The sequence below is a fragment of the Dipteris shenzhenensis genome, chromosome 18, assembly GCF_047967505.1.
Source record: "Dipteris shenzhenensis isolate YYH24624 ecotype China chromosome 18, Dip_SZ_1.0, whole genome shotgun sequence".
Classification (NCBI taxonomy): domain Eukaryota; kingdom Viridiplantae; phylum Streptophyta; class Polypodiopsida; order Gleicheniales; family Dipteridaceae; genus Dipteris; species Dipteris shenzhenensis.
In genome coordinates, this window is record NC_141613.1 from 47,541,745 (window position 1) to 47,669,181 (window position 127,437).

General features: G+C 40.2%; 2 protein-coding genes and 1 pseudogene across 3 annotated transcripts; 2 read left to right on the forward strand and 1 right to left on the reverse strand.

The window, feature by feature from the left end:
* Nucleotides 1-17,933: 17,933 nt before the first annotated feature.
* LOC147891327 (uncharacterized) lies at nucleotides 17,934-27,405 on the forward strand. Its single transcript, XM_087389904.1, has 5 exons — nucleotides 17,934-18,188; nucleotides 20,170-20,220; nucleotides 20,444-20,541; nucleotides 26,303-26,619; nucleotides 26,760-27,405. Exons 2-5 carry the CDS (start codon nucleotides 20,206-20,208, stop codon nucleotides 27,215-27,217), a joined length of 888 nt encoding a protein of 295 aa, XP_087246030.1. The 5' UTR covers nucleotides 17,934-18,188; nucleotides 20,170-20,205; the 3' UTR covers nucleotides 27,218-27,405.
* Nucleotides 27,406-39,385: 11,980 nt separating this feature from the next.
* Nucleotides 39,386-42,387, reverse strand: LOC147891328 (pentatricopeptide repeat-containing protein At1g15510, chloroplastic-like; annotated as a pseudogene). The gene is made up of 2 exons (XR_015542627.1): nucleotides 42,338-42,387; nucleotides 39,386-42,215 (listed from the first exon to the last, which is right to left on the reverse strand). The product of XR_015542627.1 is annotated as a pentatricopeptide repeat-containing protein At1g15510, chloroplastic-like (transcript).
* Nucleotides 42,388-59,091: 16,704 nt separating this feature from the next.
* LOC147891329 (Rubisco methyltransferase family protein) lies at nucleotides 59,092-95,376 on the forward strand. Its single transcript, XM_087389963.1, has 12 exons — nucleotides 59,092-59,429; nucleotides 59,723-59,886; nucleotides 59,972-60,055; nucleotides 60,136-60,193; nucleotides 78,044-78,097; nucleotides 78,250-78,321; nucleotides 78,424-78,504; nucleotides 79,136-79,305; nucleotides 81,342-81,444; nucleotides 81,916-82,068; nucleotides 94,158-94,292; nucleotides 95,153-95,376. Exons 1-12 carry the CDS (start codon nucleotides 59,151-59,153, stop codon nucleotides 95,267-95,269), a joined length of 1,470 nt encoding a protein of 489 aa, XP_087246089.1. The 5' UTR covers nucleotides 59,092-59,150; the 3' UTR covers nucleotides 95,270-95,376.
* Nucleotides 95,377-127,437: the final 32,061 nt, after the last annotated feature.

The following is a 127,437-nucleotide window of genomic DNA, read 5'->3' on the forward strand; positions in this document are numbered from 1 at the left end:
TTTTGCCTAATGTAAATTTTTGGATGTGTGTGTGTGTGTGCATGTGTGTGTGTGTGTGGAAGACAAGATGACAACCCCTTTTGCATGGTTAAAGGACTAAAGAGTAAGGGTAAAGGATGGAAAGAGAACATTATAGAATTAAGAAAGAGTTTGCGTATGTAGGTAAAGCACCTACGAAATTGCAAAAAAAGAAAAAAAAGAGCTTTGATAAGAAATGACAACAATGTTTTTGGCAAAAAAGAATTTTTGCAAAAAAAAAAAGAAAAGGAGCTTGGTGGAGTCCTGATAAGCATGTCTTTTATTAAAGAGGAGAGTCGGCATACCTACCACCATCCAACAAGAAAACATGGTAAGAACCACCCCTCCCTTGTTATCAGGATAATAATAAAATAAGCGCTTAATCATGGACTTAAAAAGCTCGACGTAGCATTGTAGGTGTAAATAAGATGAGTTTATAGCTTGTGGAGTGGGATGAACGAACTTGAGATGAATATGGTGGGGTGGAACATCTTGAGGTAAGTGTGAAGGGGGAACGTAAGTGTATAGGAAGATTTTTTTATCAAAGTAAAGAGAATATGGAGGATGGGAGGAAGTAAGTTAGGAAATTTATAGAGGAAAATTTAAAAGGGATTTTTTATAATAGGAAGAAATGGGGGGAACCCTTAAAGGGACATTATAAGGGGAGATTATATACATAACGGAGGGGGAGGGAGAAACAAAGGAGGGGAGAGGAACTATATATGTAAAGAGTAGGGGGAGGGAAAAATTAAACAAGGAAAAAGGTACCAAATAAGTTAAGTTAAAAAAAGAAAGGAGGTGAATAAAAGACACGGGAAGAAAGGTAAATAAAAAGAAGGGGGAATATATAGATAAAAAGGGGAGGGAGGATAAATGCATAGAGAAGGGCGGGATTTATAGATAGAGAAGGGAGAGCTTGATAAATAAATAGAGAAGGGGAGTATTACATACATATAGAGGGGGAGAAAGACTAGGTAACTGCAAAGAGAGAAAGGGGGGGTTCACAAATATAGAGAGAGGGGGGTAAATAGATGAAAGAAAAAAGGTTGGGGAGGGGGGTAAATGATGAAGAATTGAAGGTTTGTGACATGTTAATGGGATGGCACAAGGAAGGAGAGGACGTATAGGCACAGTTTGTAGAAAAGAGGCACAGTCTGTAGTAAAGAGGTGAATAGGGGCGAGCATACAGGCTAAGAAAATCGCTTAAACCAGACAATGGCACAAGAGGCCCGATAAGGGGGGATTTAGTGTGGGAGGTGACTAGAATGAGAGGCATGGCAAACACGTGCATGCTGTAATGGAAGCTACTTGCAAAGATAGGGACAAGTGGATAGGGATGTAAGGTGTGACTTGAGAGAGACTAGACTAGAGGAGGAGGGTTTAAATAGGCCAAGGAGTCTAAGTAAGGGAAGGGGGTCAAGAAAGCAAGCCAGGGAAAGGGGAGTCAAATTTTGGGATGGTTAGGGAGTAAATTAGAGACATTTATTTAGAGGGGGTCTAGAATAGGTTAGGTCACTTTAACTAAGTTGAATTACTTGGGAGAAAAAAGGTGATAAATAAGAAATTCACTGCAGAATTTTTTTTAAAGAGAGATAAAGGAGGAGTAAAGGTAAGTTAGGGGTTTAGTGAGGGAGAGATATGAAGAACGAGGAAAATCTAGAGGTAACTTAGGGGTTTAGTTAGTGTGGGGTAAGTTAGGGAGAGATATGAAGAACAAGGAAAAGCTAGAAAATTTAAGAAAAAGTAAAAAATAATAAAAAGGGAAAAAAAAGGGAAAAAAGGGGAGGGAATGGGGTTTCGGTTAGGACTAAATGGAAAAAAAAATTAGGCTAGAATAAGAAAAAATTAAAGGAAAAAGGAAAATATTTAGAACAAAGCTAGGAAATTAGGAAGAGATTAGAGAAAAATATAAAAAATTAGGGACAATAGGAAAAATTAGGGGGAGATGGGAAATTTGGAAAAAAGTGAATTTAATAGAAAGGTAAATTTAATTTAAAAATAGAAAAATAAAATTAAACAATAAAAAGAATAAGAAAATAAGGGATAAGGACAATATTATTTAAAAAAGGGAAGTAAGGGGAGTTTAATGAAAGCAAAAAAGTAAATTAAAAAATTAAATTTGAACTAGGGAAACTAAGAAGAAATTAGGAATATAAAGGACTAGGAAGTGGAAATAAAGTTGTAAGCAGTTAAATTAGGAGAGTTAAGTACAGAATGAGGGGGGTTATTTTTAGGAAGAGGGGGAGGGGAGGGGAGAGGGTTAAGGTGGGAATACAAGGGAGCCAGGGTTTAAACAAAAGGGAGAAAGGGGTAGGAAGTGTGTGTGTGTGTGTGTGTGTGTGTGTGTGTGTGTGTGTGTGTGTGTGTGTGTGTGTGTGTGTGTGTGTGTGTGTACCCACCTTTGCCCAAGTAGGGTACATCACACTAGGTGTGTGTGTGTGTGTGTGTGTGTGTGTGTGTGTGTGTGTGTGTGTGTGTACCCACCTTTGCCCAAGTAGGGTACATCACACTAGGTGAGACAATAGGTCATCATCTGGTGTGATGACCTATTGTTTACCCGAAAAACACTAGAAATGTTTAGAAGTGTCAAATAAGCAGTGGAAAAATAGTAAGAGAAGTGCTTGAGTAAGACATGCAATTCTAGAGCAATGGGAGCTGTTGGTTTTGCAAGTAGCAATGGAAAAAATGAGTTCATATGATAGCCATAACAGGGATGGAGTAGGCTAATCTAGGAATTGGAATACTTCTTAGAAAGAAGAAAAAACAGAAGAAAGAGAAAATTGCTCAGTGAGCAATGAAGTGAGTCAAAAGGCAATGCCATGATGACTTAAATGTAATAAGTGCAACCATCCAAAGATGCTTGGGATGAGGTAGAAGGAGCCAGTTGAGAGCTTCCGATTGGAGCGAAACATCCCATGAAAATTTCTAAAAGGAAAACAAGACACAAGTTAGAGAAAGGAATCAAGAAGCCAAAAAGGCCTTATTGACCTAAGTAAACTATGTGCAACTGTCCAGAGTTGCAGGGGAAAAGGCGTGTGTGTGCAAACAAGACGACAACCCCTTTTTCATAGTTAAAGGACAAAAGAGTAAGGGTAAAGGATGGAAAGAGAACATTATAGAATTAAGGAAGATTTCGCGTATGTAGGTAAAGCACCTATGAAATTGCAAAAAAAATATAAGAGCTTTGATAAGAAATGACAACAATGTTTTAGCAAAAAAAACATTTTTGCAAACAAAAATTGGAGCTTGGTGAAGTCCTCATAAGCATGTCTTTTATTGAAGAGCAGAGTATGCATACCTACCACCATCCAACTAGAAAACATGGTAAGAACCAACTTAATTTTGATTGGGAAGATAGGTGTCACAAACACCCCTCCCTTGTTATTGGGGTCACAATAAAACAAGCACTTAATCATGGACTTAAAAAGCTCAATGTAACATTGTAGGTGTAAATACGATAAGCTTATAGCTTGTGGAGTGGGATGAACCAACTTGAGATGAACATGGTGGGGTGGAACATCTTTGGGTAAGTGTGGAGGGGGAAAGTAAGTGTATGAGAAGATTTTTTATCAGAGTAAAGAGAACATGGAGGGTGGGAGGAAGTAAGTTAGGGAAATTATATAGGAAATTTTTAAAGGGTTTTTATTAAAAGGAAGAAATGGGGGGAACCCTTAAAGGGACATTATAAGGGGAGATAATGTAGATAGAGAAGGGGGAGGGAGAAACAAAGGAGGGGAAAGGAACTATATATGTAAAGAAAAGGGGGAGGGAAAAAATCAAACAAGGAAAAAGGCACTGAATAAGTTAAGTTAAAAAAAGAAAGGAAATTTATAAAAGACATGGGAAGAAAGGTAAATAAAGAGAAGGGGGGATACATAGATAAAGAGGGGAGGGAGGATAAATGCATAGAGAAGGGGGGAATTTATAGATAGAGAGGCGAGAGGATAAATAAATAGAGATGGGGAGTATTACATACATATAGAGGGGGGGAAAGAGTAGGTAACTACAAAGAGAGAAAGGGGGGGGGACATATACATGGAGAGGGGGGTAAATAGATAAAAGAAAAAAGGTTGGGGAGGGGGGTAAATGATGAAGAACCTGAAGGTCTGTGATGTGTTAACAGGATCGCATGAGGAAGGAGAGGATGTATAGATACAACTGTAGAAAAGAGGCACAGTTTGTAGTAAAGAGGTGCACAGGGGTGCTTGCAGCTGAACGTACGGGTTGTGAGTATCACCTGAACCAAACAGTGGTGCAAGAAACCTGGTACACGGGGGAATTTAGTGTGGGAGGTGACTAGAACAGGAGGTGTGGCAAACACGGGTGCACCATAATGGAAGCTACTTGCAAAGATAGGCACAAGTGGATAGGGAGGTAAGGTGTGACTATAGAGAGACTAGACTAGAGGAGGGTGGTTGAAATAGGCTAGGGAGTCTAAGTTGAGGAGGGGGGTTGGGAAAGCAAGTCGAGGAAAGGGGAGTCCAATTTTGGGATGGTTAGGGCGTAGTTAGTGGAAAGCTTTTGTGTTAGATAAGTTTAGTTAGGGACATTTAATTAGAGGGGGTTTAGAATAGGTTAGGTTGTTTTACCTAAGTTGAATTACTTAGGAGGAAAAAGGTGATAAATAAGAAATTCAATGCAAAATTTTTGTTTAAGAGAGATAAAGGAGGAATAGAGGTAAGCTAGGGGTTTAGTTAGGGAGAGATATGAAGAACAAGGAAAAGCTAGAGGTAAGTTAGGGATTTAGTTAGTGGGGGGTAAGTTAGGGAGACATATGAAGAACAAGGAAAAGCTAGAAAATTTAAGAAAAAGTAAAAAATAATAAAAAGGAAAAAAAGAGGGGGGAATGGGGTTTCGATTAGGACTAAATTGAAAAAGAAATTAGGCTAGAATAAGAAAAAATTAAAGGAAAAAGCAAAATATTTAGAAAAAAGCTAGGAAATTAGGAAGAGATTAGAGAAAAATATAAAAAATTAGGGACAATCGGAAAAATTAGGGGGAACTGGGAAACTTGTAAAAAAGGGAATTTAATAGGAATGTAAAATTAATTTAAAAATAGAAAAATAAAAGTAAACAGTAAAAAGAATAAGAAAATAAGAGATATGGACAAAACTATTAAAAAAAGGAAAGTAAGGGGAGTTTAATGAAAGCAAAAAAGTAAACTAAAAAATTAAATTTGAAGGGAAACTAAGAAGAAATTAGGAATATAAAGGACTAGGAAGTGGAAATGAAGTTTTAAGAAGTCAAATTAGGAGAGTTAACGGAATGAGGGGGGCTATTTTGGGGAAGAGGGGGGAGGTGGTAAGGTGGGAATACAAGGGAGCTAGGGTTTAAACAAAAGGGAGGAAGGGGTAGGAAGTGTGTGTGTGTGTGTGTGTGTGTGTGTGTGTGTGTGTGTGTGTGTGTGAGAGAGAGAGAGAGAGAGAGTAGTAACCAAAAAGTTACACTGGGCTTGCGAATCACATTCTTCTACACACTTTGCCTAGTGCAACTTTTTGCATCCTGTTTTCTTGAGATTTGCATTGTTTTATGTAATTGACATGCAATATACCAAATATTCAATAGCAAAGTAATACAGACAGCCTTGAGCGATCACTGCCCCATCCATAGTCACCCCTCCCCACTGCCTCTCCATAATGAAGACACTCTCTAAGTCTACAAGATTCATCATCCTTGTGGCCCAAAACTCTAAAATATTTATCGTATTCCTTCAACTTACCCCCCTTCTACCATAAACATCATTACATTTGAACCAGCAACATTTCATCAAAACGGAAACAAAAAGGAATCTTCTAAGAAGATTTCCAAAAAAGTCAAAAAAACAAGCTATTTTTACCAATGAGAAATTTTTTGCATATCGAGACTCCTTAGAACCATTAAATTTTAGAGAGATACAATCTTTTTGCATTTGACATTTAAAAAATGTCATAAAAACCTCATATTTGTTACATCAGCAATGTTACACAAAAAGACCATAATTTGAATGCACTAATACAATTTGATATTCCAAACTCCATGAATTCAACATAATTATAGCACAATTGTCCTATTGTAAATCAACCTCCTCATTAGAGGAACCGACACCCTCATCATTTTTGCTTCTAGTGCTCTCTAGAGTGGAAGTGCTTGATCCCTCCTCTTCCTTGCTATTTTACATCTACACCATCTAAATCAACTTCTCCAAATGATGGCCTCTGGCTCCTTGTGGAAGGTCCCCTCCTACTACTTTCCTCTGCACAAGCACCCTGCAATGATTTGGGTACTTTTTGAGAAATTGTCTTGTGTCTTCTTGGATAAATTTCCAAATTCGGTCAGCTCAAATGCATAGACTAGAATGTCAGCATCCTCTAGTACCAAAGTATCAAATCATGGTGTATTCTTTGTAGCCCTCTTGCCTCTACCTCCTTTGTTTGTTGATACCACCATCTCCGAATTGTAATAGCCAATAAAAGCATCAATAGGCTTTGTGAAGTACCAATGCACCTCAATGTTGATTGTTCTTTTATTTTCCCTATTCACTTTTGACATTTTTGTAGTCCAAAATTGCAACTCATTTGGATCACTTTATGCTAACACTGCAACCATATTTCCAACCTTAAGATCTCCACTGAGCCACTCACATCTCCACAAGTACTTCCCTTCTCTCTTGTCCCAAGATACAATTTCTCTTTCCTCTCCATAAAGGCTTATATTACTTCTGCTAGGCATTACAAGTATTAAAGCATTGGGATCAACATTACTAGGTCCTATTATGCCATCCATGCCACATGGCCACTCAAAAATACAAGTGCTTGTCTCTTCTCCCATATTTGTAGCTATAATATTCTATTCTATAAAGAATAGGTGCATCAAGTCCACACTACATCTGGAAATACTTAGCAGCATTATTGATAGTCTCTCGAATCTCAGCCACACAAGTCTCTGGATGTGGTTCCCTAGATTCTTTGTTTGCTCTAGATGCTTCTACAAGAGATTTTAATGGTACTTTCTTTGATAGAAAAATTTGCATTCTCCAAAACAAAGTTTTTCCATTTGCACTCTTTCTTATTCTAAACTAATGTTGGAAGCTTTGATCATTCAACTTTGCAATGCAATGATTAACCTTTCTACCACCAAATACAAAATTCCTAAAGTCAATTGTCTCATGAAGCTCTAAAACACTTGGTTTTGTAACATAGCTAGACCTTAAAATTTCTTGAAGGGAGTCACAGTCCCATGCCTCCTTTCCTCATAGTCCAATACAGAATCTACTAAACATTTGATCAATGTGATCAAGTGTGTGGCTGAGCAATAGGAATCCAAGCTTTATCTTTTTGAAAATCTCCTTCTCCACAAGCATAGAAAGGTAGGCCAATACCACTTGATTTTTATTTTCTCTAGCTGTATTGTCTAGCTACACATATAGATAGGTAGGAAAGGCCTTAATTCTTTGATAAAAATTCATTCATTACTATTATTGTGAGGTTCATAACATACCTTTTCTATCAAGGTCGCATGATAGACAATACAACCTACCACATGGTATTGTATGGAATTCTCCTCCTTTAGGTGTTTTGAAATGTGGGAGATTAGTCTTATTTTGTTCCATACCATCAATGATAATGGTCATATGCTTGTCATCATGCTCATAGCTTTTCTTTCTCTACTTTACAATCTTTAACCTTTCTTTTTCTTGCATTTCTCTATGTATTTGAGATCTTGGATTTCCATAGCTTTAAAATACACCAAAGAAATTATATAAGGATTCTTCCATGTATGTAGATTGGTAGTTCATGGATTAACTTTAATAAAAGCACCATTACCTTTCTCTATGCCTTTAAACTTGTCACAGTGGGCCTTCAAATCTATACAATCTACACATACATCAAATTGATTTTGCTTGGGTATTTTCACATTTTTGAATTCATTCTTCCATATTCAGATAAAATGCACATATGAGCAATAAGGCTCATGTGTGGTGCTCATGAGATCGTTGTACATGCCATGAATTTCCCTCTTTGAGGAGTTATCTGGAAAATGGATAACACCACTATTGCGCAATGACTTTGCATTCTTTTTTCCTTTTTTAGTTATTGCTGTATTTTATTTAGTACAAGTGCTACATTTTATTTAATGGACTATTGGTATAGTCTATTTTATATGAAGACACAATTGGTTTAAGTGGCATGAAATACTAAACAAGATTTGAAGCCAATGTACATTTTATATGATAGAGAGTAAAATGTTGTGATAATATATAGAAACAAGTGGCATAAATGACCAACATTTTTTCAAGGTGATGTCTCTTTTTATGCAATAGAGAATGAAATATTAATACAAAATTTAGAAAGTGCTAGAGATATTTTTCATCTTCCAGTACATGGTACAAACATGTTTTGAAGGCGATAACATATAGAAAGCACCAAAGATCTTATTCATCTCATAGTACATAAAGTTTATATTTTATAAGTAGGGATTGTGAAATGTAGCTTTGTAAATATTTATTGAGATTTAAAAAATAATCATACTTGCATATTATCACTAATTTTTTTGGAGGAAATGAAAACAATATCACTAATGATTGAGATATATGTAATAATTTGGTTCACATTTACATGTGCATGAATTATCTCTAAATTGGAAGGTATAGGATTTGGACCACCAATTTTATTAGAGGAAATAAAAATAGTATCACTAATGTTTGAGTTGTAAAAGAGTGGTGAATAACAAAATATGTTAAGAAAATGGTTGTAAAGACATTGTGTTTGAAAAATGTTTGTGGACATGTATGAAAAAAAATGTCTTCATAATAAAGTCGCTTTCAATAAACATTAAAGTTGCATTTCAATAGATTAGAATAACATGTATGTATCAAGAGGATTTGAGTTATAGAATTCTAATATTTTAAGTGCAAGGATAAGAAGCCATCATATGACAACGTGTATATTTATTAGGTACACCTATATAAATGGTCAAATTCTAAAGAAGAGAAGTAAAGTTTTGCCAAATGAACACTGAAAAAGTACACATTGCACCTTTTTATCGTATAAAGTAGCAAAAGTAAAATTCCTTGCAAAAATAATTTATGAAAAATATATGCACACCATATCTAAGTAGCATTGCTTTGATTACATGGAATTGTCAACCCATCTTACTCATAGATAGACATAGCCTTTCATACACATGCGTGGACTAGTGAGATTCCATTTTGGAGTGTGAACTATAGGGAGAAGCTAACTTAAATGAGATTGTTGTGTTACCAGCATAGCAATGAACCATATGAAGCTTTGTTTCACATACATGGTTTACAATTATAGATCTCAAGTACATGGGAGCACCTAAAGTTTTTTGATATTATAATACAGTTCTCTGTTTTGGTATGATCTAATAAGTTCAAAAGTGTGAAATTTAGTGGTCTTTTAATGCTAATATGTGCAAAAAAAAAGATTTTTGCAAAAATGATACAAATTCTTAGTTTTTAAAGGGAATCTTTCAAAAATCTGAAACGGCAACTATGTAATTACAATGTAACAATGTTCATAGTATTTGTAGCCAAGACTCCTTTCTTCCCTTTCACATGATATCAACCTCAACTTCATCCTTTCAAAAAAGAAATTGATAGGTGGAAGCAATATTTGAACAAATCAATGGACACTTCAAAAAAAGGTAAGCCAAATCTCTCAATTTTTAACACCTACATCAAATCTATCAATTTATGCTATATATTAGTAAATGTTCAAGACAATTGAGAGCATGGATGATTTTTTCATATTAGTTTCGTGAAGAAGTGAAACTTTGATATTTTCATCCAAAGTTTATATGCCCTAATAAAAATAAAACTTTGAAAGTTTATTAATATAAAAGCATAGCTTCGATAAAAACATCCATGATTGAGAGAACACAATGTTGGGCAAATCCCAACCACAAAAATCACATTCTATTGCACATCTTGCCTTATTCAAATGTGTGTGTGTGTGTGTGTGTGTGTGTGTGTGTGTGTGTGTGTGTGTGTGTGTGAGAGAGAGAGAGAGAGAGAGAGAGCAATAACCAAGAATCTCCACTCAGCATAAGTGCATAGAAAAACGTGAGTTGAGAGAGAGAGAGAGAGAGAGAGAGAGAGAGAGAGAGAGAGAGAGAACAATAACCAAAAGGCTCCACTTAGCAAAAGTGTGTAGAAAAATATGATTGCAAGGTTGGGCAATCCCAACCTCGCAAATTGCATTCTTTTGCACACTTTGCCCAGTGTAGATTTTAGCATCTTGTTTTCTTTAGATTTGCATTGTTTTATGTATATGACAATTCAATGGTTCTAAAAAGTGATTTCAATCTACTCTACTATTTTTTCTTAGCTGATGAGAGTCATCTTGATCTTGGAGATCCTTAGGTTGTCTTGTTAGCTAGTCACTCAGCCTCTTTTGGGTGGTTGACAGTGTCATTGTAATGATAGAGTTACTTGTGCATTGTTGTTTGAATGTTGTAATTATTTTGTGGTTTTCAAGAGCATTATCATAACATAATCCACTAGGGGAGGGAGAGAGAGAGAGAGAGCGAGAGAGAGAGGGGGGGGGGGAGTGGAGAGACAATGCAACAGGCTTGCATCATGCTTATGAGTTACGTGGGATGGGTTGTTTGTTGATATGGCCCTTACCCCTAAAGAGGACACCTCAAAGGCCATATGGTCAAGGACCGCCGTGTTGGTATGCTTTTGTGATGCTTAAGTGCATCAAACGAGTGACAAAAACCATTTATGTCGAGGGGTCTATAGAAGGAAAGCATCACAGGTTGCAAGGGTTGGAGTGATGTTTTTTATCAAGGGGTTAACAGAAGAGTTTGGGGAATTGTGGTAAGTTTATGAAAATCTTGAGTTAATCGAAGAGATTTCTTAAGTGCAATTGAATAGTTTTCATAGAAAGCGACAAATGAGTGACAAAAACCACAGACATAGAGGGGTCTATCAAAAGAAAGCATCATAAATTGCAAGGGTTAGAGTGACGTCTTGGGTTTGTAGGTCGAGAGAGGGGTTTGGGGAATGATAGAGTTGCCTTTGAAGTATGGTTAGAATGTTGTAATTCGTTCATCTTCATTTTCTTTCGAGCAGGTTTACTACCATCCACTATTCTTTAGTCCTTACGTCACTCTTGTTCTTGTTGATCTAAATTTATTGCTTCCACTGCAACAAGTGGTTCCTTCTTCTTTAGTTCTTGGCTGATCTTTGCCACTATATGCTTTTCTTCTCTCCATCTAAACTAGGGCCACCTTGTCCTTTGTGGTTTCGTCTTAGCCAAACCTTGTGATCTTGTGACCACCTTGGCATCCACTAAAGTTATCACCATGCCTACTTGTGGTGCACAATCATCATTGTTACACCCTCTGCTTCTTCCATAGCTAGTGCGGTGCCATTCCTTTTCACAAAAGCATACTATTAATTCTTGTTCTTCCGCCTTATAGGCCTTCTTTGGCTCCTACTGAAACCAAAAGGTAATTATCTTCAACACAAATTCACCACTTCATCAATTGGAGAAAGAGAGCACAATGACACCACGAAAACGACAGCAGAATGGGTACAATCTCCTCCCCCTAGATGAGTGGCTCACGCTTCCTCATCTAGAGTATTTATGATATTTCATAAAAGCACCAAGGAGCCAAAATTATCCCTCTCATCCAAAAATGAGAAATTTGCTTTACATAGCCATCTTAGGGCCCAAAATGAATTGTCCATAACAAAATATATTGCTCAAACTTGCACTAATAATACAAATACAAAATTGGCCCATGGCCATATATAATGCGATGTGCGACACCTTGATCGGTACCCTTGCACTAACTCCAATCCTCGCTATGAGTTCTATCACCTATACTCAAGTTGCCAATTACATTAGTTATTAACAATCGATTGAACGAATCATCGAATCAACCGATCCCAACATAACTGCACTCAAAGCACAATAATCAAGCACAACACCAATAACACTAGCGGCATCAGTATTAACATGGAATCACCCACAATACCAATCATCTAGCATGGCAAAACACAAGCTAGTCAGGCATCCCCAACTAACCACACAAAGTATCCACTAGGACCCCCGCCGCGTCCAGTGCACTCCTATGGAGTACTTTGCCATAGTCACACTCGACTAAAAATAATAATGTCCAAAGCAAGATATATCATAAATATAATTTCCGTAACATCCCTCTTACTTGGATTGCAACTGACCTCAGTTGCGTGTTTGATTATAGGAACTAAGGAGCTCTGGAAAAGTTCAAAAGTACTGCTCAGGCATCCACTGAGCATCGTCTCTTGGATGGTTCTTAAATTTGAGCAAGTATTTAGTATAGACATTTCCTTTTCGGGTCGAGGTCTGTTGATGATCAACAATGCATTTGGGTTCTAGAATTTCTTCTTCATCAACAATCAATGGGGCCTCTTCATAGATAGGATGAATAGGTAAAGGCCCTTTGAAGGGCTTTAAGAGGCTGATATGGAAAGCATTATGTATTTTCCAATTATCAGGTAATTCAAGCCTATAAGCTAGATCATTGATTTTCTGAATCACCTTGAATGGTCCATAAAAACGTGGTGACATCTTGATTACTAGCCATTTCTCAACACTCTTCAATCTTCTTTTCTCAATTCGAAGAAGTACATAATCGCTCTCTTTAAAAAGCATGTTTTTTTGTTTCTTATTAGCTTGTTTAGTGTACTTCTCTTAAGCTATTGCAATCGCTTCTCGAACTTTTTTGAGAATATTTTGATAATCATGGGTAGATGCATCTGTTGCTTCCACTCTATGGGTCAATTGTGTGATAGGAATAGGTAAAACCTTCCCATAGATAATCTCAAAGGGTGCTCTTCCAGTTGCAGATTGAGGAGTATTATTATAAGCAAACTGTAAGAGATGAATGTATTTGTCCCAAGTCTTTGGTTGGCTTCCTGCATAAGCTCTTATCATATCCAAAATAGTACTGTTTGTAACTTCAGTTTGTCCATTCGATTATGGATGAAAAGCTGATGAGAAGTCTAACTTAGTGCCTAGATTATGAAATAATACAGTCCAGAAATTATTGCAAAACTTCGAAATCTCAATCAGACACTATAGTCTTTGGCAAGCCATGATGAACAAAGATATGCTTGATGAATAAATGTGCAGCTTGCTGCGCTGTTAAAGTCTTTTTGCATGGGATGAAATAAGCTTGCTTACTAAATCGATCTATTATCATCCAAATCATATCATTTTGATTCGCTGTAGTAGGAAAACCTGTTATGGTTGCGTAGGAATAGGCAAAGGCATAAGCAATCCTAGAGTCTTGCCTTTGTAACTCTTGATCTTCTGACAAGTGATGCATTCGGCTGCAAACTTAGCCACATCTTTTCTTATAGTAGGCCAATGGAATTCTCTTGCTATCACTTGTAAAGTGGCAGTCACTCCCCTATGTCCCATATATGGCAGTTGGTGCATTTCCTCCATTACAATTTGTCTAAAGGGTTGAGTGATGCATAATTTCTGTTGATAAAAGAGGTATCCATCATTGCATGAATAGTCCAACATAGGATTCCAATTGTTATTTTCTAATTTGTTCCATATATCGGAGAAGTCTGGATCCCCTTGATAAGAATTCTTCATACCTTCAAAAGGCTAGGTCTCTATAGCAGTGATGTGATTAATACTTGGCTTTCTGCTAAGAGCATCAGCAACTACATTTTCCTTTCCAGGTTGATACTGAATCATGGGCTGAAAACTATGTATAAATGATGCCCACTTGATGTGCCTATCGGATATTAGTGGCTGAGTTAACAAATGCTTGATACTTTGCTGATCATTTTTTATAAGAAACTCAGATCCCATCAAATAATGCTTCCACATTCATAAGGCATGAACAACAGCGGTTAATTCTTTATCATATGTGCTATAATTGCATTCTGCTGGTTTTAATTTTCGGCTCTCATATGCTATTGGATGTCCATCTTGCATAAGTACGACTCCAATTCCATATCCACTAGGATCGATTACAACTACAAATAATGGTCTAGAGAAATCGGGCAGTTGCAACACAGGAGCTTGTGTGAGAGCTTTTTTTCAAAGCTATAAAAGATTTATCTTGATGCTCGGTCCATAAGAAATGCTTAGCTTTTCTAAGAAGGTCTGTCAATGGATGTGCGATGTATGTGAAATTCTTTTCTGTAAAAGCTACACGATCCCAAGAATGATCTCAATTCATGTATATCTCGAGGTTTAGGCCATGTGACTATGCACTCAATCTTCTTTGGATCTACTCGAATCCCATCGACGGATACAATGTGACCCAAATACTCTATCTGATCTTGAAAGAAACTGCTCTTTTCAGGATTTATGTACAATTGATTTTCTTTCAAGAGTGAAAAGACTAGCTTCAGATGTTCTTTATACTCCTCAACATCTTTGCTAAACACCAGAATATCATCGAAAAATACTACCATAAAATCTTGGTGTTTAAGAAAGATTCGGTTCATCATTCTACTAAAAGTAGCTGGAGCATTAGTTAGCCTAAAAGGCATAACTAAGAACTCATAATGTCCCATTTGAGTTCTAAAAGCACTCTTGTATATATCCTCTTCTACCACTGAAACTAGAAGGTAATTATCTTCAACACAAATTCACCACTTCATCAATTGGAGAAAGAGAGCACAATGGCACCACGAAAACGACAGCAGAATGGGTACAATCTCCCCCCCTAGATGAGTGGCTCATGCTTCCTCATCTAGAGTATTTATGATATTTCATAAAAGCACCAAGGAGCCAAAATTATCCCTCTCATCCAAAAATGAGGGATTTGCTTTACATAGCCATCTTAGGGCCCAAAATGAATTATGTCCATAACAAAATATATTGCTCAAACTTGCAATAATAATACAAATACAAAATTGGCCCATGGCCATATATAATGCCTTGTGTGACACCTTGATCAGTACCCTCGCACTAACTCCAATCCTCGCTATGAGTTCCATCACCTGTCCTAAAGCTACCAATTACATTAGTTATTAACAATCGATTAAACGAATCACCGAATCAACCGATCCCAACATAATCGTGCTCAAAGCAAAATAATCAAGCACAACACCAATAACACTAGCGGCATTAGTATTAACATGGAATCACCCACAATACCGATCATCTAGCATGGCAAAACACATGCTAGTCAAGCGTCCCCAACTAACCACACAAAGTATCCACTAGGACCCCCACCGCGTCCGGTGTGCTCCTATGGAGTACTTTGCCATAGTCACACTCGACTAAAAATAATAATGTCCAAAGCAAGATATATCATAAATATAATTTCCGTAACACCTACACCACTTGATTGATTGCAAGCATTTGCTTGCTCTTGTTGTACACAAAAATCTTTGCTGTTGTGGCACGAGTGATTGCAAATGTTGCAAGATCGGCCCGACTAACACACGTTGGTTGTATGGCCATTCATTTTATTTGTGGCACCACAAACACCCATCTCCTTGAGTGGCTTCTTGAGCTCTTCTTTTCCAATCTTGGTATCCTTTTTGGCAACTAGTTCATGCTCTTCATCTTTGTCGCTCTCCAATTCTCGAATAGGTGGTTTCTTTCTTCTTCGGGGCTCTATGTTCCCTGTTTTTAATGCGATTGCTTTATTCATCATACGTCCTTGTCGAGTATGTTATTTCCGGGTCCAAAATCTAGGCCACTCATTAACTAGGACCTCAATGCCATTTTACCTTGTGGATTGTTGAGCTATTATGAGCACCCACGTCCTTGCTACAAAATCATACACATCTTCACTGTTTTGTTGGTGGAGATTGTAAGGATATGTCCTCCTTGCTGAGACTGGAACCTTAAAGCAGTCTTCAACTTCTCCCATGTCTTGAACTGTCCACTAGGGTATCGATCGTACCATTTGATGGCCTTCTTAGCGAATGTGGCGGGAAAGTATAGCAAGTACTCTTCCTCATGATGGATTTGCACGATCGTCATTATTCTTAAGAAATTTTGAACATGGGCTCTAGGATTCTCTCCCTAGGTTTCATTGAAGTTTTAGAACTTCGCTCATATTCTTGATCCTCGTTCATGTTTTGGGCTGCCTAGTGAAGTGAGCTTGACACGAGCATCTCTGTTGTGTCTATCGCCTTCGTAGTCCCTTCTTTGTCAACTTGTCTTTCCTCCCTTCTCTCATTTCTTTGGTCTTCTCTTTGTTCTTCCCTTCTATTGTCTCTTTAGTCTTCTCTTTGCTCTTCTCTTCTTTTGTCATTGTCTCTTTTCATTTTGACTTTGTCCGCTTGCTCTGGTCTTGCTTGCAAGGGTGATGAGGATCTGTTTCTTTTTCCTTGCCATGAATTTGTGAGACCTGGAGATTCTTGACACTCTTGGTCACTCCCTTTAGCCTCTCAACATTTGGCATCAGTGATATTAAATTGCTTGGCCTTCTGGCATCCCTTTGTAAAGGATTTGTCTCCTTCAACAATGGTTGTTGGCCTTCTTTTTCTTTGAGCATCGAATCTCGCAAACAATTGCTCTCTCTATTGCAAGTATATCATTTGCCTTCTTATTTTTTCATTCAACGACGCTGTTGACTTCTGATGCTAAATGCATAAATTGCATACTATAGTTAAGTTTGTAATCTCAAGGCCCTTTTATGCATCTGGGTAGCAAGGCAATTGCCATTTCTAGATCCCAAGTGATTGGTTCCTCTCATTGAGTAACTATGGATGTGAGGTGTGGCACTCAATCAAAAGGGCATTCAAACAAGAGAAAGAGAGTAGATATTTTGTATTTAAGAATGAATGCAAAAGAGATAGGGATCTATGATAGTGGTATCCTTGTCATTTGTAGCTATTGATTAACACTTCTACATCTTTTGTGTTGCATCATGCCTCCCACTAAAGATGCACAAATGCCTTCAACCCATTGTTTTTTTTTTGGGAGGGGAAATGCGGGTTTATATTAAAAAAGAGTCAACAGTATTTATAATAGTCAAAAATGACTAGCATAAATCCGATAGTTCTGCTCATTAGCAGCGTCCATACCAAAGTCTATACCAGAACACTCAATCATCATCTTAACAGAATTCGAACTAATGAAAAGCGTGTTAAGCTGCCTCTTGTGGTTCTTCCTTTGGCTCCAGGTGGGCAACCACTCGTAGGACGATCATTCCAGGGATGCAAGGATGTGGGCACAGTTTGTGGATTTTCCTTCGAGGCACAGGCGGTTTGAAATCTGGATGGGGAGTAGCTTCGTTGTGCACTTTGACAGAGACGCTGGCTGGGTCGCTCCTCGCCACCGATCTCTTATAAACAATTAGAGGGGGTGCTGGTGGAGAGGGTGTAACATATGATGTATGCTAAGGCACTATGGTGGTAGGGAGAGTTGTCGAAGGGGAGGCAATGGAAGTCTGCACCGTTGGGGGGGGTTGTGGTCATCTAGGTCGAAGGGGAGGCAAGGAACACTTGACCCGAACATACGTGATAGTACAGTACTAGGGATTTGTCCGAAGAAGATGCCTGGCCGTGGGGAGGGATTCTCTGAATAGTGGTGGTGGTAGGGAGCTCTTCTTTTCCGGCCTTCAACCCATTGTTTTTTAATAAACTCTCAGCTTTTGGTATCCATTCGATAGGGTGAGGAGGTGAAATGTATGAGTTTGGCTATTCTATCCACTTCTTTTGTATTGTGGAGAGGGGTTGCTATATGAAGATGGCATGGTAGGCTTGGTGTTGTGTTGTAAAAATGATAGGGAGATTTGTGGCGATAGAAGTGCATGCACTAGTGTGCACGAGCGTAGGCCTTTTGAATTTATTCAAACTTGTTGAAAACCAAAATGAGTAGTTTCATCACTAATAAGGCTACGTTTCACGCAGGCCAAAAAGTGTGTGTGTGGAAACCTACTTAACTAGCCTCGGGGATTGGACCAATGGGAGTTAAGAGTTGAGACAAGGTTCTTCTGATAGGCTCGCTGTGTCTTGAAATCTTCTCATTTAATCCTTCTAATCTCCTCCTTTTCCTGCTCCAATCCCATCCACCCTGCTTGAAATTCTTGAAATCCGATTCCGAACGCTCAAGTTTCTGTCCTCTCCAAGTAATCCTATCGAGTTCACGTCAATCGAGGCGAACATACTTGCATTTCTGCCATCTTCCAAGCATTCCTGACGCGCAGCCTCCTCTGCATCGAAGATCCGTCAAAACCTGCGCAAGGTTCGTAGAATCATGGTGAAACGTTTTTGAAATCTCTCCGTAGCGCAAGCTTCTCGCAAACGTGGAGCGTCACGTCCAAGAGTCCTTGAAAATACCGCGAGTTCCAAGAATTCACCCTGAAAACTCCTTCAACCTTTATGCTGAATAGTATGTGAACTTTGCTGTCAGAGAGCTTGCTATCCCTGGCAAGAGCATTGCAGTCGAGGGTCTATTGGAAGGGTCATTGCCTCTCAGAATCTGCGCAGATATTCCAGTTAATGCTGTGTATTCCCGTATCCCGTTCCTGTGTCACCGTTTCTTCTGCTTCCTGTTTGTTTTTTCCGACCTTGGAGGTTTTATACTCATACTTTATTTACTTCCCGTTTTCTACGTCACCGACAACAATGTACGTTTCGTTCCAGTGGGTGTGTGAGACAGTCATTGTTACGTTCAAAGATTTATACTGTTTTATAAAATCTGGGTGGGTGTGAAGTAGACAACCAATATGAAAGGTTCGGTGCCGTCGTGGCTTACTTGCACTAACTCGATATGCTGCGAAACTCTGACTGTACATTCCATCTTAAGAAGTATCCTTGATCATGCTGCTAATAATGACAGCATCATTAGGACCGTTGCGAGAGAATGGTTGGCACGCTGTTCACGTCATTGATTAGATATTAGGACACATAAGATTTCTAGAGTTGAGAAGAACTGGAGACCTATAAGATCTCACTGCTGTAGAATTATTGGCTAGGCCGGTTTCAGCAAAGGTTACTACGATTTGGAGTCGGAACTTTTACCAGTAGCCCTTATTTCATCAGAAATTTACCTTTCAGAATTTAAAGAAGACGCTTCTCACTTGTTGTAGTCCTTTTGACCCCTTTAAAGGTATGGTGGTTCTAAAAATTTGATAATTGAAGCCCATCTGGACTATATCTTGCAAGACTTCTGTCGCCAGTCCTCAAGTCCAATTAGAATCGTTATGGTTTAGCAAGGCCTTCCGTCTTCTGCATTGAATTCATCATTGCATGCGATTCATCTTTTGTATTGTATTTTGGCTCCTTCGATTCTCCCTCTTAGTTATTCATTGGAAACTCAAGACGATTATAAATTTTCTGCCTGCACAGATGCTAAGTTTTGTATTCTTAAAATAGAGCATTACTGAAGCCAGTTTGGATATATATCTCGTACTTTTTTCAGAGAAGACGTCTTATGTTATTTGTGGCCGAAGCTAAGTGGCATAACATTTAAAAAATGTAGAAGCGTGCATTTACTAGCTAAAGAGATCCTAGGATCATCACATCCACAGGTAATCTGAAAAAGTTTAAAACATATTGGGGATAAAATTCACGGTCTGAGTCACACGTTTTACAGAAGACTCGATCTGAAGTTAGGATCTCACATGTTTTCTTGTGTTAACTATGCTGAATTTTGGGGAGACGTTGGGCTGCTTGCAAGGTTGGGATGGGTGGTAGTTTTTTGCATTGTAAAGCAGTGTCACAGGAATTGGTTTAAGACCAGCACTACTGACATAGTCTTGGAGTACAAGTTAAGACACATAGCTGAGCCCCGAAGTGTAGAATGGGCTGGATTGAGTGAGGGTGATGTGAATTACAGCATTTGTGTTTTAAACACTCTATCTGTAATGATTAAATAGTATCTGTCGCTATTTCATGGATGACTTAAGTGTGGAGGAAATGCAGGACAAGTTTAAGGCTTGAGGTGAGCTTTCCCTGGTTTAAGTGTGGTCAGCTCGCTGAGCTGTCACCTCCACGTCCCTCCTGGAGCTCTGAGCTCCTAGATCTTCTACTATCTGACACCAACGCACAAGAGTCATCTCGAATCTCATGGCTAACAAAAGCCAACAATAGCTAACACATAAACTGAAGCATGCAGCCACCACCTATAGAATGGGACGGTTGGCATGTATTGACGATTGTTAGACTTTGCGAGCTTTCATATTGAGTCTATTGCCTTTTGATATAATTTTTGCTTTGCACAGGCTGTTGTACCTGATCCTGTGGGACGGTAGTTCACTATGGCAGACGCAGAAGTGAGTATTTACCATGGCCTTTGTCTTGATGTTTTAGCTTGTTTATTACAATGCATATCCATTTAGTCCCAAAGCATAAAAAATACGTATTGCCAAGGCAGGTCCACTAATTGGAGGAGCCACATGTCGCTATCTGCCGATAGATCTTGAGATGTAATCAAAATAGATCTTGAGAAATTGCAAAGGGCGTTGAAGTTTGAAGTATGAGTTGGTGTCCTTGCAGGAAGGACATAAAGTTGTATTGAATATCTATGATCTCAGCCAAGGACTTGCACGGCAATTATCCTCTAGTTTTTTGGGGAAGGCTATGGAAGGAATCTGGTAAGTCGTGCATGTCTTTGTGAATTTGCAATGTTTGGAGCTCAAAAATTGCTCAAACATTATGGATGGGTTTGCTCAAAGTGAGGCTTTAATCACCGTTCATGTCTTTAATTCAATATTGTGAGAAATGGTATAGCGTGAGAAAATGCATGCATCTTGGACGTAGCTTAGCTCATGATTTTTGGCTCATTGAAATGAATGGTAGTATGCAAGAGAAATTGTATGAGCGTGAATTTGGGCACAATTTTCTCACAAGTAGACTTAGAAGGAGAGAATAGAGATCTTGTCTGTTTTGGTGTCACAGCTACGTTATTTCTCTAAGCTAAAGAATTTTCCAAGGGACTTTCTTGTCTAGTTAGAAAAAAATACTTAGTATATCAATGACAAATCTTGTATTTGTGAGATCAATGACAAGTTCAGGTCATTTCTTTAAGCTAAAGGATTTTTGAGGCGACTCATTTATCACCATCCTTTCTAGTTAGGAATAAAAATGAATTAAGAAGTTAGGAAATCTTGTATTTGTGAGATCAATGACAAACCTTGAATTCGTTTTAAGCCTCTTTTAAGCTGTTTGAATGAAAATGAAAGTGGAAAAAAAGTGACACAATTAAGATGGCACAATAGCAAGTGGGGCAAAGAGGAGGGGTAAAAAGGAAGGGCGATTTAACATAAGCAAAAAGAAAAAGGCGAGGCCGGGAGATTTAATAAGGGTGGTGAGTGACTCTAGCAAGGAGGAAGTTCTCTTCCTCCCTTTGAGTATGAATTAATTATGAAAATTCCCTTCAAGGAAAATTGTTGTGGCCAAGTTCTTCGGCTTTGGGGGTCAAAGGAGTTGAAATTCTTATTATGTATGTAACTCGTCTAATGGTGGATCCTCCCTTATTTTGTGGGGTGTGGAGTATTCCCTATAATCCCAAATCCCCTTAGATGATTGTTGTAAGCAATAATTTTAGAGGCGAGATGAGCAAGAAGAGGTCACTAAGATTATGCATTTTAGGTAGCGAGACAACCACGTGCATGCAAATGTGTCATGAAAAATGGCCAATCTATGAAAAGGTGTATTGGAGGAGCATTAACCATTCACAACTGAACTTAGTTAGCCCTTACCATATCTCAACCCTCACTCAACTTACTGCTTACACTTGGCTTTCTACTCTTGGTAATTTAGGTAGCAAATATTTTGTGAAATGACCAAATGGTCTAATTCTCTCTCTCTCTCTCTCTCTCTCTCTCTCTCTCTCTCTCTCTCTCTTTCCCTGACAAGAAAGATAAAAAACAAAAGCTTTTGTTGAAGCCTTTAAGGATAGTTGTTTTGCTAGCTTTTAATTGTTAGAGCTATCTATCTATGGAATAGATCTAGTGCATTCCGTGAAGCATGGATGTATGAACCTTACACTTGTCTCAACACATTGAGATCCTTAGCAATTTTTTGTTGGATTTTACATTGATTAAGGAGAGTAAAACGATTCATTATGTATTTACTTTTTAGGCCCCTCAGACACACTAGGTATAATAAATTATGGTGTTATTCCCATGGTCATGAATTAAATGTAGGGGGTAAAAGTATAAATCATCAACAATTAAGCATACTTGCAACATTGCATACACTGTTCGTGTGCCTTGTTGGCCAAGGGCATGCTATACTCAAACTAGAGCGTGCTTGAGAAGTTACTCGTAAATGTTATTTCTTTATGATTAGTGGAATTTATTAGCACTGCCTCCTTAGAGGGAGTGCTATAGTGGAGGATTGGAACTCCTTTGTGAATTTCCACTTGTATTTTTTTATTAAAAAATAACTAAGTTGTGGTTTTTCAAATTGCCATTAATGGGTCACCCTTTAAAAATTGCATCCCTTTAAGATCATTTGCTTTCTCTTTTGCATCTTGCTTCTTATCTTATCTTACTATATATTAAGGAGGTGAATCCCAACCTTGCCATGTGGAAGGATTTGGAGGTTTTGAAAGAGTAGGCGTGAGGCTCGCAAGAGGTTCAGAGGATTGTCACGTGTTGCATAGAAGGGGATCGTGTGCGACAATGACATGTGGCGACCACGGGGGGTAGAAGCGCAGAGAGAGACTTAAATGTGAGGAGTCAATGAAAGAGACTTAAATGTGAAGAGCAATGAGAGACTTGAATGTGAGGAGTAAATGCTAGCAAGGGGCAAATTGGAGGGGGTAGCCGTCGGTAGCTTAGTTGGTCGTCCAACACATCTCCATGTTGTGTGGCCCTAGTCCTCGCCCTCGAGAAGACACGATGCGCGGCGACTCCCAAAGCCCCTTCCTTGCCCTCGTGAAGACACGCGCGGAGAGAGAGAGAGAGAGAGAGAGAGAGAGAGAGAGAGAGAGAGAGAGAGAGAGAGAGAGAGAGAGAGAGAGAGAGAGGCCCTATTCTGTGGAGAGAGGGTAAGAGTGGATGGGGAGGTTATTAGGCACATGGCACCCTCTCCTTGTAACTTCTCCTCCCCCTTGCCCAACACACTTGCGTTCGCTTACTTCAGTATGATATCGCGAATCATGATGGGAGATCAATCAAAAGCCAGTGCTATCATGTTTGATCATGGAATCAAAAGAGAGAAGGTAATTGGAGTGGTACATTGAGGCGGGTCAATTGAGCAACCATACAATGCAATAGGACCATCATAAGGAGGTAATTGGAGTGCAAAAGTGAGAAGGTAATTGGAGTGGTATAGTGAGGCAGGTTGAGTACCATACAACACAATAGGACCATCCTAAGGAGTGCAAGACGTGGTGATGTGAAGCCCCCATGAGAGCTTCCATTTTGACAAGCATTGCATAGTTGTTAGAGAGGTTGAGACTCCTTAGGCTGGAGAATTAAAGCAGAGACTTTGGGATGGCTCCTTGCAAAATGAGTGTCTTGCAAGAGATATATCACGTAAGCTTTTCCAATCGAAAAAAAGCTATGAAGATATGTGAGTTGAGCGAAGATTGCTAGAGAAATGTAAAGTTTTGAGGAAAGTCAAGTTGCCAAATGCAAGTTTCATTGTGGGTCTACTAGCATGTTATGCCAATCATTCTGAGGCTAGCGGTGGAAATAAGAACAAATCAAAGGTCTTGTTGGCAAAGATATTGCGAGAATGCCCCACTAATCATTGATAGCTATTTATATGGCACTTAAGCATGAAAGGAAAGCAATAATTTATAAAAGATGCACATGACCCCTACGTGGTTGCAACAATTGCAAGACTATTGTGGCATGAGTGCAAAATTGAGAAGGTGAGAAACTGGAGATTTTTGGGCATTGTTGTAGAAGTTTGAAGTACAACATAGAATGGTAGCAGTTGCAACAATTTTAGAAGTTCGCTTGAATTAAATACAATTTAATTATTGTTCAAATGAAAATTCTTGAAACACACACACACACATATAAATATATAATTTATAACTTTAATTGAAAATTTAATTTAAGTTAATTAATGTGATGATTGATTACATTTGATGAATTAATTTAGATCACATTATGAATAAAGGCACTCCGAGGGCTTCATTGGGATTTATTAAAAAGCATACAAATGTTGAGATTTGTAAATATAGCCTTTCTCTCTCTCTCTCTCTCTCTCTCTCTCTCTCTCTCTCTCTCTCACCGTCCCCCCCCCACACACACACACATGTTCTTGATTGAAATTTCCTAAAGTTTCTCAAAAGTTTAAAGTCTAAAAAAACAAGTGAGTACAAGTACTTGTGAGCATTGCTTTCAATTGGTTCTTTCAAAGGAAAACAATTGTCAAGATGAATGAATGATTGATTTGCAACACCTGTGATGGAAGCCCGTGTAAGAGAGAGAAAGAACCAATATGGACACTTTTTGAACAAAAGTGTTACGATACCTCTGCATGGAAGGCAGTGCTAAAAACCTTAAATTCAATTTCCTTGAAATTAAAAGTGACCAACTCTGAGACCGAGGGGAGCTGATCTCTAACCCGTCCTAGCTCGCCATGCTACTCTTTACCACTATAACAGCTGAACAGGCTTCCCTGCTTTCAGGGTGGCAATTTTTTGGGTAGTTGGTCCTTCGCAAAGGTATGTCTCTTTCGCGAAGACGGAATGAAATCTGACTTGCCTCGTTTGGAATAGGCCTGATTTTGCAAAGCGAAGCGATGCTCTCAGCCGAGAAGATTTCCTATAGCCAGCCAGTTCTCATGTCGTTTTAGTGGAGCATGATCGAGTTCCAGTTATCGATGTAACAGGCTTAAAGTTGGTACTTGATCCCTATTGATCGATGCGTTGCGTCCGAGTGCAATAACCAATCGTCTTGGGCGAGCCAGAGGCTAGCCCAATGCCTGCTCGCTTACAGTCACACTAAGCGCTTAGTTGTAGTGATATTGAGCCATCTTCAATTGTAGCATTCTAAAGGCAATCGAGGAATTCGTTACGCCATTACAAAGTACGCTATGCATTACGTGATAAAGAACAGCAGCGCCGTTTCTTCACACATTTCTAACCTCCACTAAAGAAGAAACAGGCTAGTACTTCCAAAACGATATCCAAAAGGAGAAAATGTCATAAATCTATAACGGCAAGAGCTACAGGTTACATAACAAAAGGTTCCAACTTATCAGAACTTTAGGAGCTACCCAGCATTATCAAATACGTATAAGAACTTTAGGAGCTATCAAATACATATACGTGCTGATTGCGTTTTTAAAGGATGAGTTTGGGCATGTTCCTCGATTCATCTAGATATATACGTGCTGACGCCACTCGAGCCACTCGCCCTCGCCCACAAAATCACTGGTGCCTGTACCCAGGGTTTGCAACCCTGTGTATGTAAGCATGTAAGCAAGCTTGCATTTATGTAGGTCTCTCACTCCATACATGCTTTCTTGGAGCTGATATGACCAGACTCTTGTTTTTTAATGCCTTTCACGTATATGTTCTAAGTTTTGAAATCTTCCACATTTTTCAAGCCAAGACCTAATAAACAGAGAGAGAGAGAGAGAGAGAGAGAGAGAGAGACGTCCACCTGGTATGGGATCGAGAAAGTCATATTAAAGTTGGTGTATACATTCTATAAGAGGTTTTCTGCATTTGTCGGGTCCTCTTTACTATTATGTCCGTTACACAAAAGGATGGAGTTTCTAGGCCGTTCTACGTGCATGCATGTTCGTTTTGTTACTTTGAGTGTGTTTGTCAAATGAAAGTTTCTAAAACAGGGGTGTCATTCATTTAACTTCATACGGCTATCCTTCTAACTAGCACATATTTATAAGCTTCAGGTTGGATATCTTTTTGAAATATGTCGTTTCTTCAAGTCACTAAAGTTTGGCGTATGGTTTAACCCCATATATTGCGTCCATCATGTGAGTTTACGGATTGCACACAAGTGTCAGAAGGCGGTGTTGCAATTGGGATGCTTGTAACATGTGAAGTGGAGATCCGGTCGTAAAATGACATGTAATGATTTGAAAGCAGACGGCTCTTTTTGAGCGATTGACTGGGAAGTTGCGGTGAATGGTTACTCCTTTTGAGCGATTCCCTGTGACGTTGCGGACTAGCCTGGAATGGTTATCAGCACGTTATCCCTGCTCATTGTTGTCTTGCATATATCGTGCTCTTTTATGTGTGTTTATTTGCCTCCTATGATCGTCATGTGACAATTGGTTATGAAAAGTTTTAAAATTTTAAATTGGATGTAACCTGCATTTCAAATAGGGTGGGCTCTGTGATTTGAGCTAAATGCTTGTCATGTTCCATTGCTTGGAAGCTTTTTTTCAGATATTTTCTGGTTCTGTAATTGGTTGTAGGCACACAGGAATAGTCGTGTTTGGCAATGAGTATTACTTTGGAGGAGGAATACAGAGCTGTCCTGAAGGCCAGACACCTTATGGAAAACCATGTAAGGTAGTGGATCTGGGTTTTACACAAGTTCCCAAAGGAGTGTTTGAAGATTATTTGCAAGAAATTAGTCCACGATACACAACGAACACGTACAGTCTCTTACAGCATAACTGCAACAACTTCAGTGATGAAGTCTCTCAATTCTTGCTGGGGACGAGTATTCCTGAATTTATATTGAAGCTCCCCCAGGAAGTCATGAACAGTCCTATGGGTGCACTCATTAGTAAGTGTCTTTGTACTTCGCTTCCGTTCAAAGTGTGCCATCGTTTTTTGATTTGTCACTCCATCTGAAGCATTTTTCCTTAAAATAGATTGGCACATTAATGTTGCGTTCTGAATGCCATTCATGTGTCTGAATGACAGTGCCCATGATACAACAATTTGAGACAATCTTCCGATATGGTGGCGTTCCCCAAGTTCCACACGCAGGTCCACCTCAGGGTTCCCTTAATTTCGGCCAAATACAGGCTCCCTCAAATGTGACCAGTACGGACATCGCTAGTCCTAAGTCTTCTTTAAATCGGACAATAGACCTGCACCCAGAACATGTGGCACCAATTGCCTCGATTTCTGTGAGATCATCAAGGGATATATGCACAAAAGCGTCTGTAAAGAAGCTTGAGAATGGTGGAATAGACACAAATGGTACCGTAACGGACAAGCTAGGGGAAGCAAGGGCTCGAGTGCAGGAAGAAATAACATGTGAATTTGCTGCTATAATGGCTGAAGGTCATTTCCGAGCAAGCGAAGCTGCAGCTCTTGCCACTCGACGAGTCATGGAAAGGCATGGGATGGGGGCAGGTCTGACTTCTCAAAGTTAAATTGTTAGAATGTGCAATGTGCACATCATGAATGAGTGCTGCAATGTGCACTCATATTTCTAGCAGCATAGACAATCTATCACATACTTTAGAGAGGTGCTCACAAGTCTGGTACCAAAAGACTGCAAATTTACATTAGTAGTAGAAAAGGGGAGTCAAAATTTTGAACCTCTTTACTAAATAAAGAAATGGCTGGTGACCTGTGGCTGGAAGGCCTCATCACTTGTCTTACTCGTCAATTATGTGTGTGAGATTGGTCTAAGAGTTACTTGTCGTATTTCTTTGTACCGTCTTTCTGATATTCCAAGTAACTGTTGGCTTTATAAACAACTCAGCGTAGATCAAATTTCTGCTTTCGAGACTTGGCGCGAGTGTGTCTTGAGCAGAACAAGCTTTTGCCAAGTTTGTGTCTTAACCTGAAAATATCTAAATGTTTAGTAGGAGGTGAAATGGTACAGCACTGTTATCAGATATGAAGAAATGAGGGCAAAGAAGTGAACTTGAGGAAGGAAATAAAGATCCACGGGCAATCTGGGTGCTCTGATAAGGTACACGTGACGAACCTGGTAGAGAAAAGAATGCCCAATTCGGCATGCGAACTTGATACACTGACTCTCTGTAATGGCCTGAAGACAGGGGCCTCTCCTTGTAATGCAACTGAAAGCCTCCTATCAATGTTGTAATCGACGCCATACATTTGAATTCGAATCCTCAACCGATTCAAACATACCAGAAAGATTCCTACTCTCGTTGTAATCGACGCCACCCCCCTCACTTTGATTCTAGCAAGCCTAAGAGCACCGCTCAATGTTGGAGATCTTTCACCCTTGTAAAATCGGAGAGTGCATGAGAACGAAATGATTTTGATGCTCTAAATATTTTGCGACCATTGCAACTTTCATCGGCTGCATGTGGTGAAAATGGGCAAATCAACCTTTGAAATTGATTTGCTTTTATTCTCTTCTTCCTAGATTGATGGAGCAAATCAATTCCTAGCTCATCCAAGGGAGGATTAGCTAACGCCAATTAGCTAATATTTTATCCATCTTGATCACATTGGCATACATGGCAATGTTTGCAATGTTGTGCACATGCCATGAAAATCAACTATACTTGCTAAGACCATTACCACATGAAAAATTGCTAGCATAGCTTATGGTTGCTAAAATAATACACTACTTGTAGAGCCTCATATTAGCAAGCTCATATTTGACCCAACTTGATATTGCTATATAAGGTAGTATGGTGTATATGCCAAGACCATTATCACAAACCTTGACTAAAAGTCAATGCAAATTAGTCACCCCACAACTATAATGAGTAGCTTGACGAGAGCTAGGGCCTTCCTTGCATCTCTCTCTCTCTCTCTCTCTCTCTCTCTCTCTCTCTCTCTCTCTCTCTCTCTCTCATTCTCTCTCATTCTCTCTCTCTCTCTCTCTCTCTCTCTCTCTATGTGTGTGTGCCCGCGTGCCTCTATGTGTGTGTGTCTCTAAAGAGGGAACCATATTTGCATGTGTGTGTGTGTATACGCTCGCACATGTGTGTGTACATGGAGATAATTAGCATGTACGTATGAAGACATTAACTTATATACTTACTTCAACTTTTAAACTTTACTCATACATGTAAGAAGTCATGTCATTCACTATTTCCTTATTGAGCTTATGGACATAGATGAGTAAACTTATAAATATATAAATGTGTGTGTGTGTGTGTGTGTGTGTGTCTCTCTCTCTCTCTCTCTCTCTCTCTCTCTCTCTCTCTCTCTCTCTCTCTCTCTCTCAATATATATATATGAGAGAGATAATTAGCATGTATATATGCAAACATTGACATATATACTTACTTCAACTTCTTAACTTTACTCATACATTTAAGACAGCATGCAATTCACTTCAAGCTTATTGTTGACATAGATAAGAAGCTATTAGCAAAGAAGATCTTGTCAAGTTGGACTATGTGTGCATCCTTGCAAGTGTGTGTGTCTAGGCGCGTGTGTATGTGCATCATATCAATGTGCACCTCTGAATGCACATGGGTGGAATATGTGCTGAAGCTACTTTATCTACATAATTAGCACATTTATTCATTAAGGCACTTGAACAATGATTTCTTCACAAATAGTGGTAGGTCAAACCTCGAGAGTTTGCCAAAGTCACTAACGTCCACTCTCTATCACACGAACACACAATCTCTCTCTCTCTCTCTCTCTCTCTCTCTCTCTCTCTCACACACACACACACACACGCACACACAATCACTCTCTCTCTCTCTCTCCCTCTTTTGTTTCCTTAAAAAAACAAAAAACATTAGTCACTAATATCCACTCTCTATCACACGCTATCTCTCTCTCTCCCTCTCTCTCTCTCTCTCTCCCTCTCTCTCTCTCTCTCTCTCTCTCTCTCTCTCTCTCTCTCTCTCTGTGCATGTCAGACACGTTATATGCCACGTCAGATTGCCACTTGGCGCGCACTGTGCTACCTTATCATTTAATCGACCATGTCATCATGCACAGTGCTACATTCACCACATCATCATGCACCGTGCTACCTCTACCATGTCATCACTCTGCTCTCACTCTGTCTGCACTCCACTGGAGTCACCAAGATGCGTGGGGGCCGCCGTAAGTGCTCTGGGACACGTGTTAGACGTGAGCCTCCACTCGTCAGCTCACACATCGTGCACCGTGCTACCTCTGCCATGTCATCGCTCTGTCTACAGTCCACTGGAGTCATCGGGATGCGTGCGGGCCGCTATTAGCGCTTCGAGACATGTGTTGGATGCGAGCCTCCACTCCTCAACTCACACGTGTCTGACTCCACTCTGTAATCCACTCTCTCTCTCCCCTCCCGAAGCACCCCAAAGCTCCCCGAGGCTGCCCCGAGCCCCCCCCGAGCAACCCTTGCCTATTAGAAAGTATATAGATGCAACAAGTTGAATGACTTTTGCATTCATAAAGCCTTCCCAAAAGGATTTTGAGCAAGGTTGCAGCTTCTTGGCTGCATTACGATAATGTGGGCTTGGAGATTGAGAGCTTGAGTGAGTGAGAGAGAGAGAGAGAGAGAGAGAGAGAGAGAGAGAGAGAGTTGAGAAGAAGTGGGAGAAAATGGTGGAGCAATAAAAAGAAATACAAAAATTAAGCATTTTCGCTTTGGAAGTAGGCCTCGTCTTCACTAAGGCCTCCTGTGGCAGGCCAGCAAGTTGTCTAATCATCATACACAAGATCCCTACCATTGTTGCACCATAAAGACACGATTTGTGACCTGGACTTACAAGCCTCACACATCCACTACCTCAACAAGACAAGAACCCATGACCTAAACTTACAAGCCTTGCACATCCGCTACCTCAAGAAGACAAGAACCCATGACCCATCACTTTACATAAGTTGCAAAATCACAATAGTAAGCTTTCCATAGGCACCACCATCTTCTATGACAAACATCTATTCTCCAAACTTAACTAACAAGTAAATACAATAAACAAGAGCAAGTTGATTGTAACACATGTTAATCCCGACATTGGAGTTTTGACGATGATAACATGATCTGGTTCATTTGACTTGATTGAAAGCTTGGTTCTTTTGTGTTTTTTTGTGACCCTATCTCATCCATTGTTGAATGTGCTTCAAGCTACATGTTGGGAATAGGGTCGTAATGTGTGACATAGATTATTGTTGCTAGGTCCAATAGTGTTTCATTTTGGAAAGCTTCTGACTAAGCATGTTGTGTGCTTCAATTGCTAATTCATGAGCTTTTTGGTCTATTTTGCTCCACCTTATGCCATTGTCATTGGAATTCCTTTGCACCGTGTGTTATTTATTTATTTTTACATCTTATTTGATCTAAAGGTATCATGCCATGTTTCATTTTCTTCCTTCATGTCTTCTTCTATTAAAAGGTAGTTAAACAAACTGTGGGTGTGGCCTGCTCTGATGGCAGGCGTTCGTCCACTTTTCTTTTTCCAGTACTCGATGAGGGCAGGTTACAGGCTTCAGCAAAGAGACTCTCATCACCTACCATCTGCCTCACAGCATTGGCACGCACAGGGACTTACTGCAAAGCTCTTGCTGAGCTACTGGACTCACTTTTGGGGCATCAGTAGAGCTAGGAAAGTCTCCTACTTTCTTTGGCTCACTATGCATAGGGGTATACCTGTGGGTACTTGGCTTCAGCAGATGGGTAGACCCTCCTTGTGTATGTGTTGTCAGCTTGCAGAGGAATCTAGTAAGCATTGTTTATGGAGCTGCCCCAGCTCTAGAGTGGTATGGACAGGTATCTTCAGGTTGTTCTCATATGTTACATCCGAGTCCTTTGTGATGACATGGGGCGTTGCCCTTTGGGGGAGAGGATCTGGAGCCTTTGCTCTCTTTGAGTCAGAGCCAGGAGATCACGATTTCTTCATGCAGCATCGCCAGAGACGGGGTCCCACAGAGGTCAGCATCATGGAGCCGCATGATTTACTTTTCGTACCTGTATCAGCTCAGGATTCCATGCCTACTTCACCTGTAGGGTCAGCCTAGGAGGTGATTTCCAGCATTACCCTATGGCGAATATGGTGTTCGCGATGTTCTTTTGTCCTTGGGGGCCATTTATGCATAGAGGCTGACACTCTCGCTTCCATTTGGGCAAAGATTATCTTCACTCTCAGGAGTCAGTGGGAGCAGTGTACAGGCACCTCTTTGGCAGCTCGTGGGAGACTGTTATCCTTCATGAGGACATGGGACTGCTCATTATTTTTTCATTTGACCCCTTTTGGGATGTTGTGGCATTTTAGACCACCACCATGGCTTTTTTGCCACATTGTTGAGGCTAGGGATAGAGTACTTTCTCTCCCACCTGTTGTATGATTCGTTTTGAATGGAATATATCACTTTTTCTTTAAAAAAGGTAGTTAAACAAGTACTTACTCTTTGTAATATGCAATGGACCATATAACTTGTAGTGCATGTATTGAATGGTGTGTGGTTTCTTGTATTCCTTAAGAAAGTTTTGCATGTTCTAGGTTAGCCAATCTTCCTAGCAATGGGTCAATGAAAACAATTGAATAATCTACTAGAGCCTTCAACACTATCGGTGAGATTAAGTACAAAAGTGTATTGCTTTTTGGTGATGTGTTGATGAATGGCATGGTCTAAATCAATGTCACATTAAAAATGAAAGGATTGCCTTCGTTGCTTGTTGCTGAAATATTTGTTGCATGTTCAAGAATGCATTTTTTAAAACCCAACATTCCATAATGAAGGCCATCTTCTCTTGATCTTGCTCAGCCATCTAGACCTGGTTGCAAACTTCAAATAAAGGCATCTACGCAATGGACATGGAAATCCATCACCAATCAATGGCTCCAAAAGAAGAATCTAAAAGAGCCATTTAACCTTCCATGGGACATCTTCAATTTAGAAATAACCAACCAAGTCATCACTTCATTCACAAAGGTGACCTCTACCTTTGTGGTTAATCGCCAACCCATTGTGCATGATGTAGCCTTAGTTTTCCACTTTGACAACAAAAATGATGATTATTATGAAAATCATCAAACAAAAGAGTGTGATTCAATGTTCAACCTCTACTTTGAAACAAAATCAATCTTAGCCTACTCCCCTATTTTTGAGATTTTAACCAAAATATGTGCAAATAAAGAGGGTTGATGGCATGCTTTTAAGGTCCCATATTGCAAAGGCAATAAAGGCCTCAAACGTTGCCATTGTCAATTGGATAAAATTGGCTACCCATTACATAAAAAGTTAGATTTTAAAGGCAAAAAATTGGCATATGACGACCCCCATTCGTCTCTTCTAGCCCACCAACTGTCTCAAGCCTTGCCATCCATAGAATAAACCCACCACGGTCTACCAATGAAAGGGAGAAGATGCGTAAATGTATAAAAGAATGGTCGAAGTTGAATTAGCTAAAGGATAGACATTAGAGTCATAAGGGTTGATATCAAAGGCACACAATTGAAAGATGATTTACAATAAATCTTTGGAAGCAATGCCTTGGATGAGAAATCTAGTGTGATGACTAGGGTGATGACAAGCATGGATCATATTAGGTTGCAACACAATAGTTTCCCCAACACCTCCAAGGATGGTTTTTAGGTCAAATGGGCTACCTGAACCACCTACTATTCCTAAAGAGCCAACCATACAAATTGTGATTCTGTTGTGCAATAGAAATTGTACGTTAGGTGAAAGAGGCAATGTTAGAAGACTAGTTAATAGATTCAAGGTAGAAAGTTTCCATATCAAAGAATAAATGCTAGAACTCCACAAATTCATTTTTGATTAGGGTAGCTCCACTTTGAAGGATCAAGGGACATGGCACAAAGACAATTGGAAGAGTTAATTGGCCTTACGATGATGCCTTTTGTGGCCCACCCAACACTTGAAGTCATCAATGACCAAAAATCCGACCCAAAGGATGAGATCCATCAAATAAGGGCAATCACATAGGTCCCAAAATTGTCTAAGATCAGTATATCACAAGCAGTGAGTAAATCAAAATGTTCTAGGTACATGAAGGAAAAAGGAGACAATAGTAGTTGATAAGGGGATCAAATTGTACTTTCATGTCTAGGCACATGAGAGGAAAAAGTAGACAATAGTAGATGATAAGGGGATAGTAGTAGACCCGTCATCGCTTGGAATTCTAAGACTATCCATTGGCTAAAAGAGCAAGAGGTAGAGAACATGACAAAGGACCACTTGACTAAAACACATGTACCCTTTTTTATTACTTTCTCATAAAAAATGGAATCAAGTTGCGAAGTAAAATATTATCAACCCAAGTTTGTATGTCAAACTTGCATCAACATTATGAAATGTGGAGTACTTCTTCCTATCATCGTACTATCCTTATTTAAAATCAAGCCTTTGAACACTATGACTTGAATTTTAATTTCAAAGTCTTTGACATATACAACTTCATGCTTCAAGTTTGCTTGTGTAGAAGCATTTACAAGGAGAGTGAGAGTATATTTGGATTGAAACATAACTTCTGGTAGATTTTTTTTTCATAGCAAGTGAAGAGTCCTTAGCATGGTCTCTCTTATGATTGTTCGATAATGATTTTTTTAAAAATTACCTACATAATCAATAAGGAAATTGTAAGGATAAAGCTTAATTCTTTGACAAGAAAAGCTACATTTTTCAAAAATAGCTATAGGTTTAAAAATTACCTACACAGTGAAATTCTAAGGAGAAAGTTAACTTCTTTGGGAAGAAAAACAATATTTTTCAAAAGTAGCTATAATTTCAATTGCTTTTGTAAGCCTTGGGTGCAAGAACATATCCTTTGTAAGTTTTTAAGTACGATGAATCCTTTAAAAATATGGCTACCTATTGGTCTACACATGGGTCACTAAAGACTTACAAGAAGAGCTTAATAATTGCCTACATACTAGCAATCACTTTTACTAAGTTTATTCTTGCCTGTTCTTAATGTTTTGATACATGAACACTTTTTTGGGCATCTTGGCCAACAAAAAAATGCTACATGAATCTCTTATAGATGTTATGCATCAAATCAGTATTACATGCTATAAGATCTTTGATGGTCACTTTTGAAGTAGTCTTCATAAACCTTAGCTTCCCATTTGGCTTAGGTGTTGAAGCAATGTTGTAAGACTTTATGATGATAAGTTGCTGAAAGTAGGGAACTGCTTTCCTAACATTTAAAAGTTTGGTTATAAAGGCAACACTTTTAAGTTCAACGAATTGCAATGTGATGTTTAACATGCATGTGGATGTTTCTAGAGTCACCATTAGTTCAATGTTGGATCAACCAACAAAAACTTATGCAAGAAAGATCACTCAACTTCTATAACTTAAAAATCCCACAAGGATGTCTATAATCTTTTATCACAATAGTTCTTATTTTCATTTGATTACCATGTAGCTAATGGCTAGCATATGTAGAAGATGAGTTAGGTAACCTATACACAACATTGGCAACCATCCAAGAAGAATATATAAAGATCCTAACAATGCATATGAACCTCTATGTCTTGAACATTGTCAACTTGTCTCTTAAATAGTATGTAAAGGCAAAATAAGCCCTTGTGTGGGTAGGAAAATAGTTTATCCTTGCCTTGGGTGCTAGCTTACAAAAAGAAAGTCTTCAAAAATGTCCTCATTACAAAATACTAATGATAGTTGAGGGATGATATTGTGGCCACTCGCTCCTTACTTTTCCAAGGTCCAAACCGTAAGAAGATAACAAGTCACAATGTAGCCCAGAATCAATTATTTGGTGCTCTAGTATTGTTGCATGTGTTGAGATGGCCTTTGCACTTAATGTCACCTACATCTCATTGATGGAAGTGTTTATTCCTATTTTGGTTGCCTGTTACCAACTCTATATAGCCTATTCCTACTATTTCTTTAGTTGTATTTGTAGCCACATGATGATAGTGGCATGATAGTCTTGTAAATGTAACCATAAGAAATATGTAGTCTTGATGATAGTCTTGTATATATAACCGTAAGAAATATTGTACCACACAAAATTCTCTTCTTGTCAAGATAGATGATGTAAATGTCCCACCACTTCTGCAAAGTTTTTAATGTATTTTTGTAGAAACTTTAAAAATAATAAACGACTTGACTTGTTTCAAATTCTATGGCTTTGTCATCTTCTCAATTACTTCAATCTATTTTGAGGCACAAGGACTCTTGAGAATACATAAAGTACATAGAATACATATTTGAAAGGGTTGAGTTGAATGTGTAGAAAAATTTGGCACCCATCATCTTCTCAATTTACTTCAATCTTTGTTGTATATATCGTATTACTTCTTGCAATATGTTGCGACTTGAAAGGACTCTCGAGAATACATAGAATATAGTTTCACAGGCTTGAGTGGAATTTATACCTCTATACATTTGTAGAATGCTTCTTGTAGATGTGCTAGACAATCTTCTTTTCTCTCCACATACTAAAAAATCATTTGGGAACATTGTTAGAAGTTCATTAAGGTATTCTTAGAAGCTTTCACCTATAAACCTTTGGAAGGGTGGGGGTTCGTTCTTTAGCCCAAATATCATCACTTTCTAGGCTCCTTATTCTAGGCTGCCCACTCTATAATGATGATTATGCTCTCTCTATCTTCCTTAGCATTGACATATGATTACCATTGTATCCATGAAAGAATACATCTCGTGACTTCAAACATTATCCAAAATGTTATCCGTGAAAGAAAAGGAAATGGATTTGTGATAGTTAGATCATTCAACTTCCATAATCCATGCTTTCTATTTTTCTTAGATACTATAATAATTGGAAATAATTAATAACTTCGATCCTTAGGGTAGATGAAACTGGCTTGTTGATGCATCTCTTCTTCTTGTTTGACCAAACTTGGCATAATTGAAGTTCATTCTATACCTTTCATCTGGCGTTACGACAATCTTATGATTACACAATGCGTGTGGTATCTCCTTCATATTTGTGTAATCCTATGCAAAGATACCGATGTATTCCATGAAGTGCTTCAGGAATCATTGATTCTCGCATTTATTTTGTAGGTTTGGGTTTTCTCAATTAGCAAGCTTTGTTTCTCTTATCACCTAGGATAGATGTGCTACACCACTTCTATACATTAACTAGTGGAGATCTGATAACCTTGACTTCTCCTTTAGCATTCTTATTGGATCTACCAATCTCTAGTGTGCCATTATTAGTTGGAAAGGGAAGGGATTTACATTCTCCAAGTTAGCTTTTGCTATAATGATATTCACATGTCACGTCAATTCTCATCCTAAGTTAGCTTTTGCTAAAATGATATTCACATGTCACATTAATTATAGGAACATTCTCATCCCATCATTAGGGGGAAAAGGAGCTCATTTTGGGTCCTTTTGGCTCAAATGAAAAATACCTCACCACCAATGTCCAGAGGGCCAACGTAATGTTGGGAAATTTTCAAAATTTTTAAAAATTTTCACAAAATCAAAACAAGAGGTAATATTTTATGCATATAAAACTATCAAATGGCAAATAATCTTTTCTAGATGTTGACAGGATTCTAAGCTTGACAATATCATCTTTGAAAGAGATCACAGACTCAAATGTGGTTTTCCTCCCAAACTAGTCTTCCCACTTTTGTTTCACCCATTAGCATGTTCATTTTTCTTTTACAAATTAGAGGTTCAATGTCCTCTCTCTCTCTCTCTCTCTCTCTCTCTCTCTCTCTCTCCTTCTCTCTAATCAAATAGCAATACTACAATGGAGCATAACATCAAATGAAGATAAAGAGTTCTAGGAGATTGTTAATCCTAGCTCCTTCTTCTCCATTGGGAATATTATGAACTCATAGAGAGTCTTCCTTGGCTTTCCAGGAAGCTGAATCTCTCATGCTTTCTTTCTCTATAGTTTGTTTTTTTTCGTCATATGACGAGATCCCTATTACAAGATTCTCATGGAAGAAGCTTGTTCTCTTTCAACTAACAAGGCAAAAATCAATGCTTTCTTTTACTTTCAAAGCACCAAGAACAACACAGCCACATACAACCAAAAAGCTCCATGCACTCTATGGCGAAGCCTTGCTCTAATACCACTGAGATGGCTCCCTTTGAGAGTGAACTACAATGATAATCTTTACTGAACCAAAGACTAGTAGCCATATTACATGAATCACCATTTGAAACTCACCACTAACCATAGCGCTCCTCATAGCTCACCCTTGAGCACATAGAGGTCATGGGTAAGGCCTATGGCCTAATCGTAGCCTAGTCCATGTCCCATTTTTCAAAGGTCAAAAGTGAGGTCTGAGATTGCCCATAAGACATCCGTGTCCCATACCATAGGCATCCATAAGAGAATCATTGGACTAGCTTGCTAGCTTGCCATTCTTATGAAGATCCACCTACCAAGTATAGATCAATGAATGCCCATGGCCCAAGCCCTCCAATACATAGCCTAGACCATGGCTAAATATATCAAGAATGTGTATGACCCCTTAGACCTTTAATCTAGCATTGTGGATAGATCCAACATAATTGGTGGTAGATCAGAACCACTCTCAATGGTGCTTGAGCATGTGCCAAAGGCGCTTATTGTTAAAATTGATGTCCAAAATATATGTTACAATCAAGATGGGGACTTTATGATGGAATGTGAATGACTGTCCAAGTGCATGTTTTGTTTTGTTTTGAGAGCCGGCTTTGCTGTGTAAGGCTTTTACACCCACCAGACATCTCATGGAAGCAATATATGCATTCACTTGTAATTGTTTCACATGCACAACAGCTTTGTCATTAGTCACAACGCAAAATTATATCTTCCACAACCTCAAAGGATCAATACAGATTACCTTTGTGTCTTCCTCATGTATGTGTGCATGTATGTTCATTTATTTACTTATTTATCTATATCTATATCTATATATATTATTTACATCTATATTTATCTATATCTATATTTATATATACTATTGAGTAGGTGCATTATGTAGTCATACATGCTTTCACATCATCTTTATTAGCACACCCTCACAAGTGAGTGCTTTGATAGAGACTTGGATTATGATTTCATGATTTTTTTGCTTTTAACAACCTTTGTGTCTTATGTATGTGTGTATGTATGTTCATTTATTTACTTATTTATCTATATCTATATTTATATATACTATTGAGTAGGTGCATTATGTAGTCATACATGCTTTCACATCATCTTTATTAGCACACCCTCACAAGTGAGTGCTTTGATACAAACTTGGATTATGATTTCATGATTTTTTTGCTTTTAACAACCTTTGTGTCTTATGTATGTGTGTATGTATGTTCATTTATTTACTTATTTATCTATATCTATATTTATATATACTATTGAGTAGGTGCATTATGTAGTCATACATGCTTTCACATCATCTTTATTAGCACACCCTCACAAGTGAGTGTTTTGATAGAGACTTGGATAATGATTTCATGATTTTTTTGCTTTTAACAAATTCTCTCTCTCTCTCTCTCTCTCTCTCTCTCTCCACTCCTTATTTTTTCCTGCTATGGTATGTCCGTTTGGTAATGTATAATGTACACCACATAATGCTGTAGCATATTACCCAAAACGAATTGTTCATCTATTTTTATTCTCAAAGATAGTTTTTAAAACCGGTACAAGTCTTTGTATACATCCATTTGTTCTCTTTGCCAATATAATGCATTTCGCCAGCTCTGCGCTCTAGCCTCTAAATTCTGCCCATTGTCCTATTTCCCGAGTCCCTCTGGAGCTCTGGGACTTCTTACTGCCTTGAGTCCTTGAAGGTGAATGCTTAGGGGCCGTTTCCGCCCACCAGTCCACAATGCTCGAGTAGCATTCTTGAGCATGTGTGGGCAGTGCTGAGCAATGGTTCCCACGAACTCCTGCTCAGCCATCTCTGACAGAAAAGCCTGCAACAGGCTCAACACAAAACCAGCAGTAGGATTGGCTGCAACAAGAAGCTAAATGGCAGGGGCCCCGAAATGCCCACGTGGCGACTCAAAAACTGCAGTTTGAGAATCGTACCACCTTGTTCTTAGTTATGGATCCACTATCTCGTGAAGCCAACTCGCTATAACACTACTCCTTATGATACACACAACGTATCCTTCCATCATTCTGGCAGCAACATTAAGAAAGAGGGACACTGTAGTACTATAGATGCATGAGCAACATCAATGGTCCCCTTCCTCATTTTGAGGGAAATATCTTAAGCTTTGCATATAAGATATTTCCGTCAAAATGGGGGAAATATCTTCAAACTTTGCATATATATGTTTTATTTGGGAATGTCTTGCATCCCCCTCCAAAAACGAATGCACAATTCCACCGATGTCAGTCCACCACCATTGTCCTGGCATCTTCCATGCCTTTTCTATTAACTCTCATTGCCTCACCTTCTCTCCTCTTCCATCTGACTATCTGCACAGATATTAGACATTAGAACAAAAGCTGCAGTATCCTTTTCATTCAAACACAATGCATGTTCAAAGGCCAGTCTTCCAAGTTCCACATTACACCACTTTCGGCAAGCACCCAACACTGTACGCCACACCACAAGGTTAGGGCAGAAAGGCATCTTTTTCACCATTGCTATTGCCTCATCAAGCTGGCCTGCACGGCCAAGAAGATCAATCATGCCAATATGGTGATCAATTGATGGAGTGATGCCATAGTCTTTGCTCATGGCTTCGAAGTACTTTTGGCCCTTATCCACTAGACCTGTGTGACTGCATACAGTAAAAATAATAGAGAACGTGGCCCCATCTGGCTTTACCCCCTCTCGTCTCATCCTCTCAAGCATGTGGAAAACAATTTCACTTTCTCCTAGCTGGCCATATCCTGCCATTAGTGCAGTCCATGAGACTACATCTCGACCTGACAGCTTATCAAACACTTCCCGTGCTTCAGCAATCAAGGCACATTGGGCATACATATCCACCAACTTGCTGCCAATAAAAGTCTCTCTCTCTAGCCCCTTTCTGGCAATCTCAGCATGTATTTTTCGGCCCTTGTCTGTGACTCCTATGCTGCCACAAGCTTTCAGGATGCAACTAAATGTGACAGTATTTGGAGAGAGACCCTCCATTTGCATCTGTTCAAGACAGTTCAGGGCTTCCTCAGCAAGCCCGTGCCCTGCATATCCTGCAATTAGTGCATTCCATGAGACCTGGCCTTGGACTGGCAGCTTGTCAAACACTTCCTGTGCTTCTGCAAGCCAGCCACATTTGGCATACATATCTACCAAGGTGCTCCCAACAAAAATATCAATTTCCAGCCCCTCTCTGGCAATCTCTGCGTGTATTACTTGACCCTTGTCTATGGCTCCTATGCTGCCACAAGCTTTCAAGCTGCACACAAATGTGACAGCATCTGGGGACAGACCCTCTGATTGCATCTGTTTCAGACAGTTCAGCGCTTCCTCACCAAGCCCCTGCTCGGCATATCCTGCAATTAGGGCATTCCATGAGACATCATCTCGAACTGGTAGTTTGTCAAACACTTCTCGTGCTTCTGCATGCAAGTGAGCCACATTTAGCATATACATCCACCAAGGTACTACCAACGAAAAGATCTCTTTCCAGCCCTTTTCTAGCAATCTGAGCATGTATTATTCGGCTCTTATCTATAGCTCCTATGCTGGCACAAGCTTTCAAGCTGCACAGAAATGTGACAGCATTTGGACAGAGACCCTCCAGTTGCATCTGTTCAAGACAGTCCAGTGCTTTCTCACAAAGCCCATGCTCAGCATATCCTGCTATTAGTGCAGTCCACGAGACCTCGTTTCAAACTGGCAGCTTGTCAAACGCTTCCCATGCTTCTGCAAGCCAGCCACACTTGGCATACATATCCACCAAGGTGCTACCAACGAAAAGATCTCCTTCCAACCCCTTTCTGGCAGTTTCAGCATGTATTTCTCGGCCACTTTCTGCATCTTTCAGCCTAGCACAAGCCTTAAGTACAGCCACGACGGTATATTTATCAGGATGTACAGAATCCTCTTGCATTTTCTGGTAGAGTTCAAGGGCATGCTGTGATTCCCCACACTCAATATAACCCATAATAAGAGAAGTCCAAGAATACACATTCCGATAAACCAACTTGTTAAAAACATGCTCAGCATCACACATGCTTCCAAATTGGACCAACATTGGGACGAGGTAGTTCCCAACAGATCGATGATCTTCCAGACCATTTTTGCATATGTAAGCGTACAAGCTTTTTGTATACTCTAGATTTTTCAATGTTCTGCACTTGCGCAAGATGCATGTAACGTTCTGAACTGAAGGCAGCTGGGACAACCGTTCCATACACGTGCCTCCTCTAAGCTGAGCGTTTCCCAGCTACCCTTCTCGCACAGTTCTTGTGCTTGGGATGTATTCACTATTACCCCAGAGCTGAAGCCACACTCATCCACCAAGTCACGCTCTTGGGCCAGACCAGTGGATGCTTCGGCCTCTTTCTTAAGCAAGGATCTAGCCCACCCCATAGCAACTCCTTGACAATCTTATGCTTCAAAACTGGATAAACCCAATTACAAGAAGTGATTTTTCGCCCACCATGCTTATCTGGCCGACCATTGCAGAATTGATTGAAGAGCTACCAAGCAGTGGGATCTGCCAAAAAAAAACAGAGCCAGCACCTGAGCGACGACAGGGCTACACGATCAACATCATCTTAGCACACGGACCACCAGGGCTTATGCCATGGAAGAGGAAATAGTAAGGTTCTTTCCGTGGTGATCCAAGAGAATGTAAGAGTGTGCTATAAAGAAATGTCACATCAATGGTTCTCAAGGGTAGCGAAAATAGCACTTTCAACTTCCCGATGGCACATGTTTGGCCAAATGTGGTGGGAGGGTGGGCACTTGGATCGCTCTTCGGGTTAGGCGCTTTGAAGCAGGGTGTAGCTTCCCTTGGTGATCCAAGAGAATGTAAGAGTGTGCTATAAAGAAATGTCACATCAATGGTTCTCAAGGGTAGCGAAAATAGCACCTTCAACTTCCCGATGGCACATGTTTGGCCAAATGTGGCGGGAGGGTGGGCACTTGGATCGATGTTCGGGTCAGGCGCCAGAGCGGGGTGTAGCTCAATCAGGATGATGAAGGTGCTTGATTGGCTAGGAGGTAAACAATGTCAGTAGCCCATTGGTTAAATGGGCATCTCTGCACTTGGTGGCCAAACTTGTCTCCAGGTCGCACCCAAATGCTCAAAAGGAAATCGCACCAAATATTCCACCATCACGCAAACTGAATAAATGCTCTCACCCACACCTAGATGTGTGCATCTGGGCTGTGGACCAAAATGGGCTACAGAGCATCACACAAACTGAATAATCACTCGCACCTGCACCTAGATTCGTGCATCTAGGCTGCAAACCGAAATGGACCAAAACACTCACATTTGCACCTAGATGCGTGCATCTAGGCTATGGGGAAACAGGACCGAAATGGAGTCCTAGAGTATGTTCACAAAAAAGTGACAAACTATGTACAGTGAACCTTGAAATCTAGCTGAAATATTTATTAGCATTGGCTCTCCTAGAGGCAGTGCTTTAGGATTGAGTTGAGTGGGACTTTTGTGATTATCCTTAGTTTTTTGGGAATTTTTATTAGGAATTTCTAAAATTCTTAACCTCTACTTTTAGATGGCTGTTGGCTTTTCAACTTTTAGCTTGTGTGTGGCTATTGGCTTTTAGCTTTTAGCTTGTGTGTGCTTTTTAGCCCCCTCCAACATGGCTATAAATCAATTCAAGGGCTCCACTCTCCCTCCATGCTTGAGCTCTCCCTAGAACGATTACCTTGGCTTCCTCCAGCTATGAGTCTTCAAGTCACTTCAAGCTTTCCGATCGCTCATCCAGGTCTCGCATGTTCATTTGTGAGCAAGGTGCTAAAGTCGATTCGCCTGTTAACTACTCAAGCCGTTGCTATCCAGAAAGCCGTTTGCCAGAAAAGCAGGTTCGCCTGTAAAAAAATTTAGTTTTCTTGTTGAAAGGGCTTTATGCCAGCCAAATGGGCTTTATGCCCGCCAGTCAAGAGATTGTCGTCTACTGGATCTGTTTATAAAAATAAAGCCAAAAAAAGCCCCAGAAAGTTGACATCAAAACTTTGCAGGTATCATTCGTAAAACCTTCAAGGAAAATAATACCAATTTACCTTTCAGTTTTAAATTATAGTCTTTTTTATAAAAAATGCAGTGGCTTTGCAGTTAGTGTGAGTGCATGCAAATAACTATAGAACCTTGGCAAATCCTAATGGATCTTGCGAGTTCTCAAAGCATTTCTTTTTTATTATTTCTTACTAGACAATCGATAGTGTCTAAAGACCCGTAAAACCCACAAGTTGGAGCCAAGTACTTTCATGCATACATGCACCCTTGTTTTCACAATTTTAAAAATCCATAAATTTCTTGCATTTGGTCTTAAAACCTCAAAAGCTATAGGGTTGAAGGTTTCTCTATCTACAAACAATCTTGAAGTCGAAGAAGAAGCGGAGGTAGAATTTAAGTGTTTGTACTTGGGAACCAATCGGGGTTCACCACCTGCCTTAGCTTCTTACTTGTCTCAAGATGCAATAGGTTCTTGTGGGTCTACTTCCTTTTGGGAGCAAGTTCTTGTGGGACTGCTATGGTTGATGGCAATGTTCTCCCTTGTATCATGTTGCTCATGACTTCATTGCAGTGGTTTTTTCTTTTGATGGGCAGGCAATAGGCTCTTGTGGCACTGCCTCCTTTGTAGAGGTAGGTTCTTGTGGGTCTATTGCCACAGTGCCGCTTGATGAGATTGGGGATTGCTTTGTGCTTTTTGGTCTCCATTCGTGTTGCTATGGAGGGTAGGATTCAAGTGCCTAGGGGTAGCTGATGGGAGGCATGGTAGCGGTGTGTTGGGTCCTTGGTAACCAAATATATGCATTACCTTCGTAGTAGCCCTGATCTTTTAGTAACTACTTAGGGCTCCACCATGAATGACTTCTTTGCTTTTTGGGCCTCGGTGCTCTCGTCTTCTTCTTCAAGGTTTCCTATCTACGAGCCTAAGCTAGGTTTGGTGTGGGTAGTAAGGGCAAGATCAAAGATACACATTGGGGCTCTTTCCATGGTCTCTGGATAGCGGTGGCCTACATAATAGCCTTTGGGGCCCACGGTATCCTTCCTATCGATTGTGTTGGTGACCCCTGGTGACTTGACGAGGTAGATGCTTGGACCGTTGATTTTGTAGTTACAGTAGCTAGTGGTGGCATGGGATTTCCTCTTGGAGCCTTAGTAGTCTTGGTGGCAATGTCCTTGGAGGATGGAAGCAAACTGTTGTGATACAGGCTTTCCCATTTGAAGTGTTGGTAGTGGCATGGACGGAAGAAGTGGAAGCGGATGACAAAATCTCAACCTTGTTGGGTGGTTTCTAGTTTTTTTGCAGATCTAGGTGGATGCTATGCTATCTTTGTGTAACGGGGACATCATTGACTCAATGACTCTTGAACAAGGTGGAGTCACAAATGTGCGACTGCCACTTGTCAGCATTGTTATTCATTCTCACCAATCAATCTGACAACACCTAACAGCCCAACACCACATCCTACCAAGTATTACTTGTTTGTCAATAGCACCTGAAGGCATCACATAGAAGCAGCTCGCCACACTATGGTTATTTACTGAGAATTGCATCTCCATATATCCAATTGCCGGTGTACCTTGACCATTCACAGCTTGTACAAGGATAGGACTGGGCTCAACGATTACCTCTTATATTAATTGGCCGCATACTTCCTGTGAGATCAGGTTATGCCTTGCTCGAGGGTCCACGAAGATTTAGCAAAGTGGATCGATTCTTTGCAAACATGAAAGTTAACTGGTAACCTAGCAGGGGCAATGGTTAGGTCTTCAAGGGGGTCTAGCCCTTCTACGATTGCCTTACATATCATTATGAGCCCTAGTTGCTTCATTTGAGCTTGGCAGGCTCAAGCCTCTTTTATTGCCCGCCTCTTCAAGCGGACGACCTCTTTTTTTAGCTCTTTTTCTTGATGGATGGCTTGTAAGGTTTGGAGGGTCAAGGGGCCATTCATGATCCATCAAACCTCTTTCTCTTGCATCCACTCAAAAACAAGCACATTAAGGTGGGTACATTTCTTGCAAGCAAAGGATTATTGCTATAAAGTGCTCTTACTTGAGAGCATGTCCACGTGAACGCAAAATGATAATGTATAGAGGGATTGTAATGTTGGTGTATTGTTTTCTTCAATTGAGAAGTCAATTTGTTGCAATGGCCAAGCATATTCTTTTAAGTCATTTGATTGTTGGAAAATGCCAGCAAAAAAGCTAGCATAGCTCACATTTCCCCTTAGTGCTCCTAAATCATAGGTGCTAGAACTCGGCATTGAAATGCTCCATTGGAGATGAAATTTCAGGCTTACTGAGTGGGCATATCGAGGCACTACGTTATGCTTCTTTGGGTGGATTGTCTTGTAGGCACTGCATGCTCTCTTTCATTGGTTGTTTTGCCTTCTCTTTTGGGCACTTTGTAAGTAGAGAATGAGTGGGAACATACATAGCATTTCCTTGTGTTTGCCAGCGTTTGCCACCTAGACCCTACATGGGGATGGCCTCTTACGAACTAGAAGAGCAAAAAGCATCACAAAGGAGCCATCCAATAGGAGAAAATCCATACCTCACACTTTGGATCTCGATAGGATCAACAAGCTTAAAAGAGTCATGTGGCTTCACACACGTGGAAAACAACTCCCATGGGTGGGACCTTATCTTCTTCACTCAAAGAATGTGGACTTAACTAATTTACACACCGACAACAATCCATGGGTCAACAACTAGACCAACACTACTGCCACAAACAAGTCACATGGGACAAACTTCACATATTGGTTAGACCATTCCCTATTATAGACTAGGCTCGACCACCTTTTCTAACAACTTTTGGTCCTCCTCTAGGTAGGCCGAATGTAATTCATCTTCTATATATGTCTATGTGCCATTCAAAGGTTGTGCCAAGTGGCATACTAACGAATTCTTGCTCTTTCGTTGCCATTCCAATCTTGGCCAGTAGCGTAAAAACGATGCAAGAAGACACATCTGTCAGCTTTCTATTGCATGCACCACACGATGCTATGCTCCCACACTTTTAAGATGCTCTCCATCATCAGCTCCAACGTTGGATGAAAACTTACTTGACAATAGTAGCCTCTTGAACCCCAACTCTTACTTAGGCGTTAGCACAGTGCGGAGCCCCTTATCCCTGATCACCTTTCCATGTGTCCCCTCCCCATTGCCTCTCCGACCCTATGCATGGGTCGCACGCCCAAGAAGGCTAAGCGCAATCTCCTCCCAAATTTACTTCTCATTGCCATTCCTCCCACTTGCATCTCAACCCCTCGGAGTTATGTATGGCTACTTCATCCACCCTACCAAACGCGTCCTTAATGCTGCTAACATCTTTTCTCAATACCTTCTATGAGCTAGAAGCTCCAATATCGATGCTCTGTGGATCAAAAACTTTGCCGATGGTTGTGACTCGTCTTGCTTCTGGGATCAAAGAATTGTGAGGGGAGTAGCAGGCCTATGGGCAAAATCAAACGGTGTGAAGAGATTTGGTTTGACACAAATCTGGAATCGAAGGAAGTAGAGATCTAGCTGAAAGAAGTGTTGATGGAAGAAGAGCCGCATCACAGTGGCACTTGCCTAAATAGTATCCAGGGCAGCTCATGCTGCTATCCAACCAGGACAGTAAGCAAGAATGCACAAGCTTTGAGACAAGGCTCGTAGCAAGCCCGCAGCACCAAGGTAGGCAGAACTACCATATGGTAGTCTACTTACATCAGGAGCGAGGGGAGGTCGATGCAACAAAAGAAGAAAGCAAGAAATGAAGGGCATCAATGGCTTTGGGGATAGCTAAGTTTTGGGAATTCTGCAAATAAATTTTCCAACAAAAAGAATAAACTTCCATTTATATAAGCCGGTTGCTTTTGCAATGTTGCGAATAGTAACTACATGAGGTTCGCTCAAGAACCTGAAAAATATAAGCAAACATGAAAGAAGCTTCTATTTAATGAAACGACTTTGCCTATTGGGAAGTTTAGAACAACAATTGTGGGAATACTCTAAGCATCTATATCTACATTACGTATGCAGTCTTTAAGCTTGTCGTGTGCCATTGACATAGAGCAAAGGAATTCAAGAACCATCCAAGAACCCTCAAGCCAATTCCTCTGCGGCTCCCTCTATGAACTTAGTCGCAGCTCCTTCTATGAACTTAGTCGTCGTAGTTATGTAGTACAAAAATTCCAGAACCATCTGTCAAAGACCTGGCTTCCCCTTCCTCGACCCTGCACCTGAATATGAGTGTCCAACTTCATCAGCCTCTTTCACTTTGTCAAATGTGCTCACTTGGGTGTGCCCACGTTTTGGGAGATGATTTTTCATTCGATGTCTAAGTGACAGCTTGTTTTCTTTTTGGCCTGCCCCTCAGGGTAGCCTAAAGCAATGGCGACATATTTTGAAAGCAAAAATTAGGGAATATTTTGTTTTTTGTAATTTTAAGCATTTTTATTGGTTGATGGCTTCGTGTCATAGTAAATGTGATTAGCCCACACTTGTGCCATACGTGCATGAATTGCATTGGGCCACACTCCTATTTGCATGAATTCTATTGGGTCAAATCTTGCATGCATAATTGAAACTGACACATCTTGAAGTGGTAGTTGGAGTCCAGGCTGCATCTGTAGCCTACGTGAATACTCGCCCCTTCCGCCATAAGTAACGCCGAATCCTGTTTGTGTAAATTTTTCACTCCAAAGGAAACCTTGATGCTACAGATTCTACGCACACTTTATGTTACCTCCATACGAATTAGTTGGAGCTGTGGATTCTACGCATGCATCCAGCAATGAAAGGTGCTTGGGTCCATTCCGTTTTTACTGATCCACCCCTGGTTGCCCATAGGAGTTCCATCCACAGTGACATTGCATTCATAGGAAATACAAGCGTCAGAAGGTAAGGGTCTAATGAGAGGATTTCACACATTCGATGAACTTAATATGGGAGGATGTTTCGACGCATATTTGTCTTCTTCTCAGTCCCTGTATCGGCAATTTGATGCGAAGCAATTTGAGGTATGATTGCTGGAACATGGAAACATGTTTATGGCTTTATCTAACACGGAATCCTTGTTACATGAAATTAAAACGTCTCCCATTATATAAACACAGAGGAAGGACGGAGTACTTTCTACTGTGCTCTGTTTGTGCGAATTCAATGAGCTTGAGATGGAAGGGTCTACAGAGTATATGGAAACTGATAGCGGTGATTTGTGAAAGGTTCTCTTCGAGCGTCTCGTACTTTGGTTTTCAATTTGAACGTATTCCATTACTTCCTTTCCTTCTCATATTCGTGTATGTTTGGTTGCAGGTTTGGCGAAAGCTTTCCCTGATGCAATGGATTCTTCAATGACTCCAGTTAATGCCAAACTTTCTTCTGTTGAACGTGTCAAACACGTTGTGAAACCAACGAATCCTGTCCATAGTAAATGCATGTCGTGTGCATGGTAGTTCCCTCTTCTGCTTTCTGCATCTGACTGTGCTTCCCAAGGTCGTTTTCTTATGAGACAATGGAATTGAAGCTATACCTCTAGGCTCTTCCTGAGCTTGCTTTTCCTGATAGCCTTCCCACTCTTGAGAGCTTCTTCTTCTATCCAAATCCATCATTGTTCTTTGAGAAGGAGGTCGTCATTTCGTATTTGGCACTACGTTCTCCTTTACTTCCACTATTTCTACAATCCTCCTATCACAAACGCGTCTCCTTTACATTGCTACTCTCTACAAAACTTCTGCATGCTTGAACCTGGAGAAATTCTTGGTCGATTTGCTTACATGCAAGGTTTGTGGTTTGCGTACGCATCTCTTATCACGAACGCATGTCCTTCACGTTGCTGTTCATTGTTGACCTTCTGCACACTTGCAATAGGAATTCCTCTTGGTTGACTTGCTTCAATGCAAGGTTTGCTATCTATTGTCTTAGTTCCCTGACATTCTATTCGTTGGTCTTCAACATATCCCGAGATTTAGGTTAAACAATCTGTTCGTTGGTCTTCAATATATCTTGACATTGAGTTTAAACGTTAATTTCTTTATGAAGTGATCGTTCGTGATTTTTTTGTTAAACTATGTTGATAGAAAAAGCTTGCTTCCTCTCGTTTTAATTTGGAAGTGATTAAGTACATAGTTTTTGTCGATCGTTTACTGTAACGCTTGAAGTTGAAGTTGGACTTTGGAGTTGTCATTGACTTCTCTTGCACCTAAATATAACTTGGTTTGAGCTTTTATTTTCCTTAGGTACTCCTGTAGCTTCTACATGTTCATATGCAGAGAAAACTGCATCACCTCTTAGCCCACGTTCAACTCCCTTTGTTCTTGGTAGTTCTAGCAAGCCTCCAAAAGAGAACCTTGTAAAGAATTCACCTATCAAGAAGACGCCAAGACGTTCCTTGAAGCATTGCTTCCAAGAGGTGGCGCAGGAAGCATATGTGCAAGGTAGTTTTCTTTTGCATGTGTCAAATTTCCAATTGCAGAATTGTGATTAATTTTTTATTTTTTTTTGTTTCAGTGAAGAGACTTGTGCGTGCAAACCCGAAATATGCTAGTTTTAAGTCAACTATAACTACTCATGTTGAGCGCACAAATGTACCTAGGAAACCAAACCATGGAGAAAGAGCTACACCTCCTAAATTAGAGAAGAAAAATGTCATAAGAGAAAGAGCTACACGTCCTAAATTAGAGAAGAAAAATGTCATAATTATTGATTAAAAAGATTGTATTTTAAGATATAATTTCAAGTATTTTAACAAACTATTTTGATACTTGATGTCTTTCAAATATTGAAAGTAAACATGATGACAATTTAGTATATTTGCTTTGATTTGCGTTGCATTTTAAAAAGTATTAATTTGTGTAATTTTAATCCAATCTTAAAAAAATGCATGAATATTGCTTGATGATGGATTTACATTTATCTTTGTTGTTGTATTTATTGTAAGTTCTTACGTTTTCCCATTTGATAATGCAACAAGTAAACAATTCTTGTGCAAAGATGAAAATGACGAGGTTAGCTCTCATAGTGGACCTGATGATGTTATGAATGTTCAACCCTTACCACACAATTGCCCTTCTGTAGCCAAAGCCATAGTTCCATCAAAGGAGAATTTTGTGGGAGGGGGAAAGTCTTTAGTCTTGCTTGCAATAACTCAACTCTCTGATTGCACTCCTCATAGATTTGTCTTTGAAGATAAATTGCTTTGTAAGTATGGTACTTACAAGGCACTTAATCCAAAGTATCCAACGTCCTTAAAGGGAGACTTTACAGATAGGTTTTGTTCCCACACAATCACTTTGTTGATTCCCTCCACTTATATCCACCAATTTGTGAATTTCTTGCAAATTGGAGAGTTTTATAGAATTGAAGGAGCCTCTATTGTGGTGAAAGGTCCAACTGAAGGTGGGACTTGTAGATTTTCTTTACTACTGGATGCCACAACTTGCATCATTAGGGGAGAGCCTTTTGAAGGAAATCTACGTTTGTTGCCAGACCATCCCATATGCACATATGCATCTTGGGCTTCAGAAAATATTAACTTTGGGAAGTTGAGCATTTCAAATGTGATGGGCACAATTGCAATTGTGATTATCAAAGTGGCAAATGAAGAGCATGGCTGATCAAATCATTGTTGCGAACGGTCCAAGAGATGAGGACAGAGCTACAGTAAGTTGAAAACCTACAAACTATTGTTTCTTAAATCAAACTCTTAAAATTTTTTCTAAACTGAAAACCCATGCAATGTGCAATTATCTTTTGTGAATGAAAGGAAATCTACGTTGACTCAATTGGTACAAGAGTTCAACAATGAGGGGGTGGTTATGTACATCCTAAAGAATGTCTCATTCTTAAAGGCTAAAAACACAATATGTGTTTTTGACTTTACGATCTTGGCGGACGTACCGGATGGACCTGCAAAGGATAGCTCACAAGTAGCATTCACTAGTCAAGTCTCTCAACTAGGATATGGAACCAAGGTATATATTACTTTTCAATTTGTAGTTCCACATCCGTTTATATTAATTCAAGACAAAGTAATTGTCTACTTCAAAGATATCAAAGAAGAAAAGTGTAACAATATGAAAGCACAAATGTAATGGATCTCAAAGAGTAATCCTTTTATCATGCATTTGCCTCATAAGCAATTACAAAGCCTAAGCTATTAATAGTGAAGCTTCCACTAGGCTTGAGAGATTTTAGCTTGCCATGAGCCATCATTAGATCTTCTTCATACATTTGAATGAAAGGAATACCCAAGGATAGTATAATGTCCATGTATGGGCCTCTTATATGAACAGGAACTTGCTCACCATTTTGTTGGACAATGTCACCTATTAAGCTAAGGACTTGTTCAACATTTTGAGGTCCCTTGCAAGAATAACAATATGGATGAAGAGGGTCTCTGCTCACACCGAATCCTCCGCAAGTCTCACACATATGCTCCACAAGGTCAGCATTTACATTTGTGAAGTACAAAATTCAAAATATCTGCAATTGCAAGACAAACTTGGTAAGGGCTAACTAAGTTCAGTTGTGAACGGTTAATGCTCCTCCAATACACCTTTTTATAGATTGGCCATTTTTCATGACACATTTGCATGACGTGGTTGTCCCGCTACCTAAAATGCATAATCTTAGTGACCTCTTCTTGCGCGTCTCGCCTCTAAAATTATTGCTTACAACAAGCATCCAAGTAAACTGTTGTGTCATCTGCCAACTCACTGTCAAGTAGCTCCTCTTCCCTTCTAATGGGAAGTAAGCCACGAAGAAAAAAAGAAAAGGAGCAAGGGGGCATCCCTGATGGACTGATCTGGAAATCTGAAATCTCTCACCCCTTACCCCACCAATAAGTACCTGGCTGTGGGCTGATCTGTACAAGGAGAAAACACCTTTGATCCAAGCATCAGTAAAGCCAAAACGTAAAAGGGTGCCCTCCAAAAAACCCCAATCTACTCTGTCATAAGCTTTCTGAAAATCCAAAAGTAGAATGGCTAGATTCTGGCCGCTTTGCATGGCCCACTCTGAGGCTTCCTAGAAAGAGAAAAATGCTTCTCCCATGCACAAATCCCCAAATTGCATAGAATTGTTTTCACCTCTACTTCTATCTTAGCCAAAGGCAATCTTCCAATGGATGGAATCCCGTTGGAAGATGCAGTTGGGTGTCGAAAAAGAAAACAAACTGAAAATAAACATAAAAAACAATATTACAAGAAAATCTTGGATACTCCTAATTCACCATGTTATTGTTGTGGCTCACTCAAATTTTCCTTGAAGTTTAAAAAACTCAAAGAAGAAATGACAATATTTCTCCTTAGCAATGGCATCAAATTATCATCAATCCAATCACAACAAAAAATGTTGTGTTCACTTTGCTACAAAGATATATCAAGAAAAAAGATGCCATTGTTTAACAACAACAACCACCTTCAAACAACTCCAATCCAAACGTCGACAAACAAGCTGAATGACCTAGAAGCATGCTTAGTTTCCATTCGTATTCCTTTGCACAAATTCGTGAACTCTCTTATGAAGGTCAATATGGATTGCATGGAAGAGTAGTGAACATACACGCCTATATAAACAATTCAATGTTCAAATAAATCACCTTTGGGAAAATCACATTAAAAACATACAACAACATCAAAATGATTTAGAAAAGGACATATGAGAACCCTTTGCAGAAGAAGAAGATGAACACCTAACAGATACCATCGTGCATGGAATATATGCAAGTCAACAAATAATGGACTTTGAAGATCAAACTATAGTTGTTGCTCCATCTGAAGGTTTCTCTCCTTTAAGTATACACAAAGACACGTATTGGGAAGAACTAACATACCCAAAACTTTTTTTTGAACATAAACAACAATATAACATTCCAAAATGCACATCCTACCAAAATCTTGCATCTTGGGAAGTCACAAATGTTGACCGCCGCTTCGCGATGTCAATTGAGAACCTTTTCTTCAAAACAATGAAGATTTTGGTTAGACAAGTTCTTTCTTCATCGTGGTTACGAATGCATAAAGGTCAAACACAAGGGAGAACGTTGTAAGTAAAAGACGCTCTCGTACATACAAATATTGAAAAACGTTTTCAATCAAACATAGGTTTTCGTGATTTCACACACTTGAGAACTTCTATTGATCAGAAGCACTACCTCAAAAAAAACCTATTTGCTATTTTGTGACAATTGGGTCCTCCATGTTTCTTCGTAACACTTTCTGCTGCAGAAAGGATTTGGCAACCACTACTACAATGTCTACAATAACTAAATCCTCCAAAACAGCAAAGCAACATCAATACAAATGCTGAAACATGCAACATGATTTGATCTGATCCAGTGACCACGGCATAATATTATGTACACAAATTCAAAGCACTAAAAACACTACTAAGAAAAGATGAAAGCATTCTAGGTAAAATTAAGGACTTCTTCTTTGTTACAAAATTCCAAAATCGAGGTAGCCAACATGATCATAGACTGTTGTGGGTTCAGGATGCACCTGTATTTGGAATATCGTCTAACCATGACATTGGATACTTTGTTGATAAATACATCTCCACCGACATAGACCAATTTCCATATGAGAAGCACCAAATGCAAACACATAAACATCGCAAAACATGCTTTAAGAGAAAGGACAAGTGCAGATTTGGATTCCCAAGATTTCCTATGGCAACCACCAAAGTTTTGATGCCGTTAGAAGATGATGTTGACATCAAATCCATGAGAAAAGAAATGAAAAAATTAAATATGACTGAAGAAGAATACATCAACTTCATTAGATCAAGCATATCACAACCAACCTTGTTTTTAAGAAGAAAACCCAATGACATATACACAAATAATTTCAATCCAACATTGTCTAAGTTATGGGAAGCTAATACAAATGTTCAATTTGTACTAAATCCACATGGAGCAGCTGCATATTGCACATCATACATAACTAAAATAGACAAGGAAACGACAGAAGCAGTTAAAATTGCAATGGCTGAAAGCATATAAAAAAATGTAGCACCAAATGGATGTATTTGCATAGTCAGGAATGCTATTCTTAGCACACAACATATAAGCTCACAACAAGCAGTATATTTGGTCCTATCAATGCCGCTCTCATCTTCTACAAGACAATTCCAATATATTAACACAAATCCTCCAGAGAAGCAAACATATTTACTCAAAAGGAGAGAACAATTGCAACAATTGCACCCCGACAATACTAACATCTTCTTTGAGCACGTTAGGATGAAATACTTAAAACATTCTAATACTCTAGAGAATATTTGTTTGGCAACATTTAAGAGCAAATACACTATCAACAAATCAACAAAAACAAAAAGAAAAAAAGCAAAAGTCATACGATTCAATAACTACAACCAAATACAAGATCCAGAAAATCACTACAGAGAAAAATGTATTCTCTTCCTTCCTTATCACAACAAGGAAATAACTCTTACAGAAACTATTCAAACATGGCACGACATGCATTACAATAACAAAGATATTATACAATTGAATGAGAATAAATATGTGCAACTGCTCCCAAAATTTCGAACAAAATCAAAATGAAACAACAACAACATCGTCTTCAAAATCCACATCAACTTTCAAAAACAAGGACACATATGACATTGGTATGGATATGCGAACACATCGCATCCCAACACAAAATCAACATACATCATTACCAAACTACAACATCATGCCTAACATCGAATATTATGCTAAAATTAGAGAACTTAACAAAGAACAAATATTACTTCTTGAGGACATCATGCTAAAGAAAAGATGCTATCCAACTAAGAAAATACATTTATTCTTAACTGGCAATGCTGGCACTGGCAAAACTTTTGTTCTTCTTCTACTTGTGCAAGCGTTACTACGACAATACTCACACAAAGAAACCTCAAACATTGACCTCGCAAAAGTTCTTCTTCTTGCATACACAGGAAAAGCGGCATTCAACATTGGTTGTACAACAATACACGTGGAACTACATCTACCACTAATGGCATCTCACTACACAGCCCTATCAGTAGAAAAATTGCAAGAACTATCACAATTGTACAAAGACATTGAACTTATTGTATTCGACGAGGTATCCTTAATTGGACACAATACATTTGTGGCAACAAACATGCGTATGCGCAAAATCAAGCACAATCATCTAGAATCATTCGGAGGGGTCGACATAATTTTGTGTGGAGATCTCTGTCAAGCAAGTCCCACAAAAGACTCTTGGATATTCATGGACCAAATGCCAACCTCAACAACAGTGTCTTCTTTCTGGAAGGACAATGTTCTACTCTATGAACTAAACAAGCCAATGCGCCAAAATGACAATACTTACATAGAAGCTCTAAACAAAATAAGGGTGGGACAACACACAATATATGACTTATGATATCTCAACAACAAATATTTCAAAAAAATTATTGATCTGGAGAAAATTCCACATTTATTCTACACTAATGCTTTAAAGGATGACCACAACCAAAAAGTCTTCAACTTACTTCAAGACACTCCACACGTATTAAATTCAATTGACAAAAGACATAAAACATGCAATAAAACAATTAATATCCCAACATCTCCTAAGGACATAGCTAGATTGCATCACACCTTATACCTAAAACCAGAAATGATTGTTGAAATATGTTCAAGAAACTTGGATGTACCAGATGGGCTTGCCAACAGAGCTGATGGCATTTTTAAACTATCTTCAACATAAAATGACCAACACATAGCTTGGGTTTTGTTTAACAACCACAATATTGGAAAGAGGGCACGCTATAATAACTCCAACCTCTACAACAATATCATCCCATGCAATTGGACTCCCATTCGCCAAATTATAAGAGAATTCCAAATTGGCAAGAACAACCTAAATACTGTCTCAAGGCATCAATTTCCCTTGCAACCAACAATTGTAAGAACAATCCATCGCTTGCAAGGTCTTTCAATGGATTATCTTGCATTTGACCCATCATTCATTAAGGCACATGGCTTGACATACATAGCTCTCTCACGTATACATGACCTAGCCAATTTATACCTAGTTAACCCAATCCAAATCAAACACATAAAAGTTGACAAAAAAGTGTTGCAAGAAATCGATCGCCTTAGAGATGAGAGACTATGGCAACCATAACAAACAAATTTATCCACAAGAACAAACATGTTGCAATCCCTTAACATAAGAGCAATAACTTCACACTACATAGACATTATTAATGACAATAGCATCTTAGGTGCCACAATACTTTGTCTTCAAGAATTACATTGCAAGACTAATACAAAAATATCATTGCCTGGATTCAAATGCTTACAAAATGACTCAGGTGTTGGAATTGCAACATGTTACAAAAGAAGCCTTCAATTACACACACAAGAATACGTTGCACACGAAAGATGTCAATGCTTCCAAACAACCTTCACAACACAAAATCTTTCAAAATTCGCAATAATTAACATATACAAGTCCCCTTCAACTCCAACTACAACTCTCGTACGTCTTCTACAAACATTGTTCGACAAACTAGAAAATAACATACACATTAAAATAATAGGAGACTTCAATATTCACTATAACAAAAACAAACAAACAATTATTGATTCATTCATGGCAAAAAACAACTTCAAACAATTGATAGAACAACCAACAATACTCATGGTTCAACTATTGACCACATATGGACAAACTATTACAATGAAAATACATACTACGGCTCAAACTACATTTACTATTCCCACCACTCATTAATCTATACCAACATCATATAATAGGGCAAGCCTCGTGAATGAAATTCAACTTGTTACGCATGGAGTGCTTCTTGATTCTTCATTGAATTTGATATGTTGCCATCAATATCATGAGCAGTTAGCTATTTGAGTCGGATAGTGGCATATTGCTTCTTTGAAAAAGTAACACGGTAGGCAAGTAGAGGGGTTGCTGTCGGGGTACTCCCATTCTAGACTAGTAGCCACCCTACTATGGAGAAAAACGACTTCACTATCCGAAATGCTCCAGGGAGGCAATGATGAAGTAGCGCCAATTTGGAGAGAATGGGATGATGAATAGGGGAGAATGGAGCAAGGAGTAAGTGGAGAATCGACATTGTTAAAGAGGTCTTTTTTTTTGCTGATAATCTGGTAGAAGGCGTTGGTGAATGCATGGAGAAAAGGTGTTTGAGACACAAGGGCTTTTTGTAACCTTAACTTGCACTAAGAGATGGCACGAGGAGGCAAGTGCTTCTTTCGGGAAGGGTAGAGGATGGATTAAGATTTGCTTGCCTAGCTTGTTATATTGCAAGTTCTTTCTCCTGACCTCTTTGCATATCCTCGACTCAATCTTTTGAAGTTGTTCAAGAAATAAGGGCTTGCAAAAGGTGAAGATCCACGTAGTCAAAACACATTATATGAGCTTGACAACGGGCATTGTGAATGCTATAACTTCTATGTCTATGCATGTTGATGTTTTGCATGGAGCTATGCAATCTATTACTATATCCATTTTCTTAAGTCCAAAGATTATTTTTTGAATTAACTCATTGCGAGCAAACAAGCTTGATGAGTCGTTATTGCACCAAGATAATGCCCTTATTTATCCTAGAATAAAGCTTCTCTATCCTATTTGAAAGTTTGCCAATAGTTTAGGGGTTTGCATTTCCTATCTCAACAGGCAACCGATGAGGCTATATACCAACATCTAGAATGAATGCCTAAGAGGCCGTCCCCATAGTCCGGAGAATGATGGTGTGACACTTGTTTCTCAGGGTATTGTCAGAAGGCGAGGGAGGTGATGGATGCCATCCCCCTACCCCTCCTTCTCAACCTGATCACAGGCCAACAACGACGCGGGGTTGGGCTGCACAATTCACTCTGGAGGATGGAGAGAGTGCGACTTCATCACTAGACAATTGTAGAAGGTGTGGGAGTAACCCTCTGGCATCCCCTAGACCTTCCTGGGAAGATGGTGCTCTTATTTTATCGACTGCCTATGGAGACGACCTTCGTGGGAAGATGGTGCTCTTATTTTATCTACTGCAGATGAAGATGGTGCTCTTATTTTATCGACTGCCTATGGAGACGACCTTCGTGGGAAGATGGTGCTCTTATTTTATCTACTGCAGATGGAGACGACCGTCAGGGTGCATGGGGACAGCCTCTAACTCGTGGTAGACTCGTCATGCTAGAAGATCACAAAGAAGCCATATGATCCAATTCCAACCACACTTTGGATCTGGATAGGATCAACGATCCTTAAAGAGGCATATGGCTTCACACGCGTGGAAAGCAATTCGCACGAGCAGGACCTCATTTTCTTCTGTGGACTCAACAGAAGCTTGCAAAGCTTGCAAGAAAGAATGGCTATGGCGGCCTGTTCCTGCTCTTCTTCGCTCACCCTTTGCTCTCTCGGCCGACAGACCAGCAAGAATCGCTCAGTCGATTGGGGCTGCGACACTTACTCCCGCGAGAATGCCAAGCTTCTCCAGAATTGGCTCACCGCCGAGGGTCTTCCCCCCCAGAATTTGGCCCTCGAACGAGTGGACGCTGGTGGCCGGGGCCTTGTCGCGCAGAGCAGCATTCGAAACGGGGAGAAATTGCTCAACGTGCCCTTGTGTCTCATCATTACAACGGCTTCCGTGAGTCTTACACTCGATTCCAAAGCAAGAAAATGCGGGTTCCGTTAGGATTCTCGTTTCGTAATTCTATTTCGGCAATCTCAGAGTAAGAACTTTCCTTACCGTGTAGCAATGGGTGAAGGACCTGTCAATCTCCAGCACAACATACTAGAGTACTTCATGCATAGAAGAGGACGGAAATGATGAATGCAAGTCTCCTCATACATGATAAAAATTGAAATGAGTCACCGTTTAGCGGAGAATTGAACTGTGAATGCGATGGAAAGAAGACCTTACTCTTATTCTGTGTTTAGGCTTGGAGCAATCCTCAAGCTGGTTCTATCATGACTGCGGAAGGTGTCCCGGAGTGGCCTTTCCTGGCTTCCTATTTGATCAGCGAAGCAAGTCAGGGACCAAAGTCACGATGGAATGCATACATTTCTGCCTTGCCTCGACATCCAGAATCCATTCTCCAGTGGTAACACTTTTAGTTGGAACTTCCCTGCATGCTTCAAATTTGGACTCATCGTTCGTTTCATAACGACGAATGTTTGTGTCGACAGGTCTGAAACGGAAGTTAACAAGTATCTGTCAGCCTCATCCGTGAGGGACCAAGCTCTAGAACGTATACGCGACGTAGAGAACACGTACGTTAGAAATTTGTATTTCGATAGCTTCTATTTTTCTTGTGCATAACGTGCATCTGACTCCCGGTCTATCGGAGCAGGTATCATGGTCTATATACTTCAGTATATGAGAAGCATCCTGATTTGTTCCCCGGTGAGGTAATGCGTCTGCTCTTATTCTTGCTCTGGGATAATCAAATACTCGGCGGTACGACTTCTCTAATTTTTCTAGTTTTCACATTTATAGCTGATTTTGAGCTGTGATGTCAAGGCAGCACATTTCACACAAAATCTCGTTCCCCCCAACCTCCACCCTCACCCCACATGCCTTCATCTTTTATCCTCTCTTCTTTTCACAATCAACTTGTCAAATGTCTTAAAGAAAATGAGTCTTATTCCGACAGCTTTCTACATCTTCAAGTATTTTTGTTGAACAGAGAATTGGTTAACTCATCCATAGTCCAACTTTTCTCCCAATTTTTTTTTCGTTTGGTTGGATCCAAGTCCGTTCATTAGAGAAGATGTCATGATTCTCATCAAACTGTTCACTGGCTTCAGAGGTGAACTGCTCTCTTTTTTTGCTTGTGACCCCACATCTTCAATGCACTTTTCTTATTTGCAAAGCTTATCCCTTAACTCTAAAATTTCCTTCTGCAAGTGTATAGCGTGCTGTTTTAAGAGCAGAAAATGATCTACCCCCTCGGGAAGCAAAAAACCATTTGGGTTTCTTGTCTTCCATGGCTTTGTTTTGGAAGCATCCCCTTTGGCCTTCTCATTGCTATTCATGATTGAAGAGAATATGCTTACAAAAAAAAAAGAGAGAATTTACCAAAGAAACTCGTACTTTGGGGATCGTGTTGAAGTTAGTACGAACTCTATGCTTTCTTGATTGGAGTAAACTGAAGCTACAGACTTATGAGCACAGCAAAATGAAGCACAGCTACCTTCCTGGTTGAAGTAAACTGAAGCTATAGACTTACAAACAGCCCAGCACGACCCATTAGCTTAGCAAACCTGCATGCCAGGAAACACAACAAAAGAGAATCCAATGTGCACGAAGTAGACAGTGGACAGTACACATAAGCTCATCAAGTCGCTGTTGAAGAGAGCAGCCTTAGCGCTCAGCAATGGTGGCCATGCTTGAAGTGACTCACAGCTGCTCTCTGCAGCAGTAGTCTTGAGCCTTCAGCAGGCTCCTCTGTTGGCTATATCTGCCTGGATTTCAGCTCTCTGAGTTTCTGGCAGAACGGCTTGAGCAACGGCAGCTGCTGTGCTGACTATATCTACAGGAAAGAGTGTGTCATGGCGGCCGCAGCAGAATGGGCTATGGCAGCAGCAATAGGTTTCTTGCATCGACTCTTGGTAACTATTGGTATGCCCTCCAAGGCTGGGGAGCTGATCCCCTTGTCTGGCCATGGAGGTGTGACAGGAGAGGGTGGGTGAACACAGGAGGCCTCTAGCTGGCACAAGGTAAAGTCTGTCCTTGCAGTACAACAGCCCATTATGCAGCTTAAATTCAGCATGCCCTTGGCTTGAAGGCTTCTGTGACTCCAAAAATATGGGAGCTGCCTTTGAATTCTGCATATATTCTTCCCGAATCCCATGAATCCACTCCTGATAGATGGTGGAAATGGCATATAAACTGCAAGCCCACATTCTGGACAAGGCATTGACAACCACATTTTCTTTCCCCTTCCGGTACTCAATGCCAACCACCTCTTTTGCTTCATGGACAAATTGCGCTGCGTAAGAAAGTACTTGAGTGTCATATGATCCATCTTAACCTTAATCTTGCCACCATACAAGTAGTGGCGCCATTTCTCAAAAGCATGTAGGACAGCCAACAATTCATAAACATGATAGTTCAAGTCCTTGGCCTCAAATTTCCTAAACTCGAAAGCTATAACTCCATGCTCTTGTCTCAGAACAGCCACCAGGCCTTTGCCACTTACATCTATCTCTACAATGAAGGGCCGTGAGAAATCCGGGCATACAAGTACATGTACATTACTCAAGGTATCTTTGAGGTCCACAAAACTGAGTTGTGCTTCTTGAAAGCATCCTTTTTCAACAAGTCAGTGAGAGGGGCTGCCCTCTTGGCAAAATGTTCAATAAATCTCTTGTAAAAAGAAGCAAAACCCAAAAAGCCTCTGAGTTGGGTGGGATTTCGTGGCTGTGGCCATTCCCTGATGCATTTGACCTTGGTTATATCCACCCAAATTCCATCCTTGCTCACAATATGACCTAGATACTCAACCTCCTCTGCCATGAAAGTGCACGTGCTGGCTTTAGCTAAAGCTAAAAGTTCCAACACTTGCTTGGCATGTCTGATGTGTTTATGCTTATTCTTGCTGTAGATGAGGATGTCATAAAAAATTACCAGCACACAGTTGTAAAGAAGAGGCTGTAAAATCTTGTTCATGAGTGCCTGGAAACTAGCAGGTGCATTGGTCAATCCAAAAGGCATCACTTTGAACTCATATAAACCCCTGTGTGTGTGAAAGGCTGTCTTGTGCTCATCTCCTTGTTTCATTCTGATTTGATGAATTCTTGAGTTCATCCAACAGGTCATCTATCCTGGGGATCGGAAACTTATTCTTGATTGCAGCTTTATTCAAGTCTCTAGTCAATGCACATGAAGTATGAACCGTCTTTCTTCTTTACCAGGAATTCTAGGGATGCAAAAGGAGAAGTCCTATGAGAGAAAATTCTTCTCAAGCATTTCTCGCACCTGTGTTGCCACTTCTTCCCTTTCTACCTTAGAGAGGCGGTATCGGCCTTATTAATTGGTTTACCGCTAGGCTTTAGGACTATGGCATATTCAACATCTCTCCTTGGGGCAACTGTGAAGGCATATCAGCAAACACATATGCAAATTCTGAGAGCAATTTCTGCATATCACAATTGTAAGAAACCCTAGATTTACTATATTTAGAAATGTGCTAAGGAACAGAAAGGAGACTGAAATAGCAGAGAACAAGGAATAATTGTATTGCTTGAGTGTCTGTAGTGTAGCTGTAGTGTCATCCATACAATTGGGCCTCTCTTATATAGAGAGTGAAGAGTCACACATGAAAAGGTGTGTACTCCAAAGTGTATGTGCATGAAGAGGTGTGTACCCCTTGTGAAGGGTGTGACCCTTGATGAGAGGGTACATTAACAATAGGAGTGTCTCTTCAATAGAGTGTCTCTTGTGAAAGGTTGTGCCTCATAGGAAGTGTCCCGTCGAAAGGGCATACCCTTCCACAAGTGTCCATTCATCAAACCATCCATAAGTCTAGATATAGAGAAAGAAATACGTCACAGATCGTGACATCCCCTCCCACTCAAAATAAGACCCTGGTGGAGATAATGAACTGATGTAGAAAATATCACGGTAAATTCTGAAAATACTGCTGTAAAATGTCAGGGTATTGCTGTAAGTCTTCATCAGATTGCCAAGTAGCGTCGGAGTCGTCCAGATCTCGCCAAAGAACAAGGAATTCCGTGATAAGTCGATGTCGAGTCTCTCGCTGTCAATGGTCCAGAATACGCTCAGGAATAAGGAGAACATAATCGTCTTCGATTTCTGGGACATAATCACCTGCAGGAGGAACTGCTTCATCGCCTGTAATGTACGTCTTTAGCCAAGAAATATGAAATGTCGGATGGATTTTACCCCATGATGGTGGTAATTCCAATTTGTAACTTAAAGGTGAATTTTTCTTGATGATCCGGAAAGGTCCATAGTATCTTGGTCGCAACTTAGGAAACACAGACTTAACCGTCTTATAGCGATGTGGGGCTACAAATAATAGCACCATGTCACCAGTGTCAAATTCTAGGTGACGTCTATGTTTGTGGGCAGACCGTTGATACTGCTCTTGCGCTTTTCGCATATGATCCTTGACTTGGAGTAGAATGTCTTGCATTTCTTGAACCAGTTGATCGGCTAGGGCCACTCGATGTTGAAGTACAAAATTCGTTGGTACAATCGGAGTGTGTCCATAAGCTGCTTGGAATGGAGTCATGCTGATGGCACTATGGAAAGAGTTATTATAAGCAAACTCAAGGAGTGGTAGATACTCTTCCCAAGCTGCTAGGCGTGACTGAATATAATGTCGAAGCATTTCTTCGAGAACTTGGTTGACTCTTTCAGTCTGGCCATCTGATTCTGGGTGGTAGGCTGAACTGAACAGTATAGTTGTACCCAAAGATTCGAACAGTGAAATTCAAAAGTGACTGGTAAACTTAGGTCTCTGTCGGATATGATATTCTTGGGTAATCCATGGTGTCGGAAGATGTGTTGTATGAAGAGTTTGGCGATGTTCGGAGCCTGCTTTTGCAAGCAACAAAGTATGCCATTTTGGACAATCGATCAACAATTACCATAATCTGAGTGTTACCTCTGGAGGATCGTGGTAGTGTTGTAATGAAATCCATGGAAATACTTTCCCATCTTTCAGTTGGAACTGGAAGAGGCTGAAGAAGACCTGCCGGAAGTCGTCGGCTTGCTTTCATTTGTTGACAAGATAAGCAAGATGTAACCATTTTGATGACGTCGCTTTTCATCTGAGGCCAGTAGTATGTTGAACTGAGTAACCTATAAGTTTTGTTGATGTCTGGATGGGCAGCATAAGGAACTACATGATGCTCTTTTAACAAAAGACGTCGAACATCCTTGTCATGTGGTACACAGATGCGATCTTGATAATACAAAAGGTCGTCCGTATAAGAATAGGATGAGAAAATCTTCTGTTCGGAAGTCGAAGGTTGATCTTTTGAAAGAACTTATACTGCTGTGCCGAAGTCTTTGTCATTGAAATACTTCCCTTTGAATGAATTCGGAACATCCACAGATAATGTAGAGATTACCATAGATGATGCTAGAGTTAACCTGCTGAGAGCATCTGCAACTACATTGTGTAGTCCTGGAATGTACTTAATGGTCATGTGAAAGTTGGCCAGAAACTCAACCCAGCGTGCTTGTCGAGCGTTCATGACTGGCTGAGTAAAGATATACTTTAAAGAGTGATGGTCTGTCTTGACCACCAAGTCGGCTCCCATGAGATAATGTTTCCAAGAGCGATAAGCATGTACAACGGCAAGAAACTCCTTATCATAAACCGGGTATCGGGTTTGGATATCAGAATGTTTATGGCTGTCAAAAGCTCTGCCTTCTTGCATCAAGACTGCTCCTGTAGCGATGTCGGAAGCGTCGGTCATGACCTCAAATGGAAGGTTTGGGTCAGCAATAGCCATAACTGGTGTGGTAGAGAGTGCTTGCTTGAGTTGTTGGAAACTATACTCTGTTTCGGGAAGCCACTGAAAAACTGCTGTGCTTTTTAATAATTCGGACATAGGAGCTGCGATTTCGGAAAACTGATAGACCTTTGTATGGTAGAAGTTTGCCAATCCGAGAAAAGAGCGGACATCATGAACATTCTCAGGAGTAGGCCAGTTTCGGATTACCTCGACCTTCTTGGGATCCACAGAGATGCCTTGAGCTGAAATAACATGTCCCAAATATTCGAGTTGGGTCTTGAAGAACTCACTCTTCTCAATGTTGATGTAGAGAGAATTTGCGCGGAGAACTTCAAAGACTTGGTGAAGATGTTGTTTGTGCTCATGTAGGGATCTGCTGAAAACGAGGATGTCATCGAGTTAAACGATGATGAACTTATCGAGGAAAGGCCTGAAGATGTCGTTCATTAGTGTCATTGTTTAACCCAAAAGGCATGACCAAACATTCATAGTGTCCATACTTTGTTCGAAAAGCTGTCTTGTACTCATCGCCTTCTCGTATGCGAATTTGATGATAACCTGAACGAAGATCAATCTTTGAGAATTGTGTTGCGTGTAGAAGTTGATCGAAGAGGTCATCGATGCGAGGCAATGGATACTTGTTTGTTGAGGGCTTGGTAGTCGATGCAGAGGCGCATTGACTTATTCTTTTTTTCCACAAGTAGTACAGGAGATCCGAAAGGGCTGCGACTGGGCCGAATGTGACCTTTGTCGAGTAGTTCGGTCACGTGTCTTTGGATTTCTTCATTTTGAGTGTAAGAAACCCGATAAGGAGGTTTCGACGGTAAATTACTGTCGGGAATAAGTTCGATTGGGTGATCCACTGGTCGTCGAGGTGGAAACTGCTTTGGCAATTTCTGTGGAAAAATATCCAGGTAGGGCTGGAAAAAAGGTTGGTTGAGGTATTCAGGAGGATCCTTTGTTGGTGTCTCCTCTACTGCCGTAACCAACAGAAGTACAGTCTTTACTTGACGTTTACGAACCCACTTCTTTACTTGTAGGATATAGGCAATTGGGGTTGAAGAAGAGTCCCTAGAACCAGTTAACTCAATAAGTTTTCCCTAGTGGACAAATTGGATAGTATGGCTGCAAAAATTGATTGATGGATCATAGTCGTAGAGCCACTGTTGTCCAAGTATGACATCGTACCGGGAAAGAGGCATGATGTCGAAGTTCAACTTGTCCGTATAATGTTGGATGCGAAAAGACAAGTTTTTGATCCTGGTGTTGCACAAGAAGGTAGTTCCATTTGCGAGTTCAATCTGATAGTCCATGAGACTAGGACTGGTGGTCAACCGAAGTTTGTCGACCATAGAACTAGCTAGGAAGTTATGAGAGCAGCCACTGTCGATGAGGATAGTGACCGTTGTTCCACGAATCGATCCTTGAACACAAAGTACTTGAGTAGCTAGGAAAGGTTCAGGGTTGCTGGTAAGGCTCAGGTGGCTGGTATTTGCCATTCGAACAGCTTTGCCTTTCTTGTCTTGTGCTGGGGTAGCATCTTCTGTTTGGGAAGTGCTAGGTTCCATATTGGAATTTTGCTTTGGTCGCTTGGGACAATCGAACCATCTATGGTCGCCTGTATAGATGGTACAAAGTCCTTTTGTGCTGGAGTTGTTCTTCTTGTCAGTGGCCGCACCTTTATGTTGGGGATGACGGTAATGACTTTGTGAAGAAGAAGAGGCACGATCCTTGGAGGGGTGCTTCTGTTGGAATCCAGCATATGATTTCTGAGACTTGTGGGGATCTTGAGACTGTCGCTGACCTTGATTACCCGAGTTTTTTCTAAACTTGGGGTTATCTTGAGGACGAGCACCTTTGGCCATAGTAGAGTTCTGTGTTCTATTAGCACTATGCTTCCCTGTGTTTTGAAAATCTGTTATGCGCTTTGCGTAAGCAATAGCGCTAGCTGTGGTGGTGATGTTTGCTTTGAGGACATCAATGCGTAACGAGGGATTTAGGCCTGAGATGGAAGCATGAAGGCGATCATCATCAGTTAAACCATCAATCTCCAGCACCAATGTGGTGAACTGAGAGATGTAGGAAGACAGGGAGCCTGTTTGCTCCAACTGTCTGAGTTTTGAACGTGCTTGGAAGTCCGCATTGGCAGGTATGAACTGCTTACGGAGCACGTGTTCAAAATGTTCCGAAGTTAACACACTTTCACCGTCCTTTAAGCGTCGTTGCCACCATAGGAAAGCTGTATCCTTGAGGAGGGAGGCTGCCAAGGCAATCTTTTTGCCTTCAGTGAGGTCAACAGTATTAAAGTACATGCGCAGTTTTGCGAGCCATTGGTCAACTGTTCGGCGATTTCGTTGACCAGTGTAGGCTTCCGGAAGTTTAATGTCAAGTCTTTTAGTTTTGGAATCTTGGAGTAAACGGTAGAGGGCACGGAGTTCTGTGTTTTCTACCTCTGGTGGTAACGAGTCCACATAGTCGTCTCGTTGCGTCACGTCATCCTCTGTATGTGTGGTACTGCAAGAATCTTGGAGTTGTTGGACTTTCTGGTCCAAGTTGGAGATGCTGTCCTGAAACTGGGAAATTTGAAGTTGAAGTAGTGCTTCGCCTTGTAAGTTGACTTCAGGGGTCTTTTTGGGACTTGAGTCGCTTATCTCCGGAGAGGCTGCACGCGAGCGTTGCGACACATGTGAGATCCCTGTGAGAAAAGCACGAACCTGCGCTCTAGTTTCCTAGAAGAAGATTCGGGCTGCTCCGTAGCTCATGTTGGAGGGGGTAGGAGAAGCAAGATGGAACCAGCCGTGGAAATCTGGTAAAGGAGGTCCTATCTGAGGTAACACTGGTGATGCCGAAATGGGTGTTACTGCTCGTGAGAGTACAGGGATAGGTTGCAGAGTCCACGGATCTGAGAAAGGATAAGGAGCTGCTGTCGGAAGTGGAGGATATCCAGGAGAAGGAGTGCCTTCAGAGTGTAAATACTGTCTTGGGGAAGGTACAACCTGTATAGGAGGATATCTGGGAGCTGAAGGAGGTGGAGAGTACCCAAGAGATGCTGAAGCTGAGGGGTAAAAATCTCTCCAAAGATGGACAGCAAACTCGTGAGGAATATCGGGTTCTGGGTATCTACGTGTCTCGTGGAACACAACCTGGACTGTGCTGAGGAAGTAATGTAACTGAGGTGCCTCACGCAGAAGGTATAGGATGTGGTCCAAATCACTGGAAGGGCATGTGACACAGAAGACCCACGATGCAAAAGCTCCGAAATGGGCTAGTTGTGCAGGTGCCTCACGCAGAAGGTATAGGATGTGGTCCAAATCACTGGAAGGGCATGTGACACAGAAGACCCATGATGCAAAAGCTCCGAAATGGGCTGGTTGTGCAATCTGAACACGATATTGTGTGGTAGATGATGCCTGAGGTGTCCTTGAAGGGACGGGTGAATTACCAGGGGTTTCCATGCTTTAAGGAAGCGGCTTTCATTTGCTGTAATTTGATAAGAAGCGTCACATGATAATATGAAAGAGAATCCTTAGAAGTAGAATGGAAAGAATCACCTGGCATAGATTTAATCTGCTAATTAGTTGCGTAGAAAAGGCCTGCAGATCTCTGTTCGGAGGTCCATGTTGCTGTCCTTGCAAGTCCACGTGGATGTGAACACAAGAAAAAGGTGCCTGGCAAGACTTTCGAGGTAGATAGCGGCGTTGGCAAAGGCTGGGTGCAGAAAAGGCAGATTTCCTGCGTTGATTTCAGAGGAAAAGTGCATGTGGGGTGTGAGGAGCAGATCTCGGCCTGGCTGGTCAGGATTGGAAGGCAGCAACAGGGCGTTTTTCACTGGCTAAGATGGTGAGATAAGCCATCAGGATTCAGCGGGTCTGAATCACGATAGAGGGCAGAACAGCTGCTGGTCAATAGGCAGGTATGGTGGTGAAAAAGGGGGCAGGCTGCTTGCTTGTGGCGAAACAGGCTGCGGGCTTCCAAGGCTGAATCGCGGCAGCAAGGGCAGTGATCTGACGCTGATCTGGCGCTGAGAGACTGGCAGAAACCCAGGGCAGCAAAGCAGTTGGGGGGGGCTGCGTATGGTGTGGAAGGGAGGCGATTCCTGAGTGACGAAAAATCCGTACGGGCATCAATCGTGGATCGTCATTTTTGTGCGTGGCTGCCTAGGTTGGGTGGTTCCAAAAATTAAAGTGTGGGTTTAATTAACCCTTGGATAGTCTAGGGTTAGGCCTAAGGTATGGGGCTGGTTTTCCTTTTTAGCCCCTCTAGGTACCCTTTTTATAAGGTGCTTGGTGCCAAAAGGTGTGCCTATTCTAAGGGGTGTGACCCTTGGAATAGGTGTACCTTTTTCATGAAGGGGTGTGACCGTGTTTTCAAAAGGGGTGTCCCCACACGAAGAGGTGTGTCCTTTTTTCCATGATGGGTGTGTCCCTTGGGTGAGGAGTCAAAACTCTTCATCAAAAGGTGTGTCCGATGGTGGAAAAGGTGCGTCCCTTGGTTTTGGGACAGCCCAAGCACATGAAAAGACATGATTTTTGTCGTGTCCATTCACATCAACTCGTGATGTGTGGGAGATGGAGAGGCCATTGATGACTTTAGGCAGGGTTGGCGCTAAAAATTTTTACGCTCATTCTCTCCATCTCTTCCATGCACAATGTGCACGGATATCCTTCTAGCGGAAAGAGATGTATCAGATAGGCGCTAGAAGGTGGAGGGCATTTCCTACAAGCAGGAGCGAAATTTGCTCTGATACCACTGTAAGAAACCCTAGATTTATTATATTTAGAAATGTGCTAAGGAACAGAAAGGAGACTGAAATAGTAGAGAACAAGGAATAATTGTATTGCTTGAGTGTCTGTAGTGTAGCTGTAGTGTCATCCATACAATTGGGCCTCTCTTATATAGAGAGTGAAGAGTCACACATGAAAAGGTGTGTACTCCAAAGTGTATGTGCATGAAGAGGTGTGTACCCCTTGTGAAGGGTGTGACCCTTGATGAGAGGGTACATTACAATAGGAGTGTCTCTTGTGAAAGGTTGTGCCTCATAGGAAGTGTCCCGTCGAAAGGGCATACCCTTCCACAAGTGTCCATTCATCAAACCATCCATAAGTCTAGATATAGAGAAAGGAATACGTCACAGATCGTGACAACAATCCTTACCCTCTGTAGATAGTGACACATTCAGTGCATAGATGGCACACTCCCTCTTGAGCTCTTTGGCCAGTTGTCTTGCTGAAATGACATGCAATTTAGGGGTTGCAATACCATGCAAGGTTACAGATCTACCTTTGTGGATAAAGCTGAGTGACAAAGCATTTAAGTCCATGTTGATTTTGCCCAATGATTTCAACCAATCACAACCCAGGACAACATCTATTGGGCCCATATCCAATGCCAAGAGATCACCTGTAAATTCATAATGATAAGAGAACTTGATCCTTGCATCCTGGCAACTATATTTGCTGATCATATGCTGTCCATTTCCCACATCTACTCTTACCCCATGATCTATTTCAGTAGCAATCAGTCTGAAATTAATAAAATTGTGAGTGCTACCGCTGTTCACCAACACGTGAACAATCCTTCCATTAATCATCCCTTTTAATCTGATACTTTCAGCACTTTTGGCACCCATCAAAGCATGAAGGGAGATGGCATAGAGTGTTCGCTGGGCATCCCAATGAATTTCCACTTCGTCCACAGGAGCATTACCATTAGCATCTTCACGTGCATGAAAGGCATGGCAACCTGATGCTGCACAAGAAAAGATGTAGGCCTACGACCTTGTATGCCATGAGTGGGCTGAATGTCAATTGATTGCGTACCATGAATATTATGATTAGTAGCACCTCCTGGATCAAAAGGAAAATCAGTTCCCTTCGTAGCTCCAGTGTCAGAAGCTTCATCCACATCATGTGTTCTCATCATCTCATCATGAGAGGCATCCAAGGAATCTGTGTCATCAACCGATTCCTCACCATCAGGGAGTTCAATGATCATGCTAAGCTTGGCTGAACCAGTGTTCCACATCTTACACACATCCCGATGCTCAGGGGTTCTTTTCTCCCCACACTTATAGCACAAGTTTGCTTTCTTCCTACTGTCCATTATGGCCCTGGTATACTGCTGAATTGCTGTTTTTTCATTTCCAGCAGTAGGCTTGGTTCCTGGCTTGGCATTTGGTGGCCTATATGGCTTAGCATAGGGCATCTTACTCCTGAAACAGTAGGAAACCATGGAAAGGATATTGCTGCAGATTTCCTAGCATTCCAGTCACCCAACTTAGGCTTCTTCTCAGTGTCATGCGCAGTACCATGTATGCTGCCCGCCACATTTTTATACTTGCTGTAATATTTTGGCTCAAATACTTCTGCAAGCTGGGCTGCCTTCTCAATAGTCTGAGGATTATGTGCCTTCACATTTGCAGCCAGGGAAGGACTCAATCCATGGATGAAACGTAGCAGCTTCCCTTTCTCGATACATCCTATACAAAACAAGGAAAGCCTCCAGAAGCTGTGTGAGTACACTTGGACCGTGCCAGTCTGCGACAATGCAATGAATTCAGCCAAGTACCAATCCAAGATGCGTGGGGATACGAAGGTAGTAACCATCAATTCTTTAAAACCCCTCCATGTGGTTGGCCTTTGAGGTGAATCCCTCGTATACCACCACCACATGTGACCATAGTCGGGCATATGCATACCTACAAAGATGATGCGCTCCTCATTAGTCTTGGCCCTTGGAGTAGAAGTGGAAATAGTCTTCCAGCTTCCTGAGCCACTCCTCCAACTCATTGGGGGTGCGAGTGTCCCTTTTAAACTTATGGACTGAGAGCTTATCCTTCATGTCCTTGGTTTTGTTGTACCCATCACAATATCGAGCCTTCTCACGCTTAAGACTCACATACTGAGAAAAGTGCATCTCATTACGCACATCCTCAGGCAAAGCCTGGTAAGAGTGTAAGGCATCTAAAAACATATCAATTGCTGCCCATTTCCAGCGTTCTGTTGCATAGTAACCCCAACTGCTTGATGCACAGGCTGCGTCTGGCTAAAAGTGTTCACTGTCGGAGCCATAGAAGCATGTTCTCTTGGCTGAGTCTGTGTCCCAAAGACATCCCTCTGGTGCAGTAAAAGCCTGAGAAGATGACTGACGTCTTTCCCAGCTGCCCTGCAACCCAAAACTAGATCCAGGCATACTCACTGGTGCAGTAGTGAATGGATGCATACCTGTAGGTCGGCCTAGTATAGATGGCTCAGCCTGTGTAGAAGTAGAAAACGGTGAGCCAAAAGGTAGCCTAGCATCCATCAAGGAAGTGCTCCGCGGCACAGAAAAGGCATCACCCAAATCAATATAATCTCCATGCTGGGGTACATGCAAGGGACCAGAAAACGAGTGCTCATATGCACGGCGTGCATTAGCCATTAACCCTCTGCATGGGCCCGAAAACTCATCATGGCTATTTGACCGATTCCCATGCTGGGGTGCGGTCTGCTTACCCTTATCTTGCATGGCAATGGCAGATTTGAGTTGTTGACCAATCTGTTGTCCCATCTGGGCAAGAGCCGTATCCTGCATAGCCATGGCCGTGGTAAGCTGCCGGGTGAAGTCTTGTCCAATTTGGCAGAAAGCACCTTGGAGCATAGAAGCAAGGGCATCCAAAAACTGCGCCTGTGCTCCTCAAGATGCAGGAGAGAGGCTGAGTTGTAGGGATCTTTGTACCACCAGTGGATGCACCCACTGTGGAAGGCAATTGCTCATGCAATAGAGGGAAATTTTTTGTCAGTTTGAATAGAAGGTAGATACAGAGATTGAAGCATGGCTTCATGAGGGAAAGATTCATGGGAACATACATTGGCAGCCACAGAAAGAGTGACTCCAGCTATCACATGGAATATGCAAACATAAGCAAGTTTTTGTGTCTGTTTGAATAGAAAGTGGATTCAAAGATTGAAGCAGGGCTTCATGAGGGGAAGATTCATCGTAAGATACATTGGCAGCCATGGAAAGAGTGACTCCCTCTATCACATGGAATATGCAAGCAAAAGCTACATTGAAAATAAAGTTATCCAGTGTGAAGATGAGTGGATATGTTTCATATACTCCACCAGTCAAAGCAGTTGAAGGGTATGAAGCGATGGATAGATGAGGGCCTCAGCCCAACTCAATTGAAACCGAAAGCATCAGTATTAGAGAAGGTGAGACAAGCTAGGAAAGATGGAAAGTACATAGAGTAGGCAATGCACTCATACGAGGGTTCCATAAAGGTAAGAAAACTTGATAGGTTAGTAGCCTTCAAATGATGTAAGAAACACAGTCTCTCAGAAAACAATAGTTCTCTTTTTGGGAAAATGCATTTGGCGTTCGGAATGTTGCTTTTGGTACCATAGTATTTGGCCTATAGCGGATCTTAACTGTCCTCCCTCTCTCTCTCTCTCTCTCTCTCTCTCTCTCTCTCTCTCACTGTATTGATGTTTGAATATATTGCATCTCATGTGTGGTGAATGAGGGCTTCTATGTGGGTTTGCCCACCTAGAGAGAGGTATAGTGAAATAGTTCTTTCTCAATAGAGGCTATTTAGGGCCTATTATAGGCCACTTTATGGGCTATAGACCAGGCCAGTATCTAGAGACCAGGCCAGATAATGGCCAAATTAAGGCCAACCTAGGAGCGAGAACTAGGGTTGGTTCAACCGACCTGACCCAATCGGGTCAACTCGAGTAGATGTGGTCGGGTTTGCTAGGTCATAGACCTGGTCGGTAGGTTTGCTGGCTGGGTTTCCCTTATAAATAGGGTTCCCTTGGCACTCTTTAGGTTTCCATTTCATCTGCACACCCCTTTGGTTGGCATTGTTTTCCATGCTATAAACAAAGTCATCTTACCTCATTCTATGTCACGCTCTCTGTCTCTCTTACTCTCTCTCAAAGTTTGTACTTTTGCAATGTGCAACGATGACATGGTATCATAGTTGCATGTCATCTAGAAGCTTGGGCTTGGACTTGGAGTGTGTTTGGGGCTGATGCAGGCTGTTGCTAGCCTGCCCATATTCCACCCGCCGTTATAGCCATCGCCTGTGTTTGATCATATGATAGAGCGTTCATGACGTCCTTCAGCTGTAGCAAGAGAAAAAGACCAGGTGGCTATTGGAGAAGGCGACGTGGAGATGCCAAGGAGGCTATTGCAGACCTGAACTCATTTTTTTCCTCTTTTTTTAATAATGTAGTTGCAGTAGCAGACATGATTGGAGAGTTGTTGATACGAGCTTCAGCAAGTGTGTGAGTGCTTGGAGTGGATCCATGGCAACCCTGTGTACGAGCAAGGAGGACAAACTCGATGGATCCAACTATGCTTATTGGAAGCTAAACATGTGGGTTTCGTTCATCCATAAGGGTGTCTTGGAAATCATTCTGGGGTACGAGAGGAAGCCGGAAAATCCAAAGAAGTCGATGCGTTGGGATGTTGACCGAGAGTAAGCTTTTCTTGAGGAATTGCAAGATTTGGAGGATAGTGATTCTAAGGCACATTCGGTGTTGGTGTGGGCCATTACGAAGGTCTCCCGAGCGATGCAAACCTTGACTATTGCTTCTACAGCATAGTTATGGGAAACTGAAAGGGGAAAACAGGCACGGAAACGGAAATGGAAACATATCGGGGTTTCTAGGAGGGCTGAAATGGGGAAATGTGATGACATCAAGGGGGGGTTTAGAAAAAAGTATTCCGAGCACACATAGATTTAGAATGCTACAGCCTACATATAACTCAAAACAAGGTGCATAACACATACCACAATCTACAAAATTACATCTTTGAAACGTGTTCCAAGCTGGCTGAAACGTTCCAGCCAGCCGTTTTAGGGGGCTGAAACGTTTCAGCTCTGAAACGGCGTTCTGAATTGGCCCTTTCCTGAAACGCGGTTCATTGTAACTATGTTCTAAACCGTTGTCCAAGTTGGAGATCTCTATGCTTGGGATTCTTCTCTGCAGGCTGTCACGTTGCAGGTCGGTTCTACAGTCTGGAGGAAATGTAAGTGGCTTGATACACTCGTTTTTAATGAAGGAGAAGGTCATCCATGACCAGCTATTGGCAATGGGTGCTGTGGCGCTGCCTTATCCTACTCAGTGGCTGCACTTACCCTCACAAAGCTTCCACAAGAGTCTGCCCTTCACCTCCGGAGTGCCGACAAAAACTCAGTACAAACACTTTGTATAAATGAATGCTCAAGTATGTGTGGGTGTGTGGATTTGTATGTGTGAGGGCATATGTTTATACTATGCTCTACACCCATTGTTGGGTGCTGATGACGTCAGTGGGAATGTCATAGTAGCTAATCTTTGCTATGCGTGATGGAGTTTATGGTTTTCAACCTTATGAGTGACTATCATGAGATTGAAATTGCACTGTATTGTGTTTTTAGAGGATGAGTTTGGGCATGTTCCTGGACTCATCTAGGTATATGATATGGTTTTTCGAGCGTTGCGGTGCAAGCTCTCGACAAATCTGTTAGCTCCTTCCTCTTGGAGGATGAATCTGCTCTACTATTCCATGGTAAGCTAAAGGTGTCTCGTGGTGGTGATCAAGCACTTTAGATAATACAGAAGAAAAGTCGGAGCTGGTGCTATGCTTGTGGGAAGAGAGGTCACTTGGCAAAGGATTGTTGATCTAAGGACAAGGGCAAATCTAAAGACAAGGACACAACTTCATCAAAACATGCAGACTCATCTTCTGATAAGTCTGGTGATTTGAGGGTGGCTCTTGCTGAGGAAGATCAGAACATACATCTTTCTAGCAGTAAGGTATGAGTCCCCCTACGTGCCACAGCTAGAGAGGGCTTGTGGGTGGGAGAGCAGCTTGTTTACAGCTGCTACAAAACTGAAATGGCAGGTAAGGTAAGTTTTGGAGATAGAGCTATTAACTAGATGTGTTCAAAGTTCATTGCTTGGTGTAGCAGAGACTACTGACATGATGTGTCTAAGTTCATTGTTCGGGGTTCCCGGACGTGATGTGCTCACCGTGGGATATTGGACGTGGTTTGTTCTACAGCCCATCATTCTTTACTTGGAATTTACTGCACACTGGTATGGGAAATCAAAGCCAAGAATATATCTTTGCTGTTTGATGGCATTGTGTTTCGAGGATCTGGGTTGGTAGGTGCTCTCTTCGAGGTGATTCCAGTATTCTCAATGCTGGAGGGATCATAATTGAATCTTCATCAGCTTTCTTCTTTAGACTATTTGCACACTGTGAGCTGTAGAGAGGGTGTTAGAATATATTCTTCTCATGTGTGGTAAGTTGGGGCTTCTATGTGGGTGTGCCTGCATAGAGAGAGGTATAGTCAAATAGTTCTTTCTCAATGAGTTATTGGGCCTGGTAGAGGCTATTGAGGGCATGCTATAGGCCACTGTATGGGCCACAGAGCAGGCCAGATAATGGCTAGATTAAGGCCGGACCAGGGTTGGGTTAAGTTGGCCAGGTCACAGACTTGGTCGGTAGGTTTGCTGGCTGGGTATCCCCTATAAATAGGGTTCCCTCGCCACTCTTTAGGTGTTCCATCTCATCCGCATACACACCTCAGGTTGGCACTGTTTTCCATGCTATAAGCGAAGTTATCTTGCCACATCCTGTGCGCTCTTTCTCTCTCTCCCTCTTACTCTCTCTCGGGTTTATGCTTTCGCAATGTGCAACGTAGACAATTGCAGCATATGGTGTGGCGAGCCATATGTTAAACTGCGACAGGGACATAGTCCAAAGGTGATATCCCACTCGCAAAGTGGATTATTGAGGAGGAAGCCATATAATGGCTTGACGGGAGAGAAGACCCAAATTTTGGATCCATTTTGGGGATGGGGCTCTCCCGTGGTGGCTAGGCTGTGAAATTGGAACCCCACACGTGGCCATTGACAAGTGTCATCTGTCGACATGCCAGGTTTCTACAGGGTATCAGATCTGACTTTGTTCATGCACAGAGGACGCGCAAAGTGATCCTGGCCAATAAGGGCAAAAAAGAAGACCACACACAGCACCCGCAATGACACCTGGCAGTTGCAGTAGGAGGCGGCTTGCATTGCAAGGAAATAACAGATCTAGCCTTGCAGGGGGAGCCTCTTCCCCAGATTATATTTTTTAGGCCTGGAAGATAATTGTAATGTACTGGCAAACATACAAGCTGGTTAGAGAGCTGTATCTCAGCCCTTGGTCTTCGAGGGTCACTGAGACATTGCAATTGCTTCTGGTTGTGACCCTCTGCAGGCTACAAGGATGTGGACGCTCCTTAAAGATAAGATATCCAGATGATTTTGCAAAGTGTAACTAACTAACTTTGCTGTAATTTTTGGATCGACCCAAGACTGGCCTGAGCAGTTATTAACAACTGGCTGGTAGGGTCTCTTATTCTTCTTGATGTAAGGGATCCGGAAAGAGAGGAACAGACAGCTGTACGAGGCAAATATTAAGAGGTGGATACTGAGCTGATTTTCTGCAACAGCTTCTATCATCAATGTCTGAGAAAACTGACCACCTGCTCTCTATCAATAACAAAAGATGTTTATTATTGGGTTGCAAACCAACTATCTAATAAGATTCTAAGAACCCGGTCACCTTGTTAGATGATGTCATATGCTCTGAACTTGACTAGTCAAAATTGAAAACAGTGAAGATTTTGTTATGAACAGTTCATATGTAAAATTTGAAGTCTCTACACAAAGCTTTTTTGGCCTCAATGCTGTCATCCTGTACATTGGTGCTGATGTTTCCTTTTTTGGAATTTGTTTCTAGTTCTTCACACTGGAGGGATTTTATTGGGCCTTTGGCATCCTTTTCTCGCGACTAGTAAGTGATCCCTCCGAACTTAGATGACCTTAGAAGTTTTGTGCAAGCTGGAGGGACTAAGGTGGGCTGTTCATTTGAGAAGGGTCTCTCACTTTTGCTTGATCTCATTTTAAAATATCTTCAACTCGTTGCATGTTTTTTGTTTTCAGTAGGTGCGTCTGCAGTCACTTGATCAGCAGGTTGCCCTTGTTCCTTGGGCAGACATGTTGAATCACAGCTCGCAGGTAAAATGCAAATTTTTGTTGTAGAGTGACCAAAGCATTTAACTACAGATGCTGCATTGAATGGTAAAACTTTCAGGTACATCCCCAATTGAAATGTTTCAGGTGCATGCATGCTTAGACTTTGAGGTTTCAACAAAAGCGGTAATTCTGAGCACAGACCAAGCCTATGAACCACTGGAACAGGTATGTGAATGGGCAAAAGAAGAGATGTCAGTTAGTAAGACAAACTGTTGAGCAAATGTATGGGAATGCTTGGGGCTTGAATATTCTCGTACCTAGATGAAAATGTCTTTGCTTTTGAAATATTTATTGCTTCTGCATTATGACAAGTGAAAAAGGAGTGGTAATGTGATGGCTAGAGCGTACATAGGGAAAGGAATGTGTATGATTCTTTTGCTATTGCCCCTGACAGCTTACCGAAGTTTGTACTGATTGTGAGGTTGAGTTTATTGGTTGCAGTGATTATTTTTGGGCATGTTCCTGGATTTATCTAGATATTTGTTCTTACATGTGTTGAAGAATGAGTCTTGTTGTAATGTTGTATTTGCACACTCTTGTGTGTGAGCTCCAGATATACATTATTTATTTTATATTTCTGAAATTGCATAGTGATCTTGTTAAATTGATGTGTGTAGTCATATACAAGTAGTAGAGCGCTAAAAGAATTCAGCAGAATGGCTGTAATTCTGTCTATGTATGATAAAATAAGGAAGCTTTTGTAGGTGCTGAACTTTGTTAGCAAGCCAAGGTATCCTGGCTAATCATTACTTTTACTAAATTGATTTTTGATTGCTTTTGTGTGGTGATTCCACAGGTGTTCATTTCCTATGGAAACAAATCAAAAGGGGAGTTCCTATTATCATATGGTTTCATCCCTTTAGATAGCAATGAAGACAACTCAGTGGATCTGCTGTTTGCCTTGAACTCTTGTGATGAAATGTATGCAGCGAAAGTGGAAGCTTTACGAGAACACGGACTCTTCTCGTATCCTGAATTCATTTCACTATTTTTGTGTTGTAATTTGGGGTTGAATTGTGAGAGAGGTGCAGCGCTGACTGGGATGGATTGAGTTGAGCCTACATGCTAAAGGCAATACATTTTGAGGGTGAGGAGCTCCCTTTGGTATGGTTTCTACATGAGTTGGGCAAAGTCTCAATGACAGTGTGTAATTTCAAACCCCATGGAAATTCTAGGGCAAAAAGCAGAGACTGACGTAAAATGCTCATTGTTGCTTTGTCCACTTACTAGTGAGAGCTTTGGATACTGTCCATATAGTGCTTGGTTCATCTTGGTAGCACCCTAGGCTTGAGGATGACACTAATTTCAGACCCTGCGGAAATTTTAGGGCAAAAAGCAGAGACTGACCTATAGTGTTCATTGTTGCTTTGTCCACGTGCTAGTGAGAGCTCTAGATACTGTCCATATACTGCCTGGTTCATCTTGGTAGCACCCTAGGCTTGAGGATGGCTGTTTGAGAGTTACCCATAACAATGACTGCAGGGTGCATTGGCCTCTAGCTTGAGGATGACTGTTTGAGAGTCACCCATAACAATGACTGCAGGGTGCATTGGCCTCTAGCCGGATAAGGACTGGTTGTACCATCCCTGTGTATTTGAACACAAGAGGTGAGGAGCTCATGTACTAGGATTTGAACCTCCAAGGAAATGGATGAGAGCTGATTCTGAGGCAAGCTGAAAAAATGCATCATGTCTACCAATTGCCTTCAAGCTGAAAGAAAGCTCATAACCCTAGGCTTGAGGATGACTGTTTGAGAGTTACCCATAACAATGACTGCAGGGTGCATTGGCCTCTAGCTTGAGGATGACTGTTTGAGAGTTAACATAACAATGACTGCAGGGTGCATTGGCCTCTAGCCGGATAAGGACTGGTTGTACCATCCCTGTGTATTTGAACACAAGAGGTGAGGAGTTCATGTACTAGGATTTGAACCTCCAAGGAAATGGATGAGAGCTTGATTCTGAGGCAAGCTGAAAAATTGCATCATGTCTAGCTCTACTCCAATTACCTTCTCCTCTAGTTCTAGTCTTCGTCATGGCTGAGTTTGCCCTTCACTTCCGGAGTGCCGACAGAAACTCAGTACAAAGACTTTGTATAAATGGATGCTCAAGTATGTGTGGGTGTGTGGATTTGTATGTGTGAGAGCATATTTTTATACTATGGTCTACACCCACTGTTGGGCGTTGATGATGTCAGTGGGGATGTCATACTAGCTAGTCCCTGCTATGCGTGATGGAGTTTATGGTTTTCAACCTTATGAGTGACTATCATGAGATTGAAACTGCACGATGTTGTGTTTTTAGAGGACGAGTTTGGGAATGTTCCTGGATTCGTCTAGGTATAAGCTGAAAGAAAGCTCACATTGAGCCAGGAAACAAAATCCTTTCTACGCAACATAAGACGTTTCAAGAATCAAATATGTCAAGTAAGAACCATCAATGAAGAGAGAACATATGGAACCTTAGCCCTAAAGAGTACTAAAGTCTTTGTATGCACAAAAGTCAGTGCTTTCACCTTCAGTTCCTGTAATCTGTCGTCGGCCTTCGGAACTGACTGATTTACAACAACATTTTGGCGACCAACTACATGCTCTCCCAGGGTGATAGACTTGCAGCATGTTTTTCCAAGCTTGGTTCAGAATGCAAATGAACTTACAGCCTCTATCGCACATCTCTAGTCTTGTTAGCAAAGAGAAGGCTCCCATAAAAACTAAAAAGCGAAGGTCCTTGTGAGAATACATTAACAGGAACAAACCGCTTCTCTGTTTCAAGAGTATTCTGTGGAAGTGTGATGATTATGTCCGGGCAGGACTGATTGGGGCAGCTTTGACAAGCTCTTGTCACATCTGACCACTCATGTTTAATCCTTTTTCATCTTGTATATGTCGGGGGTTCTGTATGCATCCTTAATCCTTGTATATTTCTGGGGTTTTCTATGCATCCTTTTCTCATCTTGTATATTTCTGGGGTTCTGTATGCATCCTTAATCCATAATCCTTTAAGATCTTGCAGATTTCCATTAACCATCAGTGGACTTCCTTCACAACTGATTGCGTTTGCACACCTTGCAGTTTCTCCTCCATCAATGTCTTCACGTTTTTCTCAGGTATGCAATGCAGTCCACCGCATACAGAACCAGACAAACAAATATGCTTGTGGTAGCCCTTCTCTCTCTTCACTCTGAACTTTGTGAAAGGTTGAAATAATTGATAGCTGCCAAATCTCAGTTTTTAGTTTAAGATGGGAATTTTCAATGGCACTTTGAAACATATGCCAATGATCCATCCATTTTGGAAGTATGCAGACAGGCTTGAAGATTGAAAATTTTCAAGACGGGCAGTGTCTTCCAAGAAGGATGCATCCTTCTTGGAAGATACAGTGAGGCTTGAAGCTTGAAAATCTTCAAGACTTGGCAGTGTCTTGCAAGAACGATGCTTCGTTTTCAGCTGGTCCTTGAATAGTCAATGAGCATGCTGTGTATTGATTGCGTCTGCTGTAAAATGTATAGAAGCACTTTCTTCTTTACACTGGAGGCTCTCCTCTCTGATAGATCTATCATGTTATATTTTCTTGACAGATGGCTGCTGCAGCAGCCTCCAAAGAATCAGGTCTCCTGGGTATTTCAAGAACGTTGCTGTTCAATGTTCCAGTGGATGTTGAAATCCAAGCTTATGAGCTGATATTGGCTATGGTTGAGGCTGCTCTTTTAAAACTTGCCAGTTTTTTAGAGGTAACATTCTGACATCTGATTGTTGGATGAATAGACACGTGGAATTTACTTTCAGACTTTCAGGCTGTGTTATGTCTGTTGTATTTTAACCAGAAACATACAGCTTTGACTGCCTTTATATTATATTAGAAGTGCAGTTCAATTCACAAGAGTCACGAGGATAGATTCCTTCTCCAAAAGCACAAGCGTCTTTGTACATAAAGTCTTGAAAGCTAGGAACATCTGGTACAAATAAATCATCTATAAGACGCCTAACTTGGCTAAGCTTATGTAAAATGATAGGGCAGGTATTGATAGAAATAAGATGTTGCATAAACTCAAATTCATAAGTGAAAAGATAAAAGTTTGCTAAAACGACGGCACAATTAGTGCCCATGGGGATTCCTATAATTTGTTGAAACCTTTGTGATGTAAAGATTATCTAAAAGAAAATCTATGCAAGAGCAAACATCTTCAACACTTACTACCTTTGTGTATCTTTTCTTTTTAGAATTGATGTCATGATCTTTATTTTTTAGCCACAAAAGTCAAAGCATAAGGCTGTTTTCTCAACTTTTAGCACTTTGCATCTATCTTTGTCAAATCTCAGCTTGAAAACCTCAGCCACTAGCTTTTTTATTCTAAACTTTAGGTCTTCCAGCTCGATCTTTGTGTAAAGGGTGGTAAAATCATAGGTTTGAAGGAGAATAGAAGACTCTTTTTCCTGAATGCCTCGAGAGAAATTTAAAATTTTTACAACAGGAATCACTCCTACAGAGTCATTTAAAATCCAGCTTGAGTGTGAGGGGACATCTGCCTCCTTTAATAAGTCCCTCCAAAGTTCATGGACACTAGGCAACATGGCTTTGAAGCAGTAGCTTAGCCATTTAGAGACATCCGTCAAGTAGTCTCACAAGCAGCTGCAGTAAATCTTGGATTTTTTGGAGTTTTGTGGAACATCCAAGCAGCACAAAGAAAAGGGATACTTGGATTGCAAACAAACCCATAAGACTTGCAAAAAATCTGGTGTTTTGAGATCAAATCCTTTTGAGAAACTAATGCAGGGGTGTAAGTTTTGGCAGATGAGTTCACTTCTCTCAAATAATAAAATTCCTATAGAATTTTCGAAGAAGACTTTCATCTTCTTTAAAAAGATGGTTACTTTACTGTGAGGAATTAACCGAAGGGACTTCTTCTAGTTTCAAAGCAACTTTCTTCAAAATATTCCCTTTCCATTCTGATAAGATATTTTGAACTCCTAAGCATTCTTCTAAATGCAAAACAAACTTTGAGATTCTCTTATCGATAGCTTTTAAAAGGCAAGACTCTTTAAAAGAGTACAATCAAAATTTCGTGCCTTTCATAAAAAGGTCTCTTAAGTTACTAGAAAGCAAAATTGAGGTATCAGCTGTGACTACATGTCCTAAATCAGCATCGATAAAGCTTTGGATTCTCTTACTTTTACAACAACAAGGTTCTCTAAGGATAGAAGATTTTGAATGCTCTGAAAGCCTTTTACCTATCTCTCCATAGTTGAAAGCCTTTTGTCCTAAAGTTTTTACATACTTCCAAGCTATTACTGGATGCTTCTAAATTCTTCTCACAAAATAAGGAAGAGAATCCATTATTTTAAGAGACTTCAAAATTGAGTTTAAGCCTATCTTGTCAAGAGAGGGAGAAGTAAAAATACAAATCAAGAGTTCCTTATTTAGATAGACTTCTTTGCTTTGAAAGGAAGCTTTTACTTTTAAGAAGCGATCCAACGAAGTTTAAGTTGTGGAGCTTATTTAGATTCAAATCCTCAAAAGAGAAGTTTTCCAAGGTGTATTGAAGTTTAAAAAGGACTTTGACATTATATTTTTCAAAAACTCTGATTGAAAAAATACCAAGAGACATTAATCTATCTAGGTAGAGTAGTCTTCTTTTATAGTCTCGAGAAGCAAAAACTCTTGGAATTGAGGAAGTTAAAAGAACTAAAGAAGGAGGAAGTGGCGGAAGAGGAAGTGAGGGAGGCAACTCACGAACAACATGTGGAATTGCAGTAGAGCAGAGCTAGGACAACCCCGTAACATAACTTTAGGTTTCCATACGAGGCTAGGTGTATGACTATGTTGGTAAAGAGGAATGTTAAAGGGCTTGATATGAGTTCTCCACATCAAAGGATTCTTTTTAGAGGTTCTTTTATTTTTACGAAGAGTTGATTTTCCTTCCAAATTAAAACCTCTTGGGAAGAAAGTGTGTAAAGTTCTCATCCAAAACAATTCACGAGGACATGAGTGCGATCCAAAAGTGACATCTTTTCATCTCTCGCTATCGTTTGGACTTTTGGGTTGTCATTACCTATTTTAACAAGATTTCTAGCATGCTCTTGCAGGCGATCGATGTCATAGCTATGACATCAGGTGAGTCTGAGTCGCACATTAGTCTAGTATTCTTCAAGGCTTTCTTTGCATCTAACCTTGCTTCTTGTTGCTATAGGTTTGCTGCCAATTCGTGAGGTTTCGCTTGACTCCACTCTATTTGAACAATCACGAGCGTAGTGATCCTTTCCACACTCAAAACAACCTTCCTTCGCCGTGATTGTTGACCCTGTGAATCAATTTCTTATCGAACTACCTGACCTGATACTAGCCAAGAGCTCTTGTTATGGTGAAGCGTAGCATTGACATAGGTGGGAGAACACGAGATATGGGTGGATAGTAGATACTCATGAGGTGATCCACCTTTGCGGTGCATAGGATGCAAGGCCAACTAGTGGCTTTGCGTTCGATAACTTGTTAGAGAAGATGAGAGGGAATGGCTTCAGAAAAATGGTGTTGCAGACTTTTTTTCAATTAGCCTTCTCCTTTATTGCTAGCCTTTGTCACGGCAGAGTTTGTCCTTCACCTCCGGAGTATGAAGGCCTTTGTATAAATCGATGCTCGGGAATGTGTGGGTGTGGACTTGTATATGTGAGAGCATATGTTTATACTATGGTCTACACCCACTGTTGGGTGCTAATGAAGTTAGTGGAGATGTCATAGTAGCTAGTCCTTGCTATGCATGATGGAGTTTATGGCTTTCAATCTTATGAGTTACTATCATGAGACCATGTGCTGGAATTTTTAGAGGATGAGTTTGGGCATGTTCCTGGATTCATCTAGATATATCTCTTTCAAAGGTTAGGATTAGGTGCTAGAGGTCCCAATTGTGGAATCACACTATGCAAAAAGTCTAATCTATGCAAAGAATAGTGGGAACACGATGCTGAGTGAAAAAGAGACCAATGATTCGGTTTTCATGGAGGATGCTTGGAGTTCTACCCACTTTGCATCTTTGAGATCTACTTCTCAAAAGCTCTTGCCTAAAATTCTATTGGTTACTAGAGAATCAAAGATGAGAGCATAATGCATACTTGACTTGTGAGTCTCTCGTGCAAAATCATTGCCCTAAGGTCATCATTTTCCACGCCAACAGTTAGAGTCATGAGATAAGGCTAGATCTAGGTATTGAATTAAATGTTTGCCACAAAAATCAGCAAGCCAAGAATATTAGCATGAAACGCCTTACCTGACCTAGTGGTGGAGTCAAACCCCTCGATGGGCAAAGACCTTTTGCTCAAAGAGCGAGGGAGAGAATCGAGAGGGGAAAAATCTACAGGTGAAAGAACCCATCCACCTGAAGAGGAAGCCAACTTAGGATCGAAAGGAATATCCACCACTGCCTCACCAAAGGTGGAAGGCATGAATTGCTCATCAAGAAAGTGTGCTAAATCTGCTAGGGCCGAAAAGAAGTTCCTGAAGTTCAGACCTGGCATTGGGGTACGTAAAATACTTGTAGTCGAAACTGCAGAGACAGTGGGAGATGAAAATTTCAGCTTTTGGCCCATTAGTTTCTGGGTGAAAGAGAGATGAAATTCCACCTTGGTACATAACTTGTCACACAATGCCTATCAAAAGTTGCTAGGGAACTTGTTATCACGGTGTGAAACAATTGACTGAGGCATACCATGATGTACACAGATATGCTTAATAAAAATTGTACAAAGATGAACAAAGACATGCTTAATAAAAAGTGTTGCTGCCTCAGATGCTTTCAATGTCTTCTTACAGGTGAATAAAGTGGGCTTGTTTACTGGATTTGTCAATTGCTGTCCAGATCATATCATGACCTTGTGGCGGTGACTTAGGAAAACATGTAATAAAGTCCATAGCAATATGTTCCCATGGTGCTTCAAGAATTGGCAAGGGCTGAAGTAATCCCCATGGCCTCTGATGATCATACTTGGCCTTTCGACAAATAGGGCACGATGAAACATACTGAAAAACATCTTTTCTGATCTGAGGCCAATAAAGATATCTTTTAAGCTGTTCCAAGATAGGTGACATACCTCTATGTCCTACAAAAACTATGCCGTGACACTCCTCAATCACCTTTTGCCTCATATCCCTTGTTACACATCTCCTGTTTTGATTCCACATTATCCATCATGCACATAGTAATCTTTATGTCCTCCTCCTTAATTTAATTCTGCCCAAATACTAGAAAAATGAGGATCATGTTGTATTTATCCTTCATAATTGATAGCTCCTCGTGATGGGCTTGCGAGATAGCATGAACATGTGGTCTTCGAGATCGGCAACCAAGTTCTCCTTAACGAGGAAATGCTAGAAAAGACAAAATCTTCTTGCAGTAGATGCATAGGAAAGTAACAAATAATTTGGTCAGTCTAGATCAAGAAATCAACCATCAAAAGGTAGTGCTTCGAAACTCTTAAGGATTTAATTAATGCCAATAGCTCTTTCTCTTAGACATCATGGTTCAGTTCAGCCTCCTCTCATAAGCAACTGCATGCCTTCTTGCGATAGACTAGCTCCACCATTGGCATCAGCTTGATCAACAAATGGCTTTTGCAAGTTAGGCATCACTAAGACATGTGATGATGTTAGAGCTTCCTATAATTCTTCAAAAGCTAATTTCTCTTTGTTCCCCCATGTAAAACCTTCTTTCTTTCTTATTAAACCATATAAGGGCGATGCTTTGAGAGCAAAGTGGTATATAAACATTTTGTAATATGAGCATAACCCAAGTAATGATCTTACTCATGTGTTGTCTTCAAATCGGGCCATTCACGAATCACCTTCAATTATCATTTTGATCACACCCTCCGAATTAATGTGTCTTAAAATTCTTTTCTCCGGAAGAAAAAACTCACCTTTCTTAGCATTTTATATAAAGCTGATGTTCCTTCAAAAGCTCAACATGATCCTCAGATGTTCTCTATGTTCCTCCTCATCTTTACTGAATACTATGATATCATCAAAGAATGTTTCTATAAAGGATACGTGTTTTTGAAAAATCCGGCTCATCATTCGGTTGAATATCCCTGGAGCGTTACTCAAACCCAAAGGGACTAGCAAATATTCATAAAGTCCTTGTGGTGCCCTGAAAGCTGTTTTGTTGATGTCTCAAGGGGCATTCCGTACCTGATCATATCCACTCTTAAGATCTATCCTGCTAAAAATCTTGGCTCCTTTTAAACTATCTAGGATCTTATCAATCCTAGGGATTGGAAACCGATTCTTGATAGTCATTTTGTTTAGTGCCTTGTAGTCCACACATCCGCCATGATCCATCTTTCATAAGTGATAAGAGTACTGGAGAACAGAAAGGTGAACTCCTTGGTCTAATCAGTCCATGTTCCAACATGTTCCTGGACTTGTCTTTGAATTTCATCTTGTGGTTCTTTGTTAACTCTGTAAGAAGGCCTATTGGGTGGAGTGCTACCCAAAATCAAGTCTATAGCGAGATCCTGTGGTCTTGTAGGTAGCAATGATTTAGGTAAGTCTTGTAGGAATCCTTCCTTGGACCTTAACTTTTATAGGACTTTCTCCTATCCGTGGGTGAGACTATCCTCAGTCTCATCCTTATTAGACTCTCCCATCCTTATTAGACTCTCATACATAAATTAAATAGGAACAAACTGATTCTTACATGCCTTTTGCGCATGGATGTGACTCACCATAAGTATAAGGCTGCCCGAAACTCCAGCTTGAATTGTGATGTCTTGCCCTCCTTGTTAAACCATCTTCCTGCAGCCGTAACCAAGCTACATCTTATAGCGCCATGACCCTCCCAATACCTTGTGATGTCTCGTCCTCCTTCCTGTAGTTGTAACCGGGCTGCATCTTATAGTGCCACAGCTATCCCAATATCACATCCACCAACTTGGAAATCTATATGGTCCCAATATCTTGTTTTCACTATCCGAGCAACCTGGAAGTCTATGTGGTCCAAGTATTCTTGAATATGTACTCTTAGTTTATTACCCACTGATGCAAGTAAGTTCATAGAAAGCGGCAGAAGCTTTTCTCCCACGATCAAGATTTGGAACAAATCCCAACGATGATGCCAACTCCGGAGTCTTCCATATGACCCCATGTCTTCAAACAAGAATAAGGCTAGCGTGTCTTCCATATGACCCCATGTCTTCAAGGTTTGAGTCTCTGACCCATCTTCTTCCTCTTCTTCTTCCAAGACAAGCTTTGACCTTTGTTGCCTCCTCTCCCATGGACTGTCCTGACTTTTGTTTCTTCCCTTTCCTAAAATAACAATCCAAAAACTTATGTGCACCATCACATCTAATACATAAACCTTCTTTCTTATACATGTTGACAGTTTGCTGATCTAATTGCTTCCCTCTAGGTGTTGCGTCTTGTGGCTGATTTGAATAAAAGCTGCCTCCACGATTTGGATTTGACCTAAAGATTCCTTTTTCGGTAGAAGTCTATCCTATCTAGTGGAGAATCTTTCACCATCACCTCTACTCTTCTCAACTCTCAGAGCCAAGGGAATAATGTCATTTAAAGTCTTTGGATTGAAACATTGTATTTCGGCTTGGAGAGTACCCTACAAACCACTGAAATACTTATGTGCTTGCTCTTGTGGTGTCTTCTTTTCTAGGTATGCACCTTTAGGAGTGTTGTCCAGAATTTGTCTGTGTTTTGGCATCATACCTTGTGATTCTAAGGCCTAGTGCCAAATAGCACCTTGATCCAATGAGTAACAAATAAGCAAAATTCAGTTTTGCCTCCTCCGTGGTCTTCTCACGTGCAAAGTAAGTATCCAACTACTAATCCATCCCCAGAGTACTTCGGCCTTATGATCGCCATCATACTTGGACATCTGCACATGCCTCTCTCCCAACTTGATTTTATTTCAGTGCATGGCGTTGCCGTCATCTCTATGTCTCCCAAGACGAGTCTGACATGTCTGATGACTCCGATCTATAACACCTTCTCATATTTTTTCTTGGTGGATCATCTCTCACCGCATCCTGAAGCTCATCTTCCTCCTCAGTGACATCAGTGGGGATATCATAGTAGCTAGTTCCTACTATGCGTGATGGAGTTTATGGTTTTCAATATTATGAGTGACTATCGTGAGATTGAAACTGCACTATGTTTTGTTTTTAGAGGATGAGTTTGGGAATGTTCCTGGATTCATCTAGGTATATACTTCTGTCATATTAGCGGACATGCAAATTTCACCTTGTGAAGTTTTCGTCCAAGTTGCGGCCTACTGGTGTTGCGATAATTCTTTCTATCTTAATTGGTGTGTTGCCCTATCAGCTAGATTTAGATGCTCGTTTGGGAGAGACTAAAATGAAATTGTATCGACTTCACAAGCAGTTGTAGCTTGAATGAAGAGATTTTGGACTACTTTTTTATTAGCCTTCTCCTTTAGTGCTAGCCTTCGTCATGGCTGAGTCTGCCCTTCACCTCCAGAGTGCCGACAGAAACTCAGTACGAAGACTTTGTATAAATGGATGCTCAAGTATGTGTGGGTGTGTGGATGAGCATATTTTAATACTATGGTCTACACCCACTGTTGGTGGGCGCTGATGACGTCAGAGGGGATGTCATAGTAGCCTATGCGTGATGGAGTTTATGGTTTTCAATCTTATGAATGACTATCGTGAGATTGAAGCTGCACTATGTTTTGTTTTTAGAGGATGAGTTTGGGAATGTTCCTGGATTCATCTAGGTATATCCTCATAATATGCTCTCTACACTTGTAAAACCAACAGGACTAGGTCTCATTTCCTTCCTCTTGAGGTGCTCTGTACGTCCTTTCCATCCACATTCTTGGCCGCTGGCCTCTCCTTGGTTACTTGCTTTCTCCACTTCTTCTCTTAGACTGATTTCTCCCATGAGTCTTGAAGTGCATTATTCATGAGTCCTACTATGCGTAATGGAGTTTTTGGTTTTCAATCTATGAGTGACTATCGTGAGATTGAAGCTGCACTATGTTTTGTTTTTAGAGGATGAGTTTGGGAATGTTCCTGGATTCATCTAGGTATATCCTCATAATATGCTCTCTACACTTGTAAAACCAACAGGACTAGGTCTCCTTTCCTTCCTCTTGAGGTGCTCTGTACGTCCTTTCCATCCACATTCTTGGCTGTTGGCCTCTCCTTGGTTACTTGCTTTCTCCACTTCTTCTCTTAGACTGATTTCTCCCATGAGTCCTGAAGTGCATTATTGATGGGCTGAAAACTCTTCTTCAAATCTGTGTCTATCTCACCTTTGAAAGAATCAAAAAGCTGAAAGATATCGGGTGCCATCTCATTTGTAACGGGCTCTCCTTCGGTCTCTGGCATCACCGGAGTCTCCTCCTCAAAGTGAACTTGGTTGCATCCGATCAATCTTTTGCTGCTTCCTTGGTAGTCTTCTTGGATGCCATGGTTATTCTCTTTGTAGTTTCTCCCTTGGTTCTCCTAGTATTCACCATGTTGAAGCTTGGGATAAACATAGACTCTCACGCAATCTGACAAACATGTGCATAGGATTTCGTAAGCTGACCTAAGGCTATGTTTTATCAAGCTCTTCAACTGGAAAGAACACCACGCTCTGATACCTATAGAGTCGTTGCTATGCGGAAGCACAATTTTAGTTGAATTACTCAATAAAATTAGAACTTCAAATAGCCATTATTTTGAGAAAAACGTCCACATACATATCAATCAAAATTTACACAAAGGAACTGGAAAAGAAGAAAAAATAATAGAAGAGAGTCCGGCACCCAATTGGGTGTGAATGAGGTGCACCCCCTACATGGGCTAATTCCAGGTATGTTTTTTTATTACAATGATGCTCAGGTTCAATCACAATAGTAACGCAGACTCTCAGATAGAACTAGGGGTAACCTAGAAATCCTAGGACATGAATAAGTAGTCCAAAACATGTACAATGATCTTCCCAATCAATGAAAAATAGGAGGACTTAATACATAGCTATACAAATAGTGTAGAAAAAGTAACCACTGGTAGTCCTCGGTGAAAACTAGGTGAATAGAGTCCCAATACTTGCCAATCTCTGGAAAAGTTCTCCGGAACTGTCATATTGGCATCAATCTATTTCCGTAACCCACAGTAGAAACGGTTAGCGTTTTCAACCTAAACGAGGTTAGAATCGTTGGACATTGAAAGGAAGATGTTCAATATAGATAAAATCAGTTTTAGGAAGCCTTATGAATGAAAACAAAATCTAAAAATCACCTTCTGGTGACTTGGAAGACAAAAAACGGATCAGAGCGACTAATAGAAAAGAAGTACGCGAAGAATACTTGCCTCGTGACTCGTCTTGGGCGTTGGAAAGGAAGCAACATAGGCTGAAGCAGAAATTCCATCAATTCATCAAGTTGGATAGTAGGAGGATGGCTAAGAAGAGGACGAATTTGCAATGAGAGCAGCAAGGAGTTGCAAGAGAGAGCAATTTGAGTGCTTGGAACTGAGCCCAAACTTTTTATAGACCTTGGGTGAAAGCAGAGAGCTATAGAAGCTCAAAAAGCACAAAAAGCAGGCTGAAAAAGCTGTGAAAAATCTGAAAAACTATTTCTAGTATCATATTTCTAGTTGTAGTATTTCATTGGTTATTCTAGGTTGGAATAGTTTTTAGGAATTATTTTAATCTTTTAATTAGGTCTATTAAAAATTTTTCTCTCCCATGCACCCAATTAATTAAATTAATAGGCCTAAAACAAATGCACATCCTAGGTTTGCTAGGCTTATAACTTGACTAGACAACTCATAATTTACCAACCTTTAGACCTCCATGTGCTCTATCTAATGTGCATGTGAGTGATCAAGGTGCTAAACCTAACACTCAAGTTAAGGGTTGTGAAGATCACATCTACCTCACAGTTAAACACTACGTGAACTTGATCTTCCCTCATTAAGCTAAGCATCATTTCCAACACACCAAGGCTCACCCCCAAAGCCAATATGAAGGTGTCAGGAATAAACCATGGGTATCAAAGACCCATCGGGTGTTGGAAAACCCTTGTGGATGTGCGAAGCATCATCAATCTCATACCGCATGTTGATAACTTAATATCCGGTGGAGGGTGATCCTATAGGAAATAGTCAAACTTTACTGATGTGAAGTCTACCTCATGCACTAGCTTCCAGCATCCTATCACTAGATGTGACTAATATGCCATCCATCACCGTACTGAAGATGGTGTAAACAAGTCCGTACTGAAGACGGCAAAAGTAAACCATATTGAAGATGGTAGAATCATACTAAAGGTGACAAATCACACTGAAGGTGATAGATCACTCTGAAGGTGATAGAGTCACACTGAAGGTTTCATATGCTAGCACTATAAATAATGTGGTCACGCTGAAGGTGACAAAATCTATACTGAAGATAGCATACATGATGATCAGCCATGGTAAGAGCTCTAAACTGTGAATAACCATGCACCTAGTATTTGTAGAAGATAACCGGTCGGGGTGTGATGTCGTGTCACAAGAACTCACAATGTGGTTAGTAAACATGTGATTATAATAAAATTGAAATAGGGTATCCAATAATGATCCAAGAATGTAGAGGAGAGTTTTGTAGATGTGTTACAGATATTGGGGAGGGGGCCCTCAGTGGGGTATAGGGACCCAATTGGTTGTCAACTCAATATCTCTAAGCCTTATCTCTTTCTCTCTCCTCTCTGTGGTGCATATGCAAAGATGACTCACATTAAGGTTTAAAGGTCTCACTGTGATTACACAATCATTAACCGTTGCATGTTACATGATATCTGAAAATGAGCAACTAAGAAAGGAAATGGCAGCCATGCAGATTACATAGGGGAAACACGAGAAAATTGTAAATGGAATGGCTTACAAATATGCTGAATTTTAGCAGCAAATAACTGAGGGAAAGGAAGAGATGCTAGAGCGGAAGGAGGTGGCACAAAAAAGGTAATTCAGCCCCTAAAAAAGAATTTATATCAGATGCTCTAGATTAAGATAAGGGGAGGGACAGCAGAGCTTTGAATGTACTTGTTAAAGGGCTGGCAGTGGGTGACACCCTGATGGGCGATGCTGAAGCCTTCATTAACAAAATGGGTATTAATCCGACTTTTGAGGCAGCCTATAGAGTGGGTAAAGTGATGCACCAACAAGGCCAATGGTGATCAAATTCAGAACTGCAGCAGACAGATCTACCTTCAAAGGAATTGGGGAGAGGCAAGATGGGTGGGGAGGGGACTGAGAGGCTGTGCCATTGGAGGGGGAGGTGCTGCTAGGGCACGCAGGGGCTGGGGGTGGGCTGGGGAGAGGCACTAAGGGAGGGGGAGGGGCAACGAAGAGGCCAAAGAGAGAGAGAGAGAGAGAGAGAGAGAGGTTTATTAAGGCCAAGGATTCAGAATACATATGTGGAGAGAACACCCCTACTGGAGGATCTAGAGGTGTCTAGTACACCCCTAAGAGTCTAGTGCTGCAACTGTAAGTAAAAGAAAGGAATACACTGCATGTGTAGGAAGTTATTTTTGTCACGTGTCATCCATGAGTAACCTGAGCTCCACTGGGCGACCCAACTAGGAGTTCTGGTGCGCGCTCTCTGTCACCACCTTTAATGTCTCCTTGCTTCAGAAGTCGTATGTCGCTTCAATCATTTCTGTCCCTATTTTCTTTGTGCGTTTCATTTGCTCTTTGTCAGTGACCACCTTGGGCACTGCTTCTATATCCAATATAAGGGTAACATGTCTTTTAGAATGTTTTCTTATGAGGATTTCGAGGGTTAAAGGCAGACTAATTTTGGAATAAATGCTGTGACTGGTGCTTCTAGGACAACCAAGCAGTCTCAAATGGCGATATAATGAAGGCAGATTTACCAAATCAAGCTTCGAGAGATCTCACAAAGATGAAGATGTCTTGTGCATTATGTCTGGGCGAACAAAGGATTCTGTATCGAGCACAAAATGTAGGTGCATGTGCTAAAGCTTTTCTTATTTTAGACTTGTTTTAATAGCCAAACGCCTTTTCTTGCCTCATGTTTCAGTTTAATTTTAATTATGAGTAAAATGTGGAAACTCCCTGTACGTTGTGGCTTTGTTGGCAAAGCTGTGTTGGCATTTGGTATAATTCATATTATTTACTTGTCCTGATGTTTTTTAACCATGGGTGGTCGACCAGTCACATTTGTTAATATGTCCCTCCAGGAAGCAAGGATTCTCATTCTCTATCTACCCAATTAACTATTCCCCCACAAATTAGTCTGTCCCCTGCATGTGGCTACATCTGCCCCGGCCCCCCCTTCCCCTCTCTCTCTGTCTCTCTGTGCACTACCAAGTCCGGTTCTTTGACTCTGTGCCTTTAGGCCCACGCACTTTCATTCTCTCTTTTTCTCATGGCTGGCACACGTAGCTTCCTTTCGCTGACTCATGGCCTTCCCTCTTCGCCTCTTTGATGGCCTCCTCTTGGCATGCCATGTGTTGAGAGCTCCATTGCAGATTTCTGCTTTTTTGGGGGCAAAATTAGAGCTGCATTGCAATTGGTTGCACTTGTTAGGGATTAGTGATACAAAGTTTTTGAATTTCGTGTGATTTGGTATGTGTTTGGGGAAAATCTGTGTTTGTGACATGTTTTTCTCATGGTTTATGTAATCATGGGATGCCTACCTAACCTATGTGGTTGTGATTGAATGCCACGTACATGTACCTTTTGTTTGAAATTGGTTGGATGTAAGCTTGGCCACACAATTGTTAAGTACATTAAGATGAAACAGGTTTGAATGTATATGCTGATAGCCCTCTAAGAGAGACAGTTGTGCTTGTCCGACAGGTTCTTCGAACTAAGTTGCGGGATCTGCGTTTAAAAAGAGATCCTAAAGAGCATTTTTCTTTTGCAAGTTCCAAGAGACCAGGATTATTATATGGGCTTAGCAAACTCTTCAAGTGACAGTCAATTTTTTATGCATGAATTTTATTATCAAGCCTAGGTGATTTCCTTTAAGCCAGGCTTTAGTAATATGAAGGTGAGGTCCTTCAAATATGTAAAAGGCTTTGTACAGGTCGTATGTTTATTATAATGTTGTTTTGACATGTATGTGGTATTAATATTCTCTATTTGTAATTTATGAAAATTAATGAGAAAGGTTAATATACTGTTAAAAGACGTGTGTCTACAGCACAGTGTTCCTTCACAAACAGGGCAGGTATAGCTTATGAAGTTCTCGAAATGGAATTTGGTGGATGAGTTTTGTGTGAATGCTCTGACGGGTCTAATGTTATCATATATTGTAAGTTGCATATAACCACTTTATTCATATAGACCCTTTAGTCATGCAAGTGATGTCGCTTGCTTGCTGAAGTGCTGCGTTTGTTGAATTCTCATTTGCCATTCATCCCGTCTCCGTGATTCCCTACCTGCTTTTCACCTCCTTGTGTCATTCTTGTGGTTATCTTTTTTGGTTCTTGTTTGCAAGGTAGCGTGCATATTGGTTGCATATGGTTAGTTTTTCTTCTCTAGAGACTTATATTCTCTGCATCCTCTCATCTTTGCAACTACTTATCGAGAAGATACCATTGTTGGAAACCAATGAGAGCTTATGGAATTCTAAGAACAGCACTCTGCGGTCATCACTTAACTTTTACAAAGTCTGCTGCCAAAAATTGGATAATATCCAGAATTTGTTTGTAGCCAAAATGAGAATTCGAAGGTAGTTTAAAAGCAGGATGTTTTCTGTAAGGGCGATCAAAAGTGATTCATTAGCTTTGCATTTGCAAACACTAATAAAACAGTTTGGAGGTCTCAGTGTGAATATGAAAGGGATAAGGCCAAGATCTCCTGATGTTGAGTCCGCCTACCAAACATGAGGATACAGTGAGGGTTCTTAGGCTTAACACGGATATGAATATTCAAAGCATGCTTTTGACTTTGTTACATGAACATAGGAGGAAGTATAACTGGAATTTGGCTCACATGAGGCAGCAAGGTTCGGTAAGATGACGATCAAGGACTTGGCACACAAGTTTTGATGCGAGTATTGTGGGAAGGAGGCCATTGTTCTAAACACAGCCACAAGATGAAAGAAACAAGGGAGTAATAAAGCTAACCTTTAGATGGAAGTAAAAGAGCAGGAATCTCGATCATAAAAAGAATGATCTTACAAGTTGGGGAGTTAAAAGAATGATCTTACAAGTTGGGGAGTTAAAAGATGGGTACCTTCATGATGATGAGAAAGACAAAGATGGTATTATCATATACCTTAAAAAGGGAGTTTTGCAAGTTGAATGGATGAGAATGATGTATGAAATGTTAGTCATAATGGCACACAAGCACATGTCTACTTCAGAGGGAAGGCAGCAAGTATTAAGGTCCTCAGACAAACACGCACGTTGAAGAGTACAAGAATTTGGATATTTGAGCTCACCCCGATCGATTTCAAACAAAGAAATAGTGAACTCACCAAAGTGTAGGAGGCATGCAAAGCAAGAAAATGGGCAGTCTAATGAGATGGGCAAACATTGATTAAGCACTATGTAATAAAGATCCCTATATGGTAGTATTAGAATGTAGTATTGCCCTATAAGAACTTGGGAGGAATTGGCTTTGTGCAATTCATTTTCTCTTGTTATCTAGATGTAGTAAGTCACTTCTTGGTTGCTTTTAGTTTATCTCATGGACCTGTGAGGTCTTTTGCAGATGTTAATAAACCTCTCTCTCTCTCTCTCTCTCTCTCTCTCTCTCTCTCTCTCTCCGATTTAAGAGCGGGATTCTTGGGGTTAGATAAAACTTGAGTATTTGGGTGGTCAAGCATAGATGTCCATTTGACAAAAGTTTGTACAAGAGCCTATATTGGACTATTGTTTGCCAAGTCCTTTTGTGCTTCAAGAAGCTGCTTGGGCTGGTCGTCGTGATACTCTAGCTATTAAAGAAACCAAGTAGTGTATTTGTGATTTGGTGGTCCTTCTCATATTTTTACTTGGCTAACACTAGAGCGTCCTATGAAATTCTTGAATCTTATGAAGCCATGTGGCATATTCTAAACCATGGTATAGCTACAATGAACAACAAATGTGGCATGAGACCATGGCAAGGAGTTGACACTCTCAAAAGTGTAGGCATAATGACATGAGCTAGCATTGGAAAAGCAACCATCATACCTTCATGGAACATCGAAAATGACTTGCTAACACACCACGAAAGGAGATCCAAAGCAAAGAAAAATCAAATTAATATCTAAAAAGTTATCCCTAAAGCCTTCATCATTGTTGTGGGCAACCATCGAAGAGCCATACAATCAATGGATTGTTGTCTGTAACTCGATCTTCTCATCGATGGACATTTGTGCAAAATGTGCGGTGCTACACCAATCCAATCGAAGCAACACAAATCTATGGTCCTAAATGTTGCCACCATTTCAGACCACATACTAACACTTAGAAATGTTATTCTCATCGAGCCCTGCGAACAATTGGGTATCTGCGAATAGTTGGGTATCCAAGTAACATGCATAATATGTCATGGTTGCTCATGAAATACACAATTATGTACGTTGCTCACTTGTTACTAGATTATGCTTGTTGATTGCTAAAGCCAAACCACCTACATACATTTCTCCTGAGCATAGTGGACATCTTAATCTCAGTGGCGTCAACAACAAACACAATTGCACGAGGCATTCTCAATCGAAGATCTTTGTTGGACAATCCATTAATTTCACGGTTGAAACCAACGATGGATAGAACTTCAACACAAGAAGTCGTGGTGGCAGCTAAGCTTTTAGAATTCTTGCATACAACATCAAGAATGATTTTTTCGTACGATAATATAAAACAATGGCTAAATGCTCGAACATCAAGATAGGCATAAGCATCTTGCCTTCCAAGCTTATCGCAAGTATCTTGCAAATACATGAAGAGTCAACACCATTTGAGCCCACGTCAATAGCAAAATCATAGCCAGAACTATCATTGTTGTAGAACATGGTAGAACTTGCAAACCGTCGAGCTTTTCATACCAAAGATATGCACAAGCTTGCATCAATACAGCTAGAGGTGGAGAAATGCTATCAGTGAGGGTTGCATCATCTAGGTGAGCAGGCTTCTTGCAACCAATAGTGCCTGCTCTGACATCATGATAGAGGTTGTAGGGTTTGTTATTTGGGCTTGGTAACTATGATGGATCCATTCAATTTTCCATCTAAGTACACCATTGTTTTCAATCTACATTTTTTACAAACCATAGATGTGAATCATGTATCAATTAAAGCAAGCAATCATGATTGCAAATAGTAGTAACTCAATGTGCTTGCAACGTGACATTGATCACTTTAAGAGAAGCAGTCGAGCTGCAGCCGATCAAGATGCAATCAAGCATGTCTTGTGCTACATCATGCCATCCATGATGTTAGGAATGCCATCATGGCATCATCGACACTTGAAGGACCTTCTAGCAATTGTTGATACTTGGGGCCTTCTGGACTTTTTATTAACATTTACTTTCAGTGAGGTGTTGAATACACAATGACAAACATCATAATGCATTCCTCATGGAAATACTGTCCAGTTGAATTTGCAATTGTGTTTCACACATGGATCCATTTATTCATGCGAACATATTTGGTATCATCAAATGGTCTATTGGGTCATATCAAACACCACCTTCTTCGATTCAAAATCCAAAACAAGGGATCACTCCATGCACACCTCATATTATGGGTTCATGAAGATGATCGTCCACAAATAACAAGTGAGATTACTATATACATTCCCAAACAAGATTAGGCACATGCTCCAACGACAAGACTGCATAATTTAGTCTTATGAAAGCCAAAGTAGTTGCTACATAGGACCAACACACCATTCATGTAAGTATGGGTTCCCTTTGCGAGATACAACCACACCTTGAACCAATCCTTAGTACCCCATACACAGAGATGGCTTTACTTTTGTCCAAGTTTTGATCATGCAACATTGTTTCTTACCACTCGATGTTCCCATGCCTGTGGGGAGCCCACATGAACATACAACGTGTGACAAATTCGGCAATGTCTCATTACCTACTTAAATATACTAGGAAGACAGAGCCGATGGGAAAGTTACACATTCGCCTACAAGATGCTAGGCGATTGGGTTGTAGAACCTTGACACACTGAAAGTAAAAGTCATAGCAACAAATCTTCTATCAAAACCTACATCACTTACAAGAGTTGCACTTAATTGCTTGTAGAGCCCGTAAATCACAAGAAGCGAGTCTATTCACTATGTTGACTCCTCTCCTCCTATGCTACATCAACGAATGATCTCAAAGAACCACATCATCGTCATGCATCCAATCGACTTCTATTTTCGAACACCAGCATACCTTGAGGATACCACATTCTATGAGTATCATAGGACACATGTAATCCATGACGCCAAACAACCCACTCACAACAATGTTGGTGTTGATGTATTCGATAATCACATAGTCAAAAATTAGAGAGTGACTAGATTCACATAATACCACCCTAGTCATCAATCGAAAAGGTTCTTCTACAATACAGTTCTACAAAGAAAGAGCTTTAGAAATGAGTCTAAGCTCATATCAGACAACAACACGGTAAAATTGTACTTCATCAAATGTTAGATATGCGGCCTCATGTCCAATGAGGACCTTGAGATGTACATCATGAAGCACACATAATGGAGCCACAACAAATCACACAGACCAATTGATCAATACGATTTTAAACAAGGTCACATTCATTTTAGACAATCCTCTTGAGGCACCAAATTTTGAGCAATGATCCATGAGAACTAGAAAAGATTCACGATCCTACAAATGTTAAATAAATTTAGGATGATTACTGATGCAACACTTACAGCTAAGCATGATTCAATCTATAGAACACTTTCAACATCAAGCACAAGATTACACCACCACTAGAACTTGAGGAGGTGAGAAATGCTTTCTCATAAAATACTATGTCTCACATCTGATCTCACAAAACAAGATGGTTCTACTAATCGCATCAATTGGAGAAGGTGCAATACGGTTAAGCAGCACTATGACAATAGTCCACTACCAATTCAAGGTTACTGCATGTAGTAATCAATACCTATTATGTATCCTCGAGACATATGAGTTACAAAACGCTATCAAGGAAGCCGATGCAATTATCATTGATGAGATGATAGGATGACTTTTGTTTTGGTGGTCCGACAAATAGTGAACGTCACCAACAGGGCATTACTTGATCCATTTATGCAAAAGCTGTTGATACTATTTGAAGACCTAGCATAGCTCCCACCATTTTGTAAGCATCAGGAGGAATTATGTATTGCTTGCCATCTCACTTCATCGACACACTAGTCACGTGCCAAGATGTATCATCTTAATTTCTCAGTACGTCATGCACAAGACCTACCATGCTTGGCCTTCCTCCAGTCATTAGACAAAGAAAGCCTATAGAACTACAGATCACCGGATGTCTTGGTCATGCATTGTCGATGAAGAACGGACTCTTAGACTTATTTACGAAAAAATATCAATATATGGACACACAAAGTGGATGTGTGTAGAATGACCTCTTGATCAACAAATTGCATCTATTAGAGTCAATTGTTCATATCCCTCTTCATAAAGTGCCGAAAATGAGCCACCGCTCCAAGAATGGCTAAATGACAACACTTTTAATGAGATTAGCAAAATCAGCATTGGAGCAAATGCAATGATCACAAAAAACATCGATCTCACCATCGGTGCTACCAATGGAGCAATGTGCAAAATTTATGACATCAATACAGCAAGCACAGGTACATTAATCAAAATTACATTATCATCAACAACAACCAAAGCCACAATTACAATACTATGGTCTAAACATCAATGAAAGGACTTGAATGGTAAATAGTACCACAAATCAACATTCCCTTTAACATTGCATACACAATCACGAGTCACATGTCACAAGGCGCAACCATCTCAACCAAAGTGTTACTCATTTTTTAAGAAGAATTTGTAGGTATGCTATCTGGGTTACTATATTGAAGTTACAAATCCTCAATTGTCCACATCCAGACCACTTCACTCTAATGCCACTGGATATTGTACAACCAACAAATCCACGAGGCATCTAGAGGTATGTATTTACAATCAAATACAATCTACATCCCCCCCACACACCCTGCCCCACCCCCACCATAAACATACCTAAAAAATTTACCTATTATTTCTCGTGTCTTTACTCATATAGAATTTTTTCTACCAATCGCATCAAAGCCATAGATGGAAATAAGATACACATTACTACATACACAGATAAAATGCATACATGCTCAAACTCTATTGTTTTTTCCACTTAGTATTGACCTGTACTTACAACATCTGTTTGAGCTATATAAAGATGATGCCAAGTCAACCAACTCTACACCAACCATGAAGACTTCCACTTAAAAACAAGACAATTTTATCTAGTCAATAGTGGAGGTGAGTCCCATCTACTTACATCAATGGGTCCATTTATTTTAAGGATCTTTGGGACTTCATCGACAACTAAAACAACTAACTACCAGAAAAGCAAGATCCAACAAGTGTTCGATACACAATGGTACATCACATTTATCACTTTCTAGATAAACTACATAGATTGAAACCCACATTTGTTAGTACCAATACGAAGTAGATACTAGCAATACGACATCCACACATCTTGTAATGATAACAAGGCTACTTAAAAGAGATTCTTATTGAATTTGACATCAAATTCAATGAGTTTAAAAAGCTTCTTGATAGCATCAAATCTCGAAAACTACTGGACACAATGCATACAAATTTGAATTGCCATGTTATGGATATAATGTGTCCTTGGATTTAATAAATGACACAACACAATAACAAGCTACCACAATTCTAGAATAATTTATGGAACAATTTCGTGATACACATGATGCCATGAACCCTATGATCATAATAAAAAAGATTACCTATATTTTCAACAAAAGCTATACGACCAATGGCTCAGAGAAAACAGAGTTCCATTTATGCCACCCAAATTAAACCATGGAAAATAAATAAAAATAATTATTTCTTCCATGCAATAGCCAACCTTTTATTGCATTACTAATGTTTGAATCCATTGTACTTTTTGCAAAGCAAACACATTTGGAGAATTGCAATGGCAACAAAGAAGAGCCATCGATGAAGACCCAATGCAAGAATATGATTTGAAACACATAATCTATAGCATCACATGCCTACCAACTAATAGAAAATATATAAGCCACATGGCAAACCTCTTAAGAGGATCGCTCATCATAAAACAAAAACCCCTTCTGAAATTGTGATCGATTTTGTAGCTCATCAACCTTTTAATGACAACTTTGAAGTTCCACATCAGACAATACAAACAAAGCATATACATTAGAATATTACTACATAAGTAAGGATAACAAAATAGGACACTTAGGATACTATACTCTTGAGGGACACCCTACAAGGTCTTGAAACTACAATTCTTTGAAGAGGAGAAAGCTAGTATGATTGAACAAATGTATCTTTTTGCTCTAGAGTACATTTTTTGAAATGCTTTCCTATTCTATCATGTGGTTTCTCTTGGTTTTCAAGGTTGATTTCTAGGTTTAAAATATCTATTTCTGAATTTCATGTCTTCTAGTATGAAATATGGGACAATTAGTTGCCTTGAGATCCATATAGAGACTAAGTTATTCAAATGCAACAAAGGTGCTAGTTGAATCAGTGTGTCAATGGGATTCCTCAGCAATAGTGATTTTATTATATCATGTCGTTTATCAATTTGGCAACATAAATTTAGAAGTAGCAATGCCTCCTCTCCCCAAGCCTAATTAGAAGTAGGATTCAATTTAACTATGGGCACCTAGATTTTGGTAATTTGATTAAGAAAATTGCATAAAAACTATTGCTGGAACAATTGTGTTGTGACAGAAGTGTAAGGAATGTAGGAATATTCCTATGGAAATGACGTCTCCTTTCTTAAGAGGTAGAAAACCAAGTTTTTGTGTATATATGGTGATGAATTTTGGTCAATAGATCTTCTAGGGAAGGGGCAATGCCTTGCTCTATCTTTTGTCATGATTGAGCTATGGTTTTATTCTATCTTTTGTGACAAACTTTGGTCAAATTTGGGACGTGCCACCATGATTCAATTGAGTCTTGGTCATTAAGTTTTAGGATGCTAGGTGGGATTCCATGAAAGTTAGTGCTTAGTGCTCATCTGATTTTTGTTAGCCTTTGAAGAACAAATTCCCATAGAGAAACAATTGCTCATAGAGAAGTCAATTCTCTTGTCATTGTAGCCATTGTGTGATGGCCTGTGGAGGCTATCACTCCTTGTGGGACTAGTTTGGAAGCATGGTAGCTCTCAAATTTTCAGGGTGAGCCATTTTTTATTAGTCAACTATGGATGAATCAATTGATAATTTGCAGAATGGTCATCCATTAAGCAAGGCATGAATTTTACCTAAGCTCATGCAAGCTAGCCAAGGGTTTTTATTGTTAAATCGATAGAGTCTATCAAGTTTCTTTAGTTAGCTATGAGTTATGGCGTCTCTTAGTCAATCGCACAAGTTCAAATCTCTCTTATAATGAGCCAAAGGCCAAATAGGATGAGATCTACTTCTTCTACAATGCATGGGTCCTTTTAGTTAATTTAAAAAGCAAGGAAAATACATAGAGAAGAAAAAAAGACTTTCAATAAACATGCCAACCTCAACAATTTTAAAAAAAGCTAAACTAAAATTTCAAAGATCCAAAACATTTGTGATAGTGTTTTTTATTCTCATGAGATGAACATGCATAGAAATGGTTTGGCTACCAACAACTAGTATACAATTGAAGTGCACTATTCAATAAAAACTTCAACATTGAATATGATCATAACATAATATTGAAATTCTATCTTGGTGAAAGTGTTTTATATAGTTTAATTAGATGAGTTTGCATAGAAAATATTTGATTGTTTTTGGCCAATATATATAGAGTTCTAACATGCTTCCTATTATAGGTAGCCTTTCTCTAAATCTGGTGCAAGAAATTGATAAAAATTCCGTTAAAGTCACATTTTGATGCATACATACAATTTTACAAAATGGTGCAAAATGGCATGATAATAATCTAAATCATGCCTTGCCATTTGATTTGATATGTAACAGGACCCCATGTGGATTTGTAAATCTGAAGATATAAGACATCAAAATTCTCATGTTTTGGGGCAAAACAAGGAACACACTCCCTGTTCTGGCTCAAAACATGAGATTTTTTACATCTAGTATCTTTTGATTGACAAATCCAAATGGGGTCATGTAACATATCAAACCGAATGGCAAGGCAAATATTTGGCCGATTTGTTGCATTGGATCTAGAGGATAGTTTACCTAATAGGGACCATGCCAATATATTGTCTATTTTGGCTTCTACTATTGATTTCTATAAGCAAAGATTGATTTGTTTTAGAGTTTAATTCAAATTTTAGAAAAAGGGATGTACCTAGTCTTTATATTTTGTTGGATTGGTGGGATGTAAGAGTGAGTCATTGGGGAGGGATGTTTTTGCAAGAAAATCAAAACATGAGTTTTGTTCCAAGAGTAAATAGAGTTTCAAGAACCAAGCATTTGCACATGCATGTAATGTGGACTGTTCCATTCAAGGAATCCTAGGAAACTTTTGATCTATGTGGAAGGTTTCATTATTGATCTCATTTACGTTGGTGTGGAGAGAGAACTTGATTATGGAGGATTACCAAAAAGTGAATGAGGAAAAGTGAGCAAAGATAGGGTGTGTATTTACAAATGATGCTTGGCAATGACATTTGTACAACTCTCTCATGGAATTTTGAAGTAATTAGATATTTTTGCTACTAAAATAGGGGATTGTCAATTGTTTTTTTTTGCTTGTTTTCTTTGGCTCGATTGCTTTTTCTTGCTCGCTTTTTTGGTTCGTTCACTTTTCCTCACTCACTTTTTGGTAATCCTCCATATGGGTTCACTACCAAATATACTAGCCTATCGTGTTTGGGGCCTTCTTCCCAATCTACATCATAGAACCCCTCAAGCTATGGTTTTGCATATGGGTTCTCTATCAAATATACAAGCCTATGAGTGGTTGTTCTGCTAAGGTGTCTGTAAATCCTCTTCACTCCATTTCAATGGTTGATACACAGGAACTAGCTCACAAGCCCTACTACATAGCAAAGATTAGGCCTTGTTGATGTCATCAAGTAGATGATCTTACCAATTTCTTGTTGGTCTAATGTAGATGAGCTTGCCCCACTAAACTATCTGTAAATCCTCTTCACTCCATTCCAATGGTTGATACACATATTTGCCATGATTTGGCTCACAAGGCCACAAATATTAGGTTGTGTTAATGTCATCATGTAGATGAGCTTTGTTTCTCTAATGTAGGATCTAAAAATGATGCAACTTTTGCATGTTGTGTCTAGTTTCACTAGGTGTATTTAAAGGTATTGCATTCAACATTTCAAACTAATCCAACATGGAGTTAATGTACCTTGTTTGGCTCAAAAATATGCCATCTCTATTTGCTCTATCCAACACCCAAAATATAATGCAAGCATCCCAAAGGATGCTTTTCCAATAGTTTGCAAAGATTGACCTTGGTTTCCTTGATCATCTTGTAGTTGCTTCCTTTCTGCTATGATGAGGCCATCCACATAGAGTTTAACAATTGTAAGAGAATTTGCATTTCTCCTCGCATACACACCATGATCAAGTTCACTTGTCATGAACCCTTGTTGCATATGAAACAAGTGTCAATCTTGTACCAAGCCAGTGGGGCTTTCTTAGGACCATAAATTTCCTTCTTTAACTTGCACTCTAAATGCTCAGATCCTTGTTCCACAAATCCTTTTGACTACCACATCTACACCTCTTCTGACATCCATCTGATGCAAGTGTGACCACATATTGCAAGCAAGAGAAATAATAAGGTAGATTTTCTTCATCCTTGTGACCAGTGCAAAAGTCTCCTTATAGTCAATGCCCACTTGTTAAGCACATCATTTTTCGACCAATCTTGCCTTATACTTGTCTACACTCCACTCAATTTTATGCTTTACCTTTTAGACTCATTGACATCGTTTCCGTTGAGCAGTTCCACCAACTCCCAACCTTCATTTTTTAGAATGCCATTGTATTCTTCTTCTATGTATCAACCTATTATATTCTTCTTTCATGGTATGAATCACTTTCTTGGATTTTGTGGCCTCTCAGGAAGTTATCTTTTAGGCTTCATGTCCTTTTAGGCTCTCTACTTCATCCACTAACCTCATTGCATATCTTGACATCTACTTGGATGATTTGGATTCTTGGTCATGCTAACCATGAGATGCATTCTGTGGATGAGAACTTGTAGATTGTCTAGAAGATAGTCCCATATTTTGTTGACTGCTCCTACTCATACTAGGTAGCATGTCATCAAATATCTCATATTCTATGGATGTCTACAAATCTGGTTTTCTCTATTCTTCATTATGGAAAGTAGCTTGTTACATTTTCATTAAGTACCACATCATAGGAAGTAAACATTTTATGAGCTTCGGGGTTGTACCTCAGTTGTATAGCTTATAAGCTTCATATTCTTTTGCATACCCAACCAAAATGCAGTTCTCACTCTTGGATGCAAGTTCAAATATGCCATGAATACTTTGTTGATAGTAAATTTTCATGTGGTTGCCTAGCTCTTGTTTCTCTTCTAATTCTTCATATGTTAAAGAAAAAGGGAAGAAGAAGAAAGAAGGTGACCTAGATATGTCAATAGAAATGTTACAAAGCTTGTGAAGAAAAAGCTATATTATTCTTCGAATGAAAAAAGACTAGAATTCTCTGATTTCATTGCTTGCAATATGAACTTGTATGGTTGAGATTTATAGCCGTTTGTAAGAGAGCTGACACTGCCTAATTATAAAGGTAAGACCCTCTCATGGCTACATTTAAAATAGACAAATTCAATGGCCAAGGCTTCCATACTTAGCAAATGAAAATTAAATTTGTGCTTATGAAGGAGAATTTGTGGGATTTAGTCAAGCGATCAATAATCATAAGAGGGTGAATCCACCACTACCAAAGGAAAGAGGAAGGCAAGTGGAAGATTCTTCAAAGCAGTCACAACATAGTCAAAATCCTGAGGCATACTCTTTAATAGCACAGCCATTGCATCATCTTTAGTGACTAGAGAGTTGACTGTGGCCAATTGTGTTATAAGACTCCTCAGAGTGTTGACATGAGCTGCAAAAGAGTCTCCATTCATCTTAAGTTCAAAGAACTCAATCTTCAAAGTCAATTTAGGGTTATGAGAGATAGTACCAAATAGCACATCTAACTTATGCTAAGCCTCATAAGGAGATTCCAAATCTGAAATATGATGCACATATTCATATCCAAACCTAATGAAACAATTGCATAGTTTTCTCTAGCCTTTTAGCATCTCCTGGTGTTATCCCTCCTATCCTTTTATATATGGGCACATGAAATTGACCCAAAGACTCTAAGATGCTAGACATTGCAATTATCTCCACTACATGCTTACTATGGTGTCATGTCATGTAAAGCATCTAGTTCAACAAGAAAACCATTGTGCAAATTTCTTTTGCCCAAGACTTGTTAGGAATGTCCTTTGTTTGCATCATGCTCCTTGCACACTCCATAATGTTGTGCCTCTTCATTTGAACTACTCGATGTTGTTGTTGTCTTTTAGGCAAGGGAAGCCCTTTGCCTATTGCCTGTTGAGAGATATGGTGCCACGTGCACATAATTAGAGGCAACTGTATAAGCTAAGGTATGGTGTTGTGTGAATTAAAGTAGCCAACCAAGGATTTGGAATGCATGAGAAGATGATGTGGAGCAAGGGCTATATCACCCATACTCAACCCTATCTCTCAACTATATATATGCATCTAGAACATGAATACAATCAATTTCTTGGGAGCATACAGTGTCTTTTCTCTTCCCATCTATCATGGTATCAGAGAGTTAACACAGTGAAGATTGTGGGAGAGAGGGAAGGAGTCTCACTTGAAGCTTTCTCACAATCACAATGGGGGAATACACACAAAGGTGGAGGCTGAAAACAGTTTTCCTTTTCTTAGTTGTGAAAGCCAAAAGAACTCTAGTACAAAGAAATAGAAGAACCCTATATGTGGGTCTCAAACCAAACTCAACTAACTAAGGTGGCATACTAACTGAGCCACGAACTAGTGTAGATAAGGATAGCTGTCATCCAGCTATTATTCGTGGGCGGTGTACCAACCGCATCTCCAGCTAACAAGTCGGTGACATAAGTACACAACGGTCACCCTGGCATATCTCGAGTGGAGCTCGATATCTCAACACTCCCCCTCGAGCTCAATCCCAAATCCTGCACACCAAGTAGGTCTCTGAACTTGCGCAGCTTCTCTGCACCCAATGCTTTCGTGAATATGTCAGCTACCTGATCCTCTGTGCTGACATAAACTAGATCAATAAGACCTAGTAAAACCTTCTCCCGCACATAGTGATAATGCACCTCAATGTGCTTTGTTCTAGCATGAAAGACTGGGTTCTTTGCCAAGTGTATACTGCTCATGTTGTCACAATAAATGACAACCGGCCCATCTGTAGACTGATGCATATCATAGAGTAGCTTATGCAACCAAGCTACCTCACATGCAGCCATTGCTGCACACCTGTACTCAGCCTCTGTGCTCGACAAGGCAACTGTAGGCTGTTTCTTGCTGCTCCAAGTGACTGCAGCACTCCCAAAAGAGAACACATATCCACAGTAGATCGTCTATCAGAAATGCTACCAGCCCAATCAGCATTAGTGTATCCATGCAACTGTATCTGAACCCCAGCCTCATAAAATAGTCCATACTGCAATGTGGACTTCACATACCTGAGTATGCATCTAGCCGCATCCAAATGCGGTTTCCTTGGAGCCTGCATAAACTGACTTACCAACCCAACAGCATAGCTCAAATCTGGCCTGGTAGTAGTCATGTAAATCAAACTTCCTACTATGGGTCTGTACATAGTAGGGTCTTCCAGAAGCTCACCTGCATCTGTGCTCAGCTTCACATTCTGCTCCAAAGGAACTGAAATAGGCTTACAGCCTATCATCCCATATTTGGACAGCATGTCCAATCCATACTGCCTCTGCAAGAGCTGTATCCCACTTGGTGATCTAATCACCTCAATGCCCAAGAAATAACGCAGCTCTCCCAAATCCTTCATCTCAAACTTTTGCCTCAATAGCATTTTCACATGAAGGATATCTTCATCACTATCACCTGTGATGATCAGATCATCAACATAAATGACCAGTAGCATAATCCCTTTCTCTGTTTTTCTCACATAGAGTGAGAAATCTGCCTTGGAAATCTGAAAGCCAATAGTGACAAGATACTGTCCTATCTTGTCAGACCATGCTCTAGGTGCTTGCTTCAAGCCATACAAGGCTTTCTTCAACCTGCAAACAAACTCAGGATGAGTAGCATGAACATAACCTGCTGGCTGCTCCATAAAGACCTCTTCTTGCAAATCACCATGCAAGAAGGCATTCTTTACATCCATCTGATGTAAAGACCATCCCTTTGATGCAGCCATAGCAATGGCTGCTCTTACGGTTGCCATCCTTGCAATCGGGCTGAAAGTTTCTTCATAATCAATGCCATATGTCTGTGCATACCCCTTGACAACTAATCTTGCCTTGTATCTATTCATAGAACCATCTGCATTGTGCTTGATCTTATAAACCCACTTACAACCAATTGCATTCTTGCCTTTAGGCAAAGGCACCAATTCCCATGTAGCATTAGCATCCAAGGCATCCATTTCTTCATCCATGGCTTTCTCCCATTTTTCATTTCCCATGGCTCGCTCAAAAGAAGTGGGTTCTGGTTCCTGTATCACTTTGACCATATAGGCATAGTGAATGGCTGTAAATCCATCATATTTCAGCCTATCCACAGGATACCTAAACCTGGTAGACCTGCGCAAAATAGGCTCACTTCCAGGTGCTCTCAAAACATCCCTGGTCTTCCTTACTCCAGGTGTAACAACAGAAGGAATACCCAACTCATCATCAATGCTCTGTTCTGAGCCACTGGATTCACCATCCACATAAGAGTGACCTGCATTCACATCAAACATGGGCTGATCTACCTTCTCTTTTCCTTTTCGTGATACCTGCACGCACACCACTCTCTGCATTGCTTTGAGGAGATTCTCCTGATCTCAATCTGCCTGTCCATGGCGAAGTATGTGAACCACTGCTAGAGGACACTCCAGGTCCACTGATGTTTTGTGATTGCTGCTGTGAATTCTGTGCAGCATTACCATTCTGTGCATCTACATCAATCATCACATTTACTGGTTTATACCAGCTGCTCCTCATCAAAAACAACATCTCTGCTCACTGTGAACTTACGTGTAGAAGGGTTATAGCATCTATACCCTTTCTGCTGCAGAGAATAACCAATAAAGACGCACTTCTCAGCTTTTGGATCCAACTTGGACCTCAACTCATCTGGCACATGGACATAGGCAATGCAACCAAAAATCTTCAAATGAGAAATATCTGGTTTCCTACCAGTATACATCTCCTCTGGCGTCATGCCATGTATTGCTGCAGTGGGAGTCCTGTTCATTATATAGACTGTTGTAGCAACTGCTTCAGCCCAATAATAATCTGGTAGATCTTTTTCATTTAGTATAGCCCGAGATACCTCTCCAATATGCCTGTTTTTTCTTTCTGCAATTCCATTTTGCTGTGGGGTATGACTGCATGAATATTGTTGCTTTATACCATGCTCCTACAAGAACCTTGCAAACTCATTTGAGAGGTACTCTCCCCCTCCATCTGACCTTAGGCATTTTATTTGCAGGCCTGTTTCTTTTTCAACCATAGCTTTGAAAGCTTTGAAGTGCCCAAACACTTCACTTTTCTTTTTCATAAAATACACCCACAGTTTTCTGCTGAAGTCATTAATAAATGTGACAAAATAGTGACAGCCACCAATAGATGCAGTTTTAGTAGTCCACACATCAGAGTGGATTAATTCCAATGGCTTTTTACTCTCTTGAGCATGCTTAGGAAAAGGTTTCCTTGCTTGTATCCCAAATTGACAGGCTTCACAAACCTTGTGCATTTCTGCAACCTTGAATTTAGGCAATCCTGCAATAATATTTTGGGCTTGCATTGATTTTAGTCGCTGTATATTAACATGACCAATGCGTTTGTGCCAGATATCAATATCTGCAACTACACCGGTCCCATGTGCAAACATTGCTGCACTCAATTCAGGCATGTCCGCATCCAACGTAAACATCCTGCCCTTCTTCTTTCCTTTTGCTATCAAGCGACCATTATTTTTCATATCCTCAACAAAGCATCCATGAGGATTAAATCTGACCTGCAAGCCCTGCTCAACCATCTGACCAACAGAAACTAGGTTCTTGGTGATGTTCGGGACATGAAATACATCAGACAAGTATTTCTTTTTCCCATCCTGCATAGACAAAGGGATTTTGCCAATCTGCACAATAGGATGTGCAGTATCATCACCAGTCTCCACAAATCCTGGCTTTTCCATCTTCCTTGCATCTTGCATCCATTCTGCATGACCTGTCATGTGGTTTGACGCACCTGAGTCAACATACCACACATCATTTTGTTCTTCTGCAGTTGTCACAGAATTGGTCATATGCTGCACCATAAATAGATGCTCATTTCTGTCATCACCCTGCCTGCTAGAAGATGCATAATTGCCTTGCTGCAATTTTCCACTCATAATGTCATTCTGCTTTTTATAGCAGTCCTTAGCCATATGACCCATTTTGCAACAATAGTAGCATTCAACATTGCTGTTTGCATTTTGGCTTCTCTGCCATCTACCACGGCCTCTTTGGCTCCCCCTGCCTCTAGAGTTACCACGTCCTCCTGCATAGGACTAGTTTTCTTGCGTTTGCTACATATTCTGATTTCTACCACGGCCTGCAGATCGGCCTCCTCTACCTCTGCCTCTACCTCTGCCAGCATTTGAGTAGAAGACAGATTCTTTTGAAGTTCCTGATGAAGAAGATGCACCCCCATTTCTCTGCTCTTCAGAAATTAGAAGAGCAATCAACTCCTCAAAATCAGGAAAGTTTTCACGGACGGCAATGGATGTCCGGAACTGTGCATAATCCTTTCCTAGACCATTCAAGGTCACAGAAACCAAATCATCATCATCCACTGGTGACCCAATGGAAGCAAGTGCATCCGCAATTTTCTTCACCTTCATGTGGTAGTCATTGATGCTCATGTTTTCTCTCTGCACATTGTGCAGCTCCTGCTTGAGTTGCATTTTCCTGGCTTGCGTATTTGTGCTGTACATTTTTGCCAAAGTATCCCATGCCTCCTGTGGCGTATTTGCATCCTGAATATGCACAATCATGGAGTCCAAAATACTGATAGACAGCCAATACATAACTTTCCTGGCTCTCTCATGCCATCCTTTGAATGCCTGCATTTCCTGTTGACTGGGAACATTAGGAAGAATAGGTTCTTCTTCATTTCCTGTAATAAATTCCCAATAGCCTTTTCCCATCAAGAAATTCGTCATTCTAAACTTCCATGCCTGGAAGTTGTTCTTGTCAAGCTTTTCAGTGACAATCTGTGAAAGAGAATCAGATGCCATTACAGAACACTGCAAAATATTCTGTCACTGCAAAAAACACAGCTTTTGCCTCACACGGGCAGATTTGCAAAACCGACGAGAGTGGTATTTCACCACACAGTCACTTCCTAGTGACGATTTTGCATCAACAGGCAATAGGCATAAATCTGTAACTCCCAGTATCTCTGCACACAGGCATACGATGCAATTTCTGCGGCACCTTTCCACCGACTAGCCGCGCAGTGGTCGCACAGCAAAAAACAGGGCCTTTCTCTGAGTGCCTGCGAAGAACTTCCGCCTTCAAAATGGGCCCCGAAACGGCCTCAAATCAGAAAAATAAAGTCACTAAGGGCTTTGCCCAGTCCCGCAGCATATACTGCGCTCTCGCCACACCGCGAAGGGCGTCTCAATCTGAAACAGTGCACTCCTGCACTTCTGGCTGTGCTACCTGCAGAGATTTGCTCCCAAACTCGAAATAGGAAAGCAACACTGGTCCTCTTACCAGGACACCACGAACTTGGCTTGCTTTCTTGAGCTCCTTACCACGAACAAGGCTCTGATACCAAGTGAAGATTGTGGGAGAGAGGGAAGGAGTCTCACTTGAAGCTTTCTCACAATCACAATGGGGGAATACACACAAAGGTGGAGGCTGAAAACAGTTTTCCTCTTCTTAGTTGTGAAAGCCAAAAGAACTCTAGTACAAAGAAATAGAAGAACCCTATATGTGGGTCTCAAACCAAACTCAACTAACTAAGGTGGCATACTAACTGAGCCACGAACTAGTGTAGATAAGGATAGTTGTCATCCAGCTATTATTCGTGGGCGGTGTACCAACCGCATCTCCAGCTAACAAGTCGGTGACATAAGTACACAACGGTCACCCTGGCATATCTCGAGTGGTGGAGCTCGATATCTCAACAAACACATCATTGAATTGTGCCTCTATCTTTTTTTTCCCATGCTAGACTTGATTCTCGAATGCTCAGATGTTGGTATTCCCAAGATGATCATTTGCATAAGAGCAATTGAAAGAATTTTTCTTAATTCCTTAGAATCTCTATCATCTTGTATTCCTTGCTTTCCCTTGGATGCTCGAATATAGTTATATCTCCAGATGTATGCCATATTCATGGCATGATTGGTCTCCCTTTTTCTTTCAAAGATGACAATAGTACGTCTTGATTCTCGACAATGAGGAACATGGTTGAATGGTTCCTATTGTTTTTCCATTGTTTGTAAGTTTCTATGAATAGATTCTGCTGAAGCAGTTTGAATTGATTCCTTTAGCATTGATTAAGCATTGAGTATAATCCACATGGTTTCTTGCTTCCTATTTTTAGGCTTGGATTAATAGATCGAGATTCCTAGTTCATGTTTCTTCTGTCTGGCAATGCACCCGAGATTGTCTCGATGGATACTTTGTGTATCTCTATCTATCTTCATGCATCACGATCTTTCTCTTCTACCTTATCATGTACTCACGTCACAAGGCCTTTGTGAACGACCAAACTCACATTTAGCAAGTGCAAGCATCAACGATGTACCTAGCTGCTTTTTGGCTCAACACTATAATCATTTTTTTTAATCGCAATACTAACACTCCAAAGCATAGTATTAATCGCAATACTAACACTCCAAAGCACTTGTGAGACATATTTACAGTAGGTAGCCTAGAAGGAAGTTTTCCTTTTTTAAGCCATGTGTCGTGATTATAGGCATTGATCTTTATGAAGATCCAAGGGTTTGAAATGTGTATTTTAGAAAAGAAAAACTTTTGTCAGCTCTCCTTAAGTCACATGTACAATTTTAGGCCCTCGATTTTAGATTGATCTAAAGGACTAAAACACTCCTTCCAAAATTGACCCAAAAGCATACTTTTTATTCATCCTTCCCGCAAATCTATTATATAAGGAGGGGGATAATTGCATGTTTTGTTTCTTGCCATTAGTTGATTGAGTAATTGTTGGACAAAGCTCACTAAAACTCCAATTGGATAATAGTGAGGATTCAGGTTCAATTCGGAGTTGGGGCCATGACGGAAAGGCTGCCTAGAAACCTCACTGAGACTCTAATTGGATAATAGTGAGGATTCAAGTTCAATTTGGAGTTGGGGACATGACCGAAAGGTTGCCTACCACAACCTAGTTACCCCCTATAGGATTTCTTAGAGCCTACATTGTCCATGATTGCAAATATACAATTGGCATCCTGCAAGCCCATACGATTAGAGTTCTTGAAGGCTACGAACATGATTGGCGTTCGTAGAATTTTGGAGTTCTGTGAGTCAAGCGAAAAGCTCATACTATGCTAGCACACCGTTTCTGGAGTTTCTGGAGTTAGGCAAAAAGCTCAGCATGTACAAGCTCAGGTTATGAAAGTTCTACGATTGGCGTTCATGCTAGCACACTATTTTTGGAGTTCTTGGAGTTCTGCGAGTTAGGTGGAAAGCTTAGCCTATGCAAGCTTAGGTTGTGAAAGCATTCTGTGTGCATGCATTGGAGATTGGTGACCATTCGTATATTTTCATGCTTGTTCAATAGTTAGCAACAATCATTTGTTGACTTTGCAACGGATATATTATGCTTTTAGGTTCAAAGGTACACACACACACACACACACACACATATATATTATGCACGCCTTGAAAGACATAGGGAGATTTAATTGCATGCAGTTCAAGTTGGAGGGGCAAGGGACGAAGCTCATAGCCAAGATCGTGGCTAGGGGATTCGGAGAAAAGATTTTGTGTGCTTTCATGCCTACAATCATCAATTTTTTGTGCTAGTCGGTCACTTGGAATGCACTATAAGACTCACAAGCGGAGCGTATATTATTGCATAAATGAGCAACAAATCATTGGCAAATGGAAATTCTATGCTCATATCATCGTGACTTGTGAGCTTAACCAGAAAGCCTTTTCATATTGATTTATTGGCAAAAGAGCCTTCCTTTCTGGTGGTTTTCAATATTCACTCACGGACTGCCCTCAACCCTGAAAAAGGCATTTGATCTTTCTCCACATCTCAAGCAAATATGGCCAATGTTATCCTTGTAAACGGTTATCCCTCCGGCCAACAATCTATTCCCACCTTTCAAGGATTTGGTTATAATAGATGGAAGGTTAAGCTCCTCATGATCTTAGAAGGCAATGATCTGCTAGACATTGTTCAAGGCACCGCTCCTTGCCCTCCTCAGCCAATAGATGACATTGGCAAACCTATTACCGAAGGACCCAAATTTCACAACTGGGTGATCATGTCTACCAATTAGACCAAGAAAGACAAAGCTACAAAACGATACATCTACCTTAAATGATTCGCTTATGATGGACACCTTTCATTTGACAACCTCACGAGAGGTATGGAATCAACTCATATCTACTTTCGAGAAAAAGTCGATCACTAAGGTTCTACATCTCCGCACTACTCTCGACAATCTTGACTATAGGTCTTCCAATTTGATGACAGCCCACATAGTGTCCTTTAAAGAGATCCTTAATCAGTTGTTGGCTGCTGCTGAGCTCCCATACCTTAGTCTCAAATTGTGGCTCATCTTCTTCACATCGTCAAAGATGACAAATATGATAATATCATTAGCATTTTCATATTCATCAGCATATTTCCAATAAAGATGGTGTCACCTTTGGTAGTGCATGTATGTCGCTCATTGAGTACTCACAAAGGTATGAAAGGCGATTTGAGTCTTCCAGTTTGGTGTTGCTGACTAATGCTTCTCAAGATTCTGCTCACCTAGTTTCAAAGAAGCAATGGTTAGCTCCTTGCTCCCAGAATTTTTGAAACTTCTCTCGTGGCAATCACAACAATTCACTAGTTCAGAGGGAAGCACATTTTGTAATTATTGTCAAAAGTATGGACATGTGGAGTTCGATTGTTTTGATAAACAATATGATTAGGAACACTCTTTACCAAGGAAACACCTCCAAACTGCTCAATCATTGTAATGTGATTATTGTAAGGGCAATCCGATCATTCCTTTTCCAAGTCCTACAAGAAGCTTTTCATTAACATAACCAGGAAAATTTGATTGATGACATTTCACACACCCCTCAAGAACAAGTCAATTATGTTAGACATCATGTTTCTCCTGATCGGGTCCTTTTCATTCATGATGGGATGACCTTCATCATTGACTCAAGGGCCACCACCAAGATGACTTATTGGGCTCAATGGCTTTGTAACTACCAAGAGATCCAACCCAGAGGTCAGTATATCTTGTAGATGATACTACTTGCAAAGTCAAAGGTATAGGTTATCTTTATCTTGGCATACGATCTTCGGCACACATATTATGGGGTGTCCTTCACATTCTTGATCTTCAAAGGAATCTTATGTCAGTAGCACATCTCGTTGATTTGAATTTCTTTGTTGGTTTCCATCATAAAGCTTGCAACCTAGAAATAAACGACTAGACTATCGCTACAACACCTCGAAAAGGGAATCTTTTTTAGCTTTCTCTCATCGACAATCTTGTCGATCTGGTCATGGTGTCTAGCAGCAGAGAAAGTTGGGTATGGCATTCTCGTTTTGCACATGTAGATTTTTCCAAAATCCTCGATCTCAATCGCTCAGGATTGGCTTCAGGAATCCAACTCAAAGAATCCTCAAGAATGGGCATATGTGAACACTGTGCAATCGAAAAGCATCAAAGGAAGCCTTTTACTTTTTCAGGGAATATCTCTTCATTCGTCTTCTTCAGCTAGTTCATTCAGACATATGTGGGCCACTCCCTCAATCAAGACACCATGACAAGTATTTATTACCTTTATAGATGATTTTCTTGCTTCACTTATGTGTTCCTTCTTTGACACAAGTCAGATGCTCTTGAAGCCTTCAAACCATATCATAAGCTCACTAAACAACAGATAGGGAAACTAAGAAAAATCCTTAGGAGTAATAATGGTGGAGAATATGCATCTCATGATTTTAACAATTATTGCACTAGTCAAGTTATACAATGTGAATATGTTGTTCCTTACTCTCTCAGCAAAATCCAGTTGTTGCTGAGCGAAAGAATCAAAGAATCGTAATGCCATGCATTGTTTGTTTGTTCACACCAGACTTTCAAAATCATTTTGGGCGAATGTAGTGCTCTCGGCGATATATGTTCAGAACATCTGTGCCAGCTGGAGGGATTCCAATTGCAACTTGGATAGGTACCACTCCCTCTATTTCCCATCTACATGTCTTTGGTTGCATTGCCTATATTAACATTCCAAAAGACACAAGGACCAAGGTTGAAACCTCTAGCTAGAAAGTATTTTTCCTTGGCTACCCAGATGGTGTAAAAGGGTACACGTTTTATAACCAGCTGTCCAAGAAGGAGATAATTAGAAGAACACCACACTATTTTGGAGAATTTTCCTTTCGCTATGTCTGATCTCAATCATGAACCTGAGGTGGCAAATGAAAAAGAAATTGATATCTTTGTTGATCTTCCTCTCAATTTTAAAAATTCGTCTACACTTTCCATAGTTGAAGATCCCACATCTACCAAGGAAGCTATGCTTTCTCCTCAAAAGGCCCCATGGTAGGACGCAATGCAAGTAGGATTTGATTCTCAAATCTAAAGGCACCTGGATACTCATGGACCTCCTAGAAGGGTGACAACCTATTCAATGGAAGTGGATCTATAAAACCAAGCTCAAAGTCGACACAAATATAAAGCACAGTTTGTTGCTAAAGGGTTCTCTCAAATAGCAGGACTTGACTATCGTGACACTTTTCCCCCTGTTGTTTGTATCACCAGTATTCTTGTCCTAATGGACCTTGCCACCCAATTTGATTTGGAAGTTCATCAGATGGTTGTCAAAATTGCTTTTTTGAATGGTGACAAGAAGAAAACTACATGGAGCAGCCTCTAGGCATCATTTTGAAGGGAAAAGTGCACTCAGATTGCCAGTTACATCGTGTGCTTTATGGTTTGAAACATGCATCTCGGGCCTGGTATTTCAAGATTAACTCTTTTCTTTAGTCGAACAAGTTCCACCCCTGCTCTTCAGATGCAAACATCTATTTGAAATGAGATCGGCAATTCTTTGTCATCATTTCTTTGTATGTTGACAACACCATTTTGGTTTCCAATGATCTTTCTTTCCTCAATAGTTCTAATGCCCGACTGTCTTCTGCCTTCAAGATGGTGGACCTGGGAGAAATTCATTCCTACGTCAAATTTCAAGCTTAGCATTTTTGCGACTAAGGTGTTCTCTTCCTTTGCCAGACAAAATTCATCATGCAATTTTGGATGGTGGTAGGTAAGTGGACCTTAGCCTTGGAGCTTGGACTACCTGACGTATTTGACACTTCTGTACTGTTTCTTTTGTAATACCACACTTGACCACCTTAAGGAGCAAGCTAAGGGGAGGTGATGGACTTTTGTGACCTCACATATGACCACCTTGTAGTAGCCAATGCATCATGGCACCAAGGGGAGGTGTTGAGAGATATGATTCCATGTGCACATAATTAGAGGCAAAGTATGAGCTAAGCTATGTTTCTATGTGAATCAAATTAGCCACCCAAGGATGTGGACTACATGATAAGATGATGTGGAGCAAGGGCTACCACTAGGAGAGATGTGGATCATAGGATCCCACATGGTTTGACTATTCTAAAGGCTGTCTCTATATAAGAAGCCTTCTTGTATTTTTTAAGTACACACATTTGGAATAGATTGATTGCGCCTATTGTCTGTCTCCATCTCATGGCTTATTTGGTGTTCTTTTAGCCTCCATAACACTTACATTGATATTGTGCGCACTAGGCTTAGCATGATCCCACATTTTTCACATTCTGCATTGCTTGCAAAGCCTAGTAAAGTATTTAAAGACATATTCTCCCCCATTGTCAAATCTCATGCATTTGATTTAACAACTAGACTGGCTTTTTTCCATAGCCTTGAACTCCTAGTAACTTCTCAAGTAGTCTAGAACTTTGCTTCCTGGTGTAGACAAATATCTTTCTTGTGCAACCATCAAGAATGAGACAAAACATTTTGCTACCACTAATTGATGGTGTGTTGGTCATGTTTCCTACAATATCATTGTGCACTAGCTCCAATGGTCTCTCAGCTTTAGTGGCTTCACCCTTGGGAAACGATTCTCTATGTTGTTTTCCAAAAGGACGTCCTTCACACCAATCTCCCTCTTTGACAGATGGGAACCCATTGACCATGTTCTTGTATTGAAGCAACTACATAGATCTGAAGTGAAGATGTCCATATATTTAGTGCCATAATTGAGAGTCTATATGTGTGCATTCATCCATATCAGACAATTGTGATTGCCAACTTGTAAAAGATACTACCTCAATCCATGTTCGATGATATCTTCTTGAGCAAGCACCTTTTTTTCCATGAAGAGAACTCAAATCTTCTAACAAGCACATTGTACGATTGACAATAGATTCATGGCAAGTCTTGGCACATAAAGAACATCACAAATGGATTTTATCTCACTATTTGAAAGCTAAATTGGTATATTGCCAATTCTTTTGGCTGGAAGTGGATGGTTGTCGAGAAGATAAACATATGGAGCTCCCCTAATTGGATCAAGTATTTTGATCCATTCACATCTGCAACATATGTTTTGTTATGCACACAAATCCACTAATAGTATCCAATGGTAAAATTTCTTTGATACACTCAAAGCTATGCATAATTGGATGTCATTGAGCTATGGGCTCTATGCATGACCTATGTGCATTAATTGGCATCCTTGTCTTTTCATAACATATCTTCTGTAACAGATCCCCTTCTTTTAACCCATTAAAAGCAACTTCTTCTACACGTGCCTTGAACTATTTCTTTCTATTGTGGCCATGTCCACCTTTTGACTTATTGCAACATTCTTTGGTAATGTGGCCCATCTTGCCACACTCATACACTTAATTTTACTCTTTGCAAATGGCTTCTACTTAGCAAAATACTACTTTCTTTGTTGACTTCAAATTTTTTTGTCTGAGAGACAATCTCCTCTATTTTATTGCTGCTACCAATAGGTATTGGCTTTACAGTCTCTTCCTTAGCCTAACTGTCATTCTTGATGCTCAATTTGATCCCTTTCTTTGAGATTGTCTTTTTTTGCTTAGTATGCTCCAATTCTAGGAAACTTTTGCTAATCAGTGGTGGCTACATTTCACAACTATGTCATCATAGGCTGACCACTTGATTTGCATGATGGGAATATAGACTCTTATGACCCATGAAGGAAACCTTACACTTCTACATTGTGTTGGAAATCGTTCTGGAATTAGAAACCACTTGCATTGCTAGACAAAGTGCTTCTAGATTTTCCTTCATCAACCATAGTGGTATCTTGATAGCTCCTCTCATGTTGGACAATGCAAGCATTGATTTGATAGGTCACACAACAAGGATGAGAGTGAGGACATGAAAAAATGAAAACTTAGAGTGATCTTTAAAGGAATTTATACTCAAACATCTAGTTTGGCTATTCCACACATGCCACTAGTTCATCAATGGAATACAGTAAATACGAGCCAATTCTTATACTTGTAGATATCCAACTATTGGTCTTGACTATAATACAATTCCACAAATTGCGTCGTACAATTTCAAATGAAATCTGTTCATTGCTTTTTGACACATACCCTAAAGATCCACTACATGGAATGTTCCCTGTCCTAGCACTTAATTACCAAAAGCAATCCATCGTATCTCAGTTTTAGTTTGCTAAAAAATCTTCTCAATATGGAATTATACATTAAGACCAAATCCCCGTCCTTGAATATTTTAAACTTGATTTTGCAATTCACCTAGGCCTTTCTCCTCTCCTAGATATCCTAAGTTGTATATCAACTAAGCAGTCGGTCTTCATTTAACTAACTACAGCAGCCAACTCATTTAGGCTTACCTTTTACATTGCAATCTATAAACTAGAGTATATAAATCCCATTGGTAGCGTCACTTCTAGCCGATTAACTAATCTAAATGAGGTATTCCTGTACTGAATTTGAACGCTATGAGGGACGCCCATACCACAGAATACAATCTTTCTTATTTTTAGAAATTATCAAATTTAGACTCCTTTTCACCAGCTTATTACTACTTTTCACCTGACCATTTGCCTATGGGGGATAGGTTGTCAATTTCATATGCAAAGTCATATGCACATCCATCAACTTTTTTATCACCTTGTTCAAGAAATGTCCACCCTACTCTAAAATGATTCGATGGTGCATCCAATCCCAGTCATACCATTCCAATACAAAACCTTTGCCATGCTATCCACCATATTATCTCTAAGTCGATAAGTGCAACATCTGATCATGCTTATACATTTTGTGAATAGCTTCCACTTGAAACAATTTTGCAATCTGATAACTCAACTGGTATGCCTTCTATCCATACCTATTTCGACTCCAATTTTCTTAGGTAATTTGAAATCAACTATTGACTTCCTGGTGCATGAATCATCATATACCCAAATATCTACAGCAATAGGATCCATCATGCAAGTCATCCCTGTCAGGGTTTTTCAATGACATTGGTAAGAAATTGATTGGCAGCTTATTCACTAGGTACGACAACGCCAAATAATCTATGTAAAAAAAAATCATATTCCTAGCAAATAGTGCTAAAACTTGCTAAGCACATGTACCATGTCCAAACATTCTTGTTCTATAATGGAATAATTGCATTCTGTTGGTGTAAAGGTTCAGATTGCGTAATGGACTGGCTACTACCATCCCTTCTGTCTCATTTGCATTAGCATTGCTACGATTGCAATCATGCCTCTTGAGTTCACGAAATGCATTCTACAACTTGGGTGTCCATTGGAACTTCACATTTTTCTTTGTGAGCTCAGATGTACACAATATCGTGGTTGGCAAACATATGACAAGTACTTGAGATACTTGTTATGCCCCTTTACCTGCCTGGTGAACCACATCAATTCCTTAATATTTTGGGGTGCTTTTGTGACCTAAATGACCTCCACATTCTGAGAATCAATTGCCATTTTGTCTCTAGAAAAAAAAAGGCCTAATATAGCACACCTCTATGTACCATGAATCCCCATTTTGCTGGATTCAAGCTTAATAGAGAAGATTTGCAATTATCAAAACAGAGTCTGAGTTGCTCAATGTACTCATCCATTTCCATGAACACATTGAAGTTGTCCATAAATCCTAGCATGAAAGTTGTCAAGAATGGGACGATCAATCTTGTATCTAGCTCTAAAATGTTGGAGGTACGTGCTTCAAACCAAAACCCATCACATGACTAGCCAATTATCCTTGTTTTGTTAGGATTCTAGGATGCTCTTCCGTACCCAAATTAGGCTCGTAGAGATCATCCTCCTTGATGCGTGACATTTTTCGCATCCTATCTTCATATGCTACTTCAGCTTTTTGGATGACATCCTCATTCTATGTCTTGGATGAGACTCGATATCAAATTTTGGTTCCACATCCATGACATGTTGACGAATGATCTCCTTTACTATTTAGTGAGACATGCTTCAAGATCTAATTCAAGAGATCTTTTAGCCACCTCTATCTTTTTTCTTTTAGCACTAGTTTGGTAGGACATAAAAATGTCCTAGGACACTTTTATGTCCTGGCTAAGCCACTTCCTAAAATTATTCAAAAGCATCGATAAGGTATTTTAGGGTTTTGATTATTTGCCATAATATCTTATATCCTGAAAAAAACTTAGAAGTATTATGGATTGAAACTTGCACCTATTACATTGAGTTCTACCTAAAGTTTTAAGGTCAACCTAACACCAACATTTCAAGCTATTTTCTCAGGTTTTAAATAAAATGGCCATACTTCTTACTTAGAATAAGTTTTCTTAGAGTTTGTAAGTCCTAGAGCCTAAGGATAACTATAACACATATGTTTATATTTCATTGGAGCTAGATAATTATACTCATTATGATATATGGCCTTAAGTGTAATTTAGTGAATGCAAATGACGAGACAAAAATTAAAATTCTTGGACATGTCAAAAAAGATCTAAACTCAACCATACTTTATATATGTCTTCAATAGGATATTATGGAGTAGCATGAGTTTTTAGGAGTCCTAATATCAGATAAAACACCAAATTCAAATCGCATATTGTTGTTCCTTATACTGTAATTGACGCTTAATTCAAGATACAAGAGTTAAAGGATATCATAAGAACCTTAATTCATTTAAATGATACTTACAGAGTCCCTCTAATCATGAATGAGTGATATCAATTTAAAAACGTTATATGCAGAACACTTATATACATGATAATTCAAAACTATAAAAGTGAGATTTCATGCGAAACCTATTTTGGTGGTTCATATTAGGAGTACTTAATCTCTTTTAGTTTTAGCCTTTATTGTGATGTGGTGACTTTACCTTATGATATAATATTGTTATGATTAAGATATGACACTTTGTGGCTATTATGTATAATATATAAAGATGCTTATTTATGAAATGTGACTTATAATGCAACCTACTAGACTAACCACTCTTGTTAATTGATAAATACATCTTGCCAACATGATTTTTAAACAAAATTTTATCACACTTACGTGTTTTATGTATTTTTAAAAACTTTGTAAAAAATGCTAGCTCCTTGAAACCAATTTTCTTTTCAAACATGCTAGATAAAGTTTCAAATTTAAGTACTGTCTGGGTGAAAGACAGTGTTCATTTGTAAGCATTCTGTAATCACATGTAATAGTTTTTTGTGTTTGTTATATTTTTAGATAATAGTCCTATGAGTCTACCTTAGGCTCGAGAGAAAATCACCAAAAAACACATCTACAACAAGTCGTGATTTTTTTGCTAAAACCTCAAAAGGACACTTTTATGTCTTGTTATGCCCTACAAACGATGGAGGCCTAGGCTAAAATCCATACATCAACATAAATGGACTATGCTTTCTTCATATAACATTTATCCTTTTTGAATTCTTTGACTACTTTTGCTCTTTCTTTCTTTTCTTTTACTTATGATTCTTGTCATCATCATTTGACTCTATTGTCTGACGTCTCAGTATCTAAATATGAATCTTCTTCAAACTCCAAATTTGATCGAAATCAAAATCATTATCTAAACCCAAGCCATACTTCTTATCCTTAGAAGTACATCATCTTCTTTCTGCTTATTTTGCCAAGCACGTTAGTATATTTAATCCTCTAACTACACTTTGGATCTCTGACTAGAGTCTCTAACAAAAGTAATTAATCCGCTAACATTTCCTTGGTTGGTCTTTCTGCTGAATCCGACCTTGCATTCAAGTTATCAAAATGTTGCACATAATTCTCCACTAAAAAAATTTTCAAGTTCATTTCCCTCGGCTTTTTCTAACATCATTCGAGATCTTTTCCTTCCGAGATGGTGCTAAGAATGTTGTTCTCAGGGTGTCGTAATCTACAAGGCGTGACATTATATAGACTAAATTGACTCATTTCTTGACAACATTCCTATCAATTGTTACTACTTCTTGGCATTCCCGACCCTTGCTTGCCGACGTGTTTCAAACTACATTACATGATTTTCCGGGTCTTCTTTTTTCTGATCCTTGAAACTTTGCAAACTTACACTTGAAAGTCGCTATATTAGGATTCATGATACCAAGAGGAGCACCTTATGGTGGTACGACGATGCTATGAATTACAGATGGAATTAGCTGTTGTGGTGCCTATGTTGTGGGCTGTAATTACAAGTGGAGTTTTCCTACACTAGCTCATCTTTCTCATTTTTAGATGATGTTTGCAATATATATATCCGATGTTTCCAAATATCCAACGATGTCGAAAGTACTCTATCGTCCTTCTCCAATTTCGGATGGTTTGGCGATGATTGCAATTGGTCTGCGTCTTATCTTTTGGAAAGGGCCGAAGTGCAGATGACGATTTGTCTGCAACCTCACCCATGTGGCAGTATCCAACGATGGCTACGAAATCTAAATCCACTCTCAATTGGGCCCTCAAAGAAATCATCTATACTACTTGATCAACAGCTCTCTGTATCTCTTCACCCACATGTAGCAATTCGTCGAGTTGAATTCCAACATCTATTGCAAGCACTTGAGGGCTCCGTTGCTACCGGGAGTCGCTCCTGCCTGAGTTGAGCTTGATGTCGCGTGTAGTAGAATCTCACTGTCCATACCAACATAATACCTCCATTGGATGAGCTGTAGACAGAGGAGATCCGAAATGTCATCAGGTTATGACACCATAACCGTCGCATACCCGTCTCTTTTCAAAACTCTAGATTGGGGCAATCTAGCTCTCGGAATCGAAAATTAAGTTCTGATCACCAGACTACCAACAGCAGCAGTGTTCCTAGGCGACGACTGGATCACCAACTATGCTGAATGTGAACCTTCATAAATAGAATCGTCATTCTTGTGCAAGAAATCTTAGCTTCATTTTCCACGATCCGTGGACTGTAACATCCCATTTTTACTTTATGCACTGAATCCAGTTCCTTAGTCCATGTCACTGATCTTCACAGCCATCTCCGATAACCAAAATTGATTCAATCTCGAACCGGTACGATTGCCAGTGTTAACGATAAAGACTCTAGAACTATGTAGACTAGAAATTACATTTCAGAATAAGAAACACATTTTGTACAAATTCAAAACTTAGAATCTCAAATCAACTACAAACCCAATTATTCTGATCAATCGACATTGTTATAGGAAACATCAGAACTAAATTAAATTATCATAGACCGCATCGTTATAGAAATATAGCATACGTATTCAAGAAAAGAAAACTACGGAGATCATAAAGCTTTGTTTATACGTAGTCATGGATTGAGCAGTCTATCAAGAGAACATCTCGACAACCACTGACTAAAATAGATAGCTTCAGATAACTCCCGAAACCCTACATGAGAGTAGTTAAGAGTCACACCTAACAAAGGTAGCTCTTCGTATCTCTAGATACAAAATTATTTCTTATCCATTAGGCTCTCTTACTTTACGTATTACTTAAAAACATTTGATATATATTTATCTCCAAGCGCTTGTTGCACTGATCCCATCTACTTCGTTGTTTACCCATAGGAGCATGAGATGGCAGTTTCCACTAGAGCGAGTTGTCAGAATTGAAGATATGAGCTTCAACATGATTGGAGAAGCCGTTGACACTCGGGAAGGTTAGAGCTTATAATGTTTCTCAGTCATCATGCTTTAGAAGTGAATAGCAAATTTTCATAATGAAGCCAAGGCATAATCTTGCTCAAGCATTAAGGGAAACAAAAGAAAAATCACGCAGTAAGCAAACAAGGGAGGAAGATCAAACACAACAACAAGAAAGAGAGGAATAAATATTTTGGTGTATTTCTTCACATAGGTGGGATGGGCATTCAAGGGCTCCGAAACAAGACCCAAACCGTCGTATTGTTATTGAAGAGAAACAAAAAATGTTCTGTTAGGAATACCTATTAAATATGCCTTCGGTCATTTG

Coding starts and splice junctions, on each gene's coding strand:
- LOC147891327 (XM_087389904.1), top strand. Junction 20,542..26,302: donor AAGGCTATGGAAGGAATCTG/GTAAGTCGTGCA, acceptor AATTGGTTGTAG/GCACACAGGAATAGTCGTGT. Junction 26,620..26,759: donor TCCTATGGGTGCACTCATTA/GTAAGTGTCTTT, acceptor TCTGAATGACAG/TGCCCATGATACAACAATTT.
- LOC147891329 (XM_087389963.1), top strand. CDS start 59,151: ATGGCTATGGCGGCCTGTTCCTGCTCTTCTTCGCTCACCCTTTGCTCT. Junction 79,306..81,341: donor CGAGAACACGGACTCTTCTC/GTATCCTGAATT, acceptor TAATCCTTTAAG/ATCTTGCAGATTTCCATTAA. Junction 94,293..95,152: donor TTCTGTATCGAGCACAAAAT/GTAGGTGCATGT, acceptor CTTGTCCGACAG/GTTCTTCGAACTAAGTTGCG.